Source organism: Lathyrus oleraceus, chromosome 6, assembly GCF_024323335.1.
Source record: "Lathyrus oleraceus cultivar Zhongwan6 chromosome 6, CAAS_Psat_ZW6_1.0, whole genome shotgun sequence".
In the NCBI taxonomy this organism is placed as follows: Eukaryota; Viridiplantae; Streptophyta; class Magnoliopsida; order Fabales; family Fabaceae; genus Lathyrus; species Lathyrus oleraceus.
The window spans coordinates 287241652-287368008 of NC_066584.1; the positions used below are offsets into that span (position 1 = coordinate 287241652).

The 126357-nt window shown below is 39.7% G+C and overlaps 1 protein-coding gene across 1 annotated transcript; it reads left to right on the forward strand.

Annotated features, from left to right (window-relative positions):
- Positions 1-3027: 3027 nt before the first annotated feature.
- On the forward strand, positions 3028-107476 carry LOC127095221 (uncharacterized). The gene is made up of 2 exons (XM_051033940.1): positions 3028-4706; positions 107332-107476. The coding sequence occupies exons 1-2, from the start codon at positions 3028-3030 to the stop codon at positions 107474-107476; spliced, it is 1824 nt and encodes a 607-aa protein (XP_050889897.1).
- Positions 107477-126357: the final 18881 nt, after the last annotated feature.

Sequence of the window (126357 nt, forward strand, 5' to 3'; positions counted from 1 at the left end):
AATACCATTATTTGGTATCCTCATGGCTTGAATGTGGGAGATACAATTACTAGTTGTGGAGAATTTCCGAATGTACCATTGATAGGGTCAAAAGGATGCATTAACTACAATCCTATTTTAGCGATGAGGCAGTTGGGTTATCCTATCACCTATAAGCCGAACGACCAGTTGTTAGAAGATTTTGTGTTCCATGATATGGACGATCCCGTTATGCTGAGAAGGGTTATCCGAGCCTGGGAGAAAATTCGCTTCAGAGGACAAGACAAAGGAAAGGGTGTCATAGGGGATAGAGAATCCTATCATCAATGGGTCACCAGAAGAATTCAGGAGATCAAGCTGCCATTCATCCTCGATCCTCCAACTCAACCTTCACCACCAGAACCCATCCCTGTCTCCATGGAAGAAGTGGAAGCGTTGAGAGCTACTATAGCAAGACTTGGACAAGAAAATGAAGAGCTACATACCAGCTTCCAACGAGTTTCAAATGAAAGAAATGAAATAAAGTGGGAACTAGAGAGGAAGAAGGCCCGGCTTGAAGCGACTGAGGAAAAGGTCGACAAGGAAGAACATAAGAGAAAGAAAGTGAAGGTAGGCATGGAACAAGCTGATCACTGCCTAGAAACCATTAAAGAGCAGTTGAGACAAGTTGAGAAAGAATGCCAAAAGAATAAGCGATGGTGGCTACGAGCTATAGAAGAGAAAAAAGAAGTTAGAGAGATATTGGAGGCTAAAATACAAGATCTCACTATCTCCCTCCATAATGCTGAGACCCAAGCCGAGCGCGAGCGCCGACTTAAGGAAAGAGCCCTTGAAGCTTCTCGAGTCACACCTACAACTTGGGCCGAGAAATGTCAAGAAGCAAAAGATGCTAGAGAAGTTGCTCAACATTGGAAAGATAGATTCGAGGCATTCCATCAAGACAGTGTGATATGGCTAAGGGAAAGAGAGCAAGTCATTGAGGATTACGATACCTTTAGGAGAACTATCAATTTCTTGCAGGCGGACAAAGATGGGTACCGTGCAAAGCTCAACGGTTTGGTACAATTCTGCAACTGGACGACCCAAGAAATGCCTTGGAGGTTGAGAGAGGCAGTGGAAGGATTGGACCAACATGGCACACATCCCGCTGTAATCCATTTTGTTATGATGTGTCAGGGGATGGTGAAGAGGTTCAAGCTTGAATTAGAAGAACTCATAACTCGAAAGACTGCTGTGTGATTCTGTTGTTTTTCTTATATTCAGTTTAGTATTTGAGCTGTATCGATTTGGGCGGTTATGCCTTTGTACTCCGTACTTTAAACATTTGAATAGAGGAGGATGATCCTCATTTTTATTTCCTGACTTTATGTTTTCTTCGAATGCTTAATATAACTACAACCGTGATGAAAATTCCCTGAAAATAAAATATGCATAACATTCGCATCCTCATGCATCACGCTTCATAAAAACAAAAAAACAAAAAAACTTACCCAACCTTTTGCCCTCTATCCAGTAACGCTGACTAATCAACACCGGTACGAGACGCGAAGCAACTACAAGATGACATTGGAGCAAGTGGAGGCTAACCAAGCTACCATGAGGTTAGACATCAATACGATCCAAGAGAAGATGGATCAACTGCTGGAAACAATGCTCGCCATCGCCCAGAGAGAGAGGGTTGCGGATGCAGAAACTGAAGCTAGAAGGAATGATAACCCATCAAGTTTGGTCCACCAAGATGAGAGCTACGTCCACGCCAAGAAGAGCCTAGTTCATATACCAGTAGGAAGCAAAGGAGATGGGGATCATGTAGAGCCTTCTGAGGCGCCTGCTCATTATGGGTCCGAAATAGGAGATGACCCATACGAAGCTTTCTATGTGCCTGATCATCCGAAGCCAAAGATACTTCCTGACCCTGCTGCAGATAGGCTTCGTGCCTTGGAAAAGAAAATCAAAGCTATCGAAGGGAATAATATCTTCGGTGCCTCTGCCATGAACATGCGCTTGGTATCAAATTTGGTCATTCCGGCTAAATTTAAAACTCCTGATTTCGAGAAATACAAAGGCCAGACTTGCCCAAGAAGTCACCTAGTGATGTATTTCAGGAAAATGGCTGCTCATACCGAAAATGACAAACTGCTCATACACTATTTCCAAGATAGTTTGAGTGGAGCGTCTCTAAGATGGTACTTGAGCTTAGAGCAAGGGCGGAATCAAAGCTGGGAAGAATTGGCTGACGCATTTCTCCGTCAGTACAAATATAATTTGGATATGGCACCTGACCGAATGCAGTTGCAAGGGATGGCAATGAAAGAAAATGAGTCCTTTAAAGAATACGCCCAGCGATGGAGAGAGTTGGCTGCTCAGGTAGAGCCACCATTGTCTGAGAAGGAAATGACTGGAATATTTGTGGACACGTTGAAGGACCCATTTTTTGATAGATTAGTGAGCAGCGCAGCGTCCGATTTTGCACATCTGGTCACAATCGGAGACCGCATAGAAAAGGGTTTGAGGGATGGAAAGATTTCAGGAGCCGTGGCAACCTCTAGTGCACCAAAAAAGTATTCTGGAGGCTTTCAGAAGAAAAGAGAGGGTGAAACAAACGCTGTATCTAGAGGCTATAAGGGGAAGCAACAGGCTTCATATGGCCAAGTCGCTGCCGTGGTACCCATACCCTATCAACAACCCATACAACAACAACCAATGTATCAACCACATCATCAACAACCTCGTCAACAGCAGAATACAGCACCACCAAGAAAATTCAAGCCAAGGCCTCCAAGAAGGCAACTTGACCCTCTACCAGTACCTTATAGCCAAATATTCCCATATTTGCAAAAGTAGGGCCTTCTGACGTTGAGGGAGTTAAAACCGGCTGTCTTTCCATATCCACCCGGATATGATGCTAATGCCCATTGTGAATTTCACATGGGAGCGCCCGGCCATACTCTGGAGAATTGTTTTGCATTCCAAAATAGGGTACAAGACCTGATTGAAGCAAAAGTTGTTACTTTCACTCCAAGACGCCCGAACGTGAACACTAATCCCATGCCAACACATGGAGATGCTTCCGTCAGTTCCATTGAGGAGAGTGATCAGGGAGAACTGATTCTTAAGGTTGAAGAGATTCAAACCCCTATCACCATGATAGGGGCACAACTGCTAAAAAGTGGTCTAGTCCCAGAGGAGCTAGTCAATGATGAGAATGATAAAGGGTTGAGGAATTTCATACAACAAATGCTGGATCGAGGCGAATTACAGATAAATCGCCGTGTTAAGAACAAGGGAGAGGAGGAGATAGCCGTCGTGGTGGACATCCTCTATGATGAGGTTAACGTGGACATCCCTTTTGATGAGGTTAACGTGGACATCCCTTTTGATGAGGTTAACGTGGACATCCCTTTTGATGAGGTTAATGTGGTCATCCCTTATGATGAGGTTAATGTGGAAATCCCCATAAACCCATTGGTGATAGAGTTTCCAGCACCGTTCGTGTATAAGGACGAGAAGGCGGTACCGTGGATATATCAGCCCAGAGCTTTTAAGCAAGGGCAGGAAGACCGACCCGTAGTAATCAATGAACCAAAGGTTACCTCAATTGTGGGGCCAGCCGGAATGACGCGCAGTGGCCGAGTGTTCGCGCCAAGGGCTGTTGATGCTTCTACAAAAGCCAAAGGGAAAGAAGTTGCTACTCCTGTCCAAATCCCTGTCCCTAGTCGAGAAATGCAAGAAATGCATCTGTCACCTAAAGCTGCGGTCACTCGTGAGGAGGCTGAGGAATTTCTAAGGATAATCAAGAAAAGTGATTATAAAGTGGTGGACCAACTGAATCAAACACCTTCAAAAATCTCCATGTTATCTCTGTTGCTCAACTCAGAAGCGCACAGGAATTCATTATTAAAAGTATTAAGCGCAGCACACATCACGAAAGACATAACAACAGAACAGTTTGACGATGTGATAGCTTGCGTAACCACTGGAAATTTTTTGGGGTTTAATGATGATGAGCTGCCAGTTGAGGGAAAGAACCATAACAAGGCCCTACATATCTCCTTGAAATGCATAGACACTATAATATCAAGGGTATTAGTAGACACGGGTTCCTCACTGAATGTCATGCCAAAAACCACTTTGATAAAGCTGCCGATGGAGGGGATGAATATGAAGCCCAGTACCCTAATTGTGAAAGCATTCGATGGCTCAAGACGAGCAGTGATAGGAGAGGTTGACCTACCAATCAAAATAGGCCCAACCTTTTTCAATATCACATTCCAGGTTATAGACATACATCCCGGTTATAGTTGCCTACTTGGAAGACCATGGATCCACTCTGCAGGTGCCGTCACCTCCACTTTACACCAAAAGCTAAAATTCATTACCAATAACAAGATGATTGTGATTGGAGGGGAGGAGGACATTTTGGTTAGCCACTTAACATCTTTCCGATATATCGAAGTGGATGGCGAGATAACCGAGACACCATTCCAGTCCTTGGAAGTGGTAAATATGATGGCTGTCCAACAGACATTGGAGACTCCGAAGTCAGGACCGTCCATGGCCTCGTGGCAAGGAGCTAAGGCTGTGATGGAAAGCGAAAGTGCTCATGACTGGGGCAAAGTGGTGGAAGTGAACCAGAAGCGAGACAAGTTTGGGTTAGGGTATGACCCATCGTCAATTGAAGCCGGTAACCAACATGATAAGGAGCATATCCCTCATGTAGAGGAAACGTTCGCCAGCGCTGGCCACATTTTTGGCAACCAGGTGGCAATGATCAATGTTGAAGATCACAAGGAAGGGGTGTCTAGCTGGATACGACAAGCCGCGCCTAATGAAGAACTGACAAACTGGAAGGCTGTGGAAGTCCCCCAATTTTTTCAAAAGTAATTTTATTATTTTAGACAAAACCCTGTGCTCTGCCCAAGGCACAGTGGCATGTTGTAGGGCCTCCTTTATCTTTTTAAGAGTTTTTATATCAATAATAAATGGAGATTTGCATTCAAATTTTTGTTCCTTTCCTTTCGTTTTTCTATTACAAAAAAATGGCATCAATTTTTAATGCACGCACTTTCTAAAGAAACTGCATAAATCATAACATGCAGAGACACCACCGAGACCATTGATAACGACACTGCTAGGGTCTGGCATGACTTTGATTGTCCAATCTACCAAGCTGAAGATGAAGTGGGGGAAGATTGCGAACTTCCCGAAGAGTTGGCCAGATTACTCAGACAAGAAGAGAAGGTCATTCAACCACACCAGGAGGACGTCGAAGTTATCAACCTGGGAACAGAAGAAGACAAAAGAGAAGTAAGGGTAGGCGCCGCGCTTCAAGATGCAGTGAAGACTAGATTGATAGAGCTCCTCCATGAATATAACGATGTGTTTGCATGGTCATGCCAAGATATGTCCGGATTAGACACTGATATCGTGACCCACAAGCTTCCCCTTAAAAAAGAATGCTCTGCCGTCAAACAGAAACTAAGAAGAACTCGACCGGATATGGCTCTCAAGATCACAGAAGAGGTGAGAAAGCAGTTTGACGCTGGTTTCCTGGAAGTCGCTAAGTACCCACAATGGGTTGCCAACATTGTACCGGTATCAAAGAAAGATGGGAAGGTCCGCATGTGCGTAGATTACCGAGACTTAAATAGAGCTAGTCCCAAAGACGATTTCCCATTACCTCACATTGATGTATTGGTAGATAACACAGCCCAGTTCTCTGTATTTTCCTTTATGGATGGCTTCTCTGGATACAACCAAATTAAAATGGATCCCGAGGACATGGAGAAGACCACGTTCATTACTCCTTGGGGCACTTTTTGTTACAAGGTAATGCCGTTTGGATTAAAGAACGCTGGGGCAACATATCAACGCGCTATGGTGACCCTCTTTCATGACATGATTCATAAAGAGATCGAGGTGTATGTTGACGACATGATTGCCAAATCCCAGACAGAAGAGGAACATATCACTAATCTGGAGAAACTGTTTGCTCGTTTGAGGAAGTTTAGGTTGAGACTTAATCCTAACAAATGCACATTTGGGGTTCGATCTGGGAAGCTTTTAGGCTTTATTGTAAGCCAAAAGGGAATTGAGGTAGATCCTGACAAGGTTCGAGCCATTCAGAACATGCCTGCACCAAGGACTGAGAAGGAAGTCCGTGGTTTCTTAGGAAGACTGAATTACATCGCTCGGTTTATCTCTCATCTTACTGCCACGTGTAAACCAATATTCAAGCTTTTAAGGAAGAATCAAGGCGTGGAGTGGAATGATGACTGCCAAATAGCATTCGACAAAATTAAAGAATACTTACAAGAGCCACCGATTCTGATGCCCCCTGCAGAAGGGAGACCCCTCATCATGTACTTAACAGTGCTCGACGAGTCCATGGGTTATGTATTGGGACAACAAGATGAGACTGGTAGAAAAGAACATGCCATATATTATCGGAGCAAGAAGTTTAATGATTGCGAGACCAGATATTCCTTACTCGAGAAGACTTGTTGTGCACTCGCATGGGCCGCTAAGCGTCTCAGACAGTACATGCTAACTCACACGACTTGGTTGGTATCTAAAATGGATCCCATCAAGTACATATTCGAGAAACCAGCTCTTACCGGTAGGATTGCTCGATGGCAGATGTTGTTGTCAGAGTACGATATTCAATATGTTGCACAAAAGGCAATCAAAGGAAGCGTACTAGCAGACCATCTTGCCCACCAACCGTTAGAGGATTACCAACCTTTGAAGTTTGACTTCCCAGATGAGGACATCATGGTTGTCAAGGATGCTGAGGACTCCGAACAAGAAGAAAATCTCGAACCAAAAGCAGGCTGGACTCTCATGTTCGATGGTGCCTCAAATGCAATAGGCCATGGAGTTGGGGCAGTGTTGATGTCTCCCAAGAATTTCCATCTACCGTTCATTGCAAAGCTCTGTTTTACCTGCACAAATAACATGGCTGAGTATGAAGCTTGCATATTAGGGTTGGAAGAGGCTATTGAGTTGAAGATCAAGGTGCTCGAGGTATTCGGGGATTCCGCCCTAGTGATACATCAGATCAAAGGTGATTGGGAAACAAGACATGCCAACCTAATTCCATATCGGAATTACGTGCTGAAGTTACTCCCAAAATTTGACAAAATCACTTTTTCTCATATTCCTCGAGAAGAGAATCAAATGGCAGATGCTTTAGCAACCTTGCCTTCCATGTACAAGTTGATATGGCCCAACCCTCAGCCTCACATTGAAATCAGGCGTTTTGATGAACCCGCGCATTGCCTGACGACAGCAGAAGAGCCAGATGGTAAACCCTGGTTCTTTGACATCAAACGGTATCTAGAGAAACAGGAATACCCAGTAGGGGCCTCTAGCCTTGACAAAAGGACCCTCAGGAGGCTGGCATCGAAGTTCCTCTTGAATGGGGAAGTATTGTACAAGCAAAATTATGACATGGTTTTGTTGAGGTGTGTGGACGAACAAGAAGCTAATCAGCTTATGAAGGACATACACGAAGGGTCTTTCGGCACACACGCAAATGGGCACTCCATGGCGAAGAAAATCCTTAGGGCAGGTTACTATTGGTTAACGATGGAAGCTGACTGTTATCATTACACCAGAGCATGCCACAAGTGTCAGATCTATGCTGACAAAATACATGTACCGCCTACCCCGTTGAATGTTATAGCATCACCTTGGCCTTTCTCTATGTGGGGCATCGACATGATTGGGATGATAGAACCCAAAGCATCTAATGGCCATAGATTTATCTTGGTGGCCATAGACTACTTTACTAAATGGGTGGAAGCCGCATCTTATGCGAATGTCACAAAGCACGTAGTCGCCCGTTTCTTAAAGAACAACATCATATGCCGATATGGGGTTCCCAACAAAATCATCACTGATAATGGGTCCAATCTCAACAACAAGACCATGGAGGAGTTATGCACAATGTTCAAGATCGAGCATCACAACTCGTCACCATATCGACCTAAGATGAATGGGGTTGTTGAAGCTGCGAACAAAAATATCAAGAAGATCATCCAGAAGATGGTAGTCACGTATAAGGATTGGCATGAGATGTTACCTTTTGCGTTACATGGTTATCGTACGTCAGTACGAACTTCAATAGGGGCAACCCCGTACTCTTTAGTATACGGCATGGAAGCAGTTCTCCCCATAGAAGTAGAGATTCCCTCGATGAGAGTCTTAATGGAGGCTAAGTTAGACGAGGCAGAATGGGTTCAATCAAGGTACGACGAGCTCAACCTTATTGAGGAGAAACGCTTGAAAGCATTAGGTCACGGTCAACTCTATCAGAGGCGTCTTAAGAAGGCATTTGATAAGAAAGTTCGTCCCAGGGTGTTTCAAGAGGGTGATTTGCTGCTAAAGAAAATCTTGCCCATTCACAAGGACTCTAGGGGGAAGTGGACACCGAATTATGAAGGTCCATTTGTGGTGGTTAGAGCCTTTTCCGGAGGCGCTCTAATCCTGGCAGCTATGGATGGTGATTAATTGCCACTTCCCACCAATGCTGATGCTGTTAAAAACTACTTTGCCTAGAAAAGTGGAATGATAAAAGGCCGCTAAATCGAAAACCTGAAAAGGCGATATAGGCAAAAAATGGCTATCTCGGTGGATCGAAAACCCGAAAGGGCGATCCAGGCAAAAATTAGGGATAAAAATAAAAAATTTGACCCGCTGAGTTGAAAACCCGAAAGGGCGGCTCAGGCAAAAATGGGTATCCCGGTGGATCGAAAACCCGAAAGGGCGATCCAGGCAAAAGTTAGGGATTAATTCCAAGGCAAAGAACTGTACTTTCAGGCATCTAGCATGTCCCTTGAAGACAAAGAATCAATCTACCTGACTTTTCCAAAGGCAAAGTGATTGGATTATCAAAGACATAAGGATCATAGCAGTGTGGAGACTCAATAGGAACTCAATTTTATTGCCACTTTGTTTCTATACACAACAATTACCTCATTAAGGAATTGCATCTTTATGTACAATCGCCCATTCAAGGGTCAAATCAATAAAAGAGAAATTTTCTCGACAAAAGTTGTGCCCAAATTGTTTTGCATTTTATCTGTTTGTTTGCAAAGCACCTTTATTTTTGATAAACATCACTCTTAAAGATTTTGGAGAAAATAAAAACACGTAATAGAATGAAGTAATAAAATTGCTTTTGAAATAGTAAAAGGATAAACCTCCGGGTCTCCAAGTTTGCTCTTGTTTTTCATAGAGGTGTAGGATTGTGTGCAGGCACCTGTATCCATTCCAATTGTTAATCATCACCTCTCAAAGATATACTCATGGTATAGCCAAACCGGGGCAAGTCTCTAATGCATTTCACGCAGAAACATTAAATCGTAGTTGGAGTTGAGAAGTCTGAACCCTTCAGTGGTTTGGGGCATCCCGAATATATTCCCAAAATCACCCAGTGGGGCATCAAAATTTTGATCTCCATCATAACAAAAAGTCCACACCGCTGGCACCATCACCCAAAGCAAAAAACGCCCTAATCAGGGCATATTCCAATTACCCAATTGCATTCCCACATGCATCACATGCATCAATTACATACATAATTTTCCTACCAAATAGGAAAATTCACCCAGAAGAAATCATACCGATCATTGGCATACATATGCATAGCCTTACACGGTTCGCATTCCTATATGCACAGTTAAATATCCCTAGCAAATGCATAATGCATACACTTCATGGATCCTCCCATGCATGGCATTTCCACCCAAAGTGGAACATCATACAAAAATCAAACATAATATGATAAGGATCTAAGGTCATTCATGTCTATCTTAGACATTTCTCATTTCCCAAATAAAGTTATTACCCTCCGTACGCTCATGGAATCATTTCCTGGCCAGTCATTTCTCTCAACTTCGTGGTTGATAGTAATATTCCCAGCATTTTCTTTGCTACCATTGCTCCCCAAGCAGAGGTTACCATAAAGGTCTCTTGTGAGTTTCTTCCCTGCAGAGCTTCTTCAACAGGTTTCCTCCAAAAGGAATCTTTTCTAAAAATATCCCCCCAACAGACATTCATTCTTTGAGATATTACTTCATTTATATGGAGAATCTCACTTTCGCTATTTGAGATGCTGTCTCATTAATATGAGGAGTCTCATTCTAGTTTTTCTTTTAAGATACTGCTCTAGTATCCTCGGAGAGTCTCAGATTCAATTAAGGTATCATTCCCTTATTCGGAATATCTTAATTCTATCGTATGAGATGCTGCTTCGACTCGATACAGAGAATCTCATCTTTCGCTGTTTGAGATGCTGTCTCATTAATATGAGGAGTCTCATTCTAGTTTTTCTTTTGAGATACTGCTCTAGTATCCTCGGAGAGTCTCAGATTCAATTAAGGTATCATTCCCTTATTCGGAATATCTTAATTCTATCGTATGAGATGCTGCTTCGACTCGATACAGAGAATCTCATCTTTCGCTGTTTGAGATGCTGTCTCATTAATATGAGGAGTCTCATTCTAGTTTTTCTTTTGAGATACTGCTCTAGTATCCTCGAAGAGTCTCAGATTCAATTAAGGTATCATTCCCTTGTTCGGAATATCTTAATTCTATCGTATGAGATGCTGCTTCGACTCGATACAGAGAATCTCATCTTTCGCTGTTTGAGATGCTGTCTCATTAATATGAGGAGTCTCATTCTAGTTTTTCTTTTGAGATACTGCTCTAGTATCCTCGAAGAGTCTTAGATTCAATTAAGGTATCATTCCCTTGTTCGGAATATCTTAATTCTATCATATGAGATGCTGCTTCGACTCGATACAGAGAATCTCATCTTTCGCTGTTTGAGATGCTGTCTCATTAATATGAGGAGTCTCATTCTAGTTTTTCTTTTGAGATACTGCTCTAGTATCCTCGGAGAGTCTCAAATTCAATTAAGGTATCATTCCCTTATTCGGAATATCTTAATTCTATCGTATGAGATGCTGCTTTGACTCGATACAGAGAATCTCATCTTTCGCTGTTTGAGATGCTGTCTCATTAATATGAGGAGTCTCATTCTAGTTTTTCTTTTGAGATACTGCTCTAGTATCCTCGGAGAGTCTCAGATTCAATTAAGGTATCATTCCCTTATTCGGAATATCTTAATTCTATCGTATGAGATGCTGCTTCGACTCGATACAGAGAATATCATCTTTCGCTGTTTGAGATGCTGTCTCATTAATATGAGGAGTCTCATTCTAGTTTTTCTTTTGAGATACTGCTCTAGTATCCTCGGAGAGTCTCAGATTCAATTAAGGTATCATTCCCTTGTTCGGAATATCTTAATTCTATCATATGAGATGCTGCTTCGACTCGATACAGAGAATCTCATCTTTCGTTGTTTGAGATGCTGTCTCATTAATATGAGGAGTCTCATTCTAGTTTTTCTTTTGAGATACTGCTCTAGTATCCTCGAAGAGTCTTAGATTCAATTAAGGTATCATTCCCTTGTTTGGAATATCTTAATTCTATCATATGAGATGCTGCTTCGACTCGATACAGAGAATCTCATCTTTTGCTGTTTGAGATGCTGTCTCATCAATATGAGGAGTCTCATTCTAGTTTTTCTTTTGAGATACTGCTCTAGTATCCTCGGAGAGTCTCAGATTCAATTAAGGTATCATTCCCTTATTCGGAATATCTTAATTCTATCGTATGAGATGCTGCTTCGACTCGATACAGAGAATCTCATCTTTCGCTGTTTGAGATGCTGTCTCATTAATATGAGGAGTCTCATTCTAGTTTTTCTTTTGAGATACTTCTCTAGTATCCTCGGAGAGTCTCAGATTCAATTAAGGTATCATTCCCTTATTCGGAATATCTTAATTCTATCGTATGAGATGCTGCTTTGACTCGATACAGAGAATCTCATCTTTCGCTGTTTGAGATGCTGTCTCATCAATATGAGGAGTCTCATTCCAGTTTTCTTTTGAGATACTGCTCTAGTATCCTCGGAGAGTCTCAGATTCAATTAAGGTATCATTCCCTTGTTCGGAATATCTTAATTCTATCATATGAGATGCTGCTTCGACTGGATACAAAGAATCTCATTTTTTTCTTTACTGGTTGAGATGTTGCTTCATCAACATGAAGAGTCTCATTCAGTTTTAGAAACATTGTTCTACTCATTACCAGAAGGTCTTGGATACAGTTGGGACATCATTCCTTTAATGGGATACCTCGATTGTAATTATCCAAGATATTGTGCTGACGATTCTTTCTCATACTGTATTTCTCACTACATTTTTTCTTTATGAATTTATTCCTTCCATTTCGAAGGACAAAATTCGGGTCTTCATGTATTTAATTACCCTTCACTATGAACGCATGAAGACTACTGTCATTTCTGCTTTCTAGTTCACTGTAATTAAATAGGGGCAGCTATCATACCCCAATTTTGTCCGGGCATATTTAAAATTTCATACAGTTGATTTCATTTTGATTTGCATCGTATGTTCAACATGACATGCATATCATTCGGCCGTACAAGTTTTAAAACCTAGTGTGATTAAATTCAAGTATTGATCGTGCTTGTTTGATTCAGAATTGGTGATTCATTGAAAAATATGGCATGGTTCATTAGCCATGATCATGTGGTCAGTCAAGTCATGTTCAATCATACAGTTATGCTTAAGACATGGTCTAACAAAATCCAAATCCAATTATTTTTGCTTCCATTTTTTTTAAATACATTTTTTTATCAATCCATCCTACATCCATAACAATCATACCTCTTAACAAAGAAAAAAAACAATCCATTTAAACATACTTCAAAGTCCACATTTAATGGCCCAAATCCATAACATTGGCTTTAAGCAAGGCAAAAAGCAGAAAGTTACATCGTGATCATAATAAGCATGATGACGGATGGATGATCTAAACAAGTGACAAAATGGTACTTATCCATTTACCATAGCCTAGTATGCCTAAGCTGAGTTTTTACAAATGAGAGAAATCACAATGTGACGAAGCAGCTGCCATATTACAAAAGCATGGTACTCCAAACCGCCAATTCGAAAATGGATACCAATGACATCAAACTTGCGGCCTGGCCATTTCCCAAGTGTGTGAATCACCTTGTAATCATCTTCTCATTTGCGCAATATCACGAATGTTTGACCGGCAACCTAACAAAGTTCACACAGGCAAAGCAATGAGCAAGGTAAGAGCAAATATGGAACGGTTATGTCGGGATACATGAAGATAAGATCCTAACTGCAATGCATTCTAATCCATAAGCTACACAAACCATTACTGCCACAATAAGTATAACAACTTACACATAAGCTAAATGTCCAAGCAGAACCTGAGCAATGGATATAGCTGCAGCCTCATACAATTTCTATTCTATTCCATCAAGAAAGACCGACAAATGGAAGCGTTGGCGGGAAAGATATGCAACAGGTCGAAACAGGTGGTAACCGTTGATGTAAACTAGCAGGACACTCATTCTGTGGAAACTCCAAAGGATACATTTCTGGCCACGACTGGAACTGGATCTTTCCACGGTTAATCCTCTGATTTTGGTCTCCTGGTATTAAAACAGGGAAGCTAACATATGCATGCCACAGCGTGAACTTGCACCAGGATATGTACATCCCGTAATACCTGCAACAAGAACAGCATTTGACAAGTCCAATTACCGCAGACCAAATACCAAGTACAGATGGAGCATGTCCAAAATTAAACCAAACAGCCGACAAAAATTCACGGTCAAAACAACTTGGTTGAATGGCCACGAGAGTCTCATGCTTTTCTCTTGGTTCAGGACATTCCAAGGAATCACCTAAAGATGAAACATGATTGTACTAGTTGATGCAGGATAGCAGGACACTTGTTCTTGAGAAATTCCAAAAAATGTATTTCTATGCACAGGCTGGCGCGGACGGAAACTCGGTCTCCTGGTATTAAAACAAGGATGACAACATTAGCATATCTAGGACAGTTCTGGCTACAAGAAACTGTATAGCACACAGTAGTTTGGTTACTCAAACAAGACAGTATTTTAAGTCATTGCGGAATGCCGCATCAAGATAAGTTTCTATACTTACCGTCATGAGAACTGCCGCTTCATTGAAACAGAAGCCAAGACTTGAAAGTCGTGTATCAATGTGTCATGTACCTGCATTCACTATCAAATGGTCACAAGATTACCAAGTACATCATGGGAAAGCAATTACGACAAGATCCATTAAAAAAAAGCAAAGTCGTTAAGTTGGAATCAAACTCATCATTCATAACAGCTCAAACGGCCGCGAAACCAAATGTCATCATTACATCAGTAGAGTACAACCTGCAGAAGCACTAATTATGCAAGGTTTAAAACAGGTACCGACGTGTTACAGCATCATGATGCATGAAGAAAAGACCTTGGTCCACAACTAGTCATGTCGCCATAAGCTAGTTTGTCTCAATAACCATGGACCTGCAATGCCAACAAAACCAAGAATGATAAGTTGAAAAACAAGTCACAGTACATAGGTCCATGAAACCACTATGGGAATTCTCTCATGATGTATGCGTCAACTGCAATACATCCACTAACTGAAGGTCACATTCATATCAAAACTGTCACAGGCTACGTCGGTAAAATCAGCAAACCATGTTAAAATCACTGGTAGGGGCAGACGGCAAGAAATCCAAACCTGGTATAAAAAAGCGTTCGACATAGCATGATTAGAATGCAAACAAATGAAGAACAAGTTATTTCTTCTCAAGAAATTTATACACAAAAAGCATCCTGAAAATGGACCTTGGGACCTTAACTTGTTGATAATGCACAACCACATGCCAAGCTCATGATGCAAGTCTATCCATCACATAACCATGACATCCACCTACCTGTCATCATTCAATGATCCTGCAACCAGCAACAGCAATGAAATGTTGTGTCAAGATAAAACCAAAGCTATGGCACAATATAAATAAGAAGGAATAAAGTAATGCTTCATTTGAATGACGTTTGTGGTCGTTTTTCAGGATGTACCAAGGTGTTCCAAAACTGCAAAATTCATACCAGTAAAGAAGGTCAATCACAAAGAGTCAATAAGCCAGTAAAACAGGACAATTACTACAGTAGAAAGTGAAAATAGGTGGTTACTGCAGAGTCGCTACAGACAAAACGGGGAAGTGACTCACATACCTTTGGTCCCCACAAAATCCAGCGAAAAATTCCTCTCTAACGGAATGATTTTGGATAGATTTGCCAGCTCATGAAAGAGGAGAAAAAAACCCCGTACCTCCAAAGCTCTATATAACGACCCTCCATTGTTGGGATAAAGGATCCGAATTTCTGCGCCGTTACTCTGGAGAAATCATTCCAAAACCCTCATTAAAAAGCTCTGTTTTGAACTTGTTGAGATTTTCACACCGAAGCTCAACAAGCTCGAGCTAAGCCCCTGTCAAAACCGAAACCAACCCAAATCGTTAAAGAGGAAGCGAAGAAGACGAAAAGTTCGAGAGGAAGAAAGAACCTTGAAGGACGCTAAGGATCATTCACCTCACCTTGCCGGAGTTGAAACGTTGGACTAGCTCCAATTTGGTATTTAACATTTCCCCTTTGCATGATTTGATATTACCATCTTGTTCACATCGCCTCATAAAACTCAAACCCCATGATTATTGCATAAGACTGTTGTTGCCATGTTTGTTGTTCCGAAATTTGGCTCTTTGGATATCACTGTTTTGCAAAAAGTTACTGGTTTAAATCTGGGTTAGGATTGTTTGTTCGATTAGGAATTTGATGGTGGTTTCCGAGTCTCGTGACGGCACCGCCGTGGTTGCACGGTTTGCCTCAACGGTGAGGTGGGTTTTAGAACAAAGGAAATCGTTTTAAGAGAGGGAGAGTTTAGCGAAGGCTTTTCGTTTATGCTCACACTTTTTTTTCCTCACTAATAATACATCTGATGCTGGGATAATGAACTTTTCAAGCGTCTTTTGAATGATAACGTTACTGTACATTCATGTTTTAATGCACCATTTTTTAAATTATTATTTGTTTGGTTTTCAATGCATAGATTAAAGGGAATATATTTATGAACTTGTCGATTCCTATGTTGAGAAATGGAACAACTATCTTGAAAGATGAGGCTCCCGCCTCTTTGACTTTTTTTTTTGTTTTTTTTACTTTATTATTTATTTTAGTAATTAATAAAGATTGGGCCAGGTTTAAATCCAGTTTTTCTTCCTACATCACCTTGGATTTGTTCTTACCCCCCTGCGATTTGCAACAAAGAATAGGCTACTCGCCTTTTGGACCAAACACAATTTGCTAACAAGCACCGTTTGTTTATCTTTCCAAATATTTCTTTAAGTTAAGTAAATAAATTACATTTAAGTGGGTAATCTTGTTAATTATTCTAATGATAATTAATCAATTTATTTGTCCATTTGGATGACTATTAATTAAATTATTTAGGTGCTTAGTTGAACTCTATTAATTAAATAACCTTTGAATAAGTCGTTTTATCGATTAATCCTATATTGATTAAATATTAGAAATCATTATGAGAGAAAACTTTTAAGAATCTCTTAACTTAATTTTGAATGAAAAGGAGAATAGTAAGCCTCTGCTTCACTATCTCTCGACTATTCGAACAATTGGCGTACGCCATATTGCTCGGATCTTCGTCATTCAATTCAAACCTTAAAAAAAACTCTATAAAATTAATATATTCCCCAAATTGATTAATTAAATTCTATAAGTTTTTTTTAATAATTAATATTTAAATGAAAAGGAGATTAATAAGCTTCCGCTTTATTATCTCTCGATTATTCGAATAATTGGCGTACGCCATATTGCTCGAATTTTTGTCATTTAATTAACACCTTAAAAACTCTATAAAATTAAAATTACTTTCTCAAATTAATTACAAACCTTAAAAGCATTATTTAAATTAATTTTGAATGAAAAGGAGAATAGTAAGCTTTCGCTTTATTATCTCTCGATTATTCGAATAATTGGCGTACGCCATATTGCTCGAATTTTCGTCATTCAAATTAAAACCTTAAAATCATATAAAATTAAAATCATTTCCCCAACTTAATTATTCTAAAAGTCTCTATCTTAAATAATTAATGTTTAAATGAAAAGGAGATTAATGAGCATCCGCTCCATTATCTCTCGATTATTCGAATAATTGGCGTACGCCATATTGCTCGAATTTTCGTCATTTAATTAAAACCCCAAAACTCCTTAAAACTAAAATTACTCCCTCAATTAACTATAAATTCTAAAAGCATTATTTAAATTAATTTTGAATGAAAAGGAGAATAGTGAGCATCCGCTTCATTATCTCTCGATTATTCGAATAATTGGCGTACGCCACATTACTCGAATCTTCGTCATCAAATTAAAACACAATCGAATAAATTCAAACTATTTTCACGAACCAAACTAAAAACACTCAAACACATCAACTCAACTCGTCACCCCCGTGTGACCAAAACTCCTTTCAAAAGAACACTGTCAATCCTTTCTAATGCGCATAACAAACTAATGCTTAAGCCTCCGCCGAGAGTAGACAAGCCAGCGTTTAGCCGTTAGAACGCCGACCTACACAGTCGTTCAAACAAAACACACCAAAACCGTAGTTTGCCCGAACTACGAATGCTCTGATTTCCTTATTGCACCATAAGGATACGTAGGCAGGAGATTGCTGTATCTTCGCGAGCACACTAATAAAAAACCTCCCATTTCCCCTTTCTGAGGTCTTCATCCATCTCTATTATCAACTCTAAAGAAAGCAAATAACATTTAACTAACATTCAAATAGCAAATTAGACTAAAAGGTTCCCGTTGAGTACAACGGACGTGAGGGGTGCTAATACCTTCCCCTTGCGTAATCGACTCCCGAACCCAAATATAGTTGCGACGACCATTATTCTATTTTTCAAAGGTTTTATCGATATTTTCCTATTCCTTCATTGGGATAAATAAAGTTCGGTGGCGACTCTGTTCGAATGTAAATTTTTCCGCGACCATCGCGAGGAATCGTATTTTTCGAGATGCGACAAACAGCCATACCAATGGTTGAATGCTCCACATCAACATCGTAAACATGCTCGACAAAGGCCAAGAAAGCCAGAGAGACATATAGGCAAGTACTGCCATATTTGATCAAGAGAAGACTAATAATGTTAAAGAAACTAATTCTAGTGCTTCCCCCATACCCGTTAGGTTTTTATGCCAACACCCGATGTGACTTCCATGGTGGGGCACATATGCATTCAGCTGAAGACTGTAAGGTGCTCAAGAGCAAGGTAAAAACTCTGCTTGACTCTAAGATGTTCTCATTTGTGCCTCAAGGCCTTCTAATCAATAATACTCCTTCATTTGGTCAGGCGATTTCACCGGTCCGTGCTATGGAAGAAATTTATGAGAATAGGTTCAAAGATGATTATCATACTGGTCTCAATGAGCATGATACCGACCAACTCTGAAGAAGGTTAGCCTAACAGTGAACCAAGCACGAGAGAGCTTCCTCTACATTGACAATCATTTCTATTTCAGCATTTTCATTTGTATTTACTTTGCATGTTGAACACTTATTTGCTTTTAAGTATTGTTGTTTTCCTCTAATGGTAATATTAATGTAATGAGCATGCATGTTTTGTACGAATCCTTTCGTATTCACTCATATTTTCCATGTATATCAAAAACAAAAATATTTCTCCCATTCACTTATCAAATTTTCACTTTAGCAAAGATTGGAGGGAGGATGGCGAAAATGAAATACCAATAATTGATAATAGTATGCTTTCGAATAAAATCCTACTGATGATGTACATGCATTATTTCAAATCCCCAAACACTGGAGAGATAAGGAGTTAATCCTTAGTTAACTATTTCGAGCCTAAAAGTAGGAGTCTCTTTCGGATTTACAAACCCTTACATTTAACTCAGGGCAGGGTAATGCTCAGTTAATCTGACTACTTCAAACTACAAGGTAAAAAATCTCATATGGGGATCAACCATGTGATATTCTTCGCACACATCCTGAAGTGTCGAAGGAACCATGCAAAATCCAAAAGTTATGTCGGTTGTTCTTTAGTGACCAATGACTTGGCAATCACAACCCTTCAGCAAAATAAAAAACAAAGAGAAGAAAAACCATGCTAAGTCAAACACCCAAAGAAAAGACTTAGAAAAAATTAGGGCAATCCTGATGGACTAAAAGCTGCAAAAGTGGTCCAGGCAAAAATTGGGGATCAAAAAGCAAAAAAGAATAATCAAAAGAGGTCGTTAAGTCCTCAGCAAAAACAAAACAAAATTCAGTGACCACCATATCAAAATTAAATGGGCACCAATACCCACGAAAAAAATAAAATAAGTAGACTGTCATTTCAAGTGAACCTTGAATCATCTTAACTCTTACACCACTGAACTCTCTTGGAGAATAAATGCATGTGTTAAATTAACTGAACGTGGGACTAGAGATCATCATGAAGAAATGGTGGGTTAAATCATATTTTGAGACTTATATCCTTTGTTTCAAATAAACCGTGAACCAAGTCATGTTACAACCCTTAAAAAACCTAATTGAAGTAGGGTTTATTCTGAAAGCATACTACATCAAGATTGCGTAAACTGACTCTGAGAGATTTGCTAATCTTCTATATTGATGTCATATTCTCGCTGGATCTTTCACATACTAGCTAAATCAATATTACATTTGGACTCATGCTCCACTCGTCACACACTATCACATCATTCCAATAAATGATTTTTTTCAAAAACCGCATGAATGTCATATTAAAATTACCATTTTTGAATGAACAATTTTAATTGCAAGTTAGTACTTGACATCAAGAAAATTCCAACAAGGAACATTCAGAGGAACTTGATCATTCATCAATGATGACCTGAATTAATACCACCTCATAACCCTATGGATTAAGGTCATGGCATCCAATAACTATGAGTTGGTCATTAAAAAACAAATCTCCAAGCATCAATTGATCAAAGAGGCAAATCATTTTCATATTCAGTCAATCAGGGACTACTACAAGATTCAGACACTGGGGCAAATCATCTTAGGCCAAATCATGGTATAGTCATTCCTAAAGCTCCCATTTTAATACCCTACATACTAGGACAAACAAGTTGTAAAGTGGAAAAACTCCTTTATACTTTCAAGTTGGTTAAGCAAATTGTGCCAGACACTAGCAACCTTTGAGTTCACAACAAGTGACAATACAACATCCCATCTCCTCTTGGAAAGAAGCCTTAGGATAGAGCAAAAGCAAAATCATCATGCATTGATCATGTAGCTACACTCAAGAATTTTTTTTGTAAGTCATCATGGCCTATCAGGCAGAGAAGTTGAGGTTATCTCGTAGCTTATCAGTAATAAATAAAACTAGGGGCACCAAGAGTATCCACATCTATCCTCTGATTATCGCATCATCCGATACTGAGTGTCGGGAAGTCGAATCTTTTCACCAACCAAAGTCTAATTCACATTGGCATCCTAAAAAATCCAAAGTCCAATCCATATTGGCAACCACTAAAAGTTCACTTTGCTGACATCTTCATAAAACCAAATCCAATCAATATTGGTACCTAAAAATAATCTCACCCTCGGAAAAGGTTGACCAATCCAAAAACCAATCACCTTCATGCATTCCCACATGTATTGCATACAACACACATGCATACACTTTCTTGCCGAAACATGAAGTTTCATACCAAAAAACTCTCTCGCTAAAACGAGAAGTTTTTATTAACATGCAACACATGTATACATAACATAAATCATTTCCCATCAACCCTTTAATTATGACAAATCCTTTCATATTAACCCTTTGATGATGTCATCAACCCTTTGATGACGATATTCCAAAATGTGTCTTTCTCATTAAGCCTTTGATGATGACATACCATAATTATTCTATTTCGCCAACCCTTTGGTGATGACAGTCTTTATTTCTTTTTCGTAAACCCTTTAACGATGTCACTCATTAGCAAAGTTCTTTCCATCAATCCTTTGATGATGATAGTACTTTATAATCATTTTCTTTAAACCTTTTGACGATGTCACTCCATAGTGAAGTTTCTTTCCGTTAACCCTTTGATGATGAAAAATTCTTTTCCATTAACCCTTTAATGATGTCACTTCATAGTGAAGCCCTTTCCATTAACCATTTTATGATGCTATTTTATATTTTATCCTTTTCATCAACCCTTTGACGATTACATACTCTTTTCCATCAACCCTTTGATGACGACATTCATTATCTTCTATCAACCCTTTGATGATGATATTCCCCAGCAGTCTCTTCAGAAACAAAAATAAAACCCTACAAAATCCAAGTACCTAGTTGCATTCCCACATGTATCACATGCATCAATTCATGCATAATTTTCCTACAAAAATAGGAAAATTCATCAAACACAATCATAACAATCATCAGCATACTTATGCATGACATTCCCTCCAAAATGGGAAGCTTCATCTAAAAATAAACAAAAACATTCACATTCATACACAGACATCTTAAAAATCCCCAACAATTGCATACTTGCATACATCTAATGCATCATTCCATGCATGGTACTTCCACCCAAAGTGGAATGTCATACAAAACATCATACATAATACCAATCAGGATCCAAGATCAATCATAAGTATCCAAGACATTCCTCATTCAAGTCGGTGGTGTGCTTACTTCGCATGTGCTCGTTGCATTATTTTCCAACAAGCCATTTTTCAACTTTATGGTTGATAATGATATTCCCAACGTCCTTGCTATCATTACACCCCAAGTAGATATTACCCTAAAAAGTCTCTTATGAGTTTTTCCCCTGCAGAGCTTTCCTAGTAAACCTTCTCAAAAGGGAGTCTTTTCAGAATTATTTTCCCCAACAGATGCACATTTGAGATGCTGCTCTAGTATCTTCATAGAATCTTAAATACGATTGAGGTAGCATTCCATTATTGGAATATCTCGATTATATCATATAAGATACTGCTTCGTGGATTCAGAGAATCTCATTGACTTTTGTTTAAGATACTGCTATAGTATCCTCAGAGAATCTTAGATATGATTGTGGTATCATTCCATTATTGGAATACTTCGATTATACCATATAAGATATTATTTTGTTGATCCTCATGGTGTCTCATAAGCTTTTATTTTGTCTAATATCCTCGGAGAATCTTAAGATACGATTGAGGTATCATTCGATTATTGGAATATCTCAATTATATCATATAAGACACTGCTTCGTGGATTCAGAGAATCTCATTCACTTTTGTTTGAGATACTGCTCTAGTATCTTTGGAGAATCTTAGATACAATTGAGGTATCATTCCATTATTGGAATACTCCGATTATATCATATAATATACTGCTTCGTTGATCCTCAGGGACTCCCATAAGCTTTTATTTTATGTAGTATCCTCAAAGAATCTTAAGATATGATTGAGGTATCACTCTATTATTGGAATATCTCAATTATATCATATAAGATACTGCTTCATGGATTCAGAGAATCTCATTGACTCTTGTTTGAGATACTTCTCTAGTATCCTCTAAGAATCTTAGATATGATTGAGGTATCATTCTATTATTGAAATACTTAGATTATATCATATAAGATACTAATTTTTTGATCCTAAAGGAGTCTCATGCATTTTCGTCTCGTTACTGCTCTAATATCCTCAAAGAATCTTAGATATAATGGGGATTTCATTCCATCTTTGGAAAGTCTTGATTATATCATAAAAGATATTGCTCTGTCAATTATCAGAGAGTCTTGATTGTTTCATTTAACTTCTAATGACTATCTCACTATATATCTCACTATATTTCTCATTGCATTTTCTATCTGCATTTCATCCCTGCATCTCGAAGGACAAAATTCGGGGTTTTTTTCCGTATTTTATTATCTTCCACCACAAATGTACGAAGACTGTTGTCATTCATACATTATGGTTTAAGGTAATTAAATAGGGGTGACTGTCATACCCCAATTTTGTTTGGGCATTTTAAATTTGTAATTCTAGTAACATACTATCGATGTCACACTGGATGTTATGACATCCAATTCTGCGCAGACAAGAATGATGCAGAACGTAAATGTAAAGGGCAGTAAATAACACAGACAATTGTTTACCCAGTTCGGTGACACACACCTACGTTTGGGGGCTACCAAGCCAGGGAGGAAATCCACTATAAGCAGTATTAATTCAGGACTTAAACCAACTGTTTAATCCTATCACTTAAGACCTACCCAATGCAATTTCAATCTTAAACTAAGACCAGAGTTCCTACTCACTCCCTCTCAATCACCACAGTGATGACAACCTTTAATTATGTAGATGTTTGATTGGCTGCATTTTATGGTAAAACACTAGCTATACCCTGATGTCTTGACTGATGTCATGACATGCTTTGTAGATGTTTGATTGGCTGCATTTTATGTTAAAACATCTAACTGTACTCTGATGTCTTGACTGATGTCATGACATACTTGAGTAGTATGCTGCAGGTTTAGCTAATACAGGATTTACTGAATGTCAAACTGGATATTATGACATTCATCCCTGAAAGCAGATACTGAGGTATAGAATAGTTGGTTATCTGTTATAACTCAGTATTTAATTCAGTCTGTTTATCATGGGAATAACAGACCTGGCATAAGGCCTACTGTCTGAATGTTAAACTGGATGTTATGACATTCATCAGTGACATCATATACTGAATAATGGGCAGGTTGAGTTTTCTGCTACAGTTCAGTATTTATTTCAGTCTGTTCTTCTGGAGGACAACAGACCTGGCATAAGGCTCATTGTTAAAATGTCAAACAGGATGTTATGACATTTATTACTGTAAGCTGATACTGAAGTATAGACTGGTTGGTCTTTTACAGTACAACATTTAGTACAGTCTGTTTTCAGGAAAATAACAGACTTAGCATATGGTCTATGTTCTGGACGTCAAACTGAATGTTGTGACATTCATTCTTGACAGCATATGCTAAAGTGTAGGATGGTTAGTTTTTCTGTTTCAGTATTTTTCTCAGGCTATTCTTCAGGAATCCAACAACTGAGCTAAAATCTAGGAAACTAACAACTGAGCTACAATTAATGAACTTAACAAATAGCATATTTGTTAGCATCCTAACATGTGGAAATTAGGTTAACTTGCTTAACCTTAATTTTAGGAAATACAAGTACAAGGCCCAAGTGTTGCAATATAAAAAGGATGGCAATCCTTCTTTCAGAACTCAGGGTTTTTAGGGGTGAAGATTTTATTGTTCCATCATACTTCACTACTGTATTTTTGTTTGTGTCTTGTATTAGGTTTATCTTGTGAGCCAAGCAATTATAACCTAGATGATTGCATTGGACTAGGGTGTTAATTGAGTTGTAAGTGTTGTGTCACTCTAAGCTTTTAAGCGTGAGTGTTGTGTATCTTGATTAAAGCTGTGAATCACAATCAAGAGTTGTTTGAAGTATAACTTCACCAATTAACTTTAATCTAATTAAAGGTTGTAATCACTGAGGTGATTGAGGGGGAGTGAGTAGGAACTTTGGTCTTAGTTTAAGATTGAAATTGCATTGGGTAGGTATTAAGTGATAGGATTAAACAGGTGGTTTAAGGCCTGAATTAATACTGCTAATAGTGGATTTCCTCCCTGGCTTGGTAGCCCCCAGACGTAGGTGTGTGTGACACCGAACTGGGTAAACAATTCCTTGTGTTATTTACTGCACTTACACTTACCTACTGTTTACATTCCTGTCTGTACAGAATCGGATGTCATAACATCCTGTGTGACATCGATAGTCTGTTAACTAGAATTTCAATTGGCATCAGAGCAGGCACCCTGCCTGTCAATTTCTGGGTGAGATCTAGGGACGTTACTTTCTAGTACCATGGACAAGGATGTAGGATACTCAAATAGACCACCCATGCTGGATGGTTCTAACTATGATGACTGGAAACCTCGTATGATAGCCTTCTTGAGGTCTCTAGATAGCAAGGTCTGGAGAGTTGTCAACAAAGGATGGGAACATCCAACGAAGACAGGTAAAGATGGAACTATTTTTCAAATTCCTGAAGAAGAGTGGGACAAGGAGCAAGAGGCACTAGCCCTTGGAAACTCTAAGGCCTTGAATGCACTGTTCAATGGAATAAATAAGAACATCTTCAGACTGGTGCATCATTGTGAACTGGCTAAAGAAGTTTGGGATACTCTCAAAACAACTCATGAAGGTACATCCAAGGTGAGGATGTCTAAACTTCAGATGCTGACCACCAAGTTTGAAAATCTGAAGATGAAAGAGGAAGAGACTATTCATGACTTCCACATGAATATTCTTAAAATCGCCAACACTTCTGGTGGCTTAGGAGAGAAAATGGCTGAAGAAAAACTTGTAAGAAAGATTCTCAGATCATTGCCAAAGAGAGATGCCATGAAGGTCACCGCCATAGAAGAGGCTTAAGATATCTGCAATATGAAGGTTGATGAGCTTAATGGTTCTCTCCAAACTTTTGAAATGGGCTTGTGTGAGAATGTTGAAAAGAAGAACAAAAGCATAGCTTTTGTATCAAATACTGAAGAGGATTCAGAAGAGGGGAGCACTGGAGGTGATGAAAGCATATCAGAAGCCATAGCCATGCTTGGGAGACAGTTCAACAAGTTCATAAAGAAGATTGATCAAAAAGGTATACCTAATGTCAAGAACATTTCGTCTGACATCAGGAAAAGATCAACATCTGAAGAAAAGTTCAACCAAGGCAAGGGAATCCAGTGTCATGGATGTGAAGGTTTTGGACATGTTAGAGCTGAATGTCCTACTTACCTCAAGATGCAAAAGAAGGGGCTATCTGTCACCTGGTCTGAAGGAGATTCTGAGAGTGAATCTGAAGGAGAATCTGCTAAACATGTCACTGCACTAACCAGTGTCTGTGCCTCTGATGATGACTCAAGTGGAGATGAACTGACTTTTGATGAACTTGCTGCTTCATATAAAGAGCTATGTGTCAAAAATGCAGAAGTGTGTGTACATGGAGAAAAGCAGAAGAAACTCATCAAGGAGCTGGAGGATGAGAAAAAGAAGCATCTGACAGTCATAGATGGTCTAAATGGTGAAATAACCTTGCTGACCTCCAAGCTAGATCAAATGACAAAATCCATCAGAATGCTAAATAAAGGAACTGACACGTTGGAAGAGATCCTAAAGGTGGGGAAGAAGTCAGGAACCATGTCTGGTTTAGGCTTTGTGAAGAAATCCTTTGCTGAACTCAAATGCTCAAAGGCTGAAGTTCAGAAATTCAAGCAGAAGTCACAACCAATGTCTCAACATCAGGAAACCAGGATGAGTAACCATCAGAAGAAGAAATTTCAGAGATGGAGATGTCACTACTGTGGTAGATTTGGTCATATAAAAGCCTTCTGCTACAGGTTGCATGGTTATCCTAACCAAACCCCTCATGTCAGACCTAAGCATAAGGCATATAAGCATAATGCCCCATCAAGAAACGACAATGGGTTGCTAGGTTAGCTCACACAGCTCTAAGGGCATCTACCAGAGAAGACTGTTACTTTGATAGTGGCTGCTCAAGACATATGACTGGTATGGAGAATTTATTGGTGGATATACAACCTCACACTACCAGTTATGTGACCTTTGGTGATGGTGCTAAAGGAAGAATCAAAGGTGTGGGTAAGCTGGACAGTTCTGGAGTTCCAGAACTGAATAATGTGCTGCTAGTAAAAGGACTAACTGCTAATCTCATCAGCATAAGCCAGCTGTGTGATCAAGGGTTCTATGTTCAATTCACTAAGGAGCTATGTGTTGTGACGAATGGAGATAATCAGCAAGTTATGAGAGGATCCATATCCAAAGATAACTGCTATCTATAGGAACCTAAAGTCTCAAACTACTCCACAATTTGCTCCTCAGCCAAGGAAGAACAGGAGGTGAAGTTATGGCATAGACGTCTTGGTCATCTTCATTTAAGGGGAATGAAAAAGATCATATCCAAGGAAGCAGTTAGAGGAATCCCAAAGCTGTTTATTGATGAAGGAAGAGTCTGTGGAGAATTCTAGGTTGGCAAGCAAACCAAGATGTCACATCCTAAGCTGGGACATCCTACAACATCCAAAACTCTGGAACTTTTGCACATGGACTTAATGGGACCTATGCAGGTTGAAAGTCTGGGTGGAAAGAGATATGCCTATGTGGTTGTTGATGACCATTCCAGATACACATGGATAAGCTTCATCAGAGAAAAATCAGATGCATTTGATGTCTTCAAAGATCTGTGCATCAGACTTCAAAGGGAAAAGGATAGTTGTGTTGTCCGAATTAGGAGTGACCATGGGACGGAGTTTAAAAATTCCAAGTTTGATGAGTTCTACTCGTCTAAAGGGATAAGTCATGAGTTTTCCTCTCCTATAACTCCTCAGCAAAATGGAATAGTTGAAAGGAAAAACAGAACTATTCAAGAATCTGCCAGGGCTATGATTCATGCAAAGAAACTTCCTATGCATTTTTGGGCCGAAGCTATGAATACAGCTTGCTATGTTCACAATAGAGTTACCTTGAGAAAAGGAACCTCTTCCACTCTATATGAAATATGGAAAGGCAGAAAACCTATTGTGAAGTACTTTCATATCTTTGGAAGCAAATGTTACATTCTTACAGATCGTGAACAGAGAAGGAAAGTGGGCCCCAAAAGTGATTAGGGTATATTCCTAGGATACTCAACTAACAGCAGAGCCTACAGAGTGTTCAACTCCAGGACCAATGTCCTGATGGAATCCATAAATGTTATTGTGGATGATAAAGAGGAAGGAGTCAATGTCATAGAGGATGTTGGAACATTCCTTGATACTTCAACAGACATACCAGTCAAGTCTAAAGAGGTACAGGAAACTCCTCCTGAATGTGAGGTAGATGCATCCAACAAAGTGCCTTCTATCAGAATTCAGAAAGACTACCCTAAGGATCTTATCATAGGGGATCCCAATAGTGGTGTGACTACCAGATCAAGGGAGAATGGCTCAAATTCTTGTTTTGTATCCAAGGTTGAACAAAAAAATGTGAAAGAAGCCCTGACTGATGAATATTGGATCAATGCCATGCAAGATGAACTGAAGCAGTTTAAAAGGAATGAAGTATGGGAGTTAGTTCCACGACCTGAAGGGACTAACATCATTGGTACCAAGTGGATTTACAAGAACAAGTCTGATGAAAGGAGTAATCACTAGGAATAAAGCAAGACTAGTGGCACAAGGGTATACTCAAGTTGAATGGGTTGATTTTGATGAGACGTTTGCACCTGTTGCAAGACTTGAGTCAATAAGATTGCTGTTAGGTGTGGCCTGCATTCTGAAGTTCAATTTTTTCCAAATGGATGTGAAGAGTGCCTTTTTAAATGGCTACTTGAATGAAGAAGTCTATGTGGAACAGCCTAAAGGGTTCTGTGTTCCTAACCTGCCTAAACATGTGTACAAGTTGAGGAAAGCTTTGTATGGGTTGAAGCAAGCTCCTAGAGCTTGGTATGAAAGGTTGACTGAATTTCTGACCTCTCATGGGTACAAAAAAGGAGGGATAGATAAGACCTTGTTTGTGAAGGATGAAGATGGCAAAATCATGATTGCCCAAATTTATGTGGATGATATTGTCTTTGGTGGAATGTCAGAGCAAATGGTGAAACATTTTGTTCACCAGATGCAATCTGAGTTTGAAATGAGTCTGGTTGGGGAATTGACTTATTTTCTTGGAATGCAAGTTAACCAAATGGAGGATTCTATGTTTCTCTCCCAAAGCAAATATGTCAAAAACATAGTTAATAAGTTTGGTATGGATAATGTTAGGCACAAAAGAACTCCTGCACCTACTCATTTAAAATTAACCAAAGATGAAGGAGGTCCCAGTGTTGATCAATGCTTGTAAAGAAGCATGATAGGTAGTCTACTATATCTAACTGCCAATAGGCCTGATATTTCCTATGCAGTTGGTGTGTGTGCTAGATACCAAGCAGAACCCAAAGTGAGCCACTTAAATCAAGTCAAGAGGATTCTCAAGTATGTTAATGGGACTTGTGACTATGGTATGCTATACTCTCATGGCTCTGAGCCTGTCTTATCTGGGTATTGTGATGCTGATTAGGTTGGGAGTGCTGATGACAGAAAAAGCACATCAGGAGGATGTTTCTTCTTGGGAAACAATCTCATATCATGGTTCAGCAAGAAACAGAACTGTGTATCACTGTCCACTGCAGAGGCTGAGTACATAGCAGCTGGAAGCAGTTGTTCCCAACTGGTGTGGATGAAACAGATGTTGACTGAGTACAATGTCTCTCAGAATGTCATGACATTGTTCTGTGACAATCTTAGTGCCATCAATATTTCAAAGAATCCCATCCAACACAGCAGGACCAAACATATTGACATTAGACATCACTTCATCAGAGATCTGGTGGAAGACAAAGTGATTACCTTGGAATATGTAGCCACTGAACTACAACTTGCTGATATATTCACAAAGGCCTTGGATGCTACTCAGTTTGAAAATTTAAGGGGCAAATTGGGAATATGCCTTTCTGAGGATTTATAGCAACTGTAGCGGTGTATTCGTCGCTATATGATTTATTGATTAAACCATAAGCAAAGTATACAAAGAATCGAGTCGCCACCGCACTTTTATTTATCCTAAGGAATGGCTAAAAAGCGAACAAAAGCCTAAGAAGTTTTACACGTAGAAAACTAATGAAAAGATCAGAGAATCTGGGTAAGGGGTAAATTACGCAATGGGAAGGTGTTAGGCACCCATCACGTCCTAGGTACTCCTAGGGAGCCCTTTTCACACTTGTTGTATAAGAAAAAGTTTATTTGTTTATGACATATTGTGCAAACATGAATGGGAAGATGGGAAAAGAATATACAAGTTATTATTTTTGTGTTTGAACGGATGAACCCGTTGCCTACGTACCTTCCATCAAAGGTAAGGATCAAAACGCCGTAGTTCGGCTAAAAGATTTCCAAAAATTAGTGAGTTCATTTTAAAACACAAACCCTAAGGCTTTTCATTACCAATGGGAGAAAACTCAACCTGAATCAACAATCCACCATGTGAGGACGGCTTCAACATACTAGTGAGGGGTTAACCCTATAATAAGTATGGAAGACTTACAATCAACTCACTAAGGATAAGGTAAGATTTACATCAACCACTATGGTAATTGAAACCTACGGCTAATGTATGAAAACATATTAACAATGGACAAAGCCACAAAACAATTGAATGGGTGAAGTTAATTGATTATGAGTATTCATAAAATATGGTCAATGTATGATTAGGATTGATTCAAAGAAGTGTTATGAAATGGAGTTTGAAAAGTCAAGGACTTAAGGTCCAGGTTTCTAATTTGAAAAGACATGAAGATGTTTGCACAACAAGTCAAAGTTTTAAAAGCAAAGTGTGAAAAAGTTTAGGACAAAGAGGGTATGGAGAGTGGAATGTAAAACTTCCTAGAAAGGTTCACCTCTTGAAATCATATAGAAAATGATTCAAGTGTGTCCTTAGGAATGAGGCAACAATGCAAGTAAGCAAATAAAAGCAAGGTGATACCGGATGCCATCAATGGACTTATACCAATCTCACAAACAAAAGCGGATATCGGATACCAATAGATGGATTTACACCAATCTCCTAAAACAAAACAATGATACCGGATGCCATCAATGGACTTACTCCAATCTCCTAAGGTAAAACAAAACATGGATGTCAGATGCCAATCTATCTGGACTTATACTAACCTCCAAAGGATGATCATAGGAGTACAAATGCCAACAACATGGTCTTACAATTGCATCCTCACAAAAACAAACACAAACAAAAATATGGATGTCAGATGCCAATCTATCTGGACTTACTCTAATCTCCAACAGGTGATCATAGGAAATACAAATGCCAACAACATGGACTTATAATTGTATCCTCACATACTACAAACAAACAAGCACTAGGCAATGGACATGAGTAGCCAAATGAAATGGTCTTACACTTAATCCCTTCCAAATCATAGGAACAATGGCCAATGAATGGACTTACAGTTGTCCTCAATGGGTAAACTCAAACAAACCACAAGAGTATGAAATGATGATCATGAAATAATGAACAATTAATGATGATAAATGCACCAAAGCATGCAAGCAAACATGGACAAATGCAACAAGCAATCAATCAAACAAAGTCATTTAGCACACACTATAACCAAGCAATTAGGCTCAATCAAAGGGTTAGACTTAAAAGTCAACTGGAATGGGGTAAGTGGTGCTCTTAACCTTGACATTGAGAGCCAAGGTGAAGCAGATGAAAAGATATGAGGGGTGTGCCTCATTGCTCTTATCTCTGGTCAGAGAGAGCATTGAATATCAGAAGGTGTGGGAGTTCAGAAAGTTGGAACTCTCTCCACAAGTTAATGACTCGATAGATCTTGGGTTTTTACTCACTATGCATCAACACATGTGGTGTGAGCAAGGGCAGTGACACATAGAATAGTAGGAGATAGGCTACATATCTCTTCTATCTACCAATTGCCTCATATGAGGTCTTTTCCTGCTTGGGGACAAAGTTAAACAATCACAAACATTGCCTCTTAAGGAGGACTTCAGACAGGTGCCTGGCTAAGTAACAAGCCAGGTCTTCCAGACTACATGGAGACAAGAGATTCTACCTCAATGCTTAAGCAAAGCAAAGCAATAGCAAGTTCACAATGGAACTAAAGCAACTATGGTACCTGAAATCAATCAAATATAATATGTATACCAATCACAAAGTTAAAACAGACAAGATATGAACCAACAGTCAACACAATCAATCACATGTGCAAAGCACAAACTCAAATGAAGTGAGTTAGCATCCTACAAAACAAACCAAGTTAGTTCATGACAATCAAATAAACCAAACTCAATCAACTTGAATTAATCTCCTTAAAGCAATTGCTTCTTCAACCTGAAAATCACATTCAAACATGAGAAGTAAACCCTTAGGCCAAAGCCTAGGGTCAAAGGAGGAGAAAAAAATTTAAAACAGAACATGAAAGTTAATCAAAATCAAGATTAATCAAATAAGAACAAATTCCAGCTGGTCCCATATCAAAACTATACACCAATTGCATTTCATAAGCAAGTCATGTCAAACTAGGCAAGTTAAGAACTCAATGATGTAAACAGAATGAACACAAGCATATCAATACCAAAATGGCTCAATAAATTCCAGGGAAAATCATGCTTGAACAGAACACATTGAATGAGAAACACACCAAATTTCATGGCATTTGGATAAAGGGAAGCCAGTCAATTAAAATCAACAAGTCAAAGCATGTTCAAACAAGCTCATACAAGACCACAAATCATGTATCAAATTCAAGCAATCATAAAACAGAAATCAAACATGATAAATGAATGAAATCAAAGCCATGGAAACCTTTAAGATGTCTATAATACACATGCCAAATTTCAAATTCATCCAATAAACACCAAGGATTTCACAAATCATATGATATCATGACTCACAAAAAGTTTGCAATTGGTCAAACAGAGGGAAAATTCTCAAACAAATAGAAAATGCATTCAAAAATTCCAGGAAAAAATCACAAGCAAACTAGACATCCATAAGTATTAGCATGCAAAAATCCAGATCAATTCAAGTTCAATAAGCATGGAAAATAAAATCAAGAACATGAACAAGACATGGTGTGACATACATTGTCACACCTCCAAAGATCACATCATATCTCACAATCCAGAAATGCAAAATTAGCAAACCATATACCAAAATGACCAGGAGTGAGTCTTGATCATGCATATAAAATTTCAGTAATTTCCAATTAAGCATCAAGATTTCATGGTCAAAATAGTAGGCAAGGTGCAAGGAATGGTACATGAAAGTAAACCCTAGGCATTTCTAAAATCCAACCGTGCACAAATTTATTAAAAATCATCAAAAAATAAAGCATATAACAAGGATCATGGTGAAAAAAATTGCATGTGAATTGGATCAATATTTTTTGATTTATGATTTTTTGAATATGGAAGAAAAATAAAAAAAAAAGGCATGGAAAGGCATGTGATACATGATATACACAAGTGGAAAAATAAGCAAGGCAATTTGTGAAAGTGCTTGATGCCGGATTCGAACACACAACCAATTCAAAATGGAGCGCGCTCAATGTAAAACGCCTCGTTTCATTTAAGACGTGGCGCAGTATTAATGGTGCATGGGAGAAAAACAAAGGAACGCATGCAAAGCCAGGCCAAAGCAGATCAAAATGAAATCTGGACACGAAAACCTCAAGTTCATAGCACCTTCATCATGTTCATACTGGTCAAGATCCAATGTTCACAGAAATGCACGAAAATTATATGAATCGAACCGTCTTTCATCACACATCAATAACCTAATCATGATTTCATCCAATTCTAACTACATGAAGAGAATCGAATCAAATAAGTTTTGCAATCAAAAATTCAAATCAAGATATCTTGCTCAAATCTTAATGGAATTGCACGATTCAAGCTGCAGCATGATCTATGTACTAAGATCTATCAAAGCCATATCAAGATTTCAGGAATTAGCATGATCGAATTCTCACCTTATGAAGATGCAGATCCTGATTCAGTTGGATTCAAGGCTTGAATTATCAAAACAGGTCTTCAATAATGCTTGGATGAAGGTATAGGATCAAGATCTCAGCTCAACACAGCTCGAATTAGCATAAATCTCCAACTGCCATGTGCAAGCTCAAAGTTCTACAACCACGATTCTTCAAGATTCTTCCACTTTTTCCCTTCAACAGTTGTTCAATTATACCTGCAGATGGTGAACCACACAAGAACAAGCAAGAAGAATGATGAATTTCGATGGAAAAAGTGAAAAAAAAGCTTGAGAGAAATTGAGAGAATTTTGGTGATTTGTGATTTGGATCTGAGATTGTGATTGTTGATTTCGATTTTCTGTTATGATTAGGAATATATACTCCTGTTAATCCAACTTGCTAAACATGATTAGCAACAAATGGAATGGATTAGTGAAACGAAGCTTGTTATGCAATTTGGCAAAAATGCCCTTTTTCAATTAGAACCAATGGAACAGTGAAATTCCTCTTGCAGCAAATCCAAATTTCTGTTTTGAAGTGATTGGCATTGGTTTGGAGTGAAAATCATGTGTATTTTTCAAAATGACCTTTTTTCCCACCAAAATTCAAATTGATCACTTGAAAAATGGACTTTTTATGTGATGATTTTTGATGAAATGTGATGATGGATTATGATAAAGCATGTCAAATGGAGTTTGCTAAAAAAAGAATCACATGAATTGGCCAAATGGTTCAAGAGTTATGCCTCCTTGAAGTTCAACTTTTCTTGAAAATGATTTGATCATAACTTGCCAACCACAAATGAGAAATGAGTGTTATTGGACTTTTTGGAAAGGTAAGAGCAAGATCTTCAACTTTCATGTTGGACAAAAATTGATTTGAAGCTTTCTTGGACATGTAAAGTTGAGGAGAAGACCTTTCCATTTTTGGCAGTTGGAAATTAGAGGTCCTTACTATTTTTGGAAACTTCTTGTCTGACCTCCAATTCCTCAATGATGATGTTTGACATGTTATATGAGGCTTATATGGACATGAATGAGACCTCTCAAAACATTTCCCACCGTCAAATCCCTGATTAAATGCACAGTTGACCACAGTTGACTTTGCTAGGGTTTTGGTTGACTGAGCCATGCTTTGATGAATTTCAAACCTCTACCACTTGAGACCTTGATACCAAATGATGTCACAACTCATATGAACTTCTTATGAATGATCATGGTGCCCAAATTCTTCAGAATGGCCACCATCCATTGCTCAATGACTGATTTTGACTGATTTGACCTAATTTTGCTTCATCTGCAAGTAACAAGGTTAGATGACAATATTTTTGTACTTTTGGGTTAGTAAACAAATGAAAAGCAATGATATACAATATGCAAAACATGCTTGGTGATCAAGAATCACACTCACAAGATAGCCCACCCACAAGAAAGGAGGCAGGGTATACAATGATCCTTGAGGCAATGATATGATATGATATGATGCCATGAGGGATCTTAGGGACAAAATTGGGGTCTTACAGATGCCCCTATTTAAGGTCATTCTAGCCGGAGAAGTGAAGTTTAGAAATCTTCATCTCGACGCGGTAGAATGGGCTTAAATAACAGTAATGAGACAAATTTTGGTCCCTAAGAGACCTCATGACGCAGATGTATGCATGCAAAAGACACAAACTCTGTGGGGAATATGATTCACACAGAAGAAAAGACGGTCCGTCGGAGTAATACACTCACCAGGAACAGAGACTCTAACAAGACTCTCATGGGGATTCTTATTGGGGATAAGAAAAAGAAAAAGACATGCGTGAGCAGGACACGACTCTGATTTAGGGGAAACAGAAAACAGATTGGAAACTTTACTGGGGAAGTAAAGGACTCACACTGGGGAACAGACGAATTTCCAAAGGAATACACATCTATTAGAAAGACACAAGCTGACTCACAAAATGCATGTACTGGGGATAACACCAATACAGCAACACGAATAGGAACATAAATCCGCTGGGGAAATCTAGAAAAGACTTTCCAGGGGAAACCAAAGGATGAGATGTTACCGGTTAGTGAGTAACAAACTCAGGGAGAATGAATATCTAAGACCGGTATACGGGTGAGAGATATCAATCAACCAAACATCTGAGAAAGACCTGAAAAAGGTACATAAACTCAGGAAAATCTGACTCCACAGGGGACCAAGGTCATAATAGGGAGCAGACAGGAAGGAACACCAAGGATACCGGGTTGTAGGTATGAAACAGGTGACCGACCAAGGCGTGAATTGGTGTGTGTTCCAAAACACTCATCATCCTGAAGAGAGCGAAAGCAAACTTGTTTATAGGATGGACATTTGATTCTGTAGAGGATGCAAATCTTACTCAGTTGGGGAAACAAACAAAGGATCCGACAAAAGAGCGCATGAGATATATTATCTATAGCCGTCAAAACGTAGATAATATACTCGCATGGAAGATTATCCTGAACCGGGTTGTAGGTTATTTATAGGATAAAATCTGGAAACGTGAATTGGTTTGTGTTCCAAGACACTCATCACCCTGAAGAAAGCTTAGAAAAGCAGACTTGTTTATAGGATGGACATTCGATTCTACAAGGAATACGAATCTTACTCTGCGGAGAAAACAATCAAAAGATTGACCCAAGAGCGAAAGAGACATAATATCCATTACCGTCAGAACGTGGATAGTACACTCAAATGGAAGATTATCCTGAACCGGGTTGTAGGTTGTTTATAGGATAAAGGTCCGAAAATGTGAATTGGTTTGTGTTCCAAAACACTCACCACCCCGAAGAAAGCTAGAAAAGCAGATTGTTTATAGGATGAACATTCGATTCCACAAGGAATACGAATCTTACTCTATTGGGGAAGATCAACAAAGGATTCCAACCAAAGAGCGCAAGAGACATATTATTCATTACCGTCAGAACGTGAATAATATACTCGAAAAGGAAGAGACACCAGAGATACCGAAGTATATAATAGGTGACTAACCAAAAAGAGAGACAATCGATACCAAGCATCCGGGTAAAAAGACAACTCAAAGAGATAAATTGCAAGCATCCGGCAATTATCCAACAACAAATATTCGATTCCGCAAAGGGAAATAACGAATCTTACTCGACTAGGGAAACACAAAAGGTTTTAACTGAAGAGTGAATGAGATATATTATTCATTGTCGTCAAAACGTGAATAATAACCTCTAGAGGAAGATTATCCTGAACCGGGTTGTAGGTTGTTTGTAGGATAAAAATACGAAAAGAAAGGCATCGGGATACCAAACCTGGTATATACAGATGGCCAATCAACAAGGAGCCACAACATTACCAACAAGAGGGTAAATGAAAGAAGACTCGCCGGGGATACATTGATGAAAATCAATGATCCGGGGAACACAATCACGGACAAACGGTGAAAGGACCCGCTGGGGATAGAATTGCTAGCATACGGCAATTATCCACAAAAGGTTTTCTGGGGATATGAGTACTTATTCAAGCAACTCATCCAAGCGAAGAAAAATCAACATCGAATACTAGATGAAGATAACCACAAAGAGGGGATTACATCTACCAAAAGTTGGATAGGAAACCATAGAAGGGGAATTGTCATCGGTTGGGATGAACAACAAAGTTGACTCCGTTAGGGGAGAAAAACAGGGTTTATAACTACCGGTTCGTAGGTAGAAAACCGCAAAGATAGGACTTACAACTGCTGGTTTGTAGGCAGAAGGCCAAAAGTTCCACTGAGGATAAGATGCATGAGCGCCGGTTTGTAAGCAACTATTCATTTATGCCACAGTGAAGCGCAAGAGACAGTTGAAAAAGGCCAATTTAGGATCAAACCAAAAAGGCGGACTGAATCAAGACTCGTCCTAATGAGGATATAACTCAAAAGGGCAAACCCGTCCCCATGTGCGTTGGGAGGGAACGGAAACAACCGTCATCCACGAGGATGTATCTCAGTGGGAAAATGGCAGGAAAGGATAGACACTTTCTGCTTAAGGGTTGACTCTATTTTGAGAGATTAACACCCGACATCTGCTTAGGGAGATCTATAAAGGAGATCTATATCACCATAGCAGGAAACAACAAACAAAAGATATATGGCAAAAAATGCAACATGAATATCTGTATGTTTATGAGCATGCATGAATATGCGTGATTTATGTTTGATGAGTACTGACAAAACAAACATTTCTAACACAAACAGGACCAGGAATCAAACATCCGGTACTATACTTCCAGGGAAAGATCCAACTGGAAAGTCAATCTGCAGGAGATCTTCAAGCTGAAAAGCAAAGATCTGCGGGGAGGCAAAAGATCGGAGATATCACAAAATCTCTGAGTAATGGATCAACAATCAACCCAACTGGAGTATAGAAAGTCACAACAGGCAACAACGACCACAAAGACAAATCCGTTGGGGAATGGGATAAATCCCAAAATATCTGCAGGGGAACAAGAGCTCACTGCATGGGCAAAAACTGCCACGAAGGCAACTCCGCAATAACTCCACTGGGGAACAACCCACAAAGGGAGAACAGATCATCCACGTAGAATCTGGCTGCACAAGCAACTCTACCTGGGGAGAACACAAATATCCATTCCATTGGGGAACAACCCACTGAGGGAAAAACAGATCCACAAGTAGATTCTGCAACAAGCTACTCCACTGGGGATCAAAAGCAATCAGGGAATCAACCCAAATCTCTGGATGATAGATCACCAACCAACCCTACTGGGGAAAACAGAGGTTTCAACTCCAGCGGAGATTCTGAGGGGAATACTCAGATGCAATCCTGACTCTGTTGAGGAATATCCGTCCCATTGGGGATTTTGCATATACACGAACCACCAAACCACAAATTCACTGACGTCTCCTGTGGAAAGCCACTGGAGAACCCACTGGGGGATATATGGAAGAGAGCCGGGGATCAACCACCAAATGCTGACTCTTCTGAGGAGGAAATCCACAAATGCTGAGGAGGAACACAATCACTACCCTGCTGAAGGAATAAGCGCACTGACGGGGAGATATAGCAACTCCGCTGGCAACGTGGCCAGGGAAGAGAGTACTGTTGGAGAAAACGACGTTTTCCACAAGCACTCTGCTCTGGGGATATATCATAGATCCCACTATCGACTGTGCTGAGGAAAGATGGCAACAATCCGGCCTGCGGCAATGCTGGGGGAAGCGGTAACGTACCGGGATATCAATCCACCAACCATTGAATCTTCAAATGGAACGCATCTCCGCTGAGGAGAAAGACCATAACTTCTACTGGCGATTGCACTGGGGAGAGTGACAGGGTACCGGGGTCTCAAACCACCAATTACCGAAGCTTCCAAATGGAAAACACCCATGCTGGGGGAGAATACTGCTGGAGAAGAAAACGAAGTCTTCAACAACATTCTGCTTAGGGAGACAACCCCAACAAAAGCTCTTCTTGAGGAACAACCCCTTCAAAAAGCAGGATAAAGAGGATACAACCAATGCCAGGAATATGAACCAATGTCTTACCTGTTGGAAATCATGCCACCCTCGGGAGAGCACTGAGAAATTCTTAAGTATCCTTTCATCTTTGTGAATGTTCACTTTGTTTAAAACAACAATTTTGAAAAATTTATTTGTTTAAAACAATGACATTTTATTAATTAAAACATGCAAAACATTTGTTGAATTGAACAAATAAGAGTGCAAATAATTGGATAAAAAGCTCAAATTGATTTGATGGAATGGTAGCCTGCAAATGGCAAGACTCCATAGATCTGTACAAATTTGAAATCAGTGATATATATTGGAAGAGGGCTACATTGAACATAATGACCCTTTCTCTACCAATGTGAATCTCGATATATTCGAAGCTTCAGTTGACGATGAATCAAGAATCCTCTGACGAAAAGACGGCTGTGGAACAGAAAGTCTTGTCAGGATGCAGTTACTTGCCAAATCCCTAATTTTTGCCTAGATTGTCCCAGGGTGAGGTACTCAATCTAGCGGGATGCAAACATACCTTTTTTTCAAGTCTCTAATTTTTGCCTGGATTACCCTTGCGGGTTCTCCACCGAGACGCTCATTTTTGCCTAAGTCGCCCTTTCGGGTTTTCAACTTAGCGAGCTATTCTTGTTTTTCATTTGCATATACTTTTTTTTAGGCAAAGTATTTCTTGACTGCATCTGAATTCACAGGACGAGTGAAATCCTCCTCATCCATTATTGTAAGCATCAAAGCTCCGCCTGAAAAGGCTCTCTTAACAACATATGGACCCTCTGGAGTCCACTTGTCCCTGGAATCGGGCACGAAAGACAAGACTTTCTTGAGCACGAGGTCACCTTCTCGGAACACACGAGGCTTGACCTTCTTATCGAATGCTTTCTTCATTCTCTGCTGATACAACTGACCGTGACACATGGCAGTCAATCGCTTCTCTTCAATCAGATTCAACTGGTCATAACGACTCTGAATCCATTCAGCATCAGTCAACTAGGGACTTGAGGGTATACTTTTTCTTTTTTCTTTTGAAAAAATTTTGAATTTTTTTTTCCTGATTTTTGATTTTTTCATCTTTTTCACCCTCTCTTTTTTTTTATTGCATTTGTAATGCCCCAGTTTGACTGTTGCTGGGTTCTTGAGACGCAGCTGAACGATCTGCTTTTCATTGCTCAAGTGCTCGGGTAATCTCGTCAGGAATCCCCCTCAACATCATCTTCCTCTGCCTCGAATACAAGGAATTCAAGATTGGGAGATGGCATTGGATCATTATGTTCAATGGGTTTAGAAATCCCTGCATAATGATTCTGGATAATGAAAAGCTTTTATATTTAAACAAGCAAATCATTTATGCAGATGAAAAAGCTGTTTTCTTGTTTTTCAGGGTTTTTTGTGATCACTGATTTCATGCAAAAAAGCAAAAAGTGAAAACAAATGGAAAAACAAATGTTTAACAATGCATTAATTGAATGAAATATCATTGTATTAAATGCTGCCAACAATGTCATCACTTCTCCTTTCGGCATGGGAAAAGGGTTTTAAACAAAGTGAACAATTACTCTGATCTATGGATGACTGTAGGAACATCTACAGCGACCCAATTGTGGCAGACACCACCATGAGTGATGAAATTGTTCAGATCCTCTGCATCCTCTTCCAAGATAGCAGCAGCCTCTTCAAGTTGATCATCATGGATGAATCCTCCACTCTTGAACAAACCTTGCTCATTAAATGCCCCAGAACAGTAGCCAATGCCAGCCCGGGATCTATCGTCTTCAAGCTCAATCATCTCCCCCAGACCAGCAACAGGAATAAATCCATCAAAAGCACTTAGTCTGGTGATTCCTCCTCTGAGTTCACAATTTTCTTGTTCAAGATGATCCATCAATCTGGTAGATGTAACACCTCAAAATTTGCCCTCCTCTCTTGGGACTAGCTTTGCATATTGCATATCATTTTGTAGGTCATTAGGCATTGCATCTTTGCATATCATGTGGCTACATCAAGCAAGTCTTCCTCCTAGGTCTTGGTCAGAAGATAAGAGGTTGAGATTCAAGCCTGAGGGTTTCATTGGATTGATCATTAACCATCTGAGGATGTGTAATCCAAATTAGGGTTTCATGGTTCCTCAAGGAGATTGAGCTTCATCTTGGTTGAAATTATACATCATCATCATCATGGTTTTATCATCACCAAGAGATTCATTGCTTGATCATATTCCTTGAGATTAGGGTTTTGACCACTGGTCAACCCTAATCAGTTGTATTGGGCCAATCAGGGCTTGGTAAGGAGATGAGGTATTTCAATGGATATGGGGATCATTCCATGATTATATTGAGCTTATGGAAGCTAGGGTTTCATCATTGAGCCATTTCATCGGGAGTTTGAGGCTCAAGTTCATCAGTCAAGCTGAAATTCATCTATCAGTCAGAAAAGTCAATTGTGGTCAATTGTGCCTGAATTCATGGATTTGGAGGAGGGAGAGGGTTAGAGACACTTCATTCATGTCTAAACAAGTTTCATTTGACATTTCAAACATCAAGAATGAAGAAAAAAAGTCAGATGAAAAATTTCCAAAAATAGAAAGTGACTTGTAATTGAAAATTGCCAAAAATGGAAAGTTTTGCTCCTCAAAATTACGTGTCCAAAAATGTTTCAAATGAAATTTTGTTCAACATTAAAGTTGTAGATATTGCTCTCACCTTTCCAAAAAGTCCAAGAACATGAATTTCTCATGTGTGGTTGGCAAGTTATGGAGTGATCATTGTCCAAAAAAGTTGAATTTCAAAGTGACATAACTTTTGATTCATTTGGCCAAATTGAGTGAGGTTTCTTTGAGCAAACTCCATTTGACATGTACTATCATGATCCATCATTACATTTCATGAAAACTCATCACATAAAAAGTCCATTTTTCAAGTGGCTTAATTTAAAAAGTGGAGGGAAAAAGTGCATTTTGAGAAATATTCATTATTTTCACTTCATTCCTTTTGCACTAGCTCACATATGCTATTTGTAACTTGCTCAAACCAGAAAATTCCACTGTTACATTGGTTTTACATGAGTGAGGGTGAATTACTAATTGTCCATTTAGCATAAAAATGCATTTTCACTAATCCATTTCATTAGCACTAATTAGGATTAGAATCATCATTAACATAACATATAAAAGCCTAATCATAACTGTTTTCATCATAATCATAACAGAATTTCAGATCTAGATCCAAAATCTCCAATTCTCTCAACTTTTCATCTTCATTTTTTTTGCAATTTCTTCAAAAACCTTGCTTAGATCTTCATTGTTTCATCATCTACATGCATTATTGAAGCTAATTGAAGCAAGATTTCTTCATTTCCAAGCCAAATTTTGGATTGTTAAAGTGAGGTGCAACAATGGCAATTCAAGATTTCATCAAGATCGTGCGTAATTGAGCAACAAGACTTGTTCCATTCACCTATACAAGAGTCATAGCGCATTTGTTTTGCAATTTCAAGGCCAAAAACATGCAAATTCGCAACTGTCTTCAAATTAAGGTGATTTTTCGAATTCAATAATTCTTGAAATTGATTGATGCTTTGGATAGATCTTGTTTAGTAGAGAATTCTGCACTTTGAACCACTAAATTTGGTTGAGAAACAAGGAAGTTATGATGATTTGAAGTTTCATGCATGTTTATGTTTGCTATCGAATTTTTTTATTTAGGAGGAATTAGGCTAAAATAATTATAGATTCATGATGTACGTTGTGAGACCTTTCCATTGATATAAAGTTTGTCCAATTTGGTGGAGATTTGTTCTTGGACCTATGAACATGAAGAACACATGATGAACATTCAAAAAAATTCCAGAAAATGCATTTTGATCCAAAATTCGTGCTACTGTTCATGGCCAGGATGTTAGCGCGCTACTGTTTTGAAATGTGACCTCACTTCGAGTCCTGGCCGTGGCATTTTCGTTTTTGCCTTATTGTATTTATTCCACATGACTTCACATGCCTTGTTTCACATTTTTTTATTTTTTCATGACATTAGAAAATCCATATCTCATCCAATTTTTGTCCAAATAATGTGAGATTTTTTGTGGAATGATCCTTGTAGTCTCTACTATTTTTTGGTTATTTTTAATAAAATTGTGCACGTGTAATTTCTGGAATGGCCTAGGGTTTGTATGAACATGTGTTTGCTTGCACATTGCTTGGTGTTTTGCTCATAAAATGATGATGCTTCATTAGAAATTCATGAAATTTTTTGTGCTTAAACTAGACTCATTCCTGGTCATTTTGGTATGTGGTTTGTAATTTTTTAGTTCCTGGATTGAGAGTTATGACATGATCTTTGGAGGTGTGACATTTTGTATCATACCATGTCTTGTGCATCTTCTTGATTTTATTTGCTATGCTTATTGAACTTGAATTGAGCTGGATTTTTGCATGAAGATACTTGTGAATGTTGAGAATGCATGTGAATCTTTCTGGAATTTTTGAATCCATTTCCTATTTGATTGGGATTTTATTTTCTGTTTAGCCATTTGTGAACTTTTTGTGAGACATGTTTTTAATTGATTTGTGAAATTCTGGATATGTATTGGATGGACTTGAAATTTTGTGGAGTGATTTTAGACACATTGAAGTGTATCATGGTTTTGGTTTGGTGCATTTATCATGTTCCTACACTGTTTTATGCTTGCTTGAAGTTGATACATGAAATTGTGCCTTGTTTGGACTTGTATAAGCATGACTTGACTTAGTGAATTTAATTTCCATACTTCCTCTTGTCCAAATAGCCTGAAATTTGATATGTTGCTCATTGAATGTGTTCTGTTTAAGCTTGAATTTTCTTGGAATTTATTGAGCTATTTTGGTATTGGTTTGATTGTGATCATTCTGTTTGCTCCAATGTGATTCCAAAGTGCATAGTTTGACATGTTTTATGTATGAAATGGATTTGGTGCATAGTTTTGATGTGAGACCAATTGGACCTTATTCTTGATTGATTAATCTTGGTTTTGGTTAATTTTCACTTGCTGTTTTGAATTTTTCACCTCCTTTTGACCCTAGGCTTGTCCTAGTGGTCTTGTTTCTCATGTTTGAGTTTGCTTTTCAGGTTAGGAAGCAAATGCTTTAAGGAGATTAATGCAAGTTGATTGAGTTTGGTTGATTGTTATGAACTAACTTGTTCTATTTTGTAGGATGCTTAGCTCACTTGCTTTGGGCTTGTGCTTTGCACATGTGATTGATTGTGTTGACTGTTGGTTTTTATCTGTTTGTTTTGACTTTGTGATTGGTATACTGATTATATTTGATTGATTTCAGGTACATTAGTTGCTAATAGTTCCTTGAGAACTTGCTTGTGTTGCTGCTTGGTTGTGTTAACCAATTGAGGTAGAATCACTAACTCCATGTAGTCTGGAAGACCTGGCCTGTTACTTGGTCAGGCACCTATCTGAAGTCCTCCTTAAGAGGCAATGCTTGTGATTGTTTATTTTTGTCCCCAAGCAGGAAAAGACCTTGATTAAGGCAATTGGCAGATACAAGAGGTGTGTAATCCACCTCCTGCTAATCTGTTGAGTCGTCCCTTGGCTCACATTACATGTTGATGCCTTGTGGATCCTAACCCAAGATCCATGTACAGTTGTACAGTTGAGTCAGTGTCATAAGTGTAGAAGGGTTCCCACTTTCTGGACCCACACTTCCTTTGTCTGAAGCTCTCCCTGGCCAGGGATAAGAGCTGTGAGGCACACCCCTCACTCACCTTTCATCTGGCTTCACCTTGACTCTCAATGTCAAGGTTAAGAGCTAACATCACCCTGATACAGTTGACTTGCTTTGGCAGTCTAACCCTTGTTTGAGCCACCTCTGTTTGTATATAGTGTGTGCTATTTGTGATTGTTTGCTTTGATTGTTTTGCCTGTTTAGGATTAGCTTGCTGCCTGTGCAAGTTAGGATAGAAACCATAACATAGGACAATGATGCATGATAACATCTAGGCTCGAGTCCAACTCCCTAGTAGTGTGTCTCCCTTTGTATCTGGTTAGAATTTCTTTCCCGTTCAGGGGAACTACGTCGCCCTGATCCTCATACCATATGAGGTACGTAGGCAGGAGACCGTGCGAGGTCTCTCCGGGCAACCTTTTCTTCTTTTTGTGTGTATTTGCTTGACAGTTGCTAGGCTCGAGTGCCTGACTCCTTAGTGACTTGTTGTTGTTTGTTTCTTCTTGTGTGTCAGGATATGGATGTAAGACCAGCGATTGGCTGTCCGTATCCTGAGTGTGTTTGTTTGGTTCGGAAGCCGATGTAAGTCCAGCGATTGGCGTTCGGGTTCCAAGTTTGCCTTTTTGCGTGTGTTTTGTTTCGGCGTGCGTGAGCCGAACTACGACAGCTCTGATTCTCGTTCCAGACGAGATACGTGGGCATAGGATGCGATATCCTAGCGAGCCCTCTCCCCTCTTCCTCCACCTGTGTTGTTTTCAGTGTGTGTGTGTGTGTGATGTTTGTTTTAGCAACCTTAACCTATCTTTTAGAGCGTGGATCCCGTCGAGTACGACGGATGCGTAGGGGTGCTAATACCTTCCCTACGCATAACCGACTCCCGATCCCATTCTCTTTGGTCGCGAGACCATGCTTGTCCCAGGTTTACTCTGAGCATTTCCTTTCCCTCTTTTGGGATAAATAACGCACGGTGGCGGCTCTGTGTTGTTTTGTTTCAGCCCGCCGGTTGTTTTTCGCGGATGCGACAGTAGAGATAACCCAATGTAGTACCGGCAAGTCAATGCGTCTTCAAAATAAATGAAGATCGCAGGGTCAGACCACAGGACGGGAGACCGGAACAAAACACCCGCTTATGCAAATGATGCATGAAGTGTTTGTGCATATGCTTGGTTTTTATTTCAAAGGAACTCAAGGGTTTTATTTGCAAACTTTGAAATATTAACATTTTGATCGTATATGAGAATATCTCATCAGATATATCAGGTAAAAAAAAAATTCCCGGTTTTTCCATGTTTGAAATTTTTTGCAAATAAACTCCTTTGAGTTCCTTGAAAATTTTCTTTTTATCTGATGATATGGATGTAGATGAATGCATGAATGCATGAATGCAACAATCACACTCAAGGATCAAGCAAGTCACACCAAACAAAGGTCATGGGAAAGCTCATCGTATCCCTAATATCAATCATCCATTTTGGTGGATTTAGGTTTTCACCTTATCTACACCCAAGTTCCATTGATATTAACGGTACATGAACCGGCTCAATCATCCTTAATATCAATCATCCATTTTGGCGGAGTATGGTTTACACCTTATCAACGCCCAAGTTCTACTGATATTAAGGTTGTCTGAACGACTCAACCATGAATCACGGGTTTGCTGAGAGTCACGAGCATGGAGTCTCGGTTAAGAACCACCCAAAGGGAGTGTACTAGGGTTTAAACCTGCCAGACATGTTCTACCAGAGGTTCCCATAATCATCGTCCCATCTCTCGGATATTATCGGATATACGAATACTCGTATTCCAAAAATATTCTCAAGAGAGACTCTTATGAGTGTAGTATCGCGTAACAATCGCATTAGAACTTACATCTGAACGACCTCCGCACTACGTCCTAAAAATAGGCCAAGATGGGCTTGGTAAACTAAGGTCCTTGGCTTCTAAGGCACATGATTGAAAGAATAATGCCTAACCACAAATGACTTGTGTGACATTATTAATCCAACATGACCTCCACCAAGTGAATGGACTCGCAAGTCAACTGGCTAAGGAATACTCCACACCAGTCAACAAGACTACGCCATTCTCCTATCCTAGAGTGCACTCGAGTTCGGGTATAGAACTCATCTCACAGAGATCACCAAAGCAAACAACAATTGTATATCAAGCAATTCAAACATTACAATCAATACAGTTATCCCAAATTGTACAAAAATATGTCAAATAACACATAAACAAATATCATACAACAAGGGTGAAAAGTAGGCAATACCACCAGGGAAGGTCTAATGTAATCCCCAGCAGAGTCGCCACTTTTCTGTAGCGGTGTATTCGTCGCTATATGATTTATTGATTAAACCATAAGCAAAGTATACAAAGAATCGAGTCGCCACCGCACTTTTATTTATCCTAAGGAATGGCTAAAAAGCGAACAAAAGCCTAAGAAGTTTTACACGTAGAAAACTAATGAAAAGATCAGAGAATCTGGGTAAGGGGTAAATTACGCAATGGGAAGGTGTTAGGCACCCATCACGTCCTAGGTACTCCTAGGGAACCCTTTTCACACTTGTTGTATAAGAAAAAGTTTATTTGTTTATGACATATTGTGCAAACATGAATGGGAAGATGGGAAAAGAATATACAAGTTATTATTTTTGTGTTTGAACGGATGAACCCGTTGCCTACGTACCTTCCATCAAAGGTAAGGATCAAAACGCCGTAGTTCGGCTAAAAGATTTCCAAAAATTAGTGAGTTCATTTTAAAACACAAACCCTAAGGCTTTTCATTACCAATGGGAGAAAACTCAACCTGAATCAACAATCCACCATGCGAGGACGGCTTCAACATACTAGTGAGGGGTTAACCCTATAATAAGTATGGAACACTTACAATCAACTCACTAAGGATAAGGTAAGATTTACATCAACCACTATGGTAATTGAAACCTACGGCTAATGTATGAAAACATATTAACAATGGACAAAGCCACAAAACAATTGAATGGGTGAAGTTAATTGATTATGAGTATTCATAAAATATGGTCAATGTATGATTAGGATTGATTCAAAGAAGTGTTATGAAATGGAGTTTGAAAAGTCAAGGACTTAAGGTCCAGGTTTCTAATTTGAAAAGACATGAAGATGTTTGCACAACAAGTCAAAGTTTTAAAAGCAAAGTGTGAAAAAGTTTAGGACAAAGAGGGTATGGAGAGTGGAATGTAAAACTTCCTAGAAAGGTTCACCTCTTGAAATCATATAGAAAATGATTCAAGTGTGTCCTTAGGAATGAGGCAACAATGCAAGTAAGCAAATAAAAGCAAGGTGATACCGGATGCCATCAATGGACTTATACCAATCTCACAAACAAAAGCGGATATCGGATACCAATAGATGGATTTACACCAATCTCCTAAAACAAAACAATGATACCGGATGCCATCAATGGACTTACTCCAATCTCCTAAGGTAAAACAAAACATGGATGTCAGATGCCAATCTATCTGGACTTATACTAACCTCCAAAGGATGATCATAGGAGTACAAATGCCAACAACATGGTCTTACAATTGCATCCTCACAAAAACAAACACAAACAAAAATATGGATGTCAGATGCCAATCTATCTGGACTTACTCTAATCTCCAACAGGTGATCATAGGAAATACAAATGCCAACAACATGGACTTATAATTGTATCCTCACATACTACAAACAAACAAGCACTAGGCAATGGACATGAGTAGCCAAATGAAATGGTCTTACACTTAATCCCTTCCAAATCATAGGAACAATGGCCAATGAATGGACTTACAGTTGTCCTCAATGGGTAAACTCAAACAAACCACAAGAGTATGAAATGATGATCATGCAATAATGAACAATTAATGATGATAAATGCACCAAAGCATGCAAGCAAACATGGACAAATGCAACAAGCAATCAATCAAACAAAGTCATTTAGCACACACTATAACCAAGCAATTAGGCTCAATCAAAGGGTTAGACTTAAAAGTCAACTGGAATGGGGTAAGTGGTGCTCTTAACCTTGACATTGAGAGCCAAGGTGAAGCAGATGAAAGGATATGAGGGGTGTGCCTCATTGCTCTTATCTCTGGTCAGAGAGAGCATTGAATATCAGAAGGTGTGGGAGTTCAGAAAGTTGGAACTCTCTCCACAAGTTAATGACTCGATAGATCTTGGGTTTTTACTCACTATGCATCAACACATGTGGTGTGAGCAAGGGGAGTGACACACAGAATAGTAGGAGATAGGCTACATATCTCTTCTATCTACCAATTGCCTCATATGAGGTCTTTTCCTGCTTGGGGACAAAGTTAAACAATCACAAACATTGCCTCTTAAGGAGGACTTCAGACAGGTGCCTGGCTAAGTAACAAGCCAGGTCTTCCAGACTACATGGAGACAAGAGATTCTACCTCAATGCTTAAGCAAAGCAAAGAAATAGCAAGTTCACAATGGAACTAAAGCAACTATGGTACCTGAAATCAATCAAATATAATCAGTATACCAATCACAAAGTCAAAACAGACAAGATATGAACCAACAGTCAACACAATCAATCACATGTGCAAAGCACAAACTCAAACGAAGTGAGTTAGCATCCTACAAAACAAACCAAGTTAGTTCATGACAATCAAATAAACCAAACTCAATCAACTTGAATTAATCTCCTTAAAGCAATTGCTTCTTCAACCTGAAAATCACATTCAAACATGAGAAGTAAACCCTTAGGCCAAAGCCTAGGGTCAAAGGAGGAGAAAAAAATTTAAAACAGAACATGAAAGTTAATCAAAATCAATATTAATCAAATAAGAACAAATTCCAGCTGGTCCCATATCAAAACTATACACCAATTGCATTTCATAAGCAAGTCATGTCAAACTAGGCAAGTTAAGAACCCAATGATGTAAACAGAGTGAACACAAGCATATCAATACCAAAATGGCTCAATAAATTCCAGGAAAATTCATGCTTGAATAGAACACATTGAATGAGCAACACACCAAATTTCATGGTATTTGGATAAAGGGAAGCCAGTCAATTAAAATCAACAAGTCAAAGCATGTTCAAACAAGCTCATACAAGACCACAAATCATGTATCAAATTCAAGCAATCATAAAACAGAAATCAAACACGAGAAATGAATGAAATCAAAGCCATGGCAACCTTTAAGATGTCTATAATACACATGCCAAATTTTAAATTCATCCAATAAACACCCAAGGATTTCACAAATCATATGATATCATGACTCACAAAAAGTTTGCAATTGGTCAAACAGAGGGAAAATTCTCAAACAAATAGAAAATGCATTCAAAAATTCCAGGAAAAAATCACAAGCAAACTAGACATCCATAAGTATTAGCATGCAAAAATCCAGATCAATTCAAGTTCAATAAGCATGGAAAATAAAATCAAGAACATGAATAAGACATGGTGTAACATACATTGTCACACCTCCAAAGATAACATCATATCTCACAATCCAGAAATGCAAAATTAGCAAACCATATACCAAAATGACCAGGAGTGAGTCTAGATCATGCATATAAAATTTCAGTAATTTCCAATTAAGCATCAAGATTTCATGGTCAAAATAGTAGGCAAGGTGCAAGGAATGGTACATGAAAGTAAACCCTAGGCATTTCTAAAATCCAACCGTGCACAAATTTATTAAAAATCATCAAAAAATAAAGCACATAACAAGGATCATGGTGAAAAAAATTGCATGTGAATTGGATCAATATTTTTTGATTTATGATTTTTTGAATATGGAAGAAAAATAAAAAAAAAGGCATGTGATACATGATATACACAAGTGGAAAAATAAGCAAGGCAATTTGTGAAAGTGCTTGATGCCGGATTCGAACACACAACCAATTCAAAATGGAGCGCGCTCAATGTAAAACGCCTCGTTTCATTTAAGACGTGGCGCAGTATTAGTGGTGCATGGGAGAAAAACAAAGGAACGCATGCAAAGCCAGGCCAAAGCAGATCAAAATGAAATCTGGACACGAAAACCTCAAGTTCATATCACCTTCATCATGTTCATACTGGTCAAGATCCAATGTTCACAGAAATGCACGAAAATTATATGAATCGAACCGTCTTTCATCACACATCAATAACCTAATCATGATTTCATCCAATTCTAACTACATGAAGAGAATCGAATCAAATAAGTTTTGCAATCAAAAATTCAAATCAAGATATCTTGCTCAAATCTTAATGGAATTGCACGATTCAAGCTGCAGCATGATCTATGTACTAAGATCTATCAAAGCCATATCAAGATTTCAGGAATTAGCATGATCGAATTCTCACCTTATGAAGATGCAGATCCTGATTCAGTTGGATTCAAGGCTTGAATTATCAAAACAGATCTTCAATAATGCTTGGATGAAGGTATAGGATCAAGATCTCAGCTCAACACAGCTCGAATTAGCATAAATCTCCAACTGCCATGTGCAAGCTCAAAGTTCTACAACCACGATTCTTCAAGATTCTTCCACTTTTTGCCTTCAACAGTTGTTCAATTATACCTGCAGATGGTGAACCACACAAGAACAAGCAAGAAGAATGATGAATTTCGATGGAAAAAGTGAAAAAAAAGCTTGAGAGAAATTGAGAGAACTTTGGTGATTTGTGATTTGGATCTGAGATTGTGATTGTTGATTTCGATTTTCTGTTATGATTAGGAATATATACTCCTGTTAATCCAACTTGCTAAACATGATTAGCAACAAATGGAATGGATTAGTGAAATGAAGCTTGTTATGCAATTTGGCAAAAATGCCCTTTTTCAATTAGAACCAATGGAACAGTGAAATTCCTCTTGCAGCAAATCCAAATTTCTGTTTTGAAGTGATTGGCATTGGTTTGGAGTGAAAATCATGTGTATTTTTCAAAATGACCTTTTTTCCCACCAAAATTCAAATTGATCACTTGAAAAATGGACTTTTATGTGATATTTTTTATGAAATGTGATGATGGATTATGATAAAGCATGTCAAATGGAGTTTGCTCAAAAAAGAATCACATGAATTGGCCAAATGGTTCAAGAGTTATGCCTCCTTGAAGTTCAACTTTTCTTGAAAATGGTTTGATTATAACTTGCCAACCACAAATGAGAAATGAGTGTTCTTGGACTTTTTGGAAAGGTAAGAGCAAGATCTTCAACTTTCATGTTGGACAAAAATTGATTTGAAGCTTGCTTGGACATGTAAAGTTGAGGAGAAGACCTTTCCATTTTTGGCAGTTGGAAATTAGAGGTCCTTACTATTTTTGGAAACTTCTTGTCTGACCTCCAATTCCTCAATGATGATGTTTCACATGTTATATGAGGCTTATATGGACATGAATGAGACCTCTCAAAACATTTCCCACCATCAAATCCCTGATTAAATGCACAGTTGACCACAGTTGACTTTGCTAGGGTTTTGGTTGACTGAGCCATGCTTTGATGAATTTCAAACCTCTACCACTTGAGATCTTGATACCAAATGATGTCACAACTCATATGAACTTCTTATGAATGATCATGGTGCCCAAATTCTTCAGAATGGCCACCATCCATTGCTCAATGACTGATTTTGACTGATTTGACCTAATTTTGCTTCATCTGCAAGTAACAAGGTTAGATGACAATATTTTTGTACTTTTGGGTTAGTAAACAAATGAAAAGCAATGATATACAATATGCAAAACATGCTTGGTGATCAAGAATCACACTCACAAGATAGCCCACCCACAAGAAAGGAGGCAAGGTATACAATGATCCTTGAGGCAATGATATGATATGATATGATGCCACGAGGGATCTTAGGGACAAAATTGGGGTCTTACGGCAACCAAGGATGTTTGGAATGTATTGTTTAATATTTCTAACTATTAAACAATTGAAAGTGTGCTCTGATTGGTCAACAAATCATAGCTATTTCACTTGTTGCAAGTGTGTTAACAAGATGTTAAGGGGATATCCTAACATGAGACAGCCTATGTACCTGTTGAAGTTCATGCAGGAGTGGTTCAAGATGTCATACACAATGTCATGGCATCTGATATACCTGCTGTGAAAACAGAGTGTGTCTCTACTTGATCAAAGTTGTGAAGCAAGATCAAGTGGATGTTGTCTTGATCAAGGCTGAGAAGCAAGATCAAGATTGTGGTTCTGTCATTTGTGTGTAATTTTGTTTTATTTTGGTTTGTAATTTTAAGTGTTGCTCTGGCAACATTTTTGACAAAAAGGGGGAGTAACACATGTGGTGCCCCAGGACAACAGATTTGTGTCGCATTACGCGAAAAACCGGCGGGAAAACAAAACAACAGAGCCGCCACCGTGCGTTATTTATCCCAGAATAGGGAAAGGAAACGCTCGAAGTAAACCTGGAAAAGACATGGTCTCGCGACCAAAGAGAAATGGGATCGGGAGTCGGTTATGCGAAGGGAAGGTATTAGCACCCCTACGCATCCGTCGTACTCGACGGGATCCACGCTCAAAAGAAAGGATAAGGTTGCTAGAAACTGCTCACAAACTGCACAAGGCTGGAAGGAAACACAGAAAGACAAAGAAACGGGACTCGGCAGGATATCGCATCCTGGGCCTACGTAGCCTGTCATACACAGACATCAGAGTCGACGTAGTTCGGGACAGGGGAAACGTGCTCGCTAGGATGTCGCATCCTATGCATACGTATCTTCTCGAACTAAAGAAGAATCAGAGCACTCGTAGCTCGGCTAACGCACGCCAAACAAAACCACACAGGAAACCGACTGCCAATCGCTGGACTTACGTCAGACTCCACACAAACAGGCAAACATGGAAACCGAATGTCAATTATTGGACTTACATCAGACTCCGAACCAACAAACACGCACACAGGAAACCAACTGCCAATCGCTGGACTTACGTCAGACTTCGAACACACGCAAGGGGTTGAAAAAGAAAAAGGGTGCCCGGAGAGATCAGCTCATCTCCTGCCTACGTACCTCATCTGGTATGAGGATCAGGGCGACGTAGTTCCCCTACGCAGGGAAAGAATTTCTAACCTAACCAGAGACTGGGAAATGACAAACTAGAAGGGAGACTGACTCGAGCCTAATAGTTATCATGTAAATTCACCATGGTCCTAGGTTGAGGTTTCTATCTAACTTGCACAGGGAGCAAGCTATCCTAACAGCACAGGCAAACACATACAAGCACAAAAAGCAAGCACACACACTATATGCAAACAATTGGGCTCATACAAGGTTAAGCTTTAGTCAAGGGGTCATGTCAACCTCGACAAACAAGCCACTATAACAGGGTGATGTTAGCTCTTAACCCTAACATTGAGAGTTAGGGTGAAGCAGATGAAATGGGAAGTGAGGGTAAGACCTCACAGCTCTTATCCCTGGCCTGGGAGAGCTTCAGACAGATGAAAGTGGGAGTTCAGAAAGTAGGAACTCTTCTATCCACATATGACTGACACAACAAAGATCTTGGGTTAATATCCACAATGCATCAACACATGGTGTGTGAGCAAAGTGGATGACACACTGAATAGCAGGAGATGGATTGCACATCTCTTTTATCTGCCAATTGCCTCATAGAGGTCTTTTCCTGCTTGGCACAAAAATAAATATTCACGAGCATTGCCTCTTAAGGAGGGCTTCAGACAGGTGCCTGCCCAAGTAACAGGACAGGTCTTCCAGACTACATGAAGTCAGAAAATTATACCTCAAATGGTTAAGCAACCACAAGCTAGCAAAAGCAAGTTCAAAAGAACTTAGGCAACTAATGTACCTGAAAAAATCCAACTCAATCAGTATGCAATTCAGAAAGTCAAACAGACAATCACACAGTCAATCAGACAGATAAGCAAGCAATGCCATAATGTGCAAGGCACAAGCTCAAATACAAATGTCTTGGAATCAACCTACAAAACAACTCAAAGTTAGTCAACATCAACCAATTTAGTCAACTCAAGCAAGTGAATCAATCCCAATATTGCCATGTGCTTCTTAACCTGAAATCAAAGCTCAAACATAAGCAACAAACCACTAGGGCAAGGCCTAGGGTCAACGAGGGAGAAATAATTCAAAACAGAACATAAAATTCAACATGAATCAACCTTAATCAATTAAGAACACAACCTAAAAGGTCCTATATCAATAGCATTCACCAAATTCATTTCACAAACCAAACATGGCAAGGTATGCAAGTTGAAAGCACATTGTGACAACAGAATGAACAAATGCACATTAATTCAAAAATGATTCTAATAATCTCAACAAAAATCATGGTTAAACAGAACACACAACATGATCATCACACAAGAAATTAGGGCAATTGAACAATATTAGGCATGGTAATCAAATTGTATAAGGCAAGGCAAACATAAACAAGCTCATGTGAGACACCAAATGTTACACCAACTTAGCACAAGCCTAAAACAGAGATGAAACAAGGTAAAAACCTCAAACTAAAGCCAAAAGAAACTTTAACATGTCTAAAAAGAGTGTGCAAAATTTCACATCCATAGGATAAAGCATAAGCATTTCACAAACAAATGAAATTCAAGACTATTCAAAAGCTCACACATGGTAGTCCAGAAATAAAAATCTCAAACAAATCAGAAATGATTCCAAAAATTCCAGCAAAAATCATGAGCAATCACAACATCCATATCAAGCATCATACAAAAAATCACATCAATTGGAATTCATTTGGCATGGCAAACAAATTAATCAAGTTGAGCAAGCAAAGGTGTGCCACACATTGTCACACCTACATTCACATGATCATATCTCAGCAATGGCAATTGATAAAAATGCAAACTCAACACCAAAATGTCCATCCAAGAGTCTAGTTTAAGCATGTCAATTTTCATAGGCATTGGATAAACAACCATCATTTCACAAATGAAATAGTGAGGCAAAGTTCAAAATGGACATGCATACACAAACCCTAGGGCAAAACAAAATCCAGCCAGGCACAAATTATGGAAAAATAACCAAAAACAACTAGACACAATATGATATATAATGCAAAAAGTCTCATGTTTTTTGGATCATTTATCAATTATTTACGAATTTTTGAAGTGAAAGAAAAAATAAAAAATGTAAGTGAAGCATGTATGAATGTAATGGAGGGAAACCAAATAATGTGCAAGGCATTTGAATTATTGCTGCAAGCCGGATTCGAACTGCATACGATTTTGAATGAGGCGCGCTCGGCTGCATGAAATGCAGCCGTTTCATTTATGACGTGGCCAAGTGAACCAATCAGGCGCACGCATGGAAACAACATGCACCAATCAGAAACGAGTATTGGACAAACACATGCAGACGCGGGCAAATAGTTCATGAGAATCAAACGCGTTTTCTGGAAAATTTCTCATCATCTTCATCCGGTTCATCATGCACAGTACCATGCCAAGAACATTTTTCTCAGTTTTCGAAAGTAAGCATATCAATGTGTTCATCTCCCAACATACATCAAAATCCATGCCTGGTTTAATCTAATTCATCGTGTACAAGAAGAATCGAGCAAAAGAAGAATCAACCATGAAACTTTAACCTAGCATGTCTAACACAATAGTGCATGGATTTCAGTGATCTAAAGCTCATATTGATCAGCAATGCACAATCTACAACAATCACATAACAATTTCATGAATAGAGAAATTCGATTTCTGACCTTGATGAAGATGCAGAACTGGAATCGATGGATTTAGGCCTTGAAATGCTCAAACAGATCCTTTCCAGTGCTTGTATGGATGAATAGATGAAGAAATGAGCCTTAATCGAGCTTGATTCCAACAGAATTGAAGTTCACCATTGATGTATCAAGCTTCAAGTATGCTTCCACCTTGCACGAATTCCCTTGGATCTTGGTTCAACAATGCTCAATAATGCTTCTAGATGATGAATAGATCAAGAAATATGCAATGTATTTGAAGAAATCGAGAGAACAAAGTGAGAGAAAATTTGTGAAGAAATTCTAGATCTGAAAATTGTGATGTTGTTATCAGAAAATCTGTTATGCTTAGCCCTTTATACCCCCTCCTAATCAAGTCCTTAAACATGTTTAAGCATTTGGCAAGTGGATTAGGAAAATGAGAGTATAATGCAAAATTAGCATTTCACCTTATGCATGGGAAAACCAATGGAACAGTGCACGAAAATGTGGCCAAATTCACTTGAAATTCTGTTTGGAAGCCAATGCAAGTGTTGGAATGTGAAAACAATGCATTATTTTTAAATTTGAAAATTCCCTCCAAAATTCAAATGAAAAACCAAATGATTATGTGATGAAAATGCATGGCATGTGGTGCATGATTTGGATAGTGTATGTCAAGACATGAATGTACAAAAAGGAACCACTCCGTTTGGCCATTTGGTTTGAAAGTTATGCATGTTTGAAGTTCCATGTTCACTTGGCCATGATTGATCCATATCTCCTCAACCACACATGAGAAATTCATGATCTTGGACTTTTTGGAAATGGGAGGGAAATATCTTCAACTTTCATGTTGGACAAAATTTCATTTAAAGCTTTCTTGATGATGCAATCTTGAGTAGAAAACCTTTCCATTTTTGGCAATTCCAAATTACGGGTCACTTACTATTTTTGGAAAGTTTTCATTTGACCTCAAATTCTTCATTGTTGATGTTTGAAATGTCAAATGAGACTTGTTTACACATGAATGAGGCCTCTCTAACCATCTCCCACCTTCAAATCCATGATTAAATTGACAGTTGACTTCTGTTGACTTTCTAGGGTTTCAGATGAACTGATCATTGACTGATGAGCTTTGAATATCCAATGCTTGGCCAATCCACTTCAAAATGATCCTTGGGTCACATGAACTCATTGTACCAACCCTAGGGCTTTGATCTCATGGAAAATGCACTTGCTTGCTTGCACAACTGAATCTCCTAACCAGTCTTGACTGATGACTTGATGGATTATGCAATGGACAATGCAATGTTAATGACCTAAAATGAAAATGTATGTACAAATGGGAGGTGCAAATTTGAGGTGCTACAATTTGCTATGTGCTTGAACAGATATTGAAGATCCTCTAATTCAGAGGTTGTGCTGCAGCTTGATGTTCAACTCCTATGTGTGATGAGTGTGAGTGTGTTATTGTGTGCATTCTGTATGTGTGCTGCTGTTAGAAGTTTTTATTTAACTTCTGTTTATGTGCTGTTGGTTGAAGTTTTTATTTAACTTCTGTTTATGTGCTGCTGGTTGAAGTTTTTATTTAACTTCTATGTGTGTTGAGTGTGTTGCTGCTCTGAGTGTATTAGCTAGGTTAATTTCCCTGCTAGATGTGTGTTTTCCGCTGCTGTGAACTCTGTTGTGATGCCAAGTTGTTTTAGCCAAAAATTTGCCAAATGGGGAATTTGTAGATGTTTGATTGGTTGCATTTTATGGTAAAACACTAGTTATACCCTGATGTCTTGACTGATGTCATGACATGCTTTGTAGATGTTTGATTGGCTGCATTTTATGTTAAAACATCTAACTGTACTCTGATGTCTTGACTGATGTCATGACATACTTGAGTAGTATGCTGCAGGTTTAGCTAATACAGGATTTACTGAATGTCAAACTGGATATTATGACATTCATCCCTGAATGCAGATACTGAGGTATAGAATAGTTGGTTATCTGTTATAACTCAGTATTTAATTCAGTATGTTTATCAAGGGAATAACAGACCTGGCATAAGGCCTACTGTCTGAATGTCAAACTGGATGTTATGACATTCATCAGTGACAGCATATACTGAATAATGGGCAGGTTGAGTTTTCTGCTACAGTTCAATATTTATTTCAGTCTGTTCTTCTGGAGGACAACAGACCTGGCATAAGGCCCATTGTTAAAATGTCAAACTGGATGTTATGACATTTATTACTATAAGCTAATACTGAAGTATAGACTGGTCAACATCGTCAACGGTAACGCCAACTTAGAAAATCCCTCAATAAATTTCCTATAGTAACCAGCCAATCCCAGGAAACTGCGAATCTCAGCAACAGACTTCGGAGCTTCCCACTTAGACACCGCTTCTATCTTATAAGGATCAACAGCAACACCACCTCTTGAAATCACATGACCAAGAAAACTAACCTCTTCTAACCAAAATTCACACTTTGACAGTTTAGCAAATAACTTCTTTTCTCGTAGAACTCTTAAAACCATTCTCAAATGCTCAGCATGCTCTTCTTCAGATTTCGAATACACCAAAATGTCATCAATAAACACCACAACAAACTTATCTAGGTACGGATGGAAAATCCTATTCATATACTCCATAAATACTCCAGGCGCATTAGTCACACCAAAAGGCATTACAGAATACTCATAATGTCCATACCTTGTTCTGAAAGCAGTCTTCTGAATATCCTCAGTTTTCACACGTATCTGATGATACCCAGATCTCAAATCTATCTTGCTGAACACACTCGCACCAACCAATTGATCCATCAAATCATCAATCCTCGGCAAAGGATACCGATTCTTGATCGTCACTTTATTCAGTTGCCTGTAGTCCACACACAACCTCATAGTACCTTCTTTCTTCTTAACCAATAACACTGGTGCACCCCACGGTGACACGCTCGGACGAATAAATTTCTTATCCAACAGATCTTCCAACTGACTCTTCAATTCAGTTAACTCAACAGCAGACATACGGTACGGAGCCATCGATATCGGTCTAGTACCAGGTACCAAATCAATCGAGAACTCAACTTCACGCTCTGGCGGCAATTCATTCACTTCTTCAGGAAACACATCAGGAAAATCACACACCACGGCTAGATCACAAATCACCAGTTTATCTTTAGCCTCCAAAGTCGCTAACAGCATAAACAACTCTGCCCCATCTGCTACTTCCTCATTCACCTGCCTCGCTGATAGAAACAAATCCTTTCCTTCCTCAACCTCAGGAAAGATCACAGTCTTATCAAAACAATTGATAGAAACTCGGTTAAACACCAACCAGTTCATACCCAGGATAACCTCAACCTGTACTAGTGGAAGACACACAAGGTCCATTCCAAAGTCTCTACCAAAAATACTCAAAGGACAACTCAAACAAACTGAAGTAGTAGTCACTGAACCCTTTGCAGGAGTATCAATCACCATACTACCATGCATCTCAGATATTTCTAACTTAAGTTTCACAGCACAATCCAAAGATATAAAGGAATGAGTAGCACCGGTGTCAATAATAGCTACAAGAGGAAAGCCATTAATATAACACGTACCTCGGATCAAACGATCATCTGCAGAAGTCTCAGAACCCGATAAAGCAAAGACCTTGCCTCCCGACTGGTTCTCTCTCTTCGGCTTAGGACACTGTGGAATGATATGACCCACCTCTCCACAGTTGAAACAAGTTACAGTCTTCAACCGGCACTCTGCAGCCAAATGACCACCTTTTCCACACTTGAAACACTTCATCTCAGCACTGGTACACTCATGGACACGATGTCCAGCCCGACCACATCTATAATACTTAGTAGGGGCGCTAGAGTCTCCCCCACTAGGCCTCTTCATCCCACTCTGCCTCTGGAAACCTTTGCCAGCTACATACGGTTTTCCACGATCATTCTGATTCTTGCCTCTTCTATCAACCCTTTGCTGATAGCTCTCTGCTCTGGCTTTGGAATCCTGTTCAAAATCCTGCAACAGTCCACCAAGTCAGAAAACACTCTGATCCGTTGATATCCAATAGCCTGCTTGATCTCGGGACGTAACCCGTTCTCAAACTTCACACATTTCGAAAATTCTCCAACATCCTCATTATAGGGAGTGTAATACTTCGACAGCTCTGTGAACTTAGCAGCATACTCCGTAACAGACTTGTTACCCTGCTTCAACTCTAAGAACTCTATCTCTTTCTTTCCTCTGACATCTTCTGGAAAGTACTTCCTCAGGAATCTCTCTCTGAACACAGCCCAAGTGATCTCAGCATTTCCAGCAGATTCCAACTCAGTGCGGGTAGCAACCCACCAATCATCAGCTTCCTCTGACAGCATATGCGTACCGAACCTGACCTTCTGGTTATCGGCACACTCAGTTACTCGGAAGATCCTCTCGATCTCCTTCAACCACTTCTGAGCGCCATCTGGATCGTATGCTCCCTTGAACATTGGAGGATTGTTCTTCTGGAACTCACTCAATTGACGAGCAGCTCCCATTCCCACAACATTCGGATTTCCTCCAAGTACTCCAGCTAGCATACCCAGAGCCTCAGCAATCGCAGCGTCATCTCTACCTCTTCCAGCCATCTCTATTCTGAAAATCCAACAAGCTAAAACAATAAGTACTGATAGGGTTACACAACACCTATCCCGTACAGGAGAAACAGAATAATTACGACTCGACTCGACCGACTATGCTCTGATACCACTAATGTAACACCCTTCTAAATACCCCAATTATTTAATAAAAATAACAAAGTGTCAATCAGAGTAATATGCACTCAAGGGTGTCACACAGTTACTACACACCATTCACCAATATAACGGTCATGCTCTTTTATTAATTCAAAACATAAGCATTTGCATAAAACGCAGCGGATAGAAATCTCATCAATCATGTAAAACTTTACATGTAAAATGGTTCATAACTAACAATAAAACATTTAAAACAAGTTAAAACATCCCATCCCGATGTTACACCTATCAGAGCACGACCCACTAAGGAGACTACACTAGACTCCGAGCATTAGCTTCTACTCAACTCATTGCTCGTTACCTGAAAAATAGTTGTAAGGGTGAGTTCCTCAATCGATATAATAAGCATTATAAATAATCATGTCATGTTAAGTAAATAACACATTTCATCACCCAAATCAGATTACACATTCAGCAACGGCAATATCAACTCAATCATACTCATACTCAATGTCAATACAACCACACGTATAATATTGGAATACATCCATTCATATTATACGCCACACATACATTATGCAATGAGACCCCACACATGCGGTACCGACTATTCTTGAACATATAGTTCAAGCTCACCGATCAAATCCAGATACGGCTACTAAGCTCACTAGTCCCACTCATTTGAGATCTAGTGACTCACTCACTAATTCCTCACCATGGGAATTAGCTACAGCCCCAAAGGCTATGCTATGCACACTAATCACCTAGCATGCAAACATCGACAACAAATCCACAATAATTCACTCACTAATTCCTCACCATGGGAATTAGCTACAACCCCAAGGGCTATGCTATACATGCTAATCATCTAGCAATGCAACATCAACAACAATTCACAATGGACACATGCTCACACTCTAAGCCATACAACAGCCCATTCACAAATACATGCATACTATATACATTCGCAACGTTATGCATATCATCATACATCATCAACACATTTGTCAAAACATCATATCATCTCAAATAAATGAACACAGTATTAGCACACTCTACTAATACCTATACTGCTCGGAACAGCGGGAAATAATCCCTACCATATCACACACTGATATAGGCAACCACCAATTAGGCACACAACATTTAAACTAACAATTTTTCCACTCTGCAACAGCGTTAACCGGTTAACGCCCTGGGTTAACCGGTTAACGCAGGCAAAACACGCTTACTGCCCAAAACTTAACAGTGTTAACCGGTTAACGCCCTGGGTTAACCGGTTAACGCAGGCAAAACAGCACTAATTCTCAACTCGTAACAGTGTTAACCGGTTAACACCCTGGGTTAACCGGTTAACGCAGACAAAACAGTAGTTCCTGCGCTAACACAAAGCAGAATGCAGAATTCTCCGCATTTTCCGCCGTTAGAGGACTTCCGGACCTCCGATTCCAATTCCGTAAAAAGCTATACGTTAGGGAAATTACAACACACTCAATTACAGGTTCAATTTCAGTTTTTTACACAACATATCCATCACAATTTTCAGCATTCGACAATCCCAATTAGGGTCAATTCAACGGTTTATCACTACCCATTACATGCTAACCCATAATACCCATTAAACGACGATAACCCCCCTTACCTAGGTTAATCCGACAATCTCTAAGCTCCAAGCTCTTCTCTTCTCCAATCTTCTTCCTCTTGCTCTGCCTCTTTGCCCTTTCTCCTCTTTCTCAATCGCTTCTCTGTTTCACGTGAAAACCTTTTCTTTACCAATTGGGCTCTTTTTCTTTATTTCACACTTATATATTTTCCAATTTATTTTATTATCCCAATAAAATAATAATTCAATAATTCCAAAATAATAATAATAATAATCCAATTATCTAATTAAATTAATAAATATATTATTAACTTAATTTAAATAATTACCATATTATTATCGGGGTGTTACAAGTGCTGTGTATCTTGATTAAAGTTGTGAAGCACAATCAAGAGTTGTTTGAAGTATAACTTCACCAATTAACTTTAATCTAATTAAAGGTTGTAATCACTGAGGTGATTGAGGGGGAGTGAGTAGGAACTTTGGTCTTAGTTTAAGATTGAAATTGCATTGGGTAGGTATTAAGTGATAAGATTAAACATGTGGTTTAAGGCCTGAATTAATACTGCTAATAGTGGATTTCCTCCCTGGCTTGGTAGCCCCTAGACGTAGGTGTGTGTGACACCGAACTGGGTAAACAATTCCTTGTGTTATTTACTGCACTTACACTTAACTGCTGTTTACATTCCTGTCTGCATCGAATCGGATGTCATAACATCCTGTGTGACATCGATAGTCTGTTAACTAGAATTTCAAATTAGTTTCAAGTTAATGGCGAAGTTATACTTCAAACAACTCTTGATTGTGCTTACAAGCTTTAATCAAGAAACACAACACTCTCACTTAAAAGCTTAGAGTGACACAACACTTACAACTCAATGAACACCCTAGTCCAATGCAATCATCTAGGTGATAATTGCTTGGCTCACAAGTAAAACCTAATATAAGACACAATAAAAATACAACAGTGAAATATGATGATATAATGAATGTTTCACGCTTCAAACCCCTGAATTGCTGAAAGTAGGATTGCCATCCTTTTATAATGCAACACTTGAGCCTTGTACTTGTATTTCCTAAAATTAAGGTTAAGCAAGTTAACCTAATTTCCACATATTAAGGTGCTAACAAATAGGATATTTGTTAGGTCTATTAATTGTAGCTCAGTTGTTAGTTTCCTGGAATTTAGCTCAGCTATTAGATTCCTGAAAAATAGCCTGAGAAAAATACTGAAACAGAAAAACTAACTAGCCTACACTTTAGCATATGCTGTCAGGAATGAATGTCATAACATTCAGTTTGACGTCCAGAACATAGGCCATATGCTAGGTCTGTTATTCTCCTGAAAAACAGACTAAAATAAATACTGAATTGTAACAGAAAAAGTCAACCAGTCTATAATTCGGTATCTGCTGTCAGAGATGAATGTCATAACATTCAGTTTGACATTTAGACAATAGGCCATATGCCAGGTCTGTTATTCTCCTGAAAAACAGACTGAAATAAATACTGAGCTATAACAGAAAAACCAACTATTTTATAGTTCAGTATCTGCTGTCAGGGATGAATGTCATAACATCCAGTTTGACATTCAGTAACTCCTGTATTAGCTAATCCTGCAGCATACTACTCAAGCATGTCATGACATCAGTCAAGACATCAGAGTACAGTTAGTGTTTTAACACAAAATGCAGCCAACCAAAAACATTTACAAACTCCCCCGTTGGCAAATTTTTGGCTAAAACAACTTGGCATCACAACAGAGTTCACAGCAGCGGAAAACACACATCCAAGCAGAGAATTAAATTAGCTAATACACTCAGCACACATAGAAGTTGAACAACAACACACTTAGCACACATAGAAGTTGAACAGCAACACACCCAACACACTGTAAGACCCCAATTTTGTCCCTAAGATCCCTCATGGCATCATATCATTGCATTACATAGCCTCAAGGGTCTTTGAGCATCTTGCCTTCCTTTCCCCTTGGGTGGGATCTTCTGTGAGTGTTTGAGATCACCAGGCATTGCTTGCATTGTATATCATTGTTTTTCTTGTTTTACTCACTAACCAAAAGCACCGAAAATATGTCATCTAACATTTGTTTTGCAGCCTAAGCAACCACAGGTCAAGCAATTCAAGGCATTCCTTTGTGCATTGAATTGAGGTATTTTCTTGAGATGACGACCACATGATTATTCTATGGAGCTTATATGAGCTAGAGGTTCATTTTGAAGCAATTTCCCCAAGTGGTAAAGGTTCAAATTCATCAGGCATTGTCCAGGTCATCTGAGGACCATATAATTAACTAGGTAGTCAATTGAAGGCTTTGAGGTGTGGGAAATGATTTGAGACATCCCATTCATGTTCAAACAAGGCCTATTCATCATGTCAAACATCTATCTTGAAGATTTTGAAGTCATTGCAAAAGTTTCCCAAAATGGAAAGTGACCTATAATTTCAAGTTTCCAAAAATGGCAAGTTTTTAGTCCACATTCAACTTAACTTTCCAACATCAAAGAAGCTTCAAATGGATTTTTGGTCAACATGAAAGTTGAAGATCTTTCTCTCCTCTTTTCAAAAAGTCCTATATCATGACCATCTGATAATGCGTTGAGAAGTTATGATCAAATGATTGCCAAGCATGCATGGAACTTCAAAATGCCATAACTTTTGATCCAAAACTCCAAATTGGGCCACTCTTTTTGAAAGATGCTCCTTGTGACCAAAAGATTACAAATCAATCATTACCTTGCATTAAAGAAGCTCACATGATCAAGTGTTCAAACAAGTGCATTTTGGAGGGAAATTCAAGAATTCAAAATTTGAGAATCATACAAGCCAAATACCAATTCTATCTTGCTTATTGAATGATTTTGAGTGAAAATGAAGCTTGCATGGCACTGTTCACGTGCACATTTGCCATGCTACCTCACACTTGCCAATTTGCAAAAACACCTCACATCTCTCTAATTTTCAATTAGTCAAAGCCTAATCTTGATTTCAGCATGATTAAGGGATGGTATATAAGCTAAATGTTAATCACAATTCAGGAAAATAACAGAATTTGGATCAAAATTTCATTTCCCTCTCAATTTTCTCTCTCTTCAAATTTCAAATTTCTTCATCCAATTCCACAAAATTCTTGCATAATCTGGCTTATCATGCATCATTGATGAAGATTCAACCATTAGATTGAAGAATTGATCAAGAAATTGTGCAGATCCAAAGCTTGAACATGAACATGGAAGCTTCAAATTGAGCTAGATTCAAGGTGTTACAAGTGTTAATTCTTGCATCAAGCTTTATAACAAAGTTGAGGAAGCAGATCTGGACATTTTGGAGCCTTGAACACGCGAATCCAGCAACTGTCATCTCAAACCAGGTGAAATTCGAATCTCATTATTTGCCTTTTCATGTACATGATCTTGTAGAGCTTGTTGTGCTGATGATGCTAATATAAATATTTTTGAATTTGGATGGATATTGAGCTTGCTACATGAACTTTAAGTTTGGTTGTTCATAATGTTTTCCTTCGATCTGCTCAATTCATGGAGTTTTAGGACAGATGAATATGATATCTGTGATCCTCGTTGCGAAACGGTTCAAACCATATGCATTTTGTTAATTTCTGGAATTTTTCTTGTTGAATCGCCGCCTGTACCATCGGAGAAGACGGCTGAAACCGCCGTCCCCCGCCGTCTGTGAATAGTGCTAGGGTTTGCAGGCCAAACATTGCGTTTCGCTTGTTGAACGCGCTTGGAACCTTTGAAGCGCGAGTTCGATCCTGGCGCGTTGCTTGTTTTCTGATTTCCAAATTAATTTTCCTTTGAGCGCTTCATTAACTTGCCTCACCTGCGCTCGATCCTCCACTCAGACATTTTCTGAATTTGCATTTGCATTATCATTTGACCATAAGCGCGCTGGTTCGATCCTAGCGCCATGCATTTCTTCAAATTTCATTTAATTTTCTCCTTTACCTCAAGCGCGCTGGTTCAATACCTGGTGGATGCATGTTTCCAATTTCTTTCACATTTCATTTTCCACATGATTTTCATTTTTATTTCATTTTATTTGTTCAACTTCAAAAAATCAGAAAAAATAGAAAACATGTCCAAATTGATCCAAACTTTTTTCCACATGCTTGTGTTGATGTCTATTATTTTTTGATGTTAATTTCCTGATTTTTGTGCTGCTGGATTTTTAATTGTGCTTGCTTATTTGAACATGATGCCAGTTTGCTATGTTGTGCTAATTGCTTTGTGAAATGCTCATGGTTTATCCAATGGATTTGAAATTTGACATGCTTGATCCTAACATGTGATTTGATGTTTGAGCTTTGGTTTGAGTATTTTATCATATTCCATCACTGTTTTGGACACATGAACATATGGTGTGACAATTTGTGTCACATATTTGATGTTGCATTTATGCATTTTCATTTGCCTATCATTTGAGCTTTTCTTGACCTAATTTCTTGCATGATGTTCATTATTAACATAATAAGCTTGTATAAAAAAATTCATGATCATTGGATGCTTTTTTGTTTTGATTTGGATTTTCTATCTTTGATGTCCAACTTTGACCACATTGTTTGCCTTTGCTTTAACATGACCATTTGATGGTTTTGCCTTATGATTTGGTTTTGGTCCTTTTGATGGCTCTTTGTTGACTGATTAAATGTGCTTCATGTGAAATATTGACTTCTGTATTTGTCATTTGAATTGCCTTTGACCCTAGTCTTTGCACTAGTGGTTTGTACTCACCAATTGTGTTTGTGTTTCAGGTATTTAGCACATATGGTTGGTGTGGCCTCATTATTTGAGATGCCATTTGCTTTGAGTACTAACTCTTGTGGTGTTGTAGGTCCATTGATGTGATGAACTCATTTGAGTGCTTGCACTTGTGACTTGCATTGTGTACATATTGGAAAGTTCCACCGTTTGTCTAATTGGTTTTCTGAATACAATATTAACTGTTTAAGCTTTTGTACAGGTACATTAGTTGCTAGCTAGATTTTGCTTAGCCTTTGCCTTGGAGTGTGGTTGATACACCACTGAGGTAGCTTAGCCTTCTTACTCCATGTAGTCTGGAAGTCCTGTCACCTTTTTGGCAGGCATTTGGCTGAAGACCTCCTTATGAGGCCATGTTTGTGATTGTTTACATTTGTGCTAAAGACCTCCAAATGAGGCATGTTACTTGTTAAGTCCTCCTAAGTGAAGAGGCAATTGACAGATAAAAGGGATTAGCAATCAATCCCCTGTTATTCAGTGAGTCTTTCATTATGCTCGCACTACGTGCTGATGCTCTTGAATAAACACCCAAGATCTTGTATAGAGTCAGTCAAGTGGAATAGGGTCCCACATTCTGGATCCCCACACCTTCTTTATCATAAGCTCACCCAGGCCAGGGTTAAGAGCATGAGGTCACATCCTCATTTCTCCATTTCATCAGCTTCACCCTAACTCTCAATGTTAGTGGTTAAGAGCTCACAGATTGACCATCACAGTTTGGCTTGTTTGTCGAGGTTGACATGACCCCTCTTGACTAAAGCCCACCTATTTGATTGAGCCTCTTGTTTGTATATAGAGTGTGATGCATTGTTTGCTTGTTTGCTTTGCATATGTTTGCATTTGCTTGTTTGTTTTGAGGAGTTAGATATAAGTCCATCTATTGGCATTCTGTTTCCTGTTTTGTTTTGTGGAGTTAGATGTAAGTCCATTGATTGGCATTCTGTTTCCTGTTTTGTTCGTGGAGTTAGATGTAAGTCCATCTATTGGCATTCTGTTTCCCGTTTGTTTTTGGAGTTGGATGTAAGTCCGTTGATTGGCATTCTGTTTCCTCTTTCTGTGGTTCTCTTCTGAAGCTTGCTTATTGCTTTTACCTTGTGTTGCCTAATTCCAAAGGAACTTACTTGGACCATCTCTATGATCTTGAGAAAGGAATTCCTATCTGTGGTTGCATCCCTTAACCCTCACCCTTTTGTTAACCTTTCTCCATCCTTAACCCAAAACCAAAACTTTTGTGCAAACATTTGACTTGTTTTCAACATTAGAAACCTAGGCCTTATGCCTCTGATTTTCAAACTTTCATTTCATAATACTCATTTTGAATTGAACTTTAAGTCAACTTTGACCATCTTTGTGAATACTTCTAATTGGTTAATTCAATCCACTCAATTGCTTTTGTGGCCCTTGTCCACTTCTTAATTAAAATTTTCATGCATTAGCCATAGATCTGAATTATCTTAGTGGTTGATGTAAACCTCACCTTTTGTCCTTAGTGATGGACAATAAGTCTTCCATGCTTATTATAGGGTTAACCCCTCACTAGCATGTCGAAGTTATTCTCACATGGTGGATTGTTGGTTTAGGTCGAGTTTTCTCCCTTTGATAATGAAAGACCTTAAGGCTTTTGTTTAAAATCAATCCACTCACTGTTTTGAAATCTTTTACCCGAACTACGGGGTTTTGATCCTTATCTTTCATGAAAAGGTACGTAGGCAATGGGTTCATCCATCCAAACACAAAAATGTAAATAAACTTGTACATTATTTTCTCATCTCTTCAATCATGTTTGCACAAAATAATTTCATAAACAATAACCAATACAACAAGTTGTGAAAAGGGCTCCCTAGGAGTACCTAGGGTGCATTGGGTGCCTAACACCTTCCCTTTGCATAACCAACCCCCTTACCCAGATCTCTGACCCCTTTTACTAGTTTTGTTTGTAAAACTTTATAGGTTTTTGTTCGCTTTCTAACCATTCATTTGGATAAATAGAAGTGCGGTGGCGATTCGACTTTGTATGATTTACCTTGGATCTAGTTAATATTTCCAATGGTGACGAATACACCGCTACAGAAAAGTGGCGACTCTGTTGGGGAAAACAACCTCCCTGGTGGGTTTTGCCAACTTTTCACAATTGTTGTGTTATACTTGTTTATGATATATTTTTGGTGCAATTTGGGATTACTGTATTGATTGTAATGTTTGAATTGCTTGATATATCAATTGCTTGCATTGCTTGGTGATCTTTGTGAGATGAGTTCTATACCCGAACTCGAGTGCACCTTAGGATATGAGAATGGCGTAGTCTTGTCGACTTGTGTGGAGTTATTCCTTAGCAAGTTGACTTGCGAGTCCATTCACTTGGTGGAGGTCATGTTGGGATAATAATGTCACACAAGTCATTTATGGTTAGACATTATCTTTCCAATGTGTGCCTTAGAAGCCAAGGACCTTAGTTTACCAAGCCCATCTTGGCCTATTTTTAGGACGTAGTGCGGAGGTCGTTCAAATGTTAGATTTGATACGATTGTTACACGATACTACACTCATAAGAGTCTCTCTTGAGAATATTTTTGGAATAAGAGTATTCATTTCTCCGATAATATCCGAAGGATGGGATGATGACTATGGGAACCTCTGATAGAACATGTTCGGCAGGTTTAAACCCTAGTACACTCCCTTTGGGTGGTTCTTAACCGAGACTCCATGCTCGTGACTCACAACAAACCCGTGATTCATGGTTGATCCGTTCACACATCCTTAATATCAATCGAACTTGGGTGTCGATAAGGTGTAAATAATAATCCACCAAAATGGATGATTGATATTAAGGAGGTTGGAACCGTTCGTATATCGTTAATATCAATGGAACTTGGGTGTCGATACGGTGTATACCATAATCCACCAAAATGGATGATTGATATTAAGGATAATATGAGCCATCCCATGACCTTTGTCTGGTGTGCTTTGCTTGATCCTTGAGTGTGATTGTTGCATTCATGCATTCATCTGCATCCATATCATCAGATAAAAAGAAAATTTTCAAGGAACTTAAGGGGTTTATTTGCAAAATTTTCAGATATGGAAAGACAAAAAAGGCATACAAAGAAGTACAGCTTCAGACAACCCGATCTGAAAGAGTTAAGGAATCTGACATCCTATGTACTAGATCCCTTGGGTTTCAAAGCTCGTTTTGGGAAACTGCTTCCTCTTCTGACTACTCAGGTTGATGAAGGGTTGATGGGTACTTTGGTGCAGTTCTATGATCCTCTGTATCACTGCTTCTCTTTTCCGGACTTTCAGTTGTTGCCTACCCTTGAGGAGTATGCTTATCTGGTGGGTATACTGATTCTGGATCAGGTGTCGTTCAGTGGCTTGGAGAGTATTCCTACTTCTCAAGAGATATCTGACCTGTTGCATATAGATGAATCTCTGATTCATGCTCATATGACTCCCAAAGGTGGAATTCAAGGTCTCCCTTCTGAGTTCCTCATCGCGCAAGCTACTGTTTATGGGAAGGCCATGAGTGAGGATGCCTTTGAAGCCATATTTGTACTTCTCATCTATGGATTGGTATTGCTCCCCAACATCGACAAATTTGTAGATGTGAACGCTATTAGGATCTTCTCTGCTCTTAATCCTGTTCCGACTCTATTGGGTGATACCTATGTCTCTTTGCATCTGAAGAATGCAAAGGGTGGTGGCGCTATTGTGTGATGTTTGCCTCTGTTGTAAAAGTGGTTTATTTCTCACTTACCTCAGACGGTCGCCTTCAAGGAGAATAAGGGATGTCTACGGTGGTCCACGAGACTTATGTCTCTCACTAATGACGATATCTCTTGGTATAATCGTGTATATGATGGAGTGCAGATTATTGACTCTTGTGGTGAATTCTCCAATGTGCCTCTTCTTGGTACATGTGGTGGGATTAGCTACAACCCTGTGTTAGCACGTCGTCAGCTTGGGTTCTCCCTAAAGGATAAACCTAATAACATTCTGTTAGAGGGTGTGTTCTTTCAGGAGGGTAAAGATCCCCAAGGCTTGAAGGTCAGAATGGTTCGCGCTTGGCGCAAGATCCATAAGAAAGGCAGAAGCGAGTTGGGTCCTAAGAATTGCATTGCTTTGGAGCCGTACACTGCTTGGGTAAGGAAGAGAGCATCTGAGTATCTCATGCCTTACGATTATCCGAGACCTACACCTTTGGTTGTGGTTGGGCCTTCAACCCTCCCTAACCAAGGCGTAGAGGAGTTGAGAGACGAAGACCTTTCACGTGCCTGGATTCGTGAAAGAGAAGAGTTGTTTCAACAACTTAAGGAGAAGGATGCTATGATCGAGTTCCTCGAGCATCAGGTCATTGATAATCCTGATGATGCATGGACTTCTCTACTTCCTCAGTCTTCCAAGTTCTGGAAAAGGAGGTATGATCGACTCGCTAAAGAGAAGGCGGATATAGAAGCAGCCTATGAGAGAGAGGTTAAGAGGCTTCGTGCAGCTAATCTTCCGGTGACCCGAGCTTCTAGGGATCCATAGGATGTTTATTTTCCTTTTCTCTTGTAATATGATTGACAATGTTGTACTTCTTTCTCAGATATATTTGATGAGATATTTTCCATATGCGATAAAATGCTTAATATTTCAAAATTTGCAAATAATACCCTAAAGTTCCTTCGAAATAAAAACAAATCATATGCACGAGCATTGCATGCGTCATTTGCATAAGCAGGTGTTGTTCTCAGCCTCTGGTCTTGTGATCTAACTCTGTTGCTCTTCATTTATTTTGAAGACAAGCTGACTCACCGGTACTACACCAGAGCCAACTCTTCCAAATTGATGGATCATCTAAAGCAAGAGAACTGTGAGCTCAAAGAGGAAGTCGCCAGACTGAGTGCTTTGATGGAGTCGTTTCTGGCTGCTCAGAATCAGTCGTCTCCAACACCTGCAACTCCTCCCCAGAGGACAGTCATCTCTGAGATTGTCTCCTCTATTGTGCCTGCTGCTAGTGCCCATTTTGTGCCAACAGCCATGCCGTCCGGGTTTCCGTGGGGGATGCCTCCCGGCTTTATGCCCGATATTCCTGCTCCAACATTTGCTTATATGCCGACATCTAGCCCGATCCTTGTTGTTCCTCCTCCTGTCGTGCATACCGTTCCTAGGGTAGACGACACCATCTATCATTCTGAGCCGTCTGAGGGCCCAGATGTTCATGAAAAGATGGATGCTATGAATGACCAATTTCTTGAGCTGCGCAAGGAATTGAAGAATCTTCGAGGAAAGGACCTCTTTGGCAAATCTGCTATCGAGCTTTGTTTAGTTCCCGGTGTAAAAAATCCTGTGAAATTCAAGGTCCCAGACTTTGAGAAATACAAGGGGAACACCTGCCCTCTCAGCCACCTGGTCATGTATGCCAAAAAAATGTCAACTCAAACGGATAATGATCAGCTACTCATTCATTATTTCCAAGACAGTCTGTCCGGTGCTGCACTGTGTTGGTATATGAGTTTGGACAGTGCGAACATCCGTTCCTTTAATGATCTTGGCGAAGCCTTTGTCAAGCAGTACAAGTATAACGTGGATATGGCTCCCGATCGGGATCAGCTCAGGGCCATGTCCCAGAAGGACAAGGAAACGTTCAAAGAGTACGCCCAGAGGTGGCGAGAGTTGGCAGCTCAGATTGTGCCTCCGCTGGAAGAGAAAGAAATGACCAAGATCTTTCTGAAGACCTTGAGCTCATTCTATTACGAGCGGATGATTGCTAGCGCTCCTTCGGACTTCACCGAGATGGTGAGCATGGGGATGCATCTAGAGGAAGGAGTCCATGAAGGACGGCTGACTAAAGATGAAGGCTTTTCTACCAAACGATATGGGGCGTTTGCGAAGAAGAAAGATGGAGAGGCACATGCTGTGCAATCCCATGTGAAACCCAGAAGACCCTCTGTGAAGAGGAAGCCTGTGCGTTCAGCCATCAATCAGCATCAGGTGGCTCACATAACACTTGTCTTCAGAGACAACCAGCAGTATCAGCAGTGCAACAATAATCAACAACCGTCTCAGCAGTATCAGCAGCATCATCGTCCTCAACAGCAGGCCTACCAGCCTTGCAACAGTAATCAAGCTAGTACGAGTTATGAAAGGAAGAAGATCACTTTCGATCCGATTCCGGTGTCATATGCAGAACTATATCCCTCTTTGATATAGCGGAAATTGATTACTCCCAGAGACCCACCGACTATACCTGCTAACCCTCAGTGGTGGTACAAGCCTGATCAGCATTGTGTCTATCATTCGGGTGCTCCCGGTCATGATGTGGAGAAATGCTTTCAGCTGAAGACTAAGGTTCAAGACCTTATGAGATGCGGCATTTTGAGCTTTGAGGACGCAGGTCCTAATGTTAAGAAGAACCCACTGCCCGAGCATGGGAAATCCGTTAACATGGTCCAGGGCTGCCCTGGCAAGTACAAGGTCAAATATGTTAGCCATATTCGACAGTCTCTTGTTGAATTGCATCACTTGCTGTGTGATTACAGTCATCTGGAGCACGACCATGACAAATGTCGTATCTGCTCTATTAACCGTCTGGGTTGTCGCCAAGTGCGCAAAGATCTTCAGGAATTGCTGGATGAAGGTGTCATTGAGATACTTCAAAATAGGAATGTTGATGAAGATGAACCAGAGGTTAATGTGATTTCTCCGGTGTTTCGGATACCCGAGCCTGTTATCATTTGATATGATGGTAGCAAGTAGAAGGTTTCTCATTCGCTGATTATCAAACCTGCTGGTCCTGTGCCTTATTCTTTTGACAAGGCAATCCCATTCCGATACAATGCTATTACTGTGGAAGATGGGAAAGAGGTGACTCTGCCGTCCTCCTCTGTTGTGAATATTGCTGATGTCAGTGGGTTGACCCGTAGCGGTCGTGTGTTTTCTGCACCGCCGAAGCCTCAGGCTGTTGCTGACTCTGTTGAGCGTCCGGTTGGGAATGTTGTGAATTCTCCGAACCCGACACTTGTTGTTAAACCCTCATCTGTACAAAAGACTCCTGCTTCTGTTGGCCCTAGTGGCAGTTTGAAAGAAGACTGTGATGAGATGCTGAAGCTCATCAAGAAGAGTGAGTACAGTGTTGTAGACCAGCTTCTACAAACACCATCCAAGATCTTCGTGCTGTCATTACTTCTGAATTCAGAACCGCATAGAGAGGCTCTGCAGAAGGTCTTGGATGTGGCTTATGTCGATCACGATGTCACAATAGAACATTTTGACATCATCGTTGCAAACATTACCGCTTGTAACACTCCGAGTTTCTGTGACTCTGATCTCCCTGGGGAGGGAAGAGACCACAACCTGGCATTACACATTTATATGAATTGCAAAGACGACACCATGTCCAATGTGTTGGTGGACACTGGGTCATCCCTGAATGTATTGCCAAAATCCACTCTCGCAAGATTGTCATTTCAAGGGACTCCCATGAGGCAGAGTGGAGTTGTTGCGAAAGCTTTTGATGGGTCACGTAAGACCGTGATTGGGGAAGTTGATCTCCCAATCAAGATCGGACCAAGTGATTTCCAGGTTACCTTTCAGGTTATGTACATTCACCCATCTTATAGCTGTCTCTTAGGCAGACCATGGATTCACGAGGCTGGCACCGTGACATTCACCCTACACCAGAAGCTGAAATTCGTGAAGAACAAGAAACTGGTTGTGGTAGGGGGAGAAAAGGCTCTCCTGGTTAGCCACTTGTCTTCCTTCTCATACATAGATGCTAAGGATGAAGTTGGAACGCCTTTCCAAGCTTTATCTATCGCTGAGCCTATTGAGAAGAGAACTCCTTCATTTGCTTCCTATCGAGATGCGAAACTGGCCATTGAATGTGGTGCAGTTGCTGGTCTAGGAAAAATGATCGAGCTTGAAGACAACAAGTCCCGAGTTGGCATTGGCTTTTCTTCTGGGGTCTTCAACGAGAAAGGGTTGTTTAAGAGTGGAGGTTTCATCCACACTGCTCAGAGTGAAGAAGCTGCTGCTATTCTGGAAGAGGATGCCGAGGATTCTGACAACTTTGTCATCCCTGGAGGGATCTGCAAGAATTGGGTCGTTGTGGATGTTCCTACAGTCATTCATAAGTCAGAGTAATGATTCACTTTGTTTGAAAACCCTTCTCCCATGCCAAAAGGAGAAGTGATGACATTGTTGGCAACATTTATACAATGATATTTTTCATTCAATAAATTCATGTTAAATATTTGTTTTTCCAATTGTTTTCCCTTTTCGCTTTTTTTGCATGAAATTGGTGATCACAAAAAACCCTAAAAACAAGAATAAAGGCGATCTTTTCATCTGCATAATGATTGTCTTGTCTGATTTCTAAAAAGCTTTTCATATCCGAAATCATTATGCAGGTTGATTCTTAAACCCATTGAACATAATGATCCAACGCCATCTCCCAATTTTGAATTCCCTGTATTCGAGGCAGAGGAAGATGATGTTGAAGAGATTCCTGATGAGATTACCCGTCTTCTTGAGCACGAAGAGAAGATCATTCAGCCGCATCTTGAGAATCTGGAAACAGTCAACTTGGGGTCTGAGGATTGTGTTCGAATAGTGAAGATTGGGGCACTCCTTGAAGAGTCTGTTAAGAAGGGGTTGATCGAATTGCTACGAGAATATTCCGATATCTTTGCTTGGTCGTATAAAGACATGTCAGGTCTAGATACAGATATTGTGCAACATTTCCTGCCTTTGAAGCCTGAGTGCGTGCCTGTGAAGTAGAAGCTCAGAAGAACTCATCATGATATGGCAGTGAAGATCAAAGAGGAAGTTCAGAAGCAAATTGATGTGGGGTTTCTGGTGACTTCTACGTATCCTCAATGGGTAGCCAATATTGTGCCCGTGCCTAAGAAAGACGGAAAAGTCCGGATGTGTGTGGATTACCGTGATTTGAATAAAGCTAGTCCGAAAGACGATTTTCCTCTACCACACATTGACATGTTGGTAGACAATACAGCTAAATTCAATATTTTCTCATTTATGGACGGATTTTCCGGATATAATCAGGTCAAGATGGCACCTGAGGATATGGAGAAGACAACATTCATCACACCTTAGGGAACATTCTGTTATCGAGTGATGCCCTTCGGTTTGAAGAACGCCGGAGCCACGTATCAACGAGCTATGACTACCTTGTTTCATGATATGATGCACAAGGAGATCGAGGTCTATGTTGATGATATGATTGCTAAGTCACGAACGGAAGTTGAGCATGTTGAGCATTTGTTGAAGCTTTTCCAGCGTTTGAGGAAGTTCAAGCTTCGTCTGAATCCCAACAAATGTACATTTGGAGTCCGTTCTGGCAAGTTATTGGGCTTTGTTGTCAGCGAAAGAGGTATTGAGGTTGATCCTGCAAAGGTCAAAGCAATACAAGAGATGCCTGAGCCCAAAACTGAGAAGCAAGTCCGAGGTTTTCTTGGTCGCTTGAACTATATTTCCAGATTTATATCCCACATGACTGCCACATGTGCGCCGATATTCAAGCTTCTCCGGAAAGATCAGTCTCTTGATTGGACCGAGGATTGCCAGAAAGCTTTCGACAGTATCAAGGAGTATTTGTCTGAACCTCCGATCATTTCTCCGCCTGTAGAAGGAAGACCTTTGATTATGTATCTGACTGTTCTTGAAGACTCGATGGGTTGTGTCCTTGGTCAGCAAGACGAATTCGGGAAGAAAGAATGTGCAATTTACTACCTGAGTAAAAATTTCACTGATTGTGAGTCTCGATACTCAATGCTTGAGAAGACATGATGTGCTTTGGCTTGGTCCGCTAAGCGTTTACGCCAGTACATGATAAATCATACAACTTGGTTGATATCCAGAATGGATCCAATCAAGTATATATTTGAGAAGCCTGCTTTAACCGGGAGGATTTCCCGTTGGCAGATGTTGTTATCTGAGTATGATATTGAGTATCGAGCTCAGAAAGCTATTAAAGGTAGTATCTTGGTTGACCACTTGGCACATCAGCCGATTGAAGATCATCAGTCTGTTCAGTATGACTTCCCCGACGAGGAGATTCTGTATTTGAAGATGGAAGATTGTGACGAGCCTACACTCGATGAAGGGCCAAAGCCTGGTTCCAGATGGAGTATGGTATTCGATGGCGCTGTAAATCAGTACGGAAATGGTATTGGGACAGTAATCATTACTCCCCAGGGCACACATATTCCTTTTACAGCAAGGCTAACTTTCAAATGCACGAACAATATGGTTGAGTATGAGGCCTGTATTATGGGGTTGGAAGAATGCATAGATCTTAGGATCAAGCACCTCGATGTTTATGGTGATTCGGCCCTCGTTGTCAATCAGATCAAGGGTGAATGGGAAACGAATCAGCCTGGTCTTATTCCATACAAAGATTATGCGAAGAGGATTTCAACGTTCTTTATTGAAGTTGATTTTCATCATATTCCTCGAGAAGATAATCGGATGGCAGATGCTCTTGCTACGCTTGCTTCAATGATTGTGGTCAAGTATTGGAATGAAGTTCCCAATATCACCGTGATGCGCTTGGATAGACCAGCTCATGTGTTTGCAGTTGAAGAAGTAAAAGACGATAAGCCTTGGTATTACGACATCAAGTATTTCCTCCAGAACCAGGCCTACCCGCCTGGGGCATCTGTGAAAGATAGGAAAACTTTGAGAAGATTGTCAGGCAGTTTCTACCTCAGCGGTGAAGTGCTTTACAAGAGAAATTTTGACATGGTTCTGCTCAGATGCGTGGATAGACACAAAGCAGACCTGTTGATGACTGAGGTCCATGAGGGTTCATTTGGTACTCATTCCAATAGGCATGACATGGCTAGAAAGATGTTGAGAGCAGGCTACTATTGGCGGACAATGAAGTCTGACTGCTGCAAATATGTGAAGAAATGCCACAAGTGTCAGATTTATGCGGATAAGATTCATATTCCTCCAACACTCCTGAATGTGATTTCATCACCATGGACTTTCTCTATGTGGGGAATTGACATGATTGGCATGATTGAACCGAAAGCGTCCAATGGACACATGTTTATTCTCGTAGCAATTGATTACTTCACCAAATTGGTTGAAGCCGCATCATATGCGAATGTGACCAGGCAGGTGGTCGTAAACTTTATCAAGAATCAGCTCATATGCCGTTATGGTGTGCCTGATAAGATCATTACTGATAATGGATCTAACTTAAACAACAAGATGATGGAAGAGCTTTGTAGCGAGTTCAAGATTGCACATCATAATTCTTCTCCTTATAGACCCAAGATGAATGGGGCTGTTGAAGCTGCTAACAAGAATATCAAGAAGATTATCCAAAAGATGGTTGTCACGTACAAAGATTGGCACGAGATGCTGCCATTTGCTTTGCATGGATATCGTACATATGTCCGCACTTCAACAGGGGCAACCCCTTTCTCTCTTGTTTACGGCATGGAGGCTATGCTCCCAGTAGAGGTGGAGATCCCATCAATGAGAGTCTTGATGGAAGCCAAGTTGACTGATGCTGAATGGATTCAGAGTCGTTACGACCAACTGAATTTAATCGAAGAGAAGAGATTGACTGCCATGTGCCATGGTCAGTTATATCAGCAGAGAATGAAGAAAGCATTCGATAAGAAGGTCAAGCCTCGTGTGTTCCGAGAAGGTGACCTTGTGCTCAAGAAAGTCTTGTCTTTCGCGCCCGATTCTAGGGTCAAGTGGACTCCAAACTACGAGGGTCCATATGTTGTCAAGCGAGCCTTTTCAGGCGGTGCTTTGATGCTTATAACTATGGATGGGGAGGATTTCACTCGTCCTGTAAATTCAGATGCAGTCAAGAAATACTTCGCCTAAAAATAAAAACAGAATAGCTCGCTAAGTTGAAAACCCGAAAGGGCGGCTTAGGCAAAAATGAGCGTCTCGGTGGATTAGACCCGCAAGGGCGATCCAGGCAAAAATTATAGACATGAAAAAAAACGAATATTTGCATCCCGCTAGATTGAGTACCTCATCCTGGGGCAATCTAGGCAAAAATTAGGGATTTGGCAAGTAACTGCATCTTGACAAGACTGTGTTCTACATCTGTCATCCGCCAGAGATTCCTGTTCATTCGTCGTCAACTGAAGCTTCGAATACATCGAATCTGGAATTGGTGGAGAAATGGTCATTATGTTCAATGTAGCCCTTTCCAATATATATCACCAATTTCAAACTTGTAAAATCTATGGAGTCTTGCCATTTGCAGGCTACCATTCCATCAAATAAATTTGAGTCTTTATCCAATTATTTGCACTCTTATTTGTTTCAATTCAATAAATGTTTTGCATGTTTTAATTGATAAAATATCATTGTTTTCAAAATAAACAAATCTTTCACAAACAGTTTTCAAACAAAGTGATACATTCACAATGATAAAAAGATACTTAGGAGATCCTCAGTGCTCTCCCAAGGGTGGTATGATTTCCAACAGGGTAAGACATTTGTTCATATCCCTAGCATTTGACTGTTTTCTCTTCCTCCGGAGCCTTTTATGGTTTTCTCCCGAGCAGGTTGCCTTTCTTGGCTTTGTTCCCTTAACAGAGTGTTGGGACAATTTATTCACGCTCCAGATTCCCAGCAGAGCAGTAATTTTCTCCCCTCGGGTGTGTTCTCTCTGGAAGATTGGATTTGGTGATTTCTTCCTCAGCGAAGTCGTTGAAGCAGTAGTCTTCCCTTCATCCATCAGATAGGCTCCCCAGTAGAGCTGCTCAGTGATAGATTCCCTGCCGAGATATTGTTGTTTCCTGGCATATCTAGATCCCATCTAGAGTGGTTGGTCTGTTGGATCTTATCTATGATGACGTTATCCCTTCAGAGATATTGTTGTTTCTCTGATCCATAGCAGAGTTTTGGTGATGGATTTTATCTGTGATAATTCATCCCAAGCAGAGTTGTTGGTATGGTGGATCTTACCTGTGTTGACGGTTTCCCCAACCAGAGTTGCTTTTGTGACAGATTCTACTTGCACAATTAAACACTTCTCCCAGCTGAGAATGTTGATTCATCCCTGCGATGATTTTGTGTTTTCATTGCTCCCTAACAGAGTTACGGCTGTAGCAGATTTCGGCCTGTGCATGAATCTTTTCTCCCCAGCTGAGACTTTTGGGTTTATCCCTAAGTAGAGTGTTTGCTGAGATGTTCACCACTCTCCCCCTCAGCGGAAGAACGATCTTCCCTCCTCAGCAGAGCGTGATCTCTTAGTAGAAATTCCCCAGTGGAGTGGCTGATTGATCCCCCCAGTGGATGTGCTCTCAGTGGAATTCCCCAGTGGAGTTGCTGACAGTGTCCCCAGTAGAGTTGCTTGTGTGGCAAATTCTACTCGTGCATTCTGTTCTCCTCAGCAGTGTCTGCCTGCGCAGTGGACTCTTTTCCTTAGCGGAGTTGTTGGTGTGATGAGCTTTATCTATGTTGATCTATCCCCAACATAGATACTATTGTTTTTTGGTATCTGGATCTCCCCAGCATGAGTTGTTGTTGTGGTTGTTTTGCCTGTGCGATGATTCCTTTCCTTAGCCGGATTGGTTGATGATCCATCACTCAGAGATTGTGTGATTTCCCTGATATCTTTGATTCTCCTGTAGAGTCTTTGCTTCCTAGCATCCGAATCTCCAGCAGATTGGATACTCTCCATTGGATTTCTGGCTTTCTCTCTTGAGATGTAGTACCGGACGTTTGATTCCTGGTCCTGTTTGTGTTAGATATGTCTGTTTGTCAGCATTCATCATACATAAACCACGCATATACATGCATAATCATTAACATTCAGATATTCATGTTGCATTCTTTGCCATATATCTATTGTTTGTTATCTCCTGCTAGTTGGTGATATACATCTCCCCAAGCAGATGGGTGTGTCTGATCCTTCAAAATAGAGTCATCCCCTTAAGCAGAAAGTGTCTATCTTTCATGCCATTTCCCCACTGAGTTCTATCCTCGTGGATGACGGTTGCTTCCGTTTCCTCCCAACACACACATTGGGATGGATTTCCCTACTGAGTTATATCCTCATTAGGATGAGTCTTAATTCAATTTGCCTTTTTGGTTTGATCCTAAATTGACTTTTGAGACTGTTTTGGTGTTCCTCAGTAAGGTCACCAATGGTTTTTCACCTTATCTTCAGTGTATTTCTTTGGCTTCTACCTACAACCCGGTAGTTGTAAGTCCTATTTCTTTGGCTTCTACCTACAACCCAGTAGCTGTAAGTCTTATTTCTTTGGCTTCTACCTACAACCCGGTAGCTGTAAGTCCTATTTTTCTTTGGTCTTTTACCTACAAACCGGTAATTGTAAATCCTATTTTCATCCCCTAGCAGAGGTAACCTTTTTAGTTCATTCTGGTTGTTGGCGGATTTTGTGGTCTTCTACCCAGCATCTCGGTAGTCGTAAATCCTATTTTGTTTTCTCCCCATCGGAGTTTGTGCTTCCCCGCGGTATAAATGAATATTTGCTCACTAACCGACAATCATTCATTTTATCCCCAGCAGAGTTTTTGGTATTCTATCCAGTACTCGGTAGTTGTAAACCCTATCCTTATCCTCAGCAGAATCTTTGGTCTTCTACCCAGCATCTCAGTAGTTGTAAACCCTATTTTCTCCCCTTGCAGAGTTAACCCTTATTGTTCATCCCAACCGATGACAGTTACTCTTCCGTGGTTTTCTACCTAGTCTTTGGTAGATGTAATCCCCTCTTTGTTGGTTATCATTATCCAATATTCGATTTTGATATTTCCTTCTTTTTGTGGGTGGTTGCTCCGAGTAAGCAAATTTATCCCCAACGGGTCCTCTTTCATTTACCGTTTGCCGGTGATGTTTGTTGCTTCCCCTTTGATTGGCCATCATTATATACCTAGTTTGGTGTCTCGATGCCTTTCGTTTCGGATGATTTATCCTTTTCTAACCTACAACCCGGTTATGGATAATCTTCCCTGCGAGTATATTATCTACATTTTGACGGCAATAGATAATATATCTCATGCACTCTTTGGTCGAAGTCTTTTGTTATTCTTCCCCAATCGAGTGAGATTCGTATTCTTTGTGGAATCGAATGTCCATCCTATAAACAAGTCTGCTTTTCCAGCTTTCTTCAGGATGATGAGTGTGTTGGAACACAAACCAATTCACGTTTAGGATGATTTATCCTTTTCTAACCTACAACCCGGTTATGGATAATCTTCCATGCGAGTATATTATCTATGTTTTGACGGCAATAGATAATTGTCATACCCCAAAATTTGCCCATTAATATTTCAAGACATTTTGCAAGGCATTCCGACTCATATATAACACTGATCTTGAAGAAACAAAGGCCCAGCTCACGGATGGCCCAATCCAGAAAATGGCCCAAACTGGCCTGTTCGCTACGCGCTCGCCTAACGAAGCTGACAGACAACAAAAATTTCGGGCTTCATTCTGAGCCCATTAGGTCACCATTATCACTATAAATACCAGCACTTCAGTAAAAAAAAAAAAAAAAAAAAAAAAAAAAAAAAAAAAAAACGAGAAACGAAAAAAAAAAAAAAAAAAGAATTTTTTTTTTTTAATTAATTAATTAATTAATTAATAAATAAAATATAACAAATTATTTTGGACTTGGGTCTCCCTCATTCCAAGCCCATTACCCACGAAATTAGTCTATAAATACTGAAGTTTCAGTAGGGGAGTAAGACTTGGAGTTTACACTGGGAGATTCATTGGAGAAAGAAGGAAGAGAAGCAAAACACTCTGAGGTTTCCTTGGAACAAAACCTTGAGGAAAAAGAAAGAAAGAGAACAGAGAAGGACGGATAGAAACTTTGGCATAGGAACCCTGCCTACCCGGAGAATTCAGAGTAAAGAAACCCTGAAGGCAGCCCATCTGCACCGAAGCCATCGCCGTCCAATTCCCGCTGCCTAACTTATTCCGATACTACAAGTGGTCAATCCCTTCAACCTTGAATTGGCAAACAGGTTTGCGTATCTCTATTGTTTATACTTTCAATTGGCCATATCTACATATATAATGCATCATGATTAAATGTTGATATATAATTTGCTTTCGTATGGGAATTTAAATATGCCTGAATACCCTGAATGTTTGATCATGTTATTCCTGTGATAAAATGCCATAAAATTCAAAGTTCCTAACGTGGGACTGTTTTCAAATTCAAAATCTGTGGCCGCTCGCTAGCACCTCGCTAGGCGAGCCTGGGGCGAGTATTCGCCTGGCCTTCGCTAGGCGAGGCAGAGGCGAACGAGACAGTAGCTGACTTTTCTATTCTGTTTTTTTTTATGTTTTATCATAGCCATGCATTATTCATCCTATCCTATTTATTGTTGTGATATTTCTCCGGTGTAATCTTCGATTGCACCCTGATTTGGTGTTCTGACATGTTTCTTTTTTTTGAGTTTTGTAAAGGTTCACATATCCCAGGAAAAGGTTATTGGCTAGGTATTCCACTTTATTTGTGGGATACCCTTGTGGAGTTTCACCCTAAATTAATTTTTAATGTATTAATTTCTAATGTATTAATTTTTTTAATATATTATTTTTAATAATTTTAATGTGGAGTTTCATCCTAATTATATAATTAATTGTAAAACTTTGCCTTTGAATAAGTGATCTTGGACCTCTCTTTGTTGCCTTACGATTACGATATTACGGTCATGTCCCGCGAACGTGGGGATACCCTTAGCAAAGACCCTTCGGTTAAATCATCATAAAATAAATTATAGTCCCTCGGATGTTGCCTTCGAATATACAACTTTGTCCCTCGATGACCCTCCGATGTTGCCTACGGTTAAAAGATGATAGTCCCTTCGAATGCTAAGGTATCCTCGTAACTGTTGCCTTCAATGACCAATCGATGACCCTACGATGACCCTTTTACATCCAAAGGATAAAACTACTTATTTCTCAATAATAAGGACAGTTTTACCCTCATAAGGATAGGAAATACTCATAAAGACCTTGGGTCGGTATAACTCTTAATTGCTGGCTCACAACCTAAAACATTTTTCACACCTCACACCTTTCAAAATACCTTCAGAAAATCACCACTTGGTATACATTCATACTAGAATCATTACCGAGTTATATTTTTCTAAACAATTTTCAAAACTAAACGAGATAATCACTTTGTATACATTCATACAAGAATCATTACAAAGTTAAATTCTCTTTTCAAAACAATTTTTCTAAACAATTCACAAACACTTTTTTAGACAAAAATAATATAAGTGATCGAGCAATTAAGAGCCCATGGATAACCATGGATACAAAGGGTGCTAACACCTTCCCTTTGTATAATGTACCTCCCGAACCCAAAATCTAAATTAAGGTCTTTCCTGTTCTTTTCCACCTTTCCTTATTGGATAAAAGAAAAGTCGGTGGCGACTCTTGCTAACCGCGACATTGCGATTAAAACCACAAAAAAGTCCAGTTCACCGTATGACAGAACTGGCGACTCTGCTGGGGACCTTAAAAAGAGAGGTTACCTTAAAAACAAGATCACTTATTCAATTTGTCTGATTTATTTTTAAGGGATTGCTTGGGTATGTTATGCTTGAGTGAAAGATCCTACACCCGGATCTAGTGTACCTTAGGTAAGTAGCAAGAGATCATCGCGACTGTCCGGCGTATACTGGAATGGTCAAAATGATGGCTACGGTTAATGTGGCACTTTGGATGTCCTGATGTTCCTCATGTTAGTTGAGGAAATATTTGGCATTCGCGTGGTGTCATAAAAGCATTAACCAGACCTTTAGAACCCTAATTGACTCATCCTGGCCATTAGAAAGTAGTGAGATAACTGGCTTCGGTTCCGACTGGAGTTGGTTGAGACTCGATACTACACTCTTTGAGATTGGACTTTAGGGAAGCTTCGGTCAACCACTTGGTGTTGCACTGAAGTGGACTTAAGGAAAGGTCAATGATTTGAGATCCTTCTAGAACCCGGTTACTATTCTAAGACAGGTTGAACCAACCAAACTTCAGTGGGGAGGGTATTTACCTATGGAACTCACGCAAGCCTTAAAACCTAGGAATGATTGTTGTGTGACTTGCTTGTGCTTGTTATTTATCTAACAACATAACATCATAACATCATAACATCATGGCATTGTACTAACCATTTCAAGGATTTAGGGATTTAACTCTGCTAAAAAAAACAAAAACAAAAGCAAAAACAAAAGAGAAAAGAAAAAAAAAAGCTCTTTTTGTTAGTTTATGCAAAGTTAAATCCCGAAAGTCCTTGAAAACATTTCATACATTGCATTGCATCGCATAACAGGTATTCTAAAGGATCAGTGTTCTCACGATTTTCCTATCAAACAGATTCCAGCAGATTCAAACAGATTGAACAATGGCTCTCGAACAAACTGTCAAAGATCTCCAGGCCCAGAATGCTCAATTCCAGGAAATGATGCTGAGCTTATCTAAGGGGCAGGAAGAACTGAAAGCTCTTTTGATGGAGAAGAAGAAGGACCAGAAACCTGTGGGTTACATCAACCCGGGGAGAAGGCTTAAGGGACAGGTTACAGGAGTCAAGATTAGAATTCCGAAGGATTCAGAAGAAGAGACCGAGAATGATTCGGAAGATGAGAATCCTAATCTCGTCAATTCTGAGGACGACGATGAAGATTATGAACATGAACAGTACTCTCCGAAGGATGATAAGTACAAGTTGCTGGAAGAACGTATGCTAGCTATGGAGGGGCAGAAAGTGCCCGGTCTGGATTTCGAAAACTTGGGTCTGGTCTCTGATGTGGTCATTCCCCGCAAATTCAAGGTTCCCATTTTCACTAAGTATGATGGTGCCTCTTGTCCTCAGATGCATCTAAGGGCTTATGTGAGAAAGATTCAGCCGCACACTACTGATAAGAAACTGTGGATCCATTTCTTCCAAGAGAGTCTGTCTGGCACACAGTTAGAGTGGTATTATCAGCTTGAGAGCTCTAACATCCGCACATGGACTGATTTAGCAACAGCTTTCTACAAGCACTACCAGTATAATTCTGAGTTAGCGCCTACTCGGCTACAGCTACAAAATATGACTATGGGCTCTAAAGAAAGTTTCAAAGAATATGCTCAAAAGTGGAGAGATTTGGCTGGCAGAGTCAAACCCCCTATGACTGATCGAGAGTTAGTGGACATGTTCATGGGTACACTGACTGGCCCATTCTACAGCCATCTACTGGGAAGTTCCTCGTCAGGTTTCACTGAACTTATCTTGACAGGTGAACGGGTTGAAAGCGGCATTCGAAGTGGAAAGATACAGGCAGCTACTTCTGCAAGCACCAAAAAGTCCTATCAGGGAAAGAATGAATCAAATGCTGTGTACAGTGAGAGGAAGCATAACAAGAAGAATCGTGACCATACTGTTGGGGCAGTTACAATTGCCGCACCGCCATCTCAGAACTTCCAACACAGACAAGACAGGTCGAGAAGACAGTTTACCAAGATCAATATGACTTTAACCCAAGCACTGCAGAGTATGTTAAAGGCCAATTTGATTACCCTCAGAGGCCCTCCTGCAAATCCCAACACTACTTCTCCTCGTTATAATCCCAACGCCAGGTGTGCCTATCACTCCGATAGCCCCGGGCATGATACGAATGATTGCTGGTTGTTGAAGAACAAGATTCAGGATATGATCGACGCTGGAGAAATTGAATTTGATCCTCCGGCGACCCCCAATGTCATCACAGCACCTATGCCTAATCATGACCAGAATGTTAATGTTGTGGACGACAATTCTCACGTTACTGACGTTGCTGATTTAGCATCTCCTCTCCTGATCGTTAAGAAGAATTTATTGCAAGCTGGTTTATTTCCAGGTTGTGCTGAAGATTGCGATCTCTGTGTACTCCGACCCAATGATTGTTTGAAGTTGAAGAACGGCATTCAACGGCTGATGGATGATCGTACAATTCTATTTGAAAGGGTTCCTAAGGTGGACAACTCTATTGAAGAGGTATCTGTGATTGCTAGGTCCAAAGCTCCAGTGAAGATTACCGCTACTAGAGTGCCTGTGAAGATTACCGCTGAGCCCAAAGTGGCTCCCCTGATTATTACCGCACCTGGCCCCGTGCCATATTCCTCCAGCAAAGCTATTCCGTGGAACTATGGAGGCGACGTTTACATCCATGGCATAAAGCAGGTTGGTAGTTCTGCTAATCCTAATGATATTGTGGGGACTAGTAAAGTTACTCGAAGTGGAAGGATCTACTCCCCAGAAATCTCACCTCCCGCTCCCGAAATTCGAGGAAAAAGACCAGTCAATCCTCCTCAGTCAGAGACATCGGTCGAAGTTACTTCTGAAGATGTTGCCAAACAGGAAATGGAAGAGATGCTGAAAATCATCCGTAAGAGCGATTTTGATGTAGTGGAACAATTGGGGCATACTCCGTCTAAAATCTCAATGTTGTCCTTGTTATTATCCTCTGAATCCCATGCCAATGCATTGATGAAATTCTTGAAGACCGCTCATGTGCCTCAAGAAACATCCGTCGATCAATTCGAACATTATGTTGCTAATTTGACTGTTGACAATGGCCTAGGCTTTTCCGATGCTGACCTGACGCCAGCAGGAAAGAATCACAATAAAGCTCTGCATATCTCCATCGAGTGTGAGGGGATCACCCTGGCTCACGTGTTGATCGACAACGGCTCTTCCTTGAATGTGCTCCCGAAAGCTGTACTCGATAAATTTGACTACAAAGGCATTGAACTGAAACCTAGTGATGTTGTGGTGCGTGCTTACGATGGTGCGAAGAGTGTTGTCTATGGTGAAGTGGTTCTCCCTATCAAGATAGGACCTCAAGTCTTCAACACTACCTTTCACGTGATGGACATTCGTCCCGCCTACTCCTGCTTGTTGGGGCGCCCTTGGATCCATGGGGCAGGTGCGGTAGCTTCGTCGCTTCATCAAAAGCTGAAGTATCCAATAGCAGGCATGGTTGTCACTGTATGTGGAGAAGAAGAGTATATTGTCAGTAGTGTGCAAGCCTTCAAATACGTCGAGATGGATGGTGAATTCTTTGAGACTCCTTCTCAGTCATTTGAAGTGGTTCCTCCACCCAGTCCTGTCCTTAAGCCAACTCCCCTTGTGCCCAAGGTTGTTCGTGCTCCCCCTGTCATGATCTCTCTGAAAGATGCTCAAGCCGCGATTGAAAATGGTGATCGTGCTGGTTGGGGTCAACTGATCAATGTACCGTACAAGTCTGATAAAGCTGGCCTGGGGTTTAACTCTGGAAAGATAGTCAAAAATCAGATTAATGCTATGGAAGATGCTGATAGTGATTGCGACTTGGATAGCTGGATTTTCCCAACAATTGGTGACGGACTCAACAATTGGAAGACTGAAGACATTATCCCGATTTCCTTTAGTCAGGAGTAATTGTTATTGTTTATTCTAGAATTGCAAATTTTAATTTTCTTTTACAATCAAACTTCTTAAAGCATTGTGTCTATGCCCGAGGCACAATGGCTAATTTGTTAGGGGTTTTGTCATTTTCATAAGCATATTTATATTCAATAAATCAATGGACGTTTTGCATTCAAATATTGCGCTCTTTGTCTTTCCTATTATCTTTCAAACAAGCTATGTTTTCTTACACACACGCACGTAACGAATTGCAGATCCCTATCCACTCTGGATCCTGTTGATAATAGTTCTACTACTGTTCATTATGACTTTGAAAATCCGATCTACCGAGCCGAAGATGGAAGTGAGGAAGATTGTGAAGTACCTGAAGAACTTGCCAGACTGTTACTACAAGAAGAAAGGACTATACAGCCGCATGAGGAGTCAGTTGAGACTGTAAATCTGGGTACCGAGGTGGACAAGAGAGAAGTCAAAATAGGAGCAGGCTTGGAAATCAGTGTCAAAAGAAGATTGATTCAAATGCTACATGACTATGTGGAGATTTTTGCTTGGTCTTACGAAGACATGCCAGGGCTGGATACCGATATAGTAGTGCATCGTTTGCCGACGAAGGAAGATTGTCGTCCTGTTAAGCAAAAGGTTCGTCGCATGCGTCCTGAAATGTCCGAGAAAATCAAGGCCGAAGTCATGAAACAATTCGATGCTGGTTTTCTGGCGGTTACTTCTTATCCTCAATGGGTTGCTAATGTGGTACCAGTGCCAAAGAAGGATGGTAAGGTGCGAATGTGTGTGGATTACAGAGATTTGAATAGAGCGAGTCCCAAGGATGATTTCCCACTGCCACACATTGATGTTCTGGTAGACAACACCGCTCAACACAAGGTATTCTCCTTCATGGATGGATTCTCGGGTTATAACCAGATCAAAATGGCACCTGAGGACATGGAGAAGACTACGTTTGTGACGCAATGGGGCACCTTCTGTTATAAAGTAATGCCGTTTGGTTTAAAGAACGCAGGAGCAACGTACCAGCGTGCTATGGTGGTTTTGTTCCATGACATGATCCATCATGAAATAGAAGTATATGTGGACGATATGATAGCCAGGTCTCATACTGAAGAAGAACATCTCGATCATTTATACAAACTGTTTGAGAGGCTGAAGAAATACAAGTTGAGATTGAACCCGAACAAATGCACCTTTGGAGTAAGATCTGGTAAACTCTTGGGCTTTATTGTCAGTGGTAAAGGTATTGAGGTCGACCCAGCCAAGGTGAGAGCTATTCAAGAGATGCCAGTTCCCCGTACGGATAAAGAAGTCAGAGGTTTCTTGGGACGTTTGAATTACATTGCCCGATTTATTTCCCATTTGACCGCTACTTGCAAACCCATCTTCAAGTTACTGAGAAAAAATCAAGAGATGATATGGAATGATGAATGTCAAGAAGCTTTCGACAAAATCAAGAAGTACCTCCAAGAACCTCCAATTCTGGTGCCACCAGTTGAGGGAAGACCTCTAATCATGTATTTAACCGTTTTAGAAAACTCAATGGGGTGCGTGTTGGGACAACATGACGAGTCCGGTCGAAAAGAGTATGCCATATACTACCTTAGCAAAAAGTTTACCGACTGTGAAACAAGATACTCACTGCTCGAGAAAACTTGCTGTGCTTTGGCCTGGGCTGCTCGCCGACTAAGACAGTATATGTTGAATCACACCACTTTGTTGATTTCTAAGATGGATCCTATCAAATACATATTTGAGAAACCCGCCCTCTCCGGAAGAATAGCAAGATGGCAGATGATTTTAACAGAGTATGATATCCAGTATACCACCCAAAAAGCAATCAAAGGAAGCGTGCTAGCTGATCATTTGGCTCATCAGGCCGTGAATGATTATCAGTCTATGAATTTTGAGTTCCCAGATGAGGATGTCATGCTTGTTACTGATTATGAAGAACCTGGACCGAATGAAGGACCCGAAGTGGGATCCCGATGGACTATGGTTTTTGATGGATCGTCTAACGCATTGGGCAACGGTATTGGCGTCGTGATCATTTCCCCCAAGGGTGGCCATACGCCTTTCACCGCTAGACTATGTTTTGAGTGTACCAACAATATGGCTGAGTATGAAGCATGTATTTTGGGACTCAGAGCTGCTATAGACCTGAGAATCAAGTTTTTGAGGGTGTATGGAGACTCAGCCTTAGTAATCAGTCAGGTCAAAGGAGAATGGGACACTAAACATCCGAACCTCATCCCCTATCGAGAGCAGGTGTTGACATTAATCCCATACTTTGAAGAGATCACATTCGAACATATTCCCCGAGAGGAGAACCAGTTGGCAGACGCATTGGCTACCATGTCATCTATGTTCAGAGTCAGATGGGACAATGAAGCTCCCCGGATTACCATTGAACGACTAGACGAACCAGCATATTGTTATGAACTTAACGCTGATGAAGTAGAAGAGAAGCCTTGGTTCCACGAGATAAAAAGATATTTAGAAGCTCAGGAATACCCTGAAGGGACATCCATCAATGACAGGAAATTTCTGAGGAAGTTCTCCGCTAAATTCTTTTTGAGTAATGGAATATTGTACAAACGTAACCATGATTCGACTTTGCTTCGCTGTGTGGATAGAAAGGAATCAGAGAAGATTATGGAAGACATGCACGACGGTATCTTTGGGACTCATTCTAGTGGACATACAATGGCCAAGAAGATTCTGAGGTCAGGGTATTATTGGTCTACCATGGAAACTGATTGCCACCATCACTCCAGAACTTGTCATAAGTGCCAGATCTATGCGGATAAAGTACATGTGCCTCCTGCTCCATTAAACGTGTTGACCGCGCCGTGGCCCTTTGCAATGTGGGGCATTGATATGATTGGCGAGATTAAACCTACCGCCTCTAATGGACATCGTTTCATCCTTGTTGCTATTGATTACTTCACAAAGTGGGTGGAGGCAGCCTCATTTGCTTCTGTTACTAAGAATGTGGTGGCACGATTCATCAAGAACAGCCTCATCTGCCGATACGGCGTCCCTGAGAGAATTATCACTGACAATGGCACTAATTTGAACAACAAGATGATTACTGAACTCTGCACGCAGTTCAAAATAAAACACCATAACTCTTCTCCGTACCGGCCAAAGATGAACGGCGCTGTAGAAGCGGCTAATAAGAATATTAAGAAGATTATACAAAAGATGACGGTAACATACAAAGACTGGCATGAGATGTTACCATTTGCTCTTCATGGTTATCGTACTTCCGTGCGAACTTCGACAGGGGCAACTCCTTTCTCTTTAGTCTACGGAATGGAAGCCGTTTTACCAGTGGAAGTTCAGATTCCCTCTCTAAGGATCATGAAAGAGGCGGGCTTAGACGAGGACGAATGGATTCAGACTCGACTCGATCAGATAAATTTGATGGATGAGAAGAGACTTGCGGCTGTATGTCACGGGCAGATATATCAGAAGCGCATGACCAGGGCATTCAACAAAAAGGTCAAGAGACAAGTGTATCAAATTGGCGACTTGGTAATCAAACGCATCATCCTACCACAAACTGACCCCAGAGGCAAATGGACTCCCACATACGAAGGGCCATTTGTAGTTAAGAAGGTATTCTCAGGTGGAGCCATGATACTCGCTACAATGGATGGTGAAGACTTCCCACATCCCGTGAACGCGGACATAGTTAAAAAATACTACGCATAAAAGAGACCCGCTAGATCGACGTATCTAGGCAAAAGTAAGGGCATCCCGGCGAACCAAAAGGGTTCGGGCAAAAATTAGGGATATATAAAAAAAATGTACACCCGGCAAGTCGAAAACCTGAAAAGGCGGCTTGGGCAAAAAAGGGTATCCTGGTGGACTGAAAACCTGAAAAGGCGGTCCAGGCAAAAATTAGGGATTAAAGCGTATGACTATGTCCCGTTCTCAGTCAACTTTCATCCAAGTTCGAGGGACTGACCAAGCCAATCACTTCTATCCGACAGCAAGGGATGAGATGCTCGAAGACATAATGACAGTAGTAGGCTTAAAATCAATAGGACTTCTTCCACATAGCTTTCTCTTTGTTTTCGACAATTTCCTCTTACTAGGATTTCTGTCTCCTTGTACACAAATTGCCTGTTTATAGGCCTCCTTTCAAAATCAATACAACCCTCTTTCAAAAAAAAGATGCTTTTGTTTTTACTTTTCTGTTTTGGTTGCGTAAATGTCCATTGATTTAATTTGAATTAATATGTGCATTTGAATATGACTGATGTTTACCAAAAATACATGCATAGAATAGCAATAGCAATTACTACCCGACTTCAGGATCAAGAAAAGGTCTAATCATGCTTCCAATGAATCCGCTACCAATTCTCTTCCCCAGCAAGCCTGTTTTTTTTTCCTCAGAAAATGGCAGTATCCCCAGGCACAGCCAGTTACTCCCCAACAGAGGTCGGCGTCACCAGACAGATTGATCATCTCATCCATCCCAGCCAGGCTCTGTTGAATATTTCCACCATCAGACAGAAATCAAGCATCCCCAGCCGAGAAAGGGTCATCGACACAAATGTCTCAAATCAGTAGATGGGGATTTATTTTCCCCAGTAGAGTCCCCAAGCAGAACTTCTCATACGCATAACTCATTCATTACATCCTTTCACAGCATACGCATGCATACAACATTCACATTTATTTTAGCATAACACGAAACATCTCATGCATCATGACATAGCATGAAGCTAACTTTTCTTTGCAGGTTATTTATCCTCCTGATATAGTCAAAATAAAAGGTTCATTCAGACAGACACCTTTATCAATCACATTCAAGATTCAGATACATATTTCAAATACAGTTCATGGGAACATTCATTCTGACAACACTTCGATATCCTCCTAACGATGGCATCTTTAAGCCCATCCCAGACATTTATTGCAAGTACAACATATACAGGTTATCAGATACAGCCTAACGTACGGTTCATTCTGATTCAGCCCAACATATGACTTCTTCAGCAACTCCAATGCGGTCTAACGTACGACCCATTTGGACCTTCAAATCCTCAGATGCTGCCTAGCGTACGGTACATTCAGGGGTGTAGTCTAGCGTACGACTACTTTCTTCTTCGGATACAGCCTAACGTACGGCTCATTCTGCAACTCAGATACGATCTAGCGTACGATCCATTCTGAACTCCAGCAACTCCAACGCGGTCTAACGTACGACCCGTTTGGATCTTACAACCCTCAGATGCTACCTAACGTACGGTACATTTCTGAAGTGTAGTCTGGCGTACGACTACCGCTTTCATCATCAGATGCGGCCTAACAGACGACTCATTCTGCGACGGTCTAACGTACGACCCGTTCGGATGTCCATCCCCTCAGATGCTACCTAACATACGGTACATTTCTGAAGTGTAGTCTAACGTACGACTACCCCTTTCGTCATCAGATTCAGCCTAACGTACGGCTCATTCTGCAACTCAGATACGATCTAGCGTATGGTCCATTCTGACCCTTTATCCCCAACAGCATATGACACACTCCGACTCCCCAGCGAAGTCGGCAGCCTAATGGATGACTCATTATACGGTCTAACGTACGACCCAGTGTGGCACCCATGTCTTCAAATTGGCCTAATATACGGCGCGATCTGAAGCTTTCGTCATCAAACCTCCCGGATGGCATCTTTAAGCCCATCTCCATCAAGACCAACTGTCGATTCTCAAGTGCAAATTTTTGGGGCATTCTAGTGTTCAATAATCTTCCACCTCCAGACCACGAATGGCGTACACACCATTCTAACTCTCTCGGTCCAAGAATATTGAACAGGGGCAGCTGTCATACCCCAAAATTTGCCCATTAATATTTCAAGACATTTGCAAGGCATTCCGACTCATATATAACACTGATCTTGAAGAAACAAAGGCCCAGCTCACGGATGGCCCAATCCAGAAAATGGCCCAAACTGGCCTGTTCGCTACGCGCTCGCCTAGCGAAGCTGACAGACAACAAAAATTTCGGGCTTCATTCTGAGCCCATTAGGTCACCATTATCACTATAAATACCAGCACTTCAGTAAAAAAAAAAAAAAAAAAAAAAAAAAAAAAAAAAAAGAGAATTTTTTTTTTAATTAATTAATAAATAAATAAAATATAACAAATTATTTTGGACTTGGGTCTCCCTCATTCCAAGCCCATTACCCACGAAATTAGTCTATAAATACTGAAGTTTCAGTAGGGGAGTAAGACTTGGAGTTTACACTGGGAGATTCACTGGAGAAAGAAGGAAGAGAAGCAAAACACTCTGAGGTTTCCTTGGAACAAAACCTTGAGGAAAAAGAAAGAAGAGAACAGAGAAGGACGGATAGAAACTTTGGCATAGGAACCCTGCCTACCCGGAGAATTCAGAGTAAAGAAACCCTGAAGGCAGCCCATCTGCACCGAAGCCATCGCCGTCCAATTCCCGCTGCCTAACTTATTCCGATACTACAAGTGGTCAATCCCTTCAACCTTGAATTGGCAAACAGGTTTGCGTATCTCTATTGTTTATACTTTCAATTGGCCATATCTACATATATAATGCATCATGATTAAATGTTGATATATAATTTGCTTTCGTATGGGAATTTAAATATGCCTGAATACCCTGAATGTTTGATCATGTTATTCCTGTGATAAAATGCCATAAAATTCAAAGTTCCTAACGTGGGGCTGTTTTCAAATTCAAAATCCGTGGCCGCTCGCTAGCACCTCGCTAGGCGAGCCTGGGGCGAGTATTCGCCTGGCCTTCGCTAGGCGAGGCAGAGGCGAACGAGACAGTAGCTGACTTTTCTATTCTGTTTTTTTTTATGTTTTATCATAGCCATGCATTATTCATCCTATCCTATTTATTGTTGTGATATTTCTCCGGTGTAATCTTCGATTGCACCCTGATTTGGTGTTCTGACATGTTTCTTTTTTTTGAGTTTCGTAAAGGTTCACATATCCCAGGAAAAGGTTATTGGCTAGGTATTCCACTTTATTTGTGGGATACCCTTGTGGAGTTTCACCCTAAATTAATTTTTAATGTATTAATTTCTAATGTATTAATTTTTTTAATATATTATTTTTAATAATTTTAATGTGGAGTTTCATCCTAATTATATAATTAATTGTAAAACTTTGCCTTTGAATAAGTGATCTTGGACCTCTCTTTGTTGCCTTACGATTACGATATTACGGTCATGTCCCGCGAACGTGGGGATACCCTTAGCAAAGACCCTTCGGTTAAATCATCATAAAATAAATTATAGTCCCTCGGATGTTGCCTTCGAATATACAACTTTGTCCCTCGATGACCCTCCGATGTTGCCTACGGTTAAAAGATGATAGTCCCTTCGAATGCTAAGGTATCCTCGTAACTGTTGCCTTCAATGACCAATCGATGACCCTACGATGACCCTTTTACATCCAAAGGATAAAACTACTTATTTCTCAATAATAAGGACAGTTTTACCCTCATAAGGATAGGAAATACTCATAAAGACCTTGGGTCGGTATAACTCTTAATTGCTGGCTCACAACCTAAAACATTTTTTCACACCTCACACCTTTCAAAATACCTTCAGAAAATCACCACTTGGTATACATTCATACTAGAATCATTACCGAGTTATATTTTTCTAAACAATTTTCAAAACTAAACGAGATAATCACTTTGTATACATTCATACAAGAATCATTACAAAGTTAAATTCTCTTTTCAAAACAATTTTTCTAAACAATTCACAAACACTTTTTTTAGACAAAAATAATATAAGTGATCGAGCAATTAAGAGCCCATGGATAACCATGGATACAAAGGGTGCTAACACCTTCCCTTTGTATAATGTACCTCCCGAACCCAAAATCTAAATTAAGGTCTTTCCTGTTCTTTTCCACCTTTCCTTATTGGATAAAAGAAAAGTCGGTGGCGACTCTTGCTAACCGCGACATTGCGATTAAAACCATAAAAAAGTCCAGTTCACCGTATGACAGAACTGGCGACTCTGCTGGGGACCTTAAAAAGAGAGGTTACCTTAAAAACAAGATCACTTATTCAATTTGTCTGATTTATTTTTAAGGGATTGCTTGGGTATGTTATGCTTGAGTGAAAGATCCTACACCCGGATCTAGTGTACCTTAGGTAAGTAGCAAGAGATCATCGCGACTGTCCGGCGTATACTGGAATGGTCAAAATGATGGCTACGGTTAATGTGGCACTTTGGATGTCCTGATGTTCCTCATGTTAGTTGAGGAAATATTTGGCATTCGCGTGGTGTCATAAAAGCATTAACCAGACCTTTAGAACCCTAATTGACTCATCCTGGCCATTAGAAAGTAGTGAGATAACTGGCTTCGGTTCCGACTGGAGTTGGTTGAGACTCGATACTACACTCTTTGAGATTGGACTTTAGGGAAGCTTCGGTCAACCACTTGGTGTTGCACTGAAGTGGACTTAAGGAAAGGTCAATGATTTGAGATCCTTCTAGAACCCGGTTACTATTCTAAGACAGGTTGAACCAACCAAACTTCAGTGGGGAGGGTATTTACCTATGGAACTCACGCAAGCCTTAAAACCTAGGAATGATTGTTGTGTGACTTGCTTGTGCTTGTTATTTATCTAACAACATAACATCATAACATCATAACATCATGGCATTGTACTAACCATTTCAAGGATTTAGGGATTTAACTCTGCTAAAAAAAACAAAAACAAAAGCAAAAACAAAAGAGAAAAGAAAAAAAGCTCTTTTTGTTAGTTTATGCAAAGTTAAATCCCGAAAGTCCTTGAAAACATTTCATACATTGCATTGCATCGCATAACAGGTATTCTAAAGGATCAGTGTTCTCACGATTTTCCTATCAAACAGATTCCAGCAGATTCAAACAGATTGAACAATGGCTCTCGAACAAACTGTCAAAGATCTCCAGGCCCAGAATGCTCAATTCCAGGAAATGATGCTGAGCTTATCTAAGGGGCAGGAAGAACTGAAAGCTCTTTTGATGGAGAAGAAGAAGGACCAGAAACCTGTGGGTTACATCAACCCGGGGAGAAGGCTTAAGGGACAGGTTACAGGAGTCAAGATTAGAATTCCGAAGGATTCAGAAGAAGAGACCGAGAATGATTCGGAAGATGAGAATCCTAATCTCGTCAATTCTGAGGACGACGATGAAGATTATGAACATGAACAGTACTCTCCGAAGGATGATAAGTACAAGTTGCTGGAAGAACGTATGCTAGCTATGGAGGGGCAGAAAGTGCCCGGTCTGGATTTCGAAAACTTGGGTCTGGTCTCTGATGTGGTCATTCCCCGCAAATTCAAGGTTCCCATTTTCACTAAGTATGATGGTGCCTCTTGTCCTCAGATGCATCTAAGGGCTTATGTGAGAAAGATTCAGCCGCACACTACTGATAAGAAACTGTGGATCCATTTCTTCCAAGAGAGTCTGTCTGGCACACAGTTAGAGTGGTATTATCAGCTTGAGAGCTCTAACATCCGCACATGGACTGATTTAGCAACAGCTTTCTACAAGCACTACCAGTATAATTCTGAGTTAGCGCCTACTCGGCTACAGCTACAAAATATGACTATGGGCTCTAAAGAAAGTTTCAAAGAATATGCTCAAAAGTGGAGAGATTTGGCTGGCAGAGTCAAACCCCCTATGACTGATCGAGAGTTAGTGGACATGTTCATGGGTACACTGACTGGCCCATTCTACAGCCATCTACTGGGAAGTTCCTCGTCAGGTTTCACTGAACTTATCTTGACAGGTGAACGGGTTGAAAGCGGCATTCGAAGTGGAAAGATACAGGCAGCTACTTCTGCAAGCACCAAAAAGTCCTATCAGGGAAAGAATGAATCAAATGTTGTGTACAGTGAGAGGAAGCATAACAAGAAGAATCGTGACCATACTATTGGGGCAGTTACAATTGCCGCACCGCCATCTCAGAACTTCCAACACAGACAAGACAGGTCGAGAAGACAGTTTACCAAGATCAATATGACTTTAACCCAAGCACTGCAGAGTATGTTAAAGGCCAATTTGATTACCCTCAGAGGCCCTCCTGCAAATCCCAACACTACTTCTCCTCGTTATAATCCCAACGCCAGGTGTGCCTATCACTCCGATAGCCCCGGGCATGATACGAATGATTGCTGGTTGTTGAAGAACAAGATTCAGGATATGATCGACGCTGGAGAAATTGAATTTGATCCTCCGGCGACCCCCAATGTCATCACAGCACCTATGCCTAATCATGACCAGAATGTTAATGTTGTGGACGACAATTCTCACGTTACTGACGTTGCTGATTTAGCATCTCCTCTCCTGATCGTTAAGAAGAATTTATTGCAAGCTGGTTTATTTCCAGGTTGTGCTGAAGATTGCGATCTCTGTGTACTCCGACCCAATGATTGTTTGAAGTTGAAGAACGGCATTCAACGGCTGATGGATGATCGTACAATTCTATTTGAAAGGGTTCCTAAGGTGGACAACTCTATTGAAGAGGTATCTGTGATTGCTAGGTCCAAAGCTCCAGTGAAGATTACCGCTACTAGAGTGCCTGTGAAGATTACCGCTGAGCCCAAAGTGGCTCCCCTGATTATTACCGCACCTGGCCCCGTGCCATATTCCTCCAGCAAAGCTATTCCGTGGAACTATGGAGGCGACGTTTACATCCATGGCATAAAGCAGGTTGGTAGTTCTGCTAATCCTAATGATATTGTGGGGACTAGTAAAGTTACTCGAAGTGGAAGGATCTACTCCCCAGAAATCTCACCTCCCGCTCCCGAAATTCGAGGAAAAAGACCAGTCAATCCTCCTCAGTCAGAGACATCGGTCGAAGTTACTTCTGAAGATGTTGCCAAACAGGAAATGGAAGAGATGCTGAAAATCATCCGTAAGAGCGATTTTGATGTAGTGGAACAATTGGGGCATACTCCGTCTAAAATCTCAATGTTGTCCTTGTTATTATCCTCTGAATCCCATGCCAATGCATTGATGAAATTCTTGAAGACCGCTCATGTGCCTCAAGAAACATCCGTCGATCAATTCGAACATTATGTTGCTAATTTGACTGTTGACAATGGCCTAGGCTTTTCCGATGCTGACCTGACGCCAGCAGGAAAGAATCACAATAAAGCTCTGCATATCTCCATCGAGTGTGAGGGGATCACCCTGGCTCACGTGTTGATCGACAACGGCTCTTCCTTGAATGTGCTCCCGAAAGCTGTACTCGATAAATTTGACTACAAAGGCATTGAACTGAAACCTAGTGATGTTGTGGTGCGTGCTTACGATGGTGCGAAGAGTGTTGTCTATGGTGAAGTGGTTCTCCCTATCAAGATAGGACCTCAAGTCTTCAACACTACCTTTCACGTGATGGACATTCGTCCCGCCTACTCCTGCTTGTTGGGGCGCCCTTGGATCCATGGGGCAGGTGCGGTAGCTTCGTCGCTTCATCAAAAGCTGAAGTATCCAATAGCAGGCATGGTTGTCACTGTATGTGGAGAAGAAGAGTATATTGTCAGTAGTGTGCAAGCCTTCAAATACGTCGAGATGGATGGTGAATTCTTTGAGACTCCTTCTCAGTCATTTGAAGTGGTTCCTCCACCCAGTCCTGTCCTTAAGCCAACTCCCCTTGTGCCCAAGGTTGTTCGTGCTCCCCCTGTCATGATCTCTCTGAAAGATGCTCAAGCCGCGATTGAAAATGGTGATCGTGCTGGTTGGGGTCAACTGATCAATGTACCGTACAAGTCTGATAAAGCTGGCCTGGGGTTTAACTCTGGAAAGATAGTCAAAAATCAGATTAATGCTATGGAAGATGCTGATAGTGATTGCGACTTGGATAGCTGGATTTTCCCAACAATTGGTGACGGACTCAACAATTGGAAGACTGAAGACATTATCCCAATTTCCTTTAGTCAGGAGTAATTGTTATTGTTTATTCTAGAATTGCAAATTTTAATTTTCTTTTACAATCAAACTTCATAAAGCATTGTGTCTATGCCCGAGGCACAATGGCTAATTTGTTAGGGGTTTTGTCATTTTCATAAGCATATTTATATTCAATAAATCAATGGACGTTTTGCATTCAAATATTGCGCTCTTTGTCTTTCCTATTATCTTTCAAACAAGCTATGTTTTCTTACACACACGCACGTAACGAATTGCAGATCCCTATCCACTCTGGATCCTGTTGATAATAGTTCTACTACTGTTCATTATGACTTTGAAAATCCGATCTACCGAGCCGAAGATGGAAGTGAGGAAGATTGTGAAGTACCTGAAGAACTTGCCAGACTGTTACTACAAGAAGAAAGGACTATACAGCCGCATGAGGAGTCAGTTGAGACTGTAAATCTGGGTACCGAGGTGGACAAGAGAGAAGTCAAAATAGGAGCAGGCTTGGAAATCAGTGTCAAAAGAAGATTGATTCAAATGCTACATGACTATGTGGAGATTTTTGCTTGGTCTTACGAAGACATGCCAGGGCTGGATACCGATATAGTAGTGCATCGTTTGCCGACGAAGGAAGATTGTCGTCCTGTTAAGCAAAAGGTTCGTCGCATGCGTCCTGAAATGTCCGAGAAAATCAAGGCCGAAGTCATGAAACAATTCGATGCTGGTTTTCTGGCGGTTACTTCTTATCCTCAATGGGTTGCTAATGTGGTACCAGTGCCAAAGAAGGATGGTAAGGTGCGAATGTGTGTGGATTACAGAGATTTGAATAGAGCGAGTCCCAAGGATGATTTCCCACTGCCACACATTGATGTTCTGGTAGACAACACCGCTCAACACAAGGTATTCTCCTTCATGGATGGATTCTCGGGTTATAACCAGATCAAAATGGCACCTGAGGACATGGAGAAGACTACGTTTGTGACGCAATGGGGCACCTTCTGTTATAAAGTAATGCCGTTTGGTTTAAAGAACGCAGGAGCAACATACCAGCGTGCTATGGTGGTTTTGTTCCATGACATGATCCATCATGAAATAGAAGTATATGTGGACGATATGATAGCCAGGTCTCATACTGAAGAAGAACATCTCGATCATTTATACAAACTGTTTGAGAGGCTGAAGAAATACAAGTTGAGATTGAACCCGAACAAATGCACCTTTGGAGTAAGATCTGGTAAACTCTTGGGCTTTATTGTCAGTGGTAAAGGTATTGAGGTCGACCCAGCCAAGGTGAGAGCTATTCAAGAGATGCCAGTTCCCCGTACGGATAAAAAAGTCAGAGGTTTCTTGGGACGTTTGAATTACATTGCCCGATTTATTTCCCATTTGACCGCTACTTGCAAACCCATCTTCAAGTTACTGAGAAAAAATCAAGAGATGATATGGAATGATGAATGTCAAGAAGCTTTCGACAAAATCAAGAAGTACCTCCAAGAACCTCCAATTCTGGTGCCACCAGTTGAGGGAAGACCTCTAATCATGTATTTAACCGTTTTAGAAAACTCAATGGGGTGCGTGTTGGGACAACATGACGAGTCCGGTCGAAAAGAGTATGCCATATACTACCTTAGCAAAAAGTTTACCGACTGTGAAACAAGATACTCACTGCTCGAGAAAACTTGCTGTGCTTTGGCCTGGGCTGCTCGCCGACTAAGACAGTATATGTTGAATCACACCACTTTGTTGATTTCTAAGATGGATCCTATCAAATACATATTTGAGAAACCCGCCCTCTCCGGAAGAATAGCAAGATGGCAGATGATTTTAACAGAGTATGATATCCAGTATACCACCCAAAAAGCAATCAAAGGAAGCGTGCTAGCTGATCATTTGGCTCATCAGGCCGTGAATGATTATCAGTCTATGAATTTTGAGTTCCCAGATGAGGATGTCATGCTTGTTACTGATTATGAAGAACCTGGACCGAATGAAGGACCCGAAGTGGGATCCCGATGGACTATGGTTTTTGATGGATCGTCTAACGCATTGGGCAACGGTATTGGCGTCGTGATCATTTCCCCCAAGGGTGGCCATACGCCTTTCACCGCTAGACTATGTTTTGAGTGTACCAACAATATGGCTGAGTATGAAGCATGTATTTTGGGACTCAGAGCTGCTATAGACCTGAGAATCAAGTTTTTGAGGGTGTATGGAGACTCAGCCTTAGTAATCAGTCAGGTCAAAGGAGAATGGGACACTAAACATCCGAACCTCATCCCCTATCGAGAGCAGGTGTTGACATTAATCCCATACTTTGAAGAGATCACATTCGAACATATTCCCCGAGAGGAGAACCAGTTGGCAGACGCATTGGCTACCATGTCATCTATGTTCAGAGTCAGATGGGACAATGAAGCTCCCCGGATTACCATTGAACGACTAGACGAACCAGCATATTGTTATGAACTTAACGCTGATGAAGTAGAAGAGAAGCCTTGGTTCCACGAGATAAAAAGATATTTAGAAGCTCAGGAATACCCTAAAGGGACATCCATCAATGACAGGAAATTTCTGAGGAAGTTCTCCGCTAAATTCTTTTTGAGTAATGGAATATTGTACAAACGTAACCATGATTCGACTTTGCTTCGCTGTGTGGATAGAAAGGAATCAGAGAAGATTATGGAAGACATGCACGACGGTATCTTTGGGACTCATTCTAGTGGACATACAATGGCCAAGAAGATTCTGAGGTCAGGGTATTATTGGTCTACCATGGAAACTGATTGCCACCATCACTCCAGAACTTGTCATAAGTGCCAGATCTATGCGGCTAAAGTACATGTGCCTCCTGCTCCATTAAACGTGTTGACCGCGCCGTGGCCCTTTGCAATGTGGGGCATTGATATGATTGGCGAGATTAAACCTACCGCCTCTAATGGACATCGTTTCATCCTTGTTGCTATTGATTACTTCACAAAGTGGGTGGAGGCAGCCTCATTTGCTTCTGTTACTAAGAATGTGGTGGCACGATTCATCAAGAACAGCCTCATCTGCCGATACGGCGTCCCTGAGAGAATTATCAGTGACAATGGCACTAATTTGAACAACAAGATGATTACTGAACTCTGCACGCAGTTCAAAATAAAACACCATAACTCTTCTCCGTACCGGCCAAAGATGAACGGCGCTGTAGAAGCGGCTAATAAGAATATTAAGAAGATTATACAAAAGATGACGGTAACATACAAAGACTGGCATGAGATGTTACCATTTGCTCTTCATGGTTATCGTACTTCCGTGCAAACTTCGACAGGGGCAACTCCTTTCTCTTTAGTCTACGGAATGGAAGCCGTTTTACCAGTGGAAGTTCAGATTCCCTCTCTAAGGATCATGAAAGAGGCGGGCTTAGACGAGGACGAATGGATTCAGACTCGACTCGATCAGATAAATTTGATGGATGAGAAGAGACTTGCGGCTGTATGTCACGGGCAGATATATCAGAAGCGCATGACCAGGGCATTCAACAAAAAGGTCAAGAGACAAGTGTATCAAATTGGCGACTTGGTAATCAAACGCATCATCCTACCACAAACTGACCCCAGAGGCAAATGGACTCCCACATACGAAGGGCCATTTGTAGTTAAAAAGGTATTCTCAGGTGGAGCCATGATACTCGCTACAATGGATGGTGAAGACTTCCCACATCCCGTGAACGCGGACATAGTTAAAAAATACTACGCATAAAAGAGACCCGCTAGATCGACGTATCTAGGCAAAAGTAAGGGCATCCCGGCGAACCAAAAGGGTTCGGGCAAAATTAGGGATATATAAAAAAAATGTACACCCGGCAAGTCGAAAACCTGAAAAGGCGGCTTGGGCAAAAAAGGGTCTCCTGGTGGACTGAAAACCTGAAAAGGCGGTCCAGGCAAAAATTAGGGATTAAAGCGTATGACTATGTCCCGTTCTCAGTCAACTTTCATCCAAGTTCGAGGGACTGACCAAGCCAATCACTTCTATCCGACAGAAAGGGATGAGATGCTCGAAGACATAATGACAGTAGTAGGCTTAAAATCAATAGGACTTCTTCCACATAGCTTTCTCTTTGTTTTCGACAATTTCCTCTTACTAGGATTTCTGTCTCCTTGTACACAAATTGCCTGTTTATAGGCCTCCTTTCAAAATCAATACAACCCTCTTTCAAAGAAAAGATGCTTTTGTTTTTACTTTTCTGTTGTGGATAGTCTTGCTATGATGGCATATTCCCCAGCACATGCAATTTTTGAGTCAGCTTGAGTCTTTCCATCGGATTTGTTTTCCTTTGGAACTCTTTTCCCCAGTTTGAGTCTTTTACTCCCCAGTAAAGTCTCTAGTTTCAAGTCGTGTCCTGCTCACGCATTTTTCTTTTTCCCATAAGAGTCCTGTTAGAGTCTCTGTTCCATTAGTGAGTATATTACTCCTATGGATTTTCATTTCTCCTGTTTTCTTTTCTTCTTTGTGGACCCATATTCCCACAGAGATATTTTGTTTTACATACATACATTTGCATCATGAGGTCTTTCAGGGACTAAAATTTGTCTCATTATTGTTATTTAAGCCCATTCTACCCCGTCGAGACGAAGATCTTAACCTTCATTTCTCCGGCTAGAATGACCTTAAATAGGGGCATCTGTAAGACCCCAATTTTGTCCCTAAGATCCCTCATGGCATCATATCATTGCATTACATAGCCTCAAGGATCTTTGAGCATCTTGCCTTCCTTTCCCCTTGGGTGGGATCTCCTGTGAGTGTTTGAGATCACCAGGCATTGCTTGCATTGTATATCATTGTTTTTCTTGTTTTACTCACTAACCAAAAGCACCAAAAATATGTCATCTAACATTTGTTTTGCAGCCTAAGCAACCACAGGTCAAGCAATTCAAGGAATTCCTTTGTGCATTGAATTGAGGTATTTTCTTGAGATGAGGACCACATGATTATTATATAGAGCTTATATGAGCTAGAGGTTTATTTTGAAGCAATTTCCCCAAGTGGTAAAGGTTCAAATTCATCAGGCATTGTCCAGGTCATCTGAGGACCATATAATCAACTAGGCAGTCAATTGAAGGCTTTGAGGTGTGGGAAATGATTTGAGACATCCCATTCATGTTCAAACAAGGCCTATTAATCATGTTAAACATCTATCTTGAAGATTTTGAAGTCATTGCAAAAGTTTCCCAAAATGGAAAGTGACCTATAATTTCAAGTTTCCAAAAATGGCAAGTTTTTGGTCCACATTCAACTTAACTTTCCAACATCAAAGAAGATTCAAATGGATTTTTGGTCAACATGAAAGTTGAAGATATTTCTCTCCTCTTTTCAAAAAGTCCTATATAATGACCATCTGATAATTGGTTGAGAAGTTATGATCAAATGATTGCCAAGCATGCATGGAACTTCAAAATGCAATAACTTTTGATCCAAAACTCCAAATTGGGCCACTCTTTTTGCAAGATGCTCCTTGTGACCAAAAGATTACAAATCAATCATTGCCTTGCATGAAAGAAGCTCACATGATCAAGTGTTCAAACAAGTGCATTTTGGAGGGAAATCCAAGAATTCAAAATTTGAGAATCATACAAGCCAAATACCAATTCTATCTTGCTTATTGAATGATTTTGAGTGAAAATGAAGCTTGCATGGCACTGTTCACGTGCACATTTGCCATGCTACCTCACACTTGCCAATTTGCAAAAACACCTCACATCTCTCTAATTTTCAATTAGCCAAAGCCTAATCTTGATTTCAGCATGATTAAGGGATGGTATATAAGCTAAATGTTAATCACAATTCAGGAAAATAACAGAATTTGGATCAAAATTTCATTTCCCTCTCAATTTTCTCTCTCTTCAAATTTCAAATTTCTTCATCCAATTCCACAAAATTCTTGCATAATCTGGCTTATCATGCATCATTGATGAAGATTCAACCATTAGATTGAAGAATTGATCAAGAAATTGTGCAGATCCAAAGCTTGAACATGAACATGGAAGCTTCAAATTGAGCTAGATTCAAGGTGTTACAAGTGCTAATTCTTGCATCAAGCTTTATAACAAAGTTGAGGAAGCAGATCTGGACATTTTGGAGCCTTGAACACGCGAATCCAGCAACTGTCATCTCAAACCAGGTGAAATTCGAATCTCATTATTTGCCTTTTCATGTACATGATCTTGTAGAGCTTGTTGTGCTGATGATGCTGATATAAATATTTTTGAATTTGGCTGGATATTGAGCTTGCTACATGAACTTTAAGTTTGGTTGTTCATAATGTTTTCCTTCGATCTGCTCAATTCATGGAGTTTTAGGACAAATGAATATGATATCTGTGATCCTCGTTGCGAGACGGTTCAAACCATATGCATTTTGTTAATTTCTGGATTTTTTCTTGTTGAATCGCCGCCTGTACCATCGGAGAAGACGGCTGAAACCGCCGTCCTCCGCCGTCTGTGAATAGTGCTAGGGTTTACAGGCCAAACATTGCGTTTCGCTTGTTGAACGCGCTTGGAACCTTTGAAGCGCGAGTTCGATCCTGGCGCGTTGCTTGTTTTCTGATTTCCAAATTAATTTTCCTTTGAGCGCTTCATTGACTTGCCTCACCTGCGTTCGATCCTCCGCTCAGACATTTTCTGAATTTGCATTTGCATTATCATTTGACCATAAGCGCGCTGGTTCGATCCTAGCGCCATGCATTTCTTCAAATTTCATTTGATTTTCTCCTTTACCTCAAGCGTGCTGGTTCAATACCTGGTGGATGCATGTTTCCAATTTCTTTCACATTTCATTTTCCACATGATTTTCATTTTTATTTCATTTTATTTGTTCAACTTCAAAAAATCATAAAAAATAGAAAACATGTCCAAATTGATCCAAACTTTTTTCCACATGCTTGTGTTGATGTCTATTATTCTTTGATGTTAATTTCCTGATTTTTGTGCTGCTGGATTTTTAATTGTGCTTGCTTATTTGAACATGATGCCAATTTGCTATGTTGTGCTAATTGCTTTGTGAAATGCTCATGGTTTATCCCCAATGGATTTGAAATTTGACATGCTTGATACTAACATGTGATTTGATGTTTGAGATTTGGTTTGAGTATTTTATCATATTCCATCACTGTTTTGGACACATGAACATATGGTGTGACAATTTGTGTCACATATTTGATGTTGCATTTATGCATTTTCATTTGCCTATCATTTGAGCTTTTCTGGACCTAATTTTTTGCATGATGTTCATTATTAACATGATAAGCTTGTATAAAAATTTTCATGATCATTGGATGCTTTTCTGTTTTGATTTGGATTTTCTATCTTTGATGTCCAACTTTGACCACATTGTTTGCCTTTGCTTTAACATGATCATTTGATGGCTTTGCCTTATGATTTGATTTTGGTCCTTTTGATGGCTCTTTCTTGACTGATTAAATGTGCTTCATGTGAAATATTGACTTCTGTTTTTGTCATTTGAATTGCCTTTGACCCTAGTCTTTGCACTAGTGGTTTGTACTCACCAATTGTGTTTGTGTTTCAGGTATTTAGCACATATGGTTGGTGTGGCCTCATTATTTGAGATGCCATTTGCTTTGAGTACTAACTCTTGTGGTGTTGTAGGTCCATTGATGTGATGAACTCATTTGAGTGCTTGCACTTGTGACTTGCATTGTGTACATATTGGGAAGTTCCACCGTTTATCTGATTGGTTTTCTGAATACAATATTAACTGTTTAAGCTTTTGTACAGGTACATTAGTTGCTAGCTAGATTTTGCTTAGCCTTTGCCTTGGAGTGTGGTTGATACACCACTGAGGTAGCTTAGCCTTCTTACTCCATGTAGTCTGGAAGTCCTGTCACCTTTTTGGCAGGCATTTGGCTGAAGTCCTCCTTATGAGGCCATGTTTGTGATTGTTTACATTTGTGCTAAAGACCTCCAAATGAGGCATGTTACTTGTTAAGTCCTCCTAAGTGAAGAGGCAATTGACAGATAGAAGGGATTAGCAATCAATCCCTTATTATTCAGTGAGTCTTTCATTATGCTCGCACTACATGCTGATGCTCTTGAATAAACACCCAAGATCTTGTATAAAGTCAGTCAAGTGGAATAGGGTCCCACATTCTGGATCCCCACACCTTCTTTATCATAAGCTCACCCAGGCCAGGGTTAAGAGCATGAGGTCACATCCTCATTTCTCCATTTCATCAGCTTCACCCTAACTCTCAATGTTAGTGGTTAAGAGCTCACAGATTGACCATCACAGTTTGGCTTGTTTGTCGAGGTTGACATGACCCCTCTTGACTAAAGCCCACCTATTTGATTAAGCCTCTTGTTTGTATATAGAGTGTGATGAATTGTTTGCTTGTTTGCTTTGCATATGTTTGCATTTGCTTGTTTGTTTTGAGGAGTTAGATATAAGTCCATCTATTGGCATTCTGTTTCCTGTTTTGTTTTGTGGAGTTAGATGTAAGTCCATTGATTGACATTCTGTTTCCTGTTTTGTTCGTGGAGTTAGATGTAAGTCCATCTATTGGCATTCTGTTTCCCGTTTGTTTTTGGAGTTGGATGTAAGTCCGTTGATTGGCATTCTGTTTCCTCTTTCTGTGGTTCTCTTCTGAAGCTTGCTTATTGCTTTTACCTTGTGTTGCCTAATTCCAAAGGAACTTACTTGGACCATCTCTATGATCTTGAGAAAGGAATTCCTATCTGTGGTTGCATCCCTTAACCCTCACCCTTTTGTTAACCTTTCTCCATCCTTAACCCAAAACCAAAACTTTTGTGCAAACATTTGACTTGTTTTCAACATTAGAAACCTAGGCCTTATGCCTCTGATTTTCAAACTTTCATTTCATAATACTCATTTTGAATTGAACTTTAAGTCAACTTTGACCATCTTTGTGAATACTTCTAATTGGTTAATTCAATCCACTCAATTGCTTTTGTGGCCCTTGTCCACTTCTTAATCAAAATTTTCATGCATTAGCCATAGATCTGAATTATCTTAGTGGTTGATGTAAACCTCACCTTTTGTCCTTAGTGATGGACAATAAGTCTTCCATGCTTATTATAGGGTTAACCCCTCACTAGCATATCGAAGTTATTCTCACATGGTGGATTGTTGGTTTAGGTCGAGTTTTCTCCCTTTGATAATGAAAGACCTTAAGGCTTTTGTTTAAAATCAATCCACTCACTGTTTTGAAATCTTTTACCCGAACTACGGGGTTTTGATCCTTATCTTTCATGAAAAGGTACGTAGGCAATGGGTTCATCAATCCAAACACAAAAATGTAAATAAACTTGTACATTATTTTCTCATCTCTTCAATCATGTTTGCACAAAATAATTTCATAAACAATAACCAATACAACAAGTTGTGAAAAGGGCTCCCTAGGAGTACCTAGGATGCATTGGGTGCCTAACACCTTCCCTTTGCATAACCAACCCCCTTACCCAGATCTCTGACCCCTTTTACTAGTTTTGTTTGTAAAACTTTATAGGTTTTTGTTCGCTTTCTAACCATTCCTTTGGATAAATAGAAGTGCGGTGGCGACTCGACTTTGTATGATTTACCTTGGATCTAGTTAATATTTCTAATGGTGACGAATACACCGCTACACACACATAGAAGTTAAAAACTTCAAACAGCAGCATAACCTCTGGTAGAGGACCTTCAACTTCAAATAAAGATGTTCAAACAAATCTGTTGTCTTGGGGTACAAGTGTTACTCCCCCTTTTTGTCAAAAATGTTGCCAAAGCAACACTTAATATTACAGACCAAAACAAAATAAAATTACACAATTTTCAGAAACACAGGAAATGATCTAGTTATCTGACTCAGAGTCAGCATCATCATCTGTGCCATCCTCAGGACTGGCATCTGCTTCTCCCTCTTCACCTTGTCTTTCATCTCCTTCTGCAGCAGCAGCAGCTTCACCGAGCACATCACCTTCAGTCATCTCCAACTTGATAATCAATTTTTCCAAATTGAGCTTCCTTGCCTCTAACTCCTTGCACGTTTCTTTGAGTATTGCAATGACAACAGCTTTACCTGGTTGATTGCATACACTTAATGTCTCTCCTGTTGCCATGGCAATGTCAAGAACATGCGTACCTAGGAACAATTTATGATTGAAGGCCAAAGGGTTGTCTCTTCTCTTCACATAATCATTCTCTGTTAATATGTTTGGAAATTGATTCAACACAATACCACATATAAGGGAAGGAAAGGCTATAGGCCCCTTCACACTGAAGCTTCCTGCATGCTTCAAAGTTTGATAAAAAATATAGGATCCATAGTCAAAATTGGCTTTGGTTCCAACATCATATATGAACTTTCCAAGCATTACAGCAACTGTAGATTTATGATTGGTGGGTACCCAGTTAGCAGCTCCAATTTTGTGCAGCATTGCATACTTGACACTCAGTTTGCTGGCCACCAATTTACCTTTGTGAGGCCACTTCCTGACTTGATTAGCAGTGATGACTTGACAGATTTTGTTGTCAATCACCTCAAGCTCAGGTTGAGCTACATCAGGCTTTCCCAAATACATGTTGATCACTAAGGGAGAGAAATTTACACATTTTCCTCGCACATACACTTTTCTGAATTCCTTAGACTTTCCATCAGCACATTCTTCAGACACATTGACAATAAATTCCTTTACTAACGTCTCATAACACTTTGAGAACTGAGTCACAGTCTTCATTAAACCTGCCTCTTGAATAAGGTCCATAATCTCCTTACATTCCAGGACATTCTGAGCCAATTCCCTTTCCAAAGCCAGTCTCTTCTGATAAACATATTTCCACCTGTTTACACTTGAAGCAAAATGGAAAGATATGTTGTCAATTGGTACCTCAGGGACACTAGCTGCAAGCTTGCTAGTGGTTGGCTTCTTCTTTGATAGAGTGTCAGGGACATCACATGGAACATCTGAGTCAGACTCAACAACAATAACCTTGGTCTTCTTTTTCTTGGGCACCCCTTTGCTCCAAGATTTTGTTGGACCATGACCTTTCCTCTTGAGGGAACTCTCGACTGCCACCTTTGGATTGGGAGAGGTTGGCACATCAATCTTCTTTCTGGGGGACCTTTGAGCCACTATTTTCTTTTCTCTCCTAGTCCTAACCCTTTTGGCTCTGCTAGGGATAACAACTCATTATCAGAAAATTCCTCCAGGTCTACTGTTTCAGATTCACACTTAGGGTTGTCACTGACATCATGAGTGACACGGACTTCCTCACCACCCACATTATCTAAGGGTTTGTCAACATTTGACCCCTTTTGAGCATCAGTTTGCTCAACATCATCAGAGACATTCTTTCCTAAGGGCTATGTATTTTCTTGATACGCAACATTATCAGGTACAACAGTGTTTAAGGGAATGGAAACCCCAAGGACCTTATGATTACCAGACAGTATTCCAGTCACCATAGTTGCAATGGCATTGTGAACATACCTGGAACCTTCTCTAGTTCGTTCATCAAGAGCGATTTCTAAGGAGAAGCCTGATACAATTTCTTTAGGTCTTCTTGCATGTGAGGCGTTCGCAGAGTCAGCAACAAGATCTTCTCTGCATGAATAAGAGCTAGAGGAATCAGACATGTTCTTGGAGGAAGATGAGTTGGATTGTTGCGACATGATGAATATCTTAGAGGCAAAATGAAAAGTTTCGTTGAGAGAAAGCTTGCGGGACTGAAGGTTGAAACGATGGAAGAGGTAACGCTTGTTGCACGAGCAATATCTATTATTTGTTGACCAATCAGAGCAAACTCTCAAATGTTTAATAATTTGAATTATTAAACAGGAAATAACTAACATCATTAGTTGCTATAATTCCTCAGAAGGACACATTCCCACTTTACCCCTTAAATTTTCAAACTGAGTAGCATCCAATGTCATGACATTCTGAGTGACATTATGCTCAGTCTGCATCTGGTTCATCCATACCAGTGGGGAACAACTGCTACCAGATGCTAGGTACTTAGCTTCTGCAGTGGATAATGATACACAATTCTGTTTCTCCCTTGCAACTACACCATTTTGATGAGGACTAATAGGTGAGGACAACTCATGACTTTCAATCTGCATAGGTACCATTAAGTCCATGGGCAAAAGTTCCGGAGTTTTGGATGTTTTTGGATGTCCAATCTTGAGATGTGACATCTTGGTTAGCTTGCCCACCTGACATTTTCCACATACTTTTCTTTCATCCATAAGCAAATTTGGGATTCCTCTAACTGCTTCCTTGGATATGCTCTTCTTCATTCCTCTTAAATGAAGTTGTCCAAGTCATCCATGCCACAACTTCACTTCCTGTTCTTCCTTGGCTAAGGGGCACTTTAAGGAGTAGTTTGAGACTTTAGATTCCCACAGATAGCAGTTATCTTTGGATCTGGATCCTCTCATAACTTCCTGATTACCTCCATTCATCACAACACATACTTCCTTAATGAACTGTACATTGAAGCCTTGATCACATAGCTGGCTTATGCTGATGAGATTAGCAGTTAGTCCTTTTACTAACAACACATTATTCAGTTCTAGAACTCCAGGACAGTCCAGCTTACCAACACCTTTGATTTCTCCTTTAGCTCCATCACCAAAGGTCACATACCTGGTAGTATGAGGTTGTATATCTACCAATAAGTTACTCATCCCAGTCATATGTATTGAGCAACCACTATCAAAATACCAATCTTCTCTGGTAGATGCCCTTAGAGATGTGTGAGCTAATCTAGCAACCCATTGTTATTTCTTGATAAGGGCATTATGCTTAGATGCCTTCTACTTAGGTCTGACTTGAGGGGTCTGGTTAGGATAACCATGCAACCTGTAGCAGAAGGGTTTTATGTGACCAAATCTACCACAGTAGTGACATCTCCATCTCTGAAATTTCTTCTTCTGATGATTAATCCTCCTGTTTCCCTGATGTTGTGACATTGGTTGTGACTTCTGCTTGATTTTCTGAACTTCAGCCTTTGATCTTTTGAGTTCAGTTGAGGATTTCTTAACAAAGTCTAACCCTGACATGGTTCCTGATTTCTGACTCACTTTTAGAATCTCTTCCAAAGTGTCAGTTCCTTTATTCAACATTCTGATGGATTTGTCATTTGATCTAGCTTAGAGGTCAGCAAGGTTATCTCACCATTTAGACCCTCTATGACGTTCAGATGCTTCTGCTTCTCAGCTTCCAGCTCCCTGATGAGTTTCTTCTGCTTTTCTCCTTGTATACACACTTCTGCACTTTTGACACATAACTCTTTATATGAAGCAGCAAGCTCATCAAATGTAAGTTCATCTCCACTTGAGTCATCATCAGATTCACAAACACTAGTTAGTGCAGTGACATGTTTTGCAGATTCTCCTTCTGATTCACTCTCAGAGTCTTTATCAGACCAGGTGACAAATAGTCCCTTCTTTTGCATCTTGAGGAAGGTAGGACATTCAACTCCAATGTGTCCAAAGCCTTCACATCCATGACACTGGATTCCCTTGCCATGGTTGAACTTTTCTTCAGATTTTGATCTTTTCCTGATGTCAGACAAAATGTTCTTGACATTAGGTATACCTTTTTGATCAACCTTCTTTATGAACTTGTTGAACTGTCTTCCCAACATGGCTATAGCTTCTGATATGCTTTCATCACCACCAATATCTCCTTCTTTTGAATCCTCTTCAGTATTTGATACAAAAGCTATGCTCTTATTTTTCTTTTCAACATTTTCACACAAGCCCATTTCAAAAGTTTAGAGAGAACCAATAAGCTCATCAACCTTCATATTGCATATATCTTGAGCCTCTTCTATAGCAGTGACCTTCATGGCAAATCTCTTGGGCAAGGATCTGAGAATCTTTCTTACAAGTTTTTCTTCAGACATTTTCTCTCCTAAGCCACCAGAAGTGTTGGCAATTTCAAGAATATTCATGTGGAAGTCATGAATAGTCTCATCCTCTTTCATCCTCAGATTTTCAAACTTGGTAGTCAGCATCTGAAGTTTAGACATCCTCACCTTGGAGGTACCTTCATGAGTTGTTTTGAGGGTATCCCAAACTTCTTTAGCCAGCTCACAGTGATGCACCAGTCTGAAGATGTTCTTATTTATCCCATTGAACAGTGCATTCAAGGCCTTAGAGTTTCCAAGGGCTAATGCATCTTGCTCTTTGTCCCACTCTTCTTCAGGAATTTGCATAATGATTCCATCTTTACCTGTCTTCGTTGGATGTTCCCATCCTTTGTTGACATCTCTCCAGACCTTGCTATCCAGAGACCTCAAGAAGGCTATCATACGAGGTTTACAGTCATCATAGTTAGAACCATCCAGCATGGGTGGTCTATTTGAGAATCCTACATCCTTGTCCATGATACTAGAAAGTAACGTCCCTAGATCTCACCCAGAAATTAACAGGCAGGGTGCCTGCTCTGATGCCAATTGTAATTCTAGTAACAGACTATCGATGTCACACTGGATGTTATGACATCCAATTCTGCGCAGACAAGAATGATGCAGAACGTAAATGTAAAGGGCAGTAAATAACACATACAATTGTTTACCAAGTTCGGTGACACACACCTACGTCTGGGGGCTACCAAGCCAGGGAGGAAATCCACTATAAGCAGTATTAATTCAGGACTTAAACCAACTGTCCTATCACTTAAGACCTACCGAATGCAATTTCAATCTTAAACTAAGACCAGAGTTCCTACTCACTCCCCCTCAATCACCACAATGATTACAACCTTTAACTAGTTTAAAGTTAATGGCGAAGTTATACTTCAAACAACTCTTGATTGTGCTTACAAGCTTTAATTAAGAAACACAACACTCTCACTTAAAAGCTTAGAGTGACACAATACTTACAACTCAATGAACACCCTAGTCCAATGCAATCATCTAGGTGATAATTGCTTGGCTCACAAGTAAAACCTAATACAAGACACAATAAAAATACAAGAGTGAAATATGATGATATAATGAATGTTTCACGCTTCAAACCCATGAATTGCTGAAAGTAGGATTGCCATCCTTTTATAATGCAACACTTGGGCCTTGTACTTGTATTTCCTAAAATTAAGGTTAAGCAAGTTAACCTAATTTCCACATATTAAGGTGCTAACAAATAGGCTATTTGTTAGGTCTATTAACTGTAGCTCAGTTGTTAGTTTCCTGGAATTTTGCTCAACTGTTATATTCCTGAAAAATAGCCTGAGAAAAATACTGAAACAGAAAAACTAACTAGCCTACACTTTAGCATATGCTATCAGGAATGAATGTCATAACATTCAGTTTGACGTCCAGAACATAGGCCATATGCTAGGTCTGTTATTCTCCTGAAAAACAGACTGAAATAAATATTGAACTGTAACAGAAAAAGCCAATCAGTCTATAATTCAGTATCTGCTATCAGAGATGAATGTCATAACATTCAGTTTGACATTTAGACAATAGGCCATATGCCAGGTCTGTTATTCTCCTGAAAAACAGACTAAAATAAATACTGAGCTATAACAGAAAAACTAACTATTCTATAGTTCAGTATCTGCTGTCAGGGATGAATATCATAACATCTAGTTTGACATTCAGTAACTCCTGTATTAGCTAATCCTGCAGCATACTACTCAAGCATGTCATGACATCAGTCAAGACATCAGAGTACAGTTAGTGTTTTAACACAAAATGCAACCAATCAAAAACATCTACAAAATTCATCTAATACATGTTTATTTGTTCAATTTTATATCTTTAGCCATATGGATTTTTATCATCAAATGAAGTCACCATAATTATGCATATATGCATATATAGTAAAAAAAGTCTACATAAAGTCAATATTTTACATGTTGAAGAAATTGACTAAAATTGCATTTTTTTTTCATAATGCATTTTGAAAAGTAAATTCACGATCCTTTGATTCAACATCAAAATATTCATTTAAATTTTATTAATCATTTTCATGCATCATAAAAAAATATAATGTTTCTAGAAAGCTAAAAATATCGATTTTTTTTTTAAAATAACCAGGTTTTAAAAAAAACGAAAATAACCATCTTTTCAAAAAAAAAACCAAAATAACCAACTTTGGAAGAGGATGCGCCGGGGGAGTTGGCGCACCCCCCATAAAATAAGAAGAGGCACCAAATATATTGGCGTACATGCATTGGTCCTCATGAAGAGGTGTCAATGCTTGTGGCGCCTGCATGGCCCTCCAAGAGGAGGCCCCCATGCATCTGGCGCCTATGTGGCCTTTGTTTGGTGGGTGTATGCGCCACCACATCTGGCGCATACACCCCCTCCTAGTTTTTATTTTTTTATTTTTTTCTATTTTAATTTTTTTTAGTTATATATATTTTTTAAATATTTTTTGTTTTAAATATTTAATATTTATTATTTAATACATAATAAATAAAAATTAAAATAAAATAACTTCATTAAATATATAATAATTGATTACATTGGAAAGACTAAAAACCTAATGACCCGCCCGATTATAACGTCCCCCAGTTCCACATCCCGGTGCGTTAGGTTGTCTCCGAGGTCTCCCACGATTTTCTTGAGGTGTTTGTGGTCTTTGGGTGCTAACCTGATCGAGCGATGGCTGGTTGGAAGGTCCGACAGAAGTTCCAGCGGTATTTGACAGATGTGTCATCATTTGCTCCCAATATCCGGAGGGGCTCTAGCCAATGACGCTTTCGTAATGGAATTCGGTGCTCATGTCATTGTAGTTAGGGCGTTGGGGTTGGGTGAATTGGGGACGGTATAGTTGCCCAAATTGGGCCATTGAGTCGTTTTGAAAACGAAGCAATGGTTCTTGGGGCGTACTATAGTTAAACAGTGGTTGGGTGTTAATTGGTGGGGGGCTACGATGACGTGACCCATATGAATCATCTGGGCTATAGAGGGTTGTGGTTGCGGGGTTTGGTTCTTGGTTTTGTGTTTGGGTGAGTGGTATGAATGGATTGCGACGTTGGATGGTTCGTTGTAGGGTGGTTGGCATGAACGGGTTGCGATGTTGGGTGTGTGGTTGTTGTGTGTATCTGGTCGGTTGATGTTGTGTGGTTGGTTGTTGAGTTTGGGTGGGTTCACATTGGTGTTGGGTGGTGAATTGATGTGGGGCATACGATGACGAAGCAATTTGGCGCGGATCCATCAAATACCGCAGCTCAGATAGAAATTGCTGAGTTGTTACAGACCTAAACCATGCCATATATTGTTGAGTCGGTCTTGCACCTTGGATGACTGGTTTGTTCAAGATGTGTTGTCATCGATTCCTCCATTGACGACACATGTCTTTTGCAAAGTCTCTCCAGTCAGAATAATCCCACTGTGCATCGACCCTCTTTTGATGCCAATTCCTCAAACACGTGGGAGATTCTGGAATATGTTGTAGCATTCCGAACTGCAGTTTGACCCGGTCACTTTGGTGCATTTCAACTGTAGTGAATCGGATAATCGGTGTCTTCGTTGTCCAAACTGCAGCATCGTCATGGTTCACATCATGATTCAGACCCAGATATGGCCTCCAAACAAACTGGAAAAAAAATACCAAATCGTTAGATGGAAAATAATTTGAGAAGTATTTTTAAATTAAAATATAGTTTGGTAGGAGTATTACATCATCATGTCCAATGTGGTCCAATAGATTTCGATAGACTACAATAGCGTGTTTCAGACACTTATTGTAGTTCATTCCCCTTACTGACCACCTAAGATAATAAGAAGAAGTGAAAAATATTATTTACTGTTAATTATAATAATAAATATAATTAACTAAATGGTGAATGGTAAAGTGCTAGACTTACTTGGTTGCAAAGGGGAACACGAATGGGCGCTCATTTATCGGGGCGAGCGACGGCATCCTAGACCACCCCCAAGCTTGAAGCAAATAAGCACATGAAAAAAAGCACAGGTATTCTTTTTTGCAGTTCTACACATTGCACTATATAGATGGGCCAACACAACTGAACCCCAACTATAACTGTTTACCTTATTGATGTTGCGTAATAAAGGTAAATACATTATATTCACAGAATTATCTGTACTTTCTGAAAACAAAAAGTTACCAAATAAAATCATAATATAACACCGAGCTTTTATTATTTTCTCATACTCGGTTGAATCTTCGGACACTACTATACTAGCATAATATTGTTTAAGGTATTTTAAATTTATACCTTGCCCCTTGCTTGACCGGATGTGTCTCCCTCAGTTTCGTCGTCTAACAAAGGGGCGCCCAGTAATTCATTGCATATATTGTTGTCTTGGTTAACTTGCCCATTCACTTCCTTTCCATCTATACAAAAACCCAACAACATGTACACGTCCTCAAGTGTGATGGTACACTCACCAATCGGAAGGTGAAATGTGTGGGTCTCGGGTCTCCACCTCTCCAATAAAGCCAGAATGAATTTGTAGTCCACCGAGTACGAAACAATGTTTAATAGATTTCCAAATCCACATCCTCTAATATATGGTTCTATTAAAGGATCGTGGGGTACATATTCATGTACACGGCATCTAAACCGCTTCGGATCCTAATAACAAAAAAATAAGAAAATACAATTAGAAGAAGAAATACATACTCAACAAACACACATCTATAAGAAGTAATCCTAAAATAGAAACTAAAAAGAGAGAGATTACAAAGGTATAACACAAAGAAGATATGTATTAGATGTAATCCAAAAATAGAAACTAAAAAGAGAGAGATTACAAAGGTATAACACAAAGAAGATATGTATTAGAAGTAATTCAGAAATAGTAACTAAAAGAGAGAGATAACATACAAATGCCGAGATATTCTCGATTGTGCCTCTGTGTTCATCACCCATAGTTAACAAAGACATGATTCGATTTTGCAAAGCTTGAGTTTGTTAGATGAAAGAAATGTGGTAGAAGAAAAGAGTGTGATGAAGATGATTTGATATTGTTGATATGAGAGACTATTTATAGATGAATGAGTGAGTAGGTTTGGAAACCTAAATTGAGTGTGATTGGTTGCATGGAAAGGTAAGAGGAGACAAGAATGACAAAATTCAGCATGGAAGAGCATGTGAGGAATCTTCTTGGCGCATGTGAAGAAATCACATGCAAGGGAAGAGGAGCCCTTGAGTTTGGCGCCTACATGTGATTTCTCACATGCAAGGAAGAGGCGCCCTTCCTAGTGGCACCTTAGTGTAGGGCAATTGGAAGGGGCGCCCTTCCTAGTGGCGCCTTTGTTTTGTATTGTGAAGGGGCGCCCAAGCCTTTGGCGCCTCAGTTACTTTATGGCGCCTAGGGAATGGGCGCCTAGGTTTGGAATCTTAGGGCACAAAACTCAAAGATTCTTTGATTCCCTGGCTATTGTGTATTCTTTTCACTCTTTTCTCTGCGTGCTGGATTCCTTCAACTGCATGTATTCTTTTCACTCTTTTCTCTGCATGCTGGATTCCTTCAACTGCATGCATGGTCAAGTCTGTATAGACAATTATCAAGTTATCAATGCATTGGCCAACTATTTATGTTGTGCAGTTGAACAACTTAGCAATGCATTCAGTTTTAATTCCATTGAACACAATGTCTTCCACACAACATTATATGATCAGTGCACATGTTGAAGGTGAAATATTTGATCATCAGTTGTTCGGTTTTTGTTTTCGAGACACAAAGGTGACTCGGTTTACAATAAATCGGCGATCAAATTTTTCACATCTAAAACAAAGAATAGAAAAGAAATTGCAGTGCAATAATGTGGGTCAGATCATCTATAAAAATCCAGTTTGTTTTGCAGAAAACCAGGTAAAATTTTATCAGAAGAAGATTCGAGATGATGATGTTCAACATATGTTTGGCAGTCACGAACAATCCGGTTACAACGATATAGAGTTATATATATTACCACATCAACAACAGGAGTCTCAGTACATTGATCAGTCACAAGTGTTTTGTGAGACTGATGATGAACAAGCTGAGGTGAATGTTCCAAACGATGAAGAAGAGGAACCTGGGATCATGGTTGATTCGATGGTGAACGCTGAAGAGGAAGAGGAGCCAATACCAGCAAGTCATGTATATTGCCCACCCCAACACATGACAAGGTTAAATTTGGGTTCAGATGAACCTTCGGCAGATGTATGGTACAATCCTTACGTGCAAATGCAAGGATCTCTGAAACAAGGAGACACATTTCGCACAAAAGAGGAATGTGTAAAAGCCATTAAAAAATTCCACATGCAACTATCAGCAGATTTCAGAGTTGACAGAACTGACGCATCGAAGTATAAAGTTTATTGTCCGAATGAGCACTGCCTTTTTAAGTTGTCAGCTTCGTACCGGAAGAGGAGGGAGTCTTGGGAGATTGGATCAATGGGTCCAGATCACACATGCATGCTGACAAACCCAATGTAGGATCATCGTAAATTAAGCTCTCAACTAATATGCGATGAAATATTGTCTGTCATTGGCGATAATCCGTCTTTAAAGGTGAGTACAATAATCTCGCATATTAGGGCAGAGTACAAGTACACACCATCATATAGGAAGGCATGGATAGCTAGAACAAAAGCTGTTGAAAAAGTGTTTGGCAATTGGGAGGAATCTTACAAACAACTTCCAAAATACATGTTGCCTCTAAAACACTATGCTCCCGGTACAATTTTCAAGATGGAAACATTGCCCACATATACACCAGATGGTACGTGTGCTGTTGGAAATAGAATATTTCACCGTCTATTTTGGGCGTATCAACCGTGTATCATAGGTTTTTCTTTCTGTAAACCAATTATACAAATTGATGGTACATGGTTGTATGGAAAATACAAAGGAACGTTACTGATGGCAGTGGCACAAGATGGGAACAACAATATTTTTTTGATCGCCTTTGCCCTAGTTGAAGGGGAGACTGCTGAGGGATGGAGTTTTTTCCTAAGAAATCTCCGATTGCACGTTGCACCTCAGCCTAACTTGTGTTTGATCTCTGATAGACACCCCTCAATCATCAGTGCATATAATAACATTGACAATGGCTGGCAAAATCGTCATTCGACGCATGTGTTTTGTATTAGACATATTGCTCAGAATTTCATGCGGGAAATCAAAGATAAGACGTTGCGTAAGAAGGTTGTCAATGCAGGTTACGCATTAACAGAACCTTCTTTCAAACACTACCGCGAGGAAATAAGATTGTCGAACGAAGATGCGGTTCGGTGGATCGATAGTATTCCGTTGGAGAAGTGGACTGGGGCATACGACGACAACGGACAACGTTGGGGCCACATGACAACAAATCTTGTGGAATCAATGAACTCTGTCTTCAAAGGAATTCGTAACCTAACAATAACCGCTTTGGTGCAAGCTACATATTTCAGGCTAGGGGCGTTGTTTGAAACCAGACGCTCAAAATGGAGTTCCGTGTTGCAATCTGGACAGTTGTTCAGTGATGCTTCAATGAAATTCATCAAACATGAAGCTGCCAAAGCAAACACACACGTGGTTACGGTATTTGATCGAACAAAAGGTTGGTTTAGTGTTGCCGAGTCCATGGATCACAATGAGGGCATGCCAATGGGACAGTACAGAGTCGAATTAGATAGAGGTTGGTGCGACTGTGGAAGGTTCCAAGCCTTTCGTACCCCCTACTCCCATGTCATAGCGACGTGCTCAAAGGTTCGAAGGGATCCATCCTACTTGCTATCTGAAGTTTACAAAGTCGTCAGCCTTTCAAATGTTTATAAAATTAGTTTTTCAGTAGTGGCAAAAGAGGATTATTGGCCAGAATATCAAGGGGACATCGTCTGGTACAACGAAGTTATGCGAAGGAAGAAAAAGGGTCGCCCTAACAGCACCCGGACTCAAATCGAAATGGATACGGCGAACAAAATGGTTAGACTATGTAGTTCATGCCGTCAACCAGGTCACAATCGTAATAACTGTCATAGCGTTGGAACAAGCACAACCAGATAAATTCAGATGTACCTCTGTTGCTATATATGGAAAGTTAAATTTATTTCAAAGTACCTCTGTTGCAATATATGGAAAATTAATTTTACTTCATAGTAGACGTCTGTGACGAAAAGACAGTTGTTCATAAAAAATAACACAAACAATTAAAACAACTAGAATACAAAAACTATGCGATTACAACCATCAAAACAAATTTGAATATGTACTGCATCATCCTATGAGCGTCTTGGTCGGTCTTAATATCCACTCATTCACGCACTTCTCCGTTTTGGTTGAACGTAGACACAAGCCATTGTATTCTTCTAATCCGTTCAGCCTCTCCAATTTCTCCCTCTAACCAACTATACAATGTCCGATTAAGACGTTCAAACGTATCTGTGTTCCAAAGCCGAACCTGTATCAGAGCCGCAACAACAGAAAATATTACATCAGTATTTCGTTTCTGAATGTATGCAGACATTGTTGAAACAAAGAAAATTAAAATTGATGGTTGAACTAGACTAGGAGATGAATTTGAGTGAAAATAATTGTATGCAAGGGGATGATATTTATAGACATGGAAGATGAATTGGACAAAACACGTAGGCGCCAGTTGAATTGGCACCCACATGACACACACACACACACACACACACACACACACACACACACACACACACACACAGGCGCCACAAAAAATGGTGTCTTGCACACACACATACACACAGGCGCCATTGCCTTTGACGCCTCCTTTTGGAGGGTCATGCAAGCGCCAAATGCATGAGCGCCTCCTCTTGGAGGGCCATGCAGGCGCCACAAGCATTGGCGCATCTTCATGAGGCCCAATGCATGTGCTCCAGTGCATCTGGCGCCTCCTCTTATTTTTTGGGGGGTGCGTCAACTCCCCCGACGCATCCTCTCCCAAATTGGTTATTTTGGTATTTTTTTTGAAAAGATGGTTATTTTCGTATTTTTTTTTGAAAAACCTGGTTATTTTAAAAAAAAAATCAAAAAAATCTCTCATTTATTACATCATTATTTCATACACATATTACATCATTATTTCATGCATATATTACATCATTATTCACTATTTAATTAAATAAGTTTCTAGAAGGCACTCATACGCTTTGCATAATTCATAAACTACCCATTTTAGAGCCTATAAATAAAACCATTCTTATTCACAAATTTCACCATCAATCATTCACAAAAACTAAGTCAAAACTCTCTTCATTTTTCTCTTCATTTTCTTTCAAGTCATTTCTTTCTTTTTATTGAATATGTATGCTCTTATGCTTGTTCTTTATTTAATTCTATTGCATTTTTATCATTGCTTTATTTATTTAGTACCTTAATCATCATTATTTTGCATGAAAGCTCAATTGATTTTAAATCTAAGAGTTGAAAAGTGTTTTTGAACCTCCATAAGCAAAAGTGATTTGTTGTTGTTTAAATGACTCTTATGCTTATTCTTTATTTAACTCTATTGCATTTTTACTCTTTATTTATTTATTTAGTACCTTAATCATCACCATTTTGCATGGAAACTCAATTGATTTTAAATCAAGAGTTGAAAAGTGTTCTTGAACCTCCATAAGCAAAAATGATTTGTTGTTGTTTAAATAGCTCTTATTTTTGTTCTTTATTTAATTATATTGTATTTTTACTTTCGCTTTATTTATTTAGTACCTTAATAATCACTATTTTTGTATGGAAACTCAGTTGATTTCAAAATTAAGAGTTTAAAGTCTTCTTAAACCTCTATGAACAAAAATGGTCAAATGCAAAATAATGTTTGTTTTACATAAATAATGTATCCAATAACTTCTCAACATCACCCCGAGCATGAAATCAACTGAGTTGATAAAATGGCCAATATGCTGCTGCATTTTGTTAATTTTTCAAATTTTTATTATTGTTTATTTTATGATTTTGAACATACCATTGTGATCGTGAGATCGAGTAGATCAATTTTTATTATTTATTTGCTTAATTTCATGAAAAAATTGAGAAAATTATGGTGTTTTTACGTTTTCGTTGTAACCATTTTCTTCCATTTTTATTTCTACGGGATTAGTAACCAAATATGGAATTGGGGAAGATAAAATCTCCCCACACCCCTTGATTGCTCAGCATACCCCTGTGAGCTCCCCCTCCTTTGGGCCTATTGCAATTTTTTTAATACACCCCCAATTTTTAGTTTATTTTTGTCTTTTGTCTTTTTATTTATTTATTATTTTCTTCTTATTGCTTTATCTATTTATTTTTATTCTTACTTTTATTTCCTTTAGTTTTTTTAATTCTTTTACCCCTTGTGTTAATAGTGTGTTCCCACCTTTTTATTATTTCTTTCACCTTTTTATTGCTTTATTTTTTAGTTTATTTTATTGTATTTTTATTTGATGCATAATTGTTAATCCAAAAAGACAAAATGACTATTAAAATTAACCTTTCAAAAATACTAAAATCAAAGGTGCTTGATCAACATTAAGTATATTTTTTAAAATCATTTCCAAATCCCTTTCCGTTTCAAGTGAAAATTAAAATCTCAATCTATATATAATATTTTATCCAAATTAAACTAAAATACTTAATTATACTTAAAACACCATTTCATTTAAAGATAAAAAGGGAATGATCTTGAGCCTTCGATTCCTCTCCTCAATTGTTTGGGTATGAGTTCTCTTACTCGACTATTCAAGCAATTCTCATCGCTTAAATTTTCTAATCCGATCAAATCCAAATCTCTTTCACATTAACTTAGACTAAAAAGGAAGTGGTCTAGAGCCTTATATTCCCTTCCTCGAATACTTAGATACAAGTCGCCTTACTCGACTATTCAAGTATTCATCGTCCATTCAAAATACTTTAACAATATCAACCCCTTTTGCAAATTAAGGATGAAAAGAGAAATGTTCTAGAGCATTCCATTCCTCTCTTCGATTATTTGAATATGAGTTCCTTTACCCGACCATTTGAGTAATCATCATTCAAACAAAACATATAACATATTTACTCAACTTCTCGCCCCCGTGCGATCAAAACTTTTTCTCAAAAGAAAATTATTTAATCCCTTCTAACACGCATACAAACTAGTGCTTAAGCCTCCGCCGAGAGTAGACAAGTCAATGTTTAGCCCTTAGAACGCGATATAAACATGTGTTCATTAAAACACACCAATAACAAACCTTAGCCTTCCCCCGAACTACAAATGCTCTGATTTCCTTATTACACTATAAGGATACATAGGCACGGGATTGTGAGATCTTGGCGAGCACACTAATAAAAAACCTCCATTTTTCCCGTTTTGAGGTTTTCTTTAACTTCTCTTTTTCACTCTTTTATTCACTTGAAGAAAACAAATAACATTTAGCTAACATTCAAATCATAAATTAGACTAAAAGATTGCCATTGAGTAC

Bases quoted from the DNA above. Each gene is read 5' to 3' on its own strand.
- LOC127095221 (XM_051033940.1), top strand. From the start codon at position 3,028: ATGCCAACACATGGAGATGCTTCCGTCAGTTCCATTGAGGAGAGTGAT. The intron at 4,707-107,331 runs GTTCGCCAGCGC...ATGGAGTTTTAG, and splicing joins ATCCCTCATGTAGAGGAAAC to GACAAATGAATATGATATCT.